Source organism: Bubalus kerabau, chromosome 6 (assembly GCF_029407905.1).
Source record: "Bubalus kerabau isolate K-KA32 ecotype Philippines breed swamp buffalo chromosome 6, PCC_UOA_SB_1v2, whole genome shotgun sequence".
Lineage (NCBI taxonomy): Eukaryota > Metazoa > Chordata > Mammalia > Artiodactyla > Bovidae > Bubalus > Bubalus kerabau.
Window position 1 is genome coordinate 21634173 of NC_073629.1, and position 142579 is coordinate 21776751.

General features: G+C 44.0%; 2 protein-coding genes, 2 long non-coding RNA genes, 13 other non-coding genes and 1 pseudogene across 27 annotated transcripts; 11 read left to right on the plus strand and 7 right to left on the minus strand.

Annotated features, from left to right (window-relative positions):
- The first annotated feature begins 1609 nt into the window (after window positions 1-1609).
- On the plus strand, window positions 1610-32339 carry LOC129656059 (myomegalin-like). Its single transcript, XM_055586853.1, has 8 exons — window positions 1610-1914; window positions 17482-17631; window positions 21319-21551; window positions 22816-22879; window positions 23925-24112; window positions 28511-28744; window positions 30032-30163; window positions 32131-32339. Exons 2-8 carry the CDS (start codon window positions 17510-17512, stop codon window positions 32220-32222), a joined length of 1065 nt encoding a protein of 354 aa, XP_055442828.1. The 5' UTR covers window positions 1610-1914; window positions 17482-17509; the 3' UTR covers window positions 32223-32339.
- Window positions 32328-34300, plus strand: LOC129656396 (elongation factor 1-alpha 1-like; annotated as a pseudogene).
- A 5540-nt stretch (window positions 34301-39840) lies between these two features.
- Window positions 39841-39912, minus strand: TRNAE-CUC (transfer RNA glutamic acid (anticodon CUC)). The gene has a single exon. It is a non-coding gene; the product is annotated as a tRNA-Glu (tRNA).
- A 9552-nt stretch (window positions 39913-49464) lies between these two features.
- On the minus strand, window positions 49465-50653 carry LOC129656060 (uncharacterized). The gene is made up of 2 exons (XR_008716164.1): window positions 50315-50653; window positions 49465-50065 (listed from the first exon to the last, which is right to left on the minus strand). It is a non-coding gene; the product is annotated as an uncharacterized LOC129656060 (long non-coding RNA).
- Window positions 50181-50254, minus strand: TRNAN-GUU (transfer RNA asparagine (anticodon GUU)). Its single transcript has one exon. It is a non-coding gene; the product is annotated as a tRNA-Asn (tRNA).
- Window positions 50654-50932: 279 nt separating the features above from the next.
- On the plus strand, window positions 50933-51004 carry TRNAH-GUG (transfer RNA histidin (anticodon GUG)). The gene has a single exon. It is a non-coding gene; the product is annotated as a tRNA-His (tRNA).
- A 4274-nt stretch (window positions 51005-55278) lies between these two features.
- Window positions 55279-55349, plus strand: TRNAG-CCC (transfer RNA glycine (anticodon CCC)). Its single transcript has one exon. It is a non-coding gene; the product is annotated as a tRNA-Gly (tRNA).
- Window positions 55350-67867: 12518 nt separating this feature from the next.
- On the plus strand, window positions 67868-67939 carry TRNAE-UUC (transfer RNA glutamic acid (anticodon UUC)). The gene has a single exon. It is a non-coding gene; the product is annotated as a tRNA-Glu (tRNA).
- Window positions 67940-75524: 7585 nt separating this feature from the next.
- Window positions 75525-75596, minus strand: TRNAE-UUC (transfer RNA glutamic acid (anticodon UUC)). Its single transcript has one exon. It is a non-coding gene; the product is annotated as a tRNA-Glu (tRNA).
- Window positions 75597-76078: 482 nt separating this feature from the next.
- On the minus strand, window positions 76079-76152 carry TRNAN-GUU (transfer RNA asparagine (anticodon GUU)). The gene has a single exon. It is a non-coding gene; the product is annotated as a tRNA-Asn (tRNA).
- Window positions 76153-76804: 652 nt separating this feature from the next.
- On the plus strand, window positions 76805-76876 carry TRNAH-GUG (transfer RNA histidin (anticodon GUG)). The gene has a single exon. It is a non-coding gene; the product is annotated as a tRNA-His (tRNA).
- A 6218-nt stretch (window positions 76877-83094) lies between these two features.
- On the plus strand, window positions 83095-83168 carry TRNAN-GUU (transfer RNA asparagine (anticodon GUU)). Its single transcript has one exon. It is a non-coding gene; the product is annotated as a tRNA-Asn (tRNA).
- Window positions 83169-93727: 10559 nt separating this feature from the next.
- Window positions 93728-107255, minus strand: LOC129656061 (neuroblastoma breakpoint family member 6-like protein). Its single transcript, XM_055586855.1, has 7 exons — window positions 107168-107255; window positions 106737-106921; window positions 104244-104346; window positions 102080-102315; window positions 98199-98250; window positions 97155-97316; window positions 93728-94125 (listed from the first exon to the last, which is right to left on the minus strand). Exons 2-6 carry the CDS (start codon window positions 106912-106914, stop codon window positions 97169-97171), a joined length of 717 nt encoding a protein of 238 aa, XP_055442830.1. The 5' UTR covers window positions 106915-106921; window positions 107168-107255; the 3' UTR covers window positions 93728-94125; window positions 97155-97168.
- A 6778-nt stretch (window positions 107256-114033) lies between these two features.
- LOC129654812 (uncharacterized) lies at window positions 114034-122178 on the plus strand. Of its 11 annotated transcripts, XR_008715594.1 has the most exons (6): window positions 114041-114165; window positions 114466-114602; window positions 114829-114882; window positions 119980-120025; window positions 120515-120743; window positions 121253-122178. It is a non-coding gene; the product is annotated as an uncharacterized LOC129654812 (long non-coding RNA). The 11 variants fall into 11 exon arrangements; XR_008715596.1 differs by lacking the exon at window positions 119980-120025; XR_008715590.1 differs by lacking the exon at window positions 114829-114882 and having other exon boundaries at window positions 119961-120025.
- A 3995-nt stretch (window positions 122179-126173) lies between these two features.
- On the plus strand, window positions 126174-126246 carry TRNAV-UAC (transfer RNA valine (anticodon UAC)). The gene has a single exon. It is a non-coding gene; the product is annotated as a tRNA-Val (tRNA).
- Window positions 126247-129630: 3384 nt separating this feature from the next.
- On the minus strand, window positions 129631-129702 carry TRNAQ-CUG (transfer RNA glutamine (anticodon CUG)). The gene has a single exon. It is a non-coding gene; the product is annotated as a tRNA-Gln (tRNA).
- Window positions 129703-134073: 4371 nt separating this feature from the next.
- TRNAN-GUU (transfer RNA asparagine (anticodon GUU)) lies at window positions 134074-134147 on the plus strand. Its single transcript has one exon. It is a non-coding gene; the product is annotated as a tRNA-Asn (tRNA).
- A 599-nt stretch (window positions 134148-134746) lies between these two features.
- TRNAV-CAC (transfer RNA valine (anticodon CAC)) lies at window positions 134747-134819 on the plus strand. Its single transcript has one exon. It is a non-coding gene; the product is annotated as a tRNA-Val (tRNA).
- The last annotated feature ends 7760 nt before the right edge of the window (window positions 134820-142579 follow it).

A 142579-nucleotide genomic window follows, 5' to 3' on the forward strand; every position in this document is an offset into this window, starting at 1 on the left:
TGTACTCAATATGCCAGCAAATTTGGAAAACTCAGCAGTGGCCACAGGACTGGAAAAGGTCAGTTTTCATTCCAATCCCAGAGAAAGACAATGCCAAAGAAGTTCAAACTATCACACAATTGCACTCATCTCACACACTAGCAAAGTAATGCTCAAAATTCTCCAAGCCAGGCTTCAACAATATGTGAACTGTGAACTTCCAGATGTTCAAGCTGGTTTTAGAAAAGGCAGAGGAACCAGAGGTCAAATTGCCAACATCCATTGGATCATCTAAAAAGCAAGAGAGTTCCAAAAAAACATCTATTTCTGCCTTATTGACTATGCCAAAGCCTTTGACTATGTGGATCACAACAAACTGTGGAAAATTCTTCAAGAGATGGGACTACCAGATCACCTGACCTGCCTCGTGAGAAACCTGTATGCAGGTCAGGAAGCAACAGTTTGAATGGGACATGGAACAAGAGACTGGTTCCAAATCAAGAAAGGAATAGGTCACAGCTGTATATTGTCATCCTGCTTATTTAACTTATATGCAGAGTACATCATTAGAAATGCTGGACTGGAAGCACAATGAAGCACAAACTGGAATCAGGATTGCTGGGAGAAATATCAATAACCTCAGATGTGCAGATGACAGCACCCTTACGGCAGAAAGCGAAGAACTAGAGAGTCTCTTGATGAAAGTGAAAGAGGAGAGTCAAAAAGTTGGCTTAAAGCTCAACATTCAGAAAACTAAGATCAGGGCATCTGGTCCCATCACTTCATGGCAAACAGATGGGGAAACAGTGACAGACTTTATTTTGGGGGGCTCCAAAATCACTGCAGATGGTGACTGCAATCATGAAATTAAAAGACGCTTGCTCCTTGAAAGAAAAGCTATGACAAACCTACACAGCATATTAAAAAACAGAGACATTACTTTGCCAACAAAGGTCCATCTAGTCAAAGCTATGGTTTTTCCAGTAGTCACATATGGATGTGAGAGTTGGACCATAAAGAAGGCTGAGCGCCGAAGAACTGATGCTTTTGAACTGTGGTGCTGGAGAAGACTCTTGCGGGTCCCTTGGACTGCAAGGAGATCCAACCAGTCCATCCTAAAGTAAATCAGTCCTGGGTGTTCATTGGAAGGACTGATGTTGAAGCTGAAACTCCAATACTTTGGCCACCTGATGCGAAGAGCTGACTCATTGGAAAAGACCCTGATGCTGGGAAAGATTGAGGGCAGGAGAAGAAGGGGACAACAGAGGATGAGATGGTTGGATGGCATCACCGCGACTCAATGGACATGAGTTTGGGTGAACTCCGGGAGTTGGTGATGGACGGGGAGGCATGGCGTGCTGCGATTCATGGGGTCTCAAAGAGTCAGACTCGACTGAGCTACTGAACTGAACTGAACTGAACTGAAGCTTTTCTGGCTCCACGGGTCAAAATCTCCCTCTTCCAGGTCCGTCCTCAATGGCCGGGCCGCCTTAGCGCAGCCGCGCTCGCAGGATCTGGAGCCTCACACCTCGCGCGGCGCTGGCGGAGAAGCTTCCGGCACCATGCAATCAAATTGCTTGGAGCTTGAGAGTTGCAGGTGCGCGCATGCGCACGCGGCGACTTTGGTCTACAGCATCCGCTGCCCGCCTCGTTCTGACCCTACGGGCAGTAACGTCCGGACAGGAAGAGACCGGTAGGAGAAGGGTGGCCTCTCCTTTAAAGTCCTGTCCAGACAGGATCCAAAAACGATCTTGAGACGGAGGGAGGGGTGGAAATACGTTAAGGGAAAAGAAATCCTCGGTGATTTCCTCATCTTAAAGCACCCTGAAGATGAAGTCATCGTCTGCAGGGACCAGGTTCTCCGGGCGCTGGTGAAGGTGGGTGGAGTCCCCGTTAGCAGTTGGAGCCAAGCAGACAACCTGGGCCCGGCCACCAGTGAGTAAGCAGCCCCTCTTCCTCCCCGGATGGGCAGCACTTGAACTTCTCTCGTAGCACTTGAACTTCTCCCCCTTGGCTTTGGATGGATCCCAAGGATGCAACAGAAACGTCTACTTTTAAAGTTCACTTACTTGGGGCAAGAGTACTTTAAAATCTCTTAACAAAGGAAACGGTTTATGGTGGGTTTTGACAGATTTTAGGTGTGCGGGATCTACGAAAACCAATACACTAGGGAAAGCAACTACTGTTAATGACACACTCCCAGAAACAACACTTCAGCCAGGTACGTTTGTCCGTTAGGTTGCTGCTGCTGCTGCTAAATCACGTCAGTCGTGTCCGACTCTGTGCGACCCCATAGACGGCAGCCCACCAGGCTCCCCAGTCCCTGGGATTCTCCAGGCAAGAACACTGGAGTGGGTTGCCATTTCCTTCTCCAATGCATGAAAGTGCGAAGTGAAAGTGAAGTCGCTCAGTCGTGTCCGCGTCTTAGCGATCCCATGGACTGCAGCCTACCAGGCTCCTCTGTCCATGGGAGTTTCCAGGCAAGAGTACTGGAGTGGGTCGCCAGTGCCTTCTCCGGTCCGTTAGGTTGGGCCTACTTTAAATGCACTGTTAGTGGAACTTCAGAAAAATCTAGGACGTTCACAATGAATGTTTTAATTTTGGTAGTTTTAAATGGAGATACACATTCCAGAAGTTATGTAACAAACACTTGAGGCCCCCCTTTATGCCAATTTTGCAAAAATGAAAAGGAAAGATGATATATAAATGACAAGACCTAATAAAATGACTTTTAATATTATTTTTTCCCCCTTTGGATAGGTAGCATCTAACTCCTCATTCGATGAAATCTCAACCACTGCAAGAACCTAATACCAGTTTTCTAGTTCCAGCTTACTCTTCCCTAAGACTTTCCTGAGCATCTTCCCATCATCTTTTCTATACCATAAAAGTAAATTCTACTTCAGCCTTTAATTTGCAACCCCAAACTCAACAATCAGCCTAGTAAGTTAGGGTAGAAGCCCTTCAAGGGACTCTCCCTACAAAGAATAGAAAATTGCAGGGGCTTCCCTGCATGGCTCAGTGGTAAAGAATCCACCTGCCAATGCAGGAGACACTGGTTTGATCCCTGATTCAGGAAGATCCCACATGCTGGGGAGCAACTAAGCCTGTGCACAACTATCGAGCCTGTGCTCTAGAGCCCATGAGCCACAACTACTGAAGCCGGCGGGACCTACAGCTCATTGCTCTGCAACAAGAGAAGCCGCCACAGTGAGAAGCCCGTGCACCTCAACTAGAGAGTAGCCCCCATTCACCACAACTAGAGAAAAACCCTCACAGCAGCAAAGACCCAGCACAGCCAAAAATAAAGAAAATTGCACAGCAAACATATTCATGTTCATAAGGAAAACAAACTTTTTTTCCCCCAAGAAAAACCCAGATTCATTGTTGAATGTTACAGATATTTTGTCTCTCAGTCAGCTCTAGAGAATGTTACAGATATTTTGTCTCTCAGTCAGCTCTAGAGGTAACTAGAGATTTTTCTTTGGAGGCTGCAATAGAGGATTATTGGCTAATAGGTCAGCTATAATATGTGAAGGCATGTATCCTGCAATTAAATGAGAGGAGTTAAGTGACAGTGCATCTTGATTTGCATGGTGGCTACTTCAGTATACACATTTCAAAATATCTTGAGCTGTGTGAAAAAGTCAAACCTGGAAGACTTTAAGATTTACTATCAAACTGTTTTTTACTGCAAACAAGATAGTATGGCAGAGGCAAAACAATAAGCCGCATACATGTATAGATATGTGTAACTGAATTGAGATACCTAAAACAAACCCACCTTGTATGGGCAAATTATTTTTTTTAAGGACACTAGAGCAACTCAATGGGAAAAGGAATATCATTTTAATAAATAGTGCTGAAACAACTGGATATCTATGTAGGGAAAAAGCCTGCAGTCCTTACTTTGCAATATACACAAAAACTAATTTGAGTTGGACCATAGATCAAACCATACGAACTAAAACTATAACATTTTATAAGAAAATACATGAGAATATCCTGTGACCTGATAGTAAGCAAAGGTTTTCTAAATATGACAAAGAAATAAGTAAAAAATACAATGATAACAACTTTGCTGTATTTATGGATAACTATAAAATATAACTTTTTAAACAACTTTACAACTTGTTAAAACAACTTTTTAACAACATTAAAAAGTGTTCTCATAAAATATACCATAAGTAAGTAGAAAGGCAAGTTACAATGGAGAAAAATAGTTACAAAGGATATCTGACAAAGACTGTCTCCAGAATATATAATGAACTCCTACAATTCAGTACTAAAAACTAAAACACCCATTTTTAAAACAGGCAAAAGCTTAAATACACTTCAGAGAGAGGAAGATACAGTAATGGCCAGTAAGCACATAAAAAAGTGTTCAATATCATTATAGGTATTAAAACTACATTGAGATACCTCTCCAGTAGTATGGCTAAGATTACAAAGTCTGAAAATATCAAATCTTTGTGAAGATGTGCACAAAACCAGAATTCTCATCCGGGGATGTAAATGTTATAATCACTTTGATTTGACGATTACTTATACATTTAAACATAAATTTACATAAATATCCTTCTGTTCCCATGTTTTGCTGGAAGTTTTACTTTCATTTCAGATTCAAAGGATTCCTTAATTAAAAAAACACTTGTTACATACAAATAAACAATTTCAATATTTAAAAGAGGATTATTTAACTTAATTTCAATATGCAATCATTAAAAGAAAAGAGAACAACAAAAAAAAAACAACAGAGAAGAGTAATAGCACATACATCAGCAAATTGGGCCAACCAACATCCAGACTTAAACAGTGTGCTGGGAAGTCCCGAGCAACAGCAATCTGGAGTCCCAGTTAGGAGAAGGGCAGTGCATCCGCTCCACAAATGAGACTTCAGAGTGCCCTTTCCAGGGCTCCCACTTATAATCCCAGGCCACAAACTGATGTTATCAGTTTACATGGAGAAATGCAGCTCTGGTTTTACTATAACATTTTTACAATGCTGTTTGTGTCACCTTGTGAGTCATAGGATTTCGTTAAACCCCAAGCAATTGGCCAGACCTCCCGGGGCTCAAGAGTTCCAAGACTCACTCCCTTTCTTTTCTGAAGTACCACTTGATTTGCTGTGCTTGCAGACAGGCATGGAATCCAGACAGGTTAGAAGCAAAGTCAGAGGCCTCTTGTGCTTTGAAGCCTGAACAAGACTTCCTCTATTTTAATTTCCCCAACATCCCAGAAACACTTCGTTTAGATATTCTCCCAAGAGAAATACACATGTTCATACAAAAAGAAGTTGTAGCAAGAATGTTCATAGCATTTTAAAAACTATTTTGTATTGAAGTATAGCTGATTAAAAATGTTGTGATAGTTTCAGGTGGACAGCAAAGGGGCTCAGCCATACATATACATGTATCCATTCTCCCCCAAACTCCCTTCCCATCCAGGCTGCTGCATCACACTGAGCAGAATTCCCTTTGCTATACAGTAGGACTTTGTTGGTTATCCATAAAAACAGCAATATGTACACGTCGATCCCAAACTCCCTAACTATCCCTTATCCAAATTCTTCCCCTCTGACAACCATAAGTTCATTCCCTAAGTTTGTGAGTCTGTTTTGTAAATGAGATCATTTGTATCATTTCTTTTTTAGATTCTACATATAAGTGATGTCATGATAGTTCTTCTTCTCTTTCTGACTTACTTCATTCAGTATGACAATCTCTAGGTCCATACATATTGCTGCAAATGACATTATTTCATTCTTTTTTGATGGCTGAGTGATATTCCATTGTATACAGGTACCACATCTTTATCCATTCCTCTGTCAATGGACATTTAGGTTGCTTCCATGTCTTGGCTATTGTAAACAGTGTTGCAGTGAACATTGGGGTGCATGGATCCTTTTGGACCATGTTTTTCTCCAGATATAAATAACCTGTGGAAAATTCTGAAGGAGATGGGAATACCAGACCACCTGACCTGCCTCTTGAGAAACCTGTATGCAGGTCAGGAAGCAACAGTTAGAACTGGACATGGAACAACAGACTGGTTCCATATAGGAAAAGGAGTACGTCAAGGCTGTATATTGTCACCCTGTTTATTTAACTTATATGCAGAGTACATTATGAGAAATGCTGGGCTGGAGGAAGCACAAGCTGGAATCAAGATTGCCGGGAGAAATATCAGTAACCAAAGATATGCAGATGACACCACCCTTATGGCAGAAAGTAAAGAAGAACTAAAGAGCCTCTTGATGAAAGTGAAACAGAAAAGTGAAAAGTTGGCTTAAAACTCAACATTCAGAAAATTAAGATCATGGCATCTGGTCCTATCACTTCATGGCAAATGGGGAAACAGGGGAAACAGAGGCAGACTTTATTTTTGGGGGCTCCAAAATCACTGCAGATGGTGATTGCAGCCATGAAATTAAATGACGCTTACTTCTTGGAAGGAAAGTTATGACCAACCTAGACAGCATATTAAAAAGCAGAGGCATTACTTTGCCAACAAAGGTCTGTCTAGTCAAGGCTATGGTTTTTCCAGTAATCATGTATGGATGTAAGTGTTGGACTGTAAGAAAGCTGAGCACCGATGAATTGATACTTTTGAACTGTGGTGATGGAGAAGACTCAAGAGTCCCCTGGACTGCAAGGAGATCCAACCAGTCCATCCTAAAGGAGATCAATCCTGGTGTTCATTGGAAGGACTGATGTTGAAGCTGAAACTCCAATACTTTGGCCACCTGATGCAAAGAGCTCCCTCATTTGAAAAGACTCTAATGCTGGGAGGGATTGAGGGCAGGAGGAGAAGGGGACGACAGAGGATGAGATGGTTGGATGGACCAACTCAATGGACATGGGTTTGGGTGGACGCCGGGATTTGGTGATGGACAGGGAGGCCTGGTGTGCTTCGGTTCATGGGGTTGCAGAGAATCGGACATGACTGAGTGACTGAACTGAACTGATATGCCTAGGAGTGGGATTGTAGGGTCGTATGGTAGCTCTATTTTTAGTTTTTAAGGAACCTCCATACTGTTCTCCATAGTGGCTGTACCAATGTACATTCCTGCCAATAGTAGAGGAGGGTTCCCTTTTCTCCACACTCTTTCCAGCATTTTTTTGTTTGTAGATTTTTTGATGATGGCCATTCGGACTAGTGTGAAGTGATATCTTATTGTAGTTTTGATTTGTATGTCTCTAATAATTAGCAATGTTGAGCATCTGTTCATGTGCCTTTTGGTCTTCTGTAAATGGCAACCCACTCCAGTACTCTTGCCTAGAAAATCCCATACACGGAGGAGCCTGGTGCAGGCTACTGTCCATGGGGTCACAAAGAGTCGGACAGGACTGAGCGACTTCACTTTCACTTTATGTCTTATTTGGAGAAACATCTATTAGTTCTTCTTCCCATTTTTTTTGACTGGGTTGTTTGTTTTGATAATGTTAAGCCTCATGAATACTCATGGTTAACTTTTTAATGTGAGTTTACATTGATATACCTTGGATCCCCTAAAGATTAAATTAACAGGAGAGAAGCAGGATGAATCAAGAGTCCAGAAACCTGACAACAGAACTGAAGAGCAAAAAGAACTCCACTATGAGCCAGAAAGTAAAAAGCCAGGCTGTAAAGGAGAAATGTGTCTTTCCTGATTCAGAAAAGTTGGTTTCTGGGCTGAAATGCATTTTTAAAAATGTCCAGAATCTCTCTAGTACTAAGATCCCAGACCCAGCTAAAAAAAAAAAAATTCTGATCCAACTTAAAAACATTTGAAGCCAGTGGAAAACTGAATCTACTTAATTAAACAAAAGCAGCCCAACTCAAGAAAGACATGTTAGATTGACTGAGCCATCCACACTAGAGGCCTGATAGAAAAATGAGTATGTCCATGTTATTGTTGTTCAGTGGCCAAGTTATATCCAGCTCTTTGCAACTCCATGGACGCAGCACACTGGGCTTCCCTGTCCCTCACCACCTCTCAGAGTTTGCCCAAGTTCATGTCCATTGAATCGGTGATGCCATCCAACCATCTTATCCTCTGTTGCCCTCTTCTCCTGCCTTCAATCTTTACCAGCATCAGGGTCTTTTCTGATGAGTCAACTCTTCCCATCAGGTAGTCAAAGTATTAGAGCTTCAGCTTCAGCATCAGTCCTTCCAGAGTATTCAGGGTTGATTTCCTTTAAGATTGACTGGTTTGATCTACTTGCTTTCCAAGGGACTCTCAGGAGTCTTCTCCAACATCACAGTTCGAAAGCATCAATTCTTTGGCACTCAACCTTCTTTATTGTCTAACTCTCATATCTGTACAGAGAAGGCAATGGCACCCCACTCCAGTTCTCTTGCCTGGAAAATCCCATGAACGGAGGACCCTGGTAGGCTGCAGTCCATGGGGTTGCTAAAAGTTGGACACGAATGAGCGACTTCACTTTCACTTTTCACTTTCACTTTTCACTTTCATGCATTGGAGAAGGAAATGGCAACCCACTCCAGTATTCTTGCCTGGAGGATCCCAGGGAGCGGGGAGCCTGGTGGGCTGATGTCTATGGGGTCACACAGAGGCGGACATGACTGAAGTGACTTAGCAGAAGTAGCAACAGCAGCATATCTGTACATGATTACTGGAAAGACCATAGCCTTGACTATACAGACCTTCGTCAGCAAAGAGATGTCTTTGCTTTTTAATACACTGTTTAGGTTTGTCATAGCTTTCCTGCCAAGAAACAATCATCTTCTAATTTTATGGCTGCAGTCACCATCTGCAGTGATCTTAGAGCCTAAGAATAGGAAATCTGTCACTGCGTCTACCTTTTCCCCTTGTATTTGCCATGAAGTGATGGAACCAGATGCCATGATCTTAATTTTTTAATACTGAGTTTTAAACCAGCTTTTTCACTCTCCTCCTTCACACTCATCAAGAGGCTCTTTAATTCCTTTTCACTTTCTACCATTAGAGTGGTATCATCTGCATATCTGAGGTTGTTGATATTTCTCCCAGTGATCTTGATTCCAGCTTGTGACTCATCTAGCCCAGCATTTTGCATGATGTGCTCTGTGTATAAGTTAAATAAACAGGGTGATAATAAACAGGCTTGTCATACTCCTTTCTCAATCCTGAACCAATCAGGATTGTTCATACAGTTGTTCCATACAGAGTTCTAACTGTTGCATTTTGACCTGCATACAGGTTTCTCAGGAGACAGGTAAGATGGTCTGGTATTTCCATCTCTTTAAGAGTTTTCCATAGTTTGTTATGATCCTCCCAGTCAAAGGCTTTAATGTAGTCAATGAAACAGAGGTAGATGTTTTTCTGGAAATCCCTTGCTTTCTCTATGATCCAGCAAATGTTGGCAATTTGATCTGTGGTTCCTCTGCCTTTTCTAAACTCAGCTTGAACATCTGAAAGTTTTCCGTTCACATAGTGCTGAAGCCTAGCTTGGAGGATTTTGAGTATAACTTTACTAGCATAGGAGATGAGTGCAATTGTCTGGTGGTTTAAACATTCTTTAGTACTGCCCTTCTTGGGAATTGGGATGAAGATTGATCTTTTCTAGTCCTGCAGCCACTGCTGGGCTTTTCAAATTTATTGACATGTTGAGTGCAGCACTTTAATAGCATCATCTTTTAGGATTTTAAATAGCTCTGCTGGAATTCCATCATCTCCACTAGCTTTATTGGCAGCAGTGCTTCCTAAGGCCGCTTGACTTCACACTCCAGAATGTCTGGCTCTGAGTGAGAGACTGCACCATCGTGGTTATCTGAGTCATTGAGATCTTTTTTATACAGTTCCTCTGTGTATTCTTTCTGTCTCGTCTTGATCTCTTCTGCTTCCATTAGGTCTTTACCATTTCTGTCCTTTATTATGCCCAACGTTGGATGAAATATTCCTTTGATAGTTCCAGTTTTATTGAATAGATCTCTAGTCTTACCCTTTCTGTTGTTTTCCTCTATTTCTTTGCATGTTCATTATTGTTGTTGTTCAGTCACCCAGTCGTGTCCGACTCTTTGCAACCCCATGAATCGCAGCACGCCAGGCCTCCCTGTCCATCACCAACTCCTGGAGTTCACCCAAACCCATGTCCATTGAGTTGGTGATGCCACCCAACCATCTCATCCTCTGTTGTCCCCTCCTCCTCCTGCCCTCAGTCTTTCCCAGCATCAGGGTCTTTTCAAATGAGTCAGCTCTTCGCATCAGTTCCTCTTCACTTTCTGCCATTAGAGGGTATATCATCCACATATCTGAGGTTGTTGATGTTTCTCCCACCTATCTTGATTCCAGCTTGTAAGTCATCCAGCCTGGCATTTCTTATGATGTGCTCAGCATATAGGTTAAATAAACAGGGTGACAGCAGACGACCCTGTCGTACACCTTTCTCGATCTTGAACCAATCAGTTGTTCCATACAGGGTTCTAACTGTTGCTTCTTGCATATTCATACTGGAGAGTAAATATTTACTTCTGTCTCTACACTGTCAAACACACTGTCTGACACATATTAATAAGTTACTGGAGGCACAATGAAGCAAAAAGTGACATATAATCAAAAGAAAAAGGGATGACCAATTTAATGGACATCAATTTGTGCAAACTCTGGGAGATAGTGGAGGACAGAGGAGCCTGGCATGCTGCAATCCATGGGGTTGCAAAGACTTGGACATGACAGTGTCTGAACAACAACAAAAAGACAATTCTCAGGTGGCCTTGATGCTGAACTATTAAACAAGGACTTGAAAATAAACTAAGATGTTTTAAATGACCTAACAAGCAAAAATGTAGAGGAAGAAAAAAATGTGAATCACTGTAAAGAAAGCATTAAGTTTTCAATGATAAAGGTACACGTGCATGCTCAGTCACTCAGTTGTGTCTGACTCTGCGACCCCATGGACTGCAGCCTGCCAGGCTCCTCTGTCCATAGAATTTTCAAGGCAAGAATACTGGAGTGGGTTGCCATTTCCTTCTCCAGGGGATCATACTGACCCAGGAATGGAATCTACCTCTCCTGTCTCTCTCCATTGGCAGGTGGATTCTTTACCACTGAGCCACTACGGAAGCCCCAATAAAGGTACATGGCTATGGCCGAATATGAAAGGGTTATGTCATTAATGAACTTAGAAAAGCATGAAAAAAAAAAAAAAAAAAAGAAAAGCATGAATTTGTCTCATTTCTCATGGGATATTCTCCCTCCTCCTTGTCCCTTTAGGAGCACTGCCCTCTTCTCTAAGTCAAGAAGAGGTGCTCAGCTGTCCCCTCTATCCTTTGAACATAAAAGACACTGTTAACCCTTTTTCCTAGGAGCCTCTCTAGGGAACTCCCTTGTTCAGACCAGGAGAATCAAGACCCATAAACACTTCTGGGTGGGAGATATGATCACATCATCTCTGGAGCCATGTAGTCTGTTCTGGGGTAGATTGAATGGTTTTTATTTACTTTCTTCTCTTCCTTATTTTGTTAACTAGGCTAAATGTTTCATAAGCCTTCCTTTCAGTCTTCTTTTTTTCTTTGAAATCTTGGAGGTGGAACAAGAAGGAAGAGATGCAAATCTTAGTGAAGCCTTCTCACTGAGCATGATGGCCAAGGAGAAGGGCTCTGCCTGGGTCTGAGTGCTGGGTCCCATCATCGTAGTGGTGGGACCCTTAAAAGGTTAGCTCGGCCTTTTACTGCCTCAGTGTTTTCCTCTGCAGCAAGAGGGTGGTAAAATCCTACACTATGTTTCAGAGTTGTTATGTGGACTTAATAAATTATTACATAGTAAAGCACTGAGAAATGGTGCTGGTCACACAGTAAAGCTCCAAGAAAGCTGTTATTTTTGTTATTATTATTAAGCCTTTTATCTCCACTTCTAACTATACCACTGCTGACTTTCAACATTCCCTGGCATAAATTAAGGATGTCTAATGGTTTGGTTGGCCTCTTCTCCTGCATATTAGAGACCAGTATCAGGAAAACTGGTTACTGGCAAGGTTTGATAGTGATCTAACTAAAGTGCAGACAGCTCAGCAAGGAACTGGATCAAACTTCATCAAATTCTTGGACTTCTATGCAGGCATAATGATTTTTCAGCTCATGGTAGAAAATCTTTTGCACGTGATTCTAGGAAGTGCTTTTAGTATACAACCAGACTTGTTGTTTAGTCACTAAGAATACTGGAGTGGGTTGCCATTTCCCTTCTGCAGGGGATCTTCCCAATCCAGGGATTGAACCTGAGTCTCCTGCATTGCAGGGGGATTCTTTACCACTGAGCCACTAGGGAAGCCCCGACCCACCTGCAATGCAGGAGCCAAATCAGACTTACCCAAATATAAGAAAAATCCAAGTATGTATCAGAGACCCCTTATTTTTTGTTGTTCTTAGGGAATCAAAGTAGGAAAATTTAATTTACCTGGAATTTGTAGATTTCCTCTTTCAGTTATGAATGGAGTATCTGTAGCAAACCAGCGCACACTCTGAAAACAAGTAGATAAAATCTGACTTAAAGGAATTCTATTTGAAGTCTTTGGAAAACTACCAATGCAGTCAGGACACACAGAACCAGTTCTAAAGAGAGCCTCATTGGAAGGAAACTAATTCTCTGCCTTTGCCCCTCAGGGCATTTGCCAAGTTTTGGCAAGGAACAAGAGGCTGAGAAGCTAGGTAGAGGGCAGATGCTAAAGAGGGGGGAAAAAAGTAGCAGCACTTTGGGTAATCTCTTGGGGTCAGGGATGGGGCGTTCAGTTTAGTTCAGTTGCTCAGTCATGTCTGGCTCTTTGAGACCCCATGGACTGCAGCACACCAGGCCTCCCTGTCTATCACCAACTCCCGGAGTTTACTCAAACTCAGGTCCATTGAGTCGGTGATGCCATCCAACCATCTAATTTTCTGTCACCCCCTTCTCCTCCTGCCTTCAATCTTTCCCAGCATCAGGGTCTTTTCAAATAAGTCAGCTCTTCGCATCAGATGGCCAAAGTATTGGCGTTTCAGCTGAAATGGAGATGGGTGAGGCTTTTTTCTAAATGTAATCTTAATACAGTTTTCATTTTTTAACCGTGTCACTGTTTTACATATTCTGAAAGAGGATAAAAAAGCTAATCTTAAAACTAAAAAAATAAAAGCAGAATAAATGAATTTAATTATGCCTTAAATGATAATATAACCATATAGAATATAATTAATTCAAATAAAATTTGAAAGCATGCTTGACTATAAACTCATAGTGGGTATATCCTAAGGACATCGTGAACTTTACTTGATACGTTTAAGGTTGGTCATCATTGTGGTTGTTCAGTTGCTAAGTTACGTCCAGCTCTTTGCGACCCCATGAAGTGAAGCACAACAAGCTTCCCTGTCCTTCAGTATCTCCTGGAGATTGCTGCAGCTCATGTCCATTGAGTCAGTAATGCCATCCAACCATCTCATCCTCTGTCACCCCCTTCTCCTGCCCTCAATCTTTCCCAGCATCAGGGTCTTTTCCAATGAGTCAGCTCTTTGCATCATGTATCCAAACTATTGGAGCTTCAGCATCAGTCCTTCCCATGACTATTCAGAGTTGACTTCCTTCAGAATTGACTGCTTTGATCTCCTTACTGTCCAAGGGACTCTTAAGAGGTTAGTTGCAGAACTGGTATAATAATTCTGAAGGTGTCTTGTGTTGTGAGATAGAGAAATTAGTAAAAATGTTGATATTGTCAGGAATCAAGGTTATCAACTTGGAAGAAGGAGGACAAAAATGAAATGGGAAGAGTTGAGGAAGAACCTTATGGTTTTGGATTGAAATTGGAGATAGTCATATCAAGAAATTGCTAACTAGTCCAAGCTCTGCTACTGCATGCTGCACCAGTCAGTTCAGATCAGTTGCTCAGTCATGTTCGACTCTTTGTGACCCCAAGGATTGCAGCAAGCCAAGCTTCCCTGTCCACCACCAACTCCTGGAACTTGCTCAGACTCATGTGCATTGAGTCGGTGATGCCATCCAACATCTCATCCTCTGTCGTCCCCTTCTCCTCCTGCCTTCAATCTTTCCCAGCATCGGGATCTTTTCTAATGAGTCAGTACTTCACATCAGGTGGCCGAAGTATTGGAGTTTCAGCTTCAGCATCAGTCCTTTCGGTGAACACCCAGGACTGATCTCCTTTAGAATGGACTGGTTGGATCTCCTTGCAGTCCAAGGGACTCTCAAGAGTCTTCTCCAACACCAGTTCAAAAGCATCAGTTCTTCGGTGCTCAGCTTTCTTTATAGAGCAACTCTCACATCCATATTTGACTACTAGAAAAACATAAAATAGAAAGGCAATGGAAATTTGCTGTGTGACTCAGAACTCAAATTGGGGCTCTATAACAACCCAGAGGGGTGGGAGGTGGAAAGGAGGTTCAAGAGGAAGGGGACATATATACACCTATGGCTAATTCACGTTGGTGTGTGGCAAAAATCAAACCAACATTGTAAAGCAATTATCCTTCAACTAAAAATAAATTTAATAAAAAGAACATAGATCATGTTATAAAGGGCAAAGTACCACATGGTAGGAGATGGAATGTGGATTGAAAACAATTTTATAAAATGTAACAGTCAATGAAAAAAATAACTGATGAGCTAGGAAGCCAAATATATAAGAAATTCTACCAGCTCCAAACAAGATAAAAATGAGAGCCACATCTAGGTACAAGGCTGAGAAACTGCCAAAAATCAAAGGCAAACAGAAACATCATAGAAATGTCCAAAAGAAAAAAAATTCACATTGTAATCATTATTAAAGAACTAAAATACTATAATTTCCAATCTACAATTTAGTCCCTGACAAAATATCCTTCAAAGGGAAGGTGAAATAAAGGCCTTTCCAGATAAGCAGCATACCTTCACTAGAGGAAATACAGAAGGTAGTTTTTTGGGCAGAAGTTAAGTGATCCCAGAGGTTTCCCTGGTGGCTCAGACAGTAAATAATCTGCCTGCAATGCAAGAGACTCAGGTTCAATCCCTGGGCCAGGCAGATGCCCTGGAGAAGGGGAATGGTGCCCCACTCCAGTATTCTTGCCTGGAGAATTCCATGGACAGAGGAGCCTGGAGGGCTTCAATCCATGGGATCCCAAAGAGTGGGACATTTTTACTTTCACTCAGTGATCCCAAGAGAAACATGGAAATGAAGGACATGGGTTGAAAAACATTGAATAGGTTTAATATGTAAGTAAATCAAATAAATATTACTGTTCAAAACTATAATAATGTTGTTCTTCAGTCTCTAAGTGGTATCCGACTCTGCGACCCCATGGACTGCAGCATACTGGGCTCCTCTGCCCTCCACTATCTATTGGAGTTTGCTCAAATTCATGTCCTTTGAGTTGGTGATGCTATCTGACCATCTCATCCTTTGCCACCTCCTAGCTCAGATGGTAGAGCATCCGCCTGCAATTCAGGAGACACGGGTTTGATTTCTAGGTTGGGAAGATCCCCTGAAGAAGGAAATGGCAACCCACTCCAGTATTCTTGCCTGGAGAATCCCATGAACAGAAGAGCCTGACAGGGTCGCAAAGAGTGAGTCATGACCTGAGTGACTAACACACATCTCCTTTTGTCATTGGTCTTTCCCAGCATCAAGGTCTTTTCCAATGAGTCTGCTCTTTGCATCAGGTGGCCAACTATACATCAATTTAAAAACAGATAAGTACTGCCCACCCCAAAAAGAAAACAGTAGCAAGGTTGTTTATAATGAACCACTGTCACACAGATGCGAGGTGGTGTTAGCCTGTGGTGTTAAAAAAGTTTGACACCACTTTCTGTTTCATAGCTATGACTCTCCTTTCTGATGAGTAAATTAAACTGTTGAAGTGAGGACCATGAGAATTTATCTTTTGGTCTACTTTGCACATTGAATACCCTCTAATGTTGATGCTGGAATATTGGCGATTCCTAATGAAAAGCAGCACATTATACATTACCATACACCTGTACCAGCCTGGTTTGTACCGTCTCAAGTCAAATTGCTATGGCCTAGATCTTACTGGGTTCTGTCAAGGGCCATTTTCAGTAGGCTTTTTGGCAGCCCAGGCAACTCTATTAAGACCTAAGTGAAAGAATAAATAAATATGCTAGATTTTTAAAATCAGCACCAACATAAAGTATCCATTAATTATATTAAAGGAGGTAAAATATTTTAAGGGCCATGATAAAGTGGAAAGTAACTTGTAGATCCAGAATTCAATTGAAAACAAACATTAGTAGTATAATGTTTATACAGATTTTTTTTAAAAGCAAAAACAATCATCTGTAGATAGCAAAGTTGGGTGAGAGTGGTAGTTTGGAAAGTTAAAATTGACTTCTTGTTAAATGAAACCCTCTGCATGTATCCCTACTTCAAGGGAAAGAAACCCAACATTGCTTTGCTTTGGGACCTATTAATAATTATGGAATAGAAAGATTATGATTAATGAAAAATTATTATGCTGAACTTATTAGTCAGAACATAAACTCCAGCTTTTGATTACTATGTTCTTAGAAGAATATTAAAAAGCAAAATCTGGAGAGTTCCCAAAGAGAAATGCTAAGAATCACTAGAAGTCTTAAAAAACTCATTTAAGAAAAGCTGCAAGAGTTGTTTTCATTGAAACTATCTTCAAGAAAATAAAAGGTATTGAGAAAATATTATTGTTTGGCGTTTTCTTTTTAAAAATTATTTATTTATTTAGGCCACACCACATGGCTTGTGGAATTTCCCAACCCTGGAATTGAATCAGGGTCCCCTGCATTGCAAGCAGATTCTTTACCAACTGAGCTATGAGGCAAGAGTGATTGGTTGGTAGTATCAGCAAAAGAATACACAGATATTAAAACTGGCTGGTGAGAGAAGTGGTCTTTATTGATAGAGACAACCAGAGAGAAACAGCCTTGTGTTGAGTGTGGCAGGCCATCAGGAGGCAAGGCTTCCTGGGGTTTTGTAGCTACCTCCACATTCTATGTATGAGTACAATTTGCCACCAGATACTCTTATCATGGTGCTATTGTTGAGTCCCACTTACTCAAAATAGATTTGAACTCTGACATCTCAAACTTTGTTTCTGCCCACATAGTTGTCAGAAGTTAGGGATGATAGAAAGGCTTTCTGGTTTCTGAGGGGACCCTCCCAAGGAACTGTGTCTCAACTGTAAGAATCAAAAATACTTTTCCTCTAGCCCAGTTTAAAGCCCACTTGTTTTCATGTGTTTACTTCACTGCTTGTTTTTAATGCTAAAATTTCTCTGAACCCTCCTCTTCCTCCTTATAGCAGCATCTACCCCTACTTGCTGCATCTTTTCTCAATCCCAGTGGATCACCATGGTTCTCATGGCTGATAAAGAACTCTTCAAGGGAGCACATTGTAGGTTTCATTGTTTTATTTCCCTGTAGCTTCTGCTCTTATGATTTTTATGCTCCTGGGGGACCCTTCTTATAATCCAACCTCTTTAAACCATTATTTTGTTTTGATTCCTCTAGGTAGATGTGGAGGAGAGGCTAGTCATTGTGGATACCCAGATGCATTTCTTCTCTCTTTCCTTTTGAAGGAGGCAGCAAGAGGTTTCTTTGTGAAAAATGCTCCAACTGAAGCCTGGGATGCATCAGCCCTTGGAGAAGAAGAGACCTTCTGAGAGGAGAGTGAAAGAGCAGAAGACTCAGCCTGAGAAAGCTGGATTCTCCTCTATGTCCTACAGCGAGTAAGAGACTCTTTGTTTCAGAGACTATTATAGCAGCTTTCAGGGTCTGTATTCAAGCTATGTACCTTAACTGTAGGGCCTTCTCTTAAGACCAGCCTGGAAATTCTTTAGAGAAAAGTCTATAGTATTTTTATTTTAATTACTTTATATTATTCAGAGAAATTTGGTTTTATTCTAATTAACAATGCATGTTGTTGTTGTTTAGTCGCCAAGTTGTGTCTGACTCTTCTGCGACCCCTTGGACTGTAGCCCGCCAGGCTCTTCTGTCCATGGGATTTCCCAGGCAAGAATACTGGGGTGGGTTGCCATTTCCTTCTCCAGGGGATCTTCCCAACCCAGGGATCAAACCTGAGTCTTTTGCATCTCCTGCTTTGGTAGGCAGTTTCTTTACCACTGAGCCACCAGGGAAGCCTAACAATACATATATACACCAAATATATGATCTCATGGATACTTGAGATTTCATGGAGCCCTTCCAGTCATGTGAGTGGTGTCTCTTTTCTGCATTGATGGGAGCACATAAGAATCTCCTATGACCTCATATGTGTTGATGGTGAAAAGTTGACCCATATTAGTGCTGAAGAGGTGGAATTATACAGAGGCTTCTCCATCTCTACTCCATTTTCTTCAGAAGCTCACATCCCTGGTTTCTAGAATAGCAATTTGTATAAGCTTAATTTTTTAAGCTGATTTTTTATTGAGGTGCCATCAGTTTATGACATTATATAACTTCCATGAGTACAATCTTATATTTCCATTTCTGTATGCACTACAGTGTGATTAGCTCAATTTCAAAAATAAGCTTACAAAATTGCCAAATAATGGCCTGATCGCTAGATTTGTCAGTCTGTCTTTAATGGCCATTTTCCTAAAACTTTTCAAAGACATTCAATTAGTATAGAATTAATCTGTTATATAATTACCTGTGAGCATCAGTTACTGAAATACTAAATCATCACTAACTTGCTTAGTGGTTGAGGATCAGCTTTGAAGGTGGTTCAGGTTTTGCTTCATACTCCATTGAATCTCTGTTAATATGTAACACTTAAATTTCACTGACCCAGAAAATAATGTTAGAGCTAAAATAACTTGAGAATTATTTTAGAACTGAGAACACCAAGGCCCAAAGATGTAGTTGCTTGCTCACAATTGTACAGTGGACTTTGGCAGAAATAATATCAAAATGCTGGGCTCTCAGTTCACAGAGCCTTCACCCACTTTGTCAAATGCATTTAAAATTTTTATATTCTCACAATTGTTTTTTTTTTTAAATAGACTTTGTTTTCAGAACAGGATGTTCAGAGCAAAATTGAGCAGAAAGTACAAAGAGTCCCCATCTACCTATCCTTGTCCCTGCACATGTATAGCCTCTTCCTCTAGTATCAACATCCTGTACCATAGTGGTGTATTTGTTGATATTTGTTGCAGTCGATGAAAATCATTATCACTCAAAGTCAATAGTTTATGTTCGGGTTCATCCTTGGTCTTGTATATTCTATGGGTTTGGACATAAGTATAATGACATGCATCCATCGTGTCATATAGAATGAGTGTTCACTGCCCTAAAAGTACTCTGTGCTCCACCTACTCATCCTTCTCTGCCTTCTAATCCCTGGGAACCACTGGTCTTTTTACTGTAACTACAGTGTTGGCTTTTCCAGAATGTCATATAGTTGCAATCATATGCTATGTAGCTTTTTCAGACTGGCTTCTTTCACTTAGTAATATGCATTTAAGATTCCTCCATGTCTTTTAATAGTTTGCACATTTCTTTTCAGAACCAAAAAATATTCCATTTTCTGGATGTACCACAGTCTATTTATCTGTTCACCTACCGAGGAACATCTAGGTTGCTTCCAAGTTTTCGCAATTATGAATAAAGCTGCTATAAACATTGTGTGCAGATTTTGATGTGGACATAAATTTTCATCTAATTTAGGTAAACAGTGAGGGATGCAGTTACTGGGTCATATGTAGGAATGTGTTTAATTTTGTAAGAAACTGTCAAACTGTCTTCAAAGATAGTGATAAATAGCATTTTGCATTCCCACCAGCTATAAATGAGAGTATCTCTTGCTTCATATCTTCACCAGCATTTAGTACGACAGTACTAAACGACAGTGTTCTGTATGGTCACCATTCTAACAGATGTATAGTAGTAGCTTAGTGAAAGTGAAAGCTACTCAGTCATGTCCGACTCTTTGTGACCCCATGGACTTTATAATTCTCCAGGCCAGAATACTGGAGTGGATAGCTATTCTCTTCTCCAGGGGATCTTCCCAACCCAGGGATCAAACCCAGGTCTCCCACATTGCAGGCAGAATCTTTACTGTCTGAGCCACCAGGGAAGCCCCTAGTAATAGCTTACTGTTTGTAGATTTTTTTTTCATGATGACCACTCTGACCAGTGTGAGGTGATACCTTATTATAGTTTTTATTTGCATTTAGTAGTAGCTTACTCTTGTTTTAATTGGCAGTTCCAAGATGACAATGATGTCATTGAAAAATGGGCAGAAGACCTAAATAGACATTTCTCCAAAGAAGACATACAGTTGGCCAACAAACACATGAGAAGATGTTAAACATTGCTCATTATTAGAGAAATGTAAATCAAAGCTATAATAAGGTATTACCTCACATTGGTCAGAGTGGCCATCATGAAAAAATCTACAAACAATAAATGCTGGAGAGGGTGTGCAGGAAAGAAACCTTCTCGCAGTATTGGTGGGAATGTAAATTGATACAACAACTATGGAGAAACAGTATGGAGGCGCCTTAGGAAACTAAAAATGGAACTACCATATGACCCAGCAGTTCCACTACTGGGCATATACCCTGAGAAAACCATAGCTCAAAAAGACACATGTACCCCAATGTTCATTGCAGCACTGTTTACAATAGCCAAGACATGGAAGCAGCCTAAATGTCCACTGACAGATGAATAGATAAAGATGTGGTACATATATTAAATAGAATATTGCTCAGCCATATAAAGGAATGATGTTTGGTCATTTTTAGTGATATGGATGGATCTAGAGTCTGTCATACAGAGTAAAGTAAGTCAGAAAAACAAATATTGTATATTAACACACATATATGGAATCTAGAAAAATGGTACAGATAAACCTATTTTCAGGGCAGGAATAAAGATGCAGATGTCGAAAACAGACATGTAGACCCAGAGTGGGAAGAAAAGGGTGGGACTAATCGAGTGAGTAGCACTGACATGTACATTACCATGTAAAATGGATGCTAGTGGGAAGCTGCTGTACAGCACAGGCCACCCAGCTCAGCACTCTGGGATGACCCAGAAGGGTGGGAGGGAGGCTCAAGAGGGAGGGGATATGTGATACACATAGCTGATTCACCCTGTTGTACAGCAGAAACTAACACAGCATTGTAAAGTGATTATACTCCAGTTAATTAATTAATTGATAAAGTAGAACTAGAAAAGAAAATCATTTTTAGAAGTATGGGAGCAGGGGAAAAGATGATCTTAGAAGGACTCTTTTACCCAGAGACACTCTCTGATTTTCCTTCTTTCATTCCCTTTACCACATTCCTGTCACTAAACACCAGCTAGAGTTCCGCGTGGGGATTCTACTAGTGAAATTCTCAAAGCACCTTCTGCTGAAGCACTATAAGCTATCAGTCACCCCTTTCTACCTTTATCACTTCCCACTTTAGGAAATATTCCTTGATCCAGGATCAGGCTCGAGAGTTGACCCACCTGCGGGAAAAGATAAGGATTGGGAGGGCTGTCTCTTCCCTTCTCATCCAACATGTTCAGAACGCAGTGAAGACCTTTGAAGAGCTCCTCAGCAGTAAGAAGATTGACTATAACGTGGAACAGCATTTCCGTGAGCAGCTGGCCAAGGGCAGCCAGCTGGCAGAGAGCCTCGCCAGCAAGTTCAACACAGGTAAGCCAGCCCCAGGGCTCAGGAGGGCCCTTAGTCCCACCCCCATTCACACTCCCAGACCTACACTCATTGACAAGCAACATTTCAGTCTGGTGTCCTGTTCTGTAATCACCATCTTGGGGCCGTGGCAGAGTCAGGGCTGGCTGGTGAGAAGCAACAGAGAGGCACACAGGGTTGGGGATGCCATGATGATTACCAGCTACTCGTGTCTCGTGGAGTATGGCCGCTATGGCAGGAGGCATCACTGGGGGTGACAGCATGTATCTGAAGCTAATCGGTAGAAAGAGAGGTGGAATGGGGCAGCTGGTTGCTGTGAAAAGAGTCCTAAACTAGGAATCTAAAGACTTCTGCTCTAGCTTGTATGTGTTCATTGCTAGTTCTGGACATGTTTATATTTCTTTTGATATCTGTTTCCTCACCTAAAAAAATTTAGATCAAATAATACAAGCCCCTAATTCTTGCATGATTGTTCTTAGGATCAAATAAACAATATTAATCAGTGCACTTGAAAAGAATGATAAGAGAATCGTGCTGATTTGGGAATTGTTTAGAATACTGTTTTGTTTTTTTTTTTTGTATATTTTGGTTTTTTGATCATGAAGCATGAGGGATCTTAGTTCCCTGACCACGAATCAAACACACACCCCCTGCATTGGAAGGTGAAGTCTTAACCACTGGACTGCCAGGGAAGTCCCTGGGAATGGTCTAGGCACTCTATGTGTAAGTGCCTTTTGTGGGGATGTTTATTATTTTAGAAGCCAGTTACACAGAATATTGCCTAGAGACCTGAGGGCACATAGTAAGAGCTGGTTTGAGACCATTGTGCAGGCTCCTGATGGCAGATGCAGAGGTGGGACAGGGCGCTGTCACCTCTCTGGAGACAGGTTCTGCATGAAAACCGATGGGGCACACAGACACAGGACTGGGCACCCGCGCCATGGCAGGGCCGGAAGCTCTGGCTGGGGCAATCACGAGGCCAGCTGGACAAGTGCCCCATGATCTGTGGGAAAAGAGACATTTTCAGTGTTTTACTCTGACTCAGGACAGAGCAAGTAGAGGTGACTGATGATCTTTGAGGTGGGTTCAGCAAAGTTTGCCAGACATGCTCTCTAAACACTCAACCCAGTGTCTCCTGAAAAAATTCAGAGAAGCCTGTACTTGAGAATCAAGCAGCTATGTGTCTCTGACCCCAGAGAGAGAACCCAGTGTGTGCTTGTATTTGGTAAATGAGAGCTGTTTAAAGTAAGACTGCTCCTCTTCTCAGTTTGGATTTCAGATGACTGTATAAGTAAGAAGAATCAAAGAGAACAGGTCCTGAAGAAACTCAGGTAACTCCAAATTTTCAGGGGCTATGAAAGAGAAAATCTAGTCAAGAATCCAGAGCAAGGGCCAGAAGATCAGTGGAGCAGCAGCTCTCTCACCCCATGAAAACCAAACAGCTGATTATACCATCAAACCATTGTGTGTCCTTAGTGACAAGGTGGTCTCATTTCCTGTTTTTTTAGTTTATTATTCTTCTGGTTCCAAGGCTCATATTAATTCACTCATTTAGTAATGTAGTAATTTAGCCTAACTCTCCAGTCTTAGGAGTCTCCCATCCTCCCAGGGATCACCTCTGGTCTCCCCTAGATCTTTAAAACCTGGAGTAAGATCATATCTGAAATCTTTAAGAGTGACCCAACAAGTGCTGGCAGATGTTGAATGGCTACAAATTTCTTTCAGACAAAAAAGATTTATATTATAAATATGACAGAGATTTATATTATGTATGACTAGGGAAGGTAGAAGTCACTCAGTTGTGTCTGACTCTGTGTCCAGCCCTTTGTGATCCCGTGGACTGTAGCCCGCCAGGCTCCTCTGTTCATGGAATTCTCCAGGCCAGAATAACGGAGTGGGTAGCCATTCCCTTCATCCAGGGGATCTCCCTAACCCAGGAATCAAATCCAGGTCTCCCGTATCGCAGGCAGATTTTTTCCCAACTGAGCCACCAGGGAAGCCCAAGGAGGTCTGAAAACTACAAGACACCTAGAAGGGAGCATTGCCTCAGGAAGTAGTTTTATATGGGCCACCACAAATACTATTTAATGGATTATGTCACAGGGTATGTTGAGCTCTCATGGGCCTCTGGGTGTCTTGTCAAAGTGTTAAAGAGCCTGACGGGTCTTCTCTCTTTCTCAGGATGTTCGTGGCCAAGGCACTGGACACTTGTTCTCCCTGCTTCCCAACTCTCTACCCCCAAATATAAATGGATTGTTTGGCTTCTTCTCTGAAGGAACAACCTCCTTGACTCCTGGGGTCTCTCCTCTAAGCCCCCAGATCAGTATAACTGTGATGTTTGGGTGACTTTCACTTTTCCTCTTTCTTACTTCCTAGTATCTTAAGGGAGAAGCAGAAGATGGGTAAGAAGACAGAAGTCCTGCAGACCCAGCAGGATGCCCAGCCACAGACTTGGCCCCAGACCTGCTCCAGCAGCCATGCCCAGTCCACCGCCCATCACTCCCCTGGCAGCGCCTACCTGCTGCTCGATGAGCAGAAAGTGCGCCCTGCAGTGGACGTGGCCAGTAAGTACCCAGACATCCTCCAGTTTCTGGGCGCTTGCTTATTTGTCTAGACCAAGAGGAGGCATCGTGGCAGCCACACCCTGCAGACCTACTGTGACATGCCTGATTGAGCACAGGTCAGGGATTCAGTGCCAAGCACAGGCTTCAGGGGTGTCATAGCTTTTCTTCATTCCTAGTGCCACACTTCATCAGCCACCAGACCCCCCTCAGGCACATACGTGGTGCTGGATTTGAGGGGAGGGGTCATAGTTGGGAAGGGGAGGGGACAAATGCTCCCTCATACCTGCTCCCTCACCTTTCAGACCACAGACACGAATGTCATTAACATTGGTAAACAGCCACAGTTTCTATTTTGTGTGTGTGTTAGTTGTTCAGTAGGGTTCAACTCTGGAACCCCATAGACTGTGGCCCACCAGGCTCCTTTGTCCATGGAATTCTCCAGGCAAGAATACTGGAGTATGTAGGCATTCCCTTCTCCAGGGGATCTTCCCAGATCTTCCCAACCCAGGGATCAAACCCAGGTCTCCTGCATTGCAGGCAGATTCTTCACCATCTGAGCTTCCAGGGAAGCCCATTTTTTCCTATTATTTATTTATTTTTAAATTTATATTTTTTACTTTTTCCTATTTTTATTCACCACTAAATATTCTCTATCATCTGTGAATTTACAGATCCCATCCATCATTCTAATAATTCAGCTGTAATATCCTCTAAACCATCAGTTACTGGGACTGACTGAATCCATCACCGTCATGACACTCCCCAGAATTCCCCAAAGAGGGCCCTTGGGTAGCTTTGGTTTAAGAATAAGTTTAAAATCAAGCCTTCATTTTTCCCCTGCTCAGCATTCCCTTTATTTTCCCTCCTGAGGAAAGCATCTGACTCATACAGAGTAAACAACCAGGGACCAGGAAACCATCCTTAGTCCCTGGCTATATCTATTTGTTTTTATTTTTTCTGGATATTTTAGGCATGTTGTTGTTTTTGTTGTTCAGTCACTCAGTCGTGTCCAACTCTTTGCAACCCCATGATCTGTAGCATGCCAGGCTTCCCTCTCCTTCAACATCTCCTGAAACTTGCTCAAACTCATGTCCATTGAGTTGGTGATGCCATCCAACCATCTCATCCTCTGTCTTCCCCTTCTCCTCCCGCCTTCAATCTTTCCCAGCATCAGGGTCTTTTCTAATGAGGCATGAATAAGCCATAATGGATTTTGACCTGGAACTATTCCTTTTTCTCATTTTACATGAGAAGCAAAGCAGCATGTCTCCTCTTGAGTATAGCAGTCAAGGGAAGACAGAAAATTCACATTTATTGAACATCTATTATGCTTATATTATTGATCACTATATATATGCTGCCTCATTTAATCAGGACAGCAATCCTTTAAATTAGTGGTGGTGTCCTGATTTTACAGCACAGCTAAGGACACTGAGGCTCAGTGAGGTCAGGGAACTTACTGAAGCAGTCCAGCTTGGAGTAACATTGACTATGATCCTGGCTGACTCTAAAGCTTGGAGTGCCCACTGCACTGCGGCCTGAGCAATCATGGACCAATCCGGGAGGGAGTCACTCCTGTGCACACCTCTTTCTCTAGGCTTCTGGAGCCAGTGTTTTCCCCATTCTACTCTTTCTTCCCCTATGCCCAGCACAAAGGCCTAGCCTCTGCAAAGAAGACAAGACTCGATACACGTATACTTTCACCCATGAATTTATAAATGAATGATTTTGGTTGTGGTTTAGTCACTAATGTCCGACTCTTGTGACCCCATGGATTCTAGCCCAACAGGCTCCTCTGTCCATGGGTTTTCCTAGGCAAGAGTACTGGAGTGGGATGCCATTTCCTTCTCCAGGGGATCTTCTCCACCCAGGGATCGAACCCGGCTCTCTTATATCTCCTGCATTGCAGGTGGATTCTTTACCACTGAACCAGCAGGGAAGCCCACTATAAATGAATAGGCTGCCCTTGTTATGTACATGACATTGTCCAAGAGACTGATGGGAATTTGTTGTGCATCCTCGAACTCCATTGCCCAGAGGCACTTGGTTCCACCTCAACGCTTCCCTGAGATACAGCAGATAAAGGGCAAACATACCTTCTCCTTACCTGCAATTCCTGCCACTACTTGTTAGAATGGCCACATTTGAGATGTGACCACTGGGGTGGCAGTCCCAGAAAGTACCAGCCTTGTTTTCTATTATTTCTGTCTTTTCTGTAGGAAACTAAGCCCTTCTTTTTCCCACCTGAAGTCATCATTTTTCTCAGAGGGGCAATGGTTTATCAATACTCCTTCTTTGGGGGACAAAATTTCTAGTGCCACAAATGGTGTGTGGCAGTGGCACTGTGAGACTTAATTCCCCTCCCAGGAGGCTCGTCTCTGCTGCTCTCCATGTACAATGTGGGACATGTTTCCCGTGTTGTGTGGCAAGGGAAGAAAGAGACTAGAACATGCTGATCACTGTGGCTGACCAACTAGAAACCTCGTATACCCTTGGCTGAGAGTAAGCTGATTTTCCAGGAGGGAATATAAAGGAAAAAGATTGGGAATCACATTTTGATTGAGTTTCTACTTTAAGTTATGCCTTGAACTAAAGGCTTAACATAGTCTACCTTACTCTTTATTTCACAGCAATGTTAGTTACATCTGATATTGTGTAAGTCAGGGAAGGATACTGATTTAAGTAAGCAGTTCCCTAAAGGAATTTGGCTTGGTTGAGGAAAATAAGACCTCACTCTGACCCTGCTTAAGGTCATGGCACCCCACTCCAGTACTCTTGCCTGGAAAATCCCATGGACAGAGGAGCCTGGTAGGCTGCAGTCCATGGGGTCGCTGAGGGTCGGACACGACTGAGTGACTTCACTTTCACTTTTCACTTTCATGCATTGGAGAAGGAAATGGCAACCCACTCCAGTGTTCTTGCCTGGAGAATCCCAGGGACAGGGGAGCCTGGTGGGCTGCCGTCTATGGGGTCTCACAGCGTTGGACACGACTAAAGTGACTTAGCAGCTGACCCTTCTTAGAGAAGAAACCTGGCTGTTCTGTGGCCCTTGATAATAATCCTTAAAAGCAGAAGGCTCTTAACCTTTTCTCTGAATTATGGCCCTGTCACCCAGCCAGGTTTTTTGTCTAAAGTGAACCAGCAAAGAACATGATATAAATGTTCTCATAGCATCATTGAGCTGTATGATACCACTTTTTTTTTTTTGGTTCTATAATCCCCTATGCAAAAATATTGTACCCCAGTCATTCTTTGGATAGGAGCCAGACAATCTGAGCTATACTTAAGAATTCTTTTTACATTCTCATGAACCATTCTGGGTGGATTGCAAATCACCACTTGCCTTCCTCAGACACCCCCTCAGCCTCAGAAGGCGTCCAGAGTCAACTCAGGCAGGAGCAGTGGGAGCCACCAGGAGTAGGCCGCTCTTTCTAGGTTTGCTGCTTATCAGCCAAAAGCGAAGGCCATTTTGCCTTCCTCATCTTCTACCAACAGTCCCAATATAGAACAAGCTCAAGAAGGATTAGCAGCTGTTTGGTGGCAAGGGCATAGACTGTTGGGTGAGAAGATCACACGTTCACAGACCAGTTTGAGAGTCCTTACTCTCATGACTTCTAAGATTGGCAGTGATTCCTACAATTGGAAGAGACATTTCTGAAGTACCTCTCTGGGATCATTCCAGCATTTGAGGATCTTAGAGGGAAGGAGGAGAGAGGCCCCTGTACTTTTCCTCTGTGTGCACTGTGACCCTCAGACATTGTATCTAGCAACTGCTCCTTAATATCATAGGCTAGGAGTGCCAGGAACCTTGGGATCAAATTGATAGCCCTTGGGAAATGAGTTCTTAGCTGATACTAAGCAATTGACTGATCACTGTCATTCACCTTAGTCTTCATTCCCTGGATTGCTATATCAGTTTTCTCAGGCTGTTGTAACAAAGTATCACAAACTGGATGTTTTAAAACAATAGAATTTGTTCTCTCTCAGTTCTGAAAACCAGGAGTCTGAAATCAAGTAGGCAGAGCCATGCTCCCTTCTTTCTTGCCTCTTCCTGACTTGATGGTTGTGGGGAGCATCCTTTGCCTTGAAGATGCATCACTCCAATCCCTGCCCCCATTGTCACCTGGTCTTCTCCCCTGTGAATCTCCTATCTCCGTCTCCTCTCCTCTTCTTATATAGACGTTGGTCATGTTGGATTTAAGGTCCACCCTAATCCAGTATCATCTCCTTTTAACTAATTAAATGTATAGAGACTCTATTTTCAAATAAGGTCACAGTCTTAGGTTCCAGGTAGACATGAATTTTCGGAGGATACTATTAAACCCAGTATAATTATTGTTAAAACACTTCATTTCTGACTTCCCCATTTGTTTCTCACTCATATTCTTTTCTGGACAGATGTCAGCCCAGCCACTCCTACTGATTCAGCTTCATTGCCCAGCAACCACTCAGAAGCTGTATCTGCTCAGCCCTTCTATCCTTTGGGTGGCACCACAGAGCAGAATGGGACACCAGACCCTGGGCATCATGGCAGCAATCACCCATGGGAAGAGATGAAGCCTCAGAAGATGAATGCATCCGGGAACCTATCCTCTTCCTCCTCTTTGGACCGGCCCAACTCCAAGCCCTCTGGTAAAATAACAAAGGAGCAGTTGGTGAAATACAGCCATTGACAGAAAAGGCACATTCCTTTTCTGGCCAGAGGGTATTTTGTTCCTCAGTTAGACCCTGGTTCACAGAAGGGGGTGAGAAGATGAAGGCGCAGTATCCCATGGGTCAGCCAGAGAATGAAGCCCCAGCTCAGTGCTGATCCTTTCTACGTGCCTCTCTCATTTCCACCACCTAGGGGCTCACTCTGGGCAGGAGAGTAAAGGAAGGCAAGGGCATTCTGAGGCACTCTATAAGGAGGATGAGTTCCCTCACATTTGTGTGTTCCCATTTTTCTGTGCTATAACCTTTTAGGTCTAGATTGTTTGGACTGTTCTAGAATTCTAAGTTCAGACTTCCAAGGGGAAGGTAAGTCTTCTTAGATCAAGAGTTATTGCAGAATGGAAGACTATTTCTATATACACATACAGAGAGAGACACACACACTTTGTATACAATTACAAGCCAGTCCTGCTTCTCATTCTTTGCCACTGGGTTTGGACCCAGGCCTCCTGGCACTCAGTGGCTAGGGGTGCACCCATGTGGAGGAGCTGCTTGGAAGCAGCTTGGTTTCAGTATGCAGACAGTATAACAAAACAACATTTGAAATTCTCAGAGGAAAAACCTAGCCCTAAGCAAGATGTCCTGGTGAAGCCTATTTTTGATCTTTTTACCCTTCTCTTTGGGCATCTTTTTCCATCCTTGAAAGTGTTTCCTTCTCTTATTCCTCCTTCAGGTCCTGACACCTCCCCAGGCTCTTCCCCTCACTCTTCACCCAAGGAAAACATTCAGTGTCACTCATTATTCACAGCCTGATCTAATTTCAAAAGCATTTGCCTTAGTTTCTTTTACTGGGTGAATGTTAAAAGTTGTTCAGTCATGGATCGTAGGATAAGAGCGGTCTGAAGTAGAGAGGGATGCCCTCTGGATTTCTACCAAAGGAGGTGGACACACTTTCTCATTGTTAGGCCAGTCCTCCCTAGAGCACTTTAGTGGCTTCTCACCCTTGTTCACCAGCCCAGTGTCCATCTCCCTCAGATATACTCAACTTCTCCCTGGGAGGAGGCCTCATGGAGTTCCTAGCAGAGAGCTGTCTTGGGATTGAAAACCTAGGACTGCTTTAAACAAAGTTGCCTGGTGCTTTCTGGGTGCCGAGGTGAGCGGAGGAAGTTGACAGAAGTATGGATATGGGCAGGGATCTTGCAGAGGGTCCCATGAGGGATCCACCTTCCTCATTTCCTACCTCTCCCATGTCTTGGTGGTATGCGACAGGGGCCGACCTGCTGGAAAAGAATCTTATTGAGATCCAAAACCTGCGCCAGCGCCTGGAGGAATCTGTATTCATCAATGACCGCCTGCAGGAGAGGCTGGAGTATGTGCTCAGCGATGCCGGCCAAGGAAAAGGTAGGAAGGATGCTGAAACCTCCTGGCTCTGTCCACATCTGGGGGCCTCACAGGGCATGTAGGTTTGCAGCTATAAAGACATTGGTGTGCACTACCCTACTCTTCCTCACAGTCAGCCCAGAGAGGTAAGCAGGACAGGCATTTTTGCCCCTACTTTATAAATGAAGACACTAAATGGCTTGCCCTGGGTGGGGCTAGTTCTCATCTTCTTGCGTGCATGCTCAGTCACTCAGTCATGTCCGACTTCTTGGAGACCCTATGGATGGACTGTAGCCTGGCAGGCTCCTCTGTCCATGGGATTCTCCAGGCAAGGATACTGGTTTAGTTCAATTCAGTTCAGTCGCATCTGACTCTTTGCAACCCCATGGACTGCAGCACCCCAGGCTTTCCCTGTCCATCACCAACTCCCAGAGCCTACTCAAACTCATGTCCATTGAGTCAGCAATGCCATCCAACCAGCTCATCCTCTGTCACCCCCTTCTCCTCTTGCCTTCAGTCTTTCCCAGCATCAGGATCTTTTCCAGTGAATCAGCTCTTTGCATCAGGTGGCCAAAACTCCAAAGTATTGGAGTTTCAGCTTCAGCATCAGTCCTTCCAATGAATATTCAGGACTGATTTCCTTTAGGATGGACTGGTTGGATCTCCTTGCAGTCCAAGGGACTCTCAAGAGTCTTCTCCAACACCACAGTTCAAAAGCGTCCGTTCTTCAGTACTCAGCCCTCTTTATGGTCCAACTCTCACATCCATACATGACTACTGGAAAAACCATTGCTTTGACTAGATGGACCTTTGTTGGCAAAGTAACATCTCTGCTTTTTAATATGTTGTATAGTGGGTTGCAATTTCCTGCTCCAGGGGATCTTCCTGATTCAGGGCCTGAACCTGCGTCACCTGCGCCTCCTACATTGGCAGGCAGATTCTTTACCACTGCACCTGGGAAGCTGTTCTCATCCGCAGAGCTATCTAATGTGATGCCCATTCTTGTAACTCCCTGGACTACTTGGTGCTGCCCCGAGGGCTTATGACCTGACTGTCAGATGGTAGAGCCAAGGCTTCCATGGTGCCCTCAGCAGAGGGAGAACCACATCCCACCTTCATGTCACTACCACATGCTCTGGATGCCACCTCACCCTCCTCCCCCTCAGGCAGATGGACCGTATTTCCACACTTTCTACCCAAATGTTCTCCCTTGTCATGATAAGAGATATGGTGACCGGGGCCCTGACAACATCACAGCAGCAGCCAATTAGGGGGAAAGACTATGTTCCATAACTGGAGCCATTGACATGAGGGTGTGGCCCATAGTGGTGTGACTCAGCCACATCAGACCGTTGTCCCAGTGCATGAGGCTCCCAGGTTTTGCCAAAATTTTGGTGGGTGAAGGGAACTATATCTTTGAAAGCATCTATTACCCAAATGTGTGACTTGTCTGATTTGTTTTTACTTCCAGAGATAGTATATACCTTTGGCTTCCATGGATAGAACCCAGAGTCCATACCTCAGCTCTACAACAAGAAAGGGCCTTGAGGGAAGCAAGCTGGAGTTTTCAGACTTGCACAGGGCAAAACCCAAACTTGGTTACTTCCATATCCCTCCTTTCTGCAGCAATACCCAGCTGCAGAATCATAGAGAGTGGAGAGTACAAAAATTGCCCAGACTCACACAGCCCAGTCTAGATAAGGTTGCTTCTTATGAGGTCCCACCTGCAAGTCCCTAGATTCACAAGTTCTAGGAGTGAAGCACACTGGGAAATTCACATTTCATGTGTAAGTCCCTTCCCCAGATAACCAGAGGGTTACTGGCTGTGAACTGGATACCAGCTTGGTATTTCTCTCTCTACCTTTCCCACTTCCAGTTGCATGTGAAGAAGGAGGGGAAAAAATGTCAGTTTCTGTTGGGAGCAGTCATTGAAGAGAGTTCCCTAAATCCCTCCAGACCTCACTGCAGCTCTGTCTCTCCCCCGCCAGGTGCTGCACAGTCAGCTTCAGATGTGTCCCTCGCCACCCCTCATTCATACACTGAGAGTCACTCTTCTGGCTCTGGTAAGGACATCTTGTGACACGACACCAGGAGGGTCTACAGGAATGTTTTCCAGATTCTCCAGTTGTATCCAACAGCATTTGTGGGTGTAAACTTGGAGGCATCAGACATTACCTTTAAATGAATGGGTCAGATTAATAAATTATTATTTAAAAATTATTTACATGTATTTATTGAGTGACTATAAAAAGTAAAATTTGTGCAGGCCATAATGGCCTGAAATTCAAAGAAAAGATTAAACAAAAAATATATTTTCTCTATTATCTATCTCTATTTAGAGAACTAGATCAGAAAGGCCAACGTAGGGGGAAAGTTAGATCTATTGAGAGTGGGCCTGTGGGATCCTTGAGCCCGATTACATGCTTGGAAAGAAAAAAAACTATTACATGTGAAAATATAGTAGGATAAAATCTAAATGTTTATAATGAAGACCATTTGCAAGACCCAGGTGAACACCATTTGAGAGAGTGACAGAAACTGCTTCTCAGAATCATGAAGATCAGAGTTGCCCCAAGCCTGGAGATAGTAGTTGTTGAATTTTCAAAATGGTAGAAATAATATATGTTAATATATATAGAAGAGTAAATTTTATTTTGATCTTTTTCAAACTAAGAATGGATTGATATTAATGAGTTGACATGTCAGTTCAGTTCAGTCGCTCAGTCGTGTCTGAGTCTTTGCAACCCTCTGGACTGCAGCATGCCAGGCCTCCCTGTCCATCACCAACTCCTGGAGCTTGCTCACCATCACCAACTCCTGGAGCTTGCTCAAACTCATGTCCATTAAGTCAGTGATGCCATCTGACCATCTCATCCTCTGTCGCCCCCTTCTCCTCTTGCACTCAGTCTTTTCCAGTATCAGAATCTTTTCCAATGAGTTGGCTCTTTGCATCCAGTGGCCAAAGTATTGGAGTTTCAGCTTCAACATCAGTCCTTGCAATGAATATTCAGGACTGATTTCCTTTAGGATGGACTGGTTGGATCTCCTTGCAGTCCAAGGGACTCTCAAGAGTCTTCTCCAACACCATGGTTCAAAAGCATCAATTCTTTGGCGCTCAGCCTTCTTTATGGTCTAACTTTCACATCCATACGTGACTACTGGAAAAACCATTGCTTTGACTAGACAGACCTTTGTTGGCAAAGTAAAGTCTTTGCTTTTTAATATGCTCTCTAGGTTTGTCATAGCTTTTCTTTCAAGGAGCAAGCATCTTTTAATTTCATGGCTGCAGTCACCATCTGCAGTGATTTTGGAGCCCAAGAAAAGAAAGTCTGTCACTGATTCCATTGTTTCCCCATCTATCTGCCGTGAAGTGATGGGACCAGATGCCATAATCTTTAAGTTTTTGAATGTTGAGTTTTAAGCCAGCTAGCTTTTTTACTCTCCTCTTTGACTTTCAAGAGGCTCTTTAGTTCTTCGCTTTCTGCCATAAGGGTGGTGTCATCTGCATATCTAAGGTTATTGATATTTCTCCTGGCAATCTTGATTCCAACTTGTGCTTCATCCAGCCCAGCATTTTGCAGTCAATGTAACAACTGAAATGAAGTCTGTAGAAATGTACCGTGAAGCACTGAGTGAAGCCCTTCCTGGGGACAGTGTGGGCTTCAGTGTCAAGAACATGTCTGTCAAAGATGTTCGTTGTGTCAGTGTGGCTGGTGACAGCAAAAATGACCCACCAATGGAAGCAGCTGGCTTCACAGCTCAGGTGATTATTTTGAACCATCCAGGCCAGATCAGTGCTGGATATGCACCTCTTCTGGATTGTCACACAGCTCACGTTGCTTGCAAGTTTGCTGAGCTGAAGAAGAAGACTGATTGTCATTCTGGGAAAAAGCTGCAAGATGGCCCTAAATTCTTGAAATCTGGTGATGCTGTCATTGTTCATATGGTTTCTGGCAAGCCCGTGTGTGTTGAGAGCTTCTCTGGCTATCCCCCCCCCCAGGCCGTTTTTATGTGTGTGACATGAGACAGACTGTCACTGTGGGTGTCATCAAAGCAGTGGACAAGAAGGCAGATGGAACTGGTAAGGTCACCAAGTCTGCCAGAAAGCTCAGAAGGCTAAATGAATATTATCCCCCAAATCTGCCACCCCAGTCTTAAACAGTGGTGGAAGAACAGTCTCAGAACTGTTTGTCTCAATTGGCCATTTAAGTTTAATAGTAAAAGACTGGCTAATGATAAAAATGCGTTATAAAACCTTCAGAAGGAAAGGAGAATGTTTTTTGACCATATATTTTGTGTGTGGCAGTTTTAAGTTATTAGTTTTTAAAATCAGTACTTTTTAATGAAAACAAGTTGACCAAAAGTCTGTCACAGAATTTGACTCATTCAAAAAAAGTTTAATGAAAAATGTAACTTTTTTGTTACATTCAATTAAAGCTTTATTTTTTATGAGAATGAATGTTATCTGTATTTTTTGTACTTTTTATTTTGTTTTGGGGTATAGCCAATTAACAACAACAGGACTCAGCTGTACATATACATGTATCTATTCCTCCCCCATAACCCCTTCCCATCCAGGCTGTGTCGGGAGCCGCGTTAGGCATTACTGACAAAATGGAGGCATGGCCCTAAACCCCCTCCCTTTGTTCCATAGGCACGGACCCGGAATAAAGGAGTTAGGCTTCATGATTCTGACTTGATTTTTCCTTTCCTTGGCTGAGTTGACTAAAGAGAATATTAAGGTGCTTATTGTTTTTGAGAGGAGCATGAAAAGGCATAAAGCCTTCTGCAGGTGTGCTCAAAGAATAATTCATAAAGTTAATCACTGACATTTGTTCAAGGACATTTGCAGAAGAGTGTTCCAGGGTGAGCACAGAGGCCACAGCTTGAGACCATGGGAGGGATTCCTATCTGAAGCCCATTTGTGAGAAAAGTTTATGGCAAAGGAGTTTGCTGAATTGAGGGCTTAGGAATAATTAAAATAGTTAGAAGCTAAAGATTTAAGGATTGCTGTAATGTTAGCATATTCTATTATAGCTTATAGAAATTAGGGACTTTAGAGATATTATTAGGTAGAAGCCCTTTCTAAGAAATAGTGAGCTTAGGATACTAGGGGCAAACAGGACTTAGAAAGATAAGAATTAAACTGAGGAATGTGGTATGCAGCCCAGACATTAGCATGAGTTACAGTGTATTCACAAGGACACATGAGAAAAAGTAGATAAGAGAATCGCTGAGGAAGGAACTCCTTTTGAGGGGCAACAATGATTTTTGGAGAAAAATAAATCTGGGTCCATGGGAACTAAAAATATCAAACCTCTGACCTAATGCTTTTGTAAAAGTATAAAAGAGAATCATAAGCTTGAAATAGGCAGTCCAAGTAAAATGAGAGGCTGCCTCAGTTTCTCTCACTGACACCGCTCACCCCTTCAGGTTGAATCCCTGGCTGCTGGAGCTGGACTCCCGCAAGGCTGCCATATAACACTGTGCAGAGTTCCATGTGCTATACAATAGATTTTTGTTGGCTACCCATTTTAAATGTAGCAGTGTGTACATCCTTATATAAATTCTTTTAAATACATACATATATATATATATACACACACACACACACATATATATATACCAAAATCACTGCAGATGGTGACTGCAGCCATGAAATTAAAAGATGCTTGCTCCTTGATAGAAAAGCTATGACAAACCTAGACAGCATATTAAAAAGCAAAGACTTTACTTTGCCAACAAAGGTCCATCTAGTCAAAGCTATGGTTTCTCCAGTAATTATGTATGGATGTGAGAGCTGGGCCATAAGGAAAGCTGAGTACTGAAGAATTGATGCTTTTGAACTGTGGTGTTGGAGAAGACTCTTGAGAGTCCCTTGGACTGCAAGGAGATCCAACCAGTCCATCCTAAAGGAGATCAGTCTTAAATATTCATTGGAAGGACTGACGCTGAAGTTGAAACTCCAATACTTTGGCCACCTGATGCAAAGAGCCGACTCATTGGAAAAGATCCTGATGCTGGGAGGGATTGAGGGCAGGAGGAGAAGGGGACGACAGAGGATGAGATGGTTGGATGACATCACCAACTCAATGGACATATGAGTTTGAGCAAGCTCTGGGTGATGGTGAAGAATAGGGAGGCCCCTCCATGGAGTCACAAAGAGTCAGACACAACTGAGCAACTGAACAACCAGAAAATATATGTATATACATTTTATATATATATCTATCATACATATGACAGACTGAATGATTTCAATACCTTTATACCATGAAATTTTTATACCCTGTTTTATGTCCCTGGATATGTTCCAATGACTCCTAGTTTATAGTCTATGGGAACTTGAATAGAATTTGTATCCTGCTGTTGTATGAAAATTGTATAAATCATAATTCTGTTGAATTGGTTCATAGTGCTTTTCAGATCTACTATATCCTTTTACTTTTCTGTCTATTCTGTTTTTAAGAGTTTGATATTGAAACTCCCAACTAAAAATCCTAATTTATCTACTTTAAAATAATTGTAATATATAGTGGAAATATATGTAACTTTGTTCTGTATTTTCCAAAGTGAGTGAAGTCACTCAGTCGTGTCCGACTCTTTCGACCCCATGGACGGTAACCTACTAGGCTCCGCGGTCCATGGGATTTTCCAGGCAAGAGTACTGGAGTGGGCTGCCATTTCCTTCTCCAGGGGATCTTCCCAACCCAGGGATCGAACCCAGGTCTCCTGCATTGCAGACAGACGCTTTACCGTCTGAGCCACTAGGGAAGCCAAGTCTCCTGTAAATGTGTTTATCATTCTTTCATAATTTAAAATAATAAAAAATGAGGAAAAATAATAGTTTCAATCAAGATTCTGTCAACAAGATGATTTCTCTCATGAGATCAGATCAGGGCACAGAGGTAATCACATCTGTGGCTCATGGGTCCACTAATTCCTTGTTGCCACTTACAGCTTAAACTGAAGGTAGAACAAAAGAAGGTGGAATGACAGTATTTCACTGAACTGGAAGGAGAGGAGACAGTTCTACCATTGTTCTTATTTCTGTTCCCTGTACTTACCAATCACTAATACTTTTGTGTAGTCTTACATCTGTCCTGGGCTTGGTTGCTCTGATGGCCTTATAGACCTTCCTAATGCAGAGATTAATTGACTGAAGGTCCCAGCTATGCTTTAAAATCTATCTCTGAGGCCACATCTCCCATGGGCTGCTCCCTGCCAATAGCTGAGTGCAGTGGGGATGGAAAGGCAGACCCACTCCCGGGAGAGACAAGACTTTTCATTGGCTGCCTTTGGCTCAGTGACTCCACAATGACTTTGACCAACTTAGACTTCATGGCAGGCAGTCTTGGACACCTTCTCTTCTCTTCCTTACTAAGTCAGATTTGCTTCATGACCTGAAGCATCTCTCATCATTCCTAAGTACCTTCCTATTTCCTTGCACACAGGTATTTTCCCTAATGAAGTCCTTGCACATTTAATTAATTCTTACCATTTACTTTTTGGAGCATCTGGAATAACATGGATGTCATCCTGCCAGCCCCTTCTATGGCTATGTGCTGTGGGCACTTTGTACTCTGCTTTGTTCCAGACATAACTGTCTTGATATTACTCCTCCTATCTCACCCTGCCACACAGTCACAAGGGACTCCATGCACTGTTATCATTAGTAGTTTATTTATTAAGCCCATAAACATAGAAGGTGCTGTGTTGATCACCCTTTATTAGTTTATAGTTATCTGGCACATATCCATGAACATAGGACATTCAGAGAACAGAACAAAACCTTTAAACCAGAAATGAAGGAATTTCATACTGACATATCACACAATATGGGAATGCTTAGAAGCTTGGAAGCCATGTGATTTCTCAGCCTTAAAAAAAAAAAAAAAGATGAAATCTTACCATTTGCTGCAACATGGATAGACTTGAGGATATTAAGCTAAGGGAAATGTCTTTCAAAGGAAGACAAACAGCATGCAGTTTCACCACATGTGGAATATTTTTTTAAATTTTAAAATGAACCATCCGAACCATTCAAAAACAAACATGTTAAACAGGTAATGGTTATCAAACAGGTAATGGTTATCAAACAGGTAATGGTTATCAGAGGGGAAGACTGAAGTGGGGAGGGAAAAGTGAGCAAGAGGAGTCAACTGTATGGCAAGAGACAGAAAGTAAACCTATTTAATGGTGAACTTGCTGTAATGTATACAGAAGTCAAAATATACTGTACACATAAAAAAAATAGTTAGAAACCAAAAAATAAGTAAAATGATATCCTAGCAGGGTACAGAGAGCCTGGCAAAAGCCAAGGGGGCAGCTGCACTTCCCTGAAGGCTCTCTCCTGAGGTAGGTGGTTCTAGTGCTCAGTCTGGCCCACGACCCCACTGCCCACCAAGGGAATCGGGAGGAGGCTGGAGGGCAGCCTGTGCTGTGGAGGGCCAGGGATGACAGCCTAGTGGCGTTCCTACAGGCACTGGCCTGAACTGCCAAAGAGAGCTGAATAAAATACTGCCTGAAATTTCTTACAGCCTGAAGAGAATGGGGAAAGAGGGGCCTCCTTGCCAGGACAAAACCTTCCCCAGGTCTTGGAGGACAAGGTCCCAGGGGAGCTGGTTGAGAGGGAGATGCCAAAGGAAAAGAGCAATAGCGGCCCAACCAATGATTAGGATGTCTGCAAGTTCTTCTCAAATGGTGGAGCAAGTCATGTATACGGAGAGAGAGTAAGAAAGCAAATATGGGAAAATGTTAATTGATGCATTGAGATGAAGAATATATGCAGTTATTCTTCTTATAAATTTTCATAAGTTTCAGTGTGCTTTTTAAAGGAATAAGTACTCAGCCAGTTTCATGCAGCCATGAAATTAAAAGATGCATGCTCCTTTGAAGAAAAGCTATGACCAACCTAGACAGCATATTAAAAAGCAAAGACATCACTTTGCTAACAAAGGTTCCTATAGTCAAGCTAAGGTTTTTCCAGTAGTCATGTAGGGATGTGAGAGTTGGACCATAAAGAAGATTAAGCACCAAAGAACTGATGTTTTCAAATTCTGGTGCTAGAGAAGACTTGAGAATCCCTTGGACTGCAGGGAGATCAAACCAGTCAATCCTAAAAGAAATCAATCCTGAATATTCACTGGAAGGACTGATACTGAAGCTGAAATTCCTATTCTCTGGCCACCTGATCCGAAGAGCTGACTTACTGGAAAAGACTGATGAAAAAACTGATACTGATCGTAGGCAAAAGAAAAGGGCAGCAGAGAGTGAGATGGTGAGATAGCATCACCGACTCAATGGACATGAGTTTGAGCAAATTTCAGGAGACAGTACAGGACAGGCTGGTGTGCTGCAGTCCATGGGGTGGCAGAGTCAGACTGGCCTTAGCGACTGAACAGTAACAAAACAATTGGTACTCAAGTCCCAAGTTCTCTTTAGATGGACACTGAAAGTGAGGTTTTAGGTTTCTGGTGAAGGGAGGAGTGGAGGCGAGGGGCTGTCCCGACTGCTCCTCGCATCTGCCCTCTATCACCCTAGGAAATGCCCTGGACCCTGGGATTCTACCTCATTGGCTGAAGGATTTGATGCAGAGACTCCACTGCAACTGGACGGTGGGACACATAACACTTGTGGGCAGGAAGCGAAGATTGCTGGAGATGCAGCCAAAACTTGCAAAAGAGAAAATAACCACGTTCCCTGACCGGGAATCGAACCTGGGCCGCGGCGGTGAGAGCGCCGAATCCTAGCCACTAGACCACCAGGGAACTACGTGCTGTGTTACTCATAAGTGACAACAGGAAGCCTGAAACGAGTGTGTGGTGTCTCTCGCCCTCGAGTTCTGAGTCCCGTGCTTCCCTCCAAGGAATTGTACCCGAAGAACTTTCTTTCCCTGCTTTCTCCAAATAAGCCCCACACCAAAAGCCGAGAGCTCTACGGGACAATATGACGCGCCCGCGAGGTCTGCCTGGTTTTCACGTCCCCACGACTTGCCCAGTCCCGAAGCACCTCACAACTGCCCTGGAGACGCGCCTTTTCCCGGCGAGCGCGGGTGGAGAGCAGGTCGCCGGGGCGGGGACAGGAGAGGCGGGAGGGCAGCCCCGCGGGTGAGACCTCGGGATCCCCAACGACACGAAAGACTCCTGGCGGGTGCAGGAACCAGGAGGGCTGGATGGAAAACGCTTGCGAACAAGGCTCCGCGCCCAGACCTGGATTCCGTCCGGTCTTCCCCCACGACCTGCTGCCCTGCGGTTCTCCCGCCTTGGATGACGCCATCTCCAGCTCCCTGGGCTCAGACCTCCAGTTGTCCCTGATGCCGCGCTTTCCTCAGACCCACATCCAATTAGTCAGGACTTGGCGTTTGCTTCTCGGTTCATGTTTACTTCGGCCCACACAGTCCCAGTCCCTCCTTTTCGCTACACTGGACTTGGGCAAACGACTCTCCCGAAAAAGGTGGTCCCTCGGGCACCCGCTGTGCCCCCGCTCCGTCGGGGAAAGGACTGCCGCCCCCTCCTCTTGTCCACGTAGGAGGGTAGCGCGCTGGACGCAACCGAAAAGACAGCGAATCCGCTCCTCTGGCTGGACGTGGGAGGTCCTGCAGGGGAGGAAAGCAGGGGAATCTCATGAAACGTCCTGATCTAAAGCTATTTTCATATCCGCCTCTTTGGGGACTCAGACTCCAGCGCTGGTGAGGGTGCGCGCAGTTGCACCTGCGACTGCACTCGGAGTCCACGTGAAACCAGGCGGAGCCCTAAGGCCTGGGGGCCGGTGCGCACGCAGCCCGCGTCTTCCTCCGGGTCGGAGCCCCTGAACCTCAGACCCGAAGGAAAGGGCTGTGACCGCCTCACTAAGAAAAGAAGAAACCACTGCCGGAGAAAATGCATATGCATTCCCAAGCTTGTGAAGCTTTACTTCTAAAGGAAACCAGGGACAGGGAGACACACAGACAACAAAGCATTAAATTCTTTCAGCAAAAAGAAATGCTTTCTGCCCGCTGGCGTTATGCTGTGAAGTGAACACGAAAACCCATCCTGCTTTCTGGGGAGACTTGGCCTTTACGTCTCTGTGGTTCTAGGTTAAGATTCTCACTCCATGATCCGCTGAACTGAAAAATTATAAAAGGCAAATAAGTTTTAGACATCATACCGGGGTGGGAAGAGAGTTTAGGGGAGAATGGATACATATTTATCTACAGCTAAGTCCCTTTTCTGTCCGCTTGGAACTATCACAACATTGTTAATGAGCTATACTCCAATATAAAATAAAAAGTTCTTTTTAATTTAATTTTTTTTGAAGTTTTAGGCATTATAAACGATAAAGCAAAGCTATCCTTAAAGAAGAACCTCAACCGATGAGGAATGAACCACCGTGCGATTTGCGTAGACCGAGCCTGGCTCCTCCGCGGCTTGAGGCGGGCCTGGTCTGCAAACGAACTCAGTACCGGCGGGGAAGAATGGCTCTGCCCGCGTTGATGCTCGCTATTTCAAACAGTTAAAAGACCTGATCCGTCAGCCTTTACTGGGCTTCCTGCTAAACGTGAAAGCGTGATGGAAGTATTGGACTTGAACTACAGTAGACAACTAGAATAAGCCACAGCGGCAGGAACCTGAGGAACCCGGTTTCCTGTGGTCTTTGCAGGAGAAGCACTGCGGCTAAAGGGCTGCGAGGAAAGAGCGTGCAGGTCAGGGGCATCGGAGCAGAGCGGAGCGCGGGTCCTCGGGTTTCCGGGTGGATTCGAAGCATGGATCATTTCCGAGAGCCCAGAGCACTGACCACCGAGGGCCACCGAGGCCCCAGGTCCGCAGCCCGGGAGGAGTAGCGTCCACACTTCTGGGCTGAGGGGTCACCGGGGTTCAAACACATCTAACCCCCAGCTCCTGCGGCTTCTGGGAACTGGCGAGTCAGCGGTGGCGACCCTTGCACTCGGGTGCATAACTGTGAAACTGGAGACCCTGCCTTGGGTGCGGGACCTCCAGGCTAGACTGTTGGGGACCCAGGGACCTCGTTTTGGGGAAGGCGAGGAACCTAAGCCAGAGTTCAGTCTCCTCACCTGAGGGATCGCCTGTGCCCCTACAGTCCTTTTCCTTTCAAAAATGTTTGTGGCCAGGCGTGGTAAGAGGTACAGTTCTTGAGATGTGTCATTAGACAACAACAGTTATCTGGTTTCCGTAGTGTAGTGGTTATCACGTTTGCCTAACACGCAAGGTCCGGGTTCGAAACAGAGCGGTATGTTTGCGTGCTTTTTCTTCTCCCTGAAGCTTACATTCACATTTAAACCTTCCCAACGCTCCACCCCACCCCCAGACCCCGCACCCCGCACTACCCGCCCCAGTCGATAAAAGAATTTGGCTGCAATGCAGGAAACCAGGATTCGATCCCTGGGTGGGGAAGATCCCCTGGAGAAGGGAATGGCTACCTACTCTAGTATTCTTCCCTGGAAAATCCCGTGGACAGAGGAATCTGGCGGGCTACAGTCCACGGGGTCACAAGAGTCGGACACGACTTGATGACTAAACCACCACCACCCCCAACATACACATACCAAAAAAGGAAAAAAAAAAAAAAAAAACTGGGCTAGAGAGATGGATTATAGCAGCGTGTGCAGCTGCACTTTTATGCCCCACCCGCAAATACAGGAGGAGTTCCCTAATTACCTAAAAGCCTATTCAGCACTAGGAGCCAGCCCTCCTTTGTCTGCTCTGAGTCACTTTGAAGACCAGGCCACACAAAGTCCAAGGAGGGCACAAAGCCAGCTTCAGGTTAGCTTTCCTCTGGAAATGCCCTCACCTTCTCACCTGGTGCCTAAATCTCCTCTACACGCTGACAGGCATTTCATCTCTGAAAACCAAGAAGCTTTTCCCTGTGATGTTCACTCGGTTTTCCCCACCTCAGCACACCTGTGGAACAATTTGGTTTGCCTGACAGAACCTAAGAGACTGTCAACAACCCAGTGCTCAACCCAAAGACACATAGATGAAGGATTTCAGGCTCTAGAATTGCACGGAAAGGAGTCCTTACGTGTGCCATTATCAGGAGAGACCCCGGAGTCAGGTGAGAGATCAGGAAGCAGACTATCCCCTCATCACCCGCTGAGAACGCCTAATATAAGGAAACTGAGATTCAGAAAGAGAGCATGACCTTGGCTCTGCTGTACACAGCACTAAAACCAAACCAAGAGGGACCCAGCCTGTCACCTTTCGGCCTGGCCTCAGAGCCCAGAGCATCACCCAGGAGGGAGAGTAAAGGGAGTTGAGCAGACAAGGGCTGGAGCCTTGCCCAGCTGCATGCAGCCCTGGGCCACTGGGACTCACCTCCTTTTCTGCTCTGCCACTCTCAGAAATTTAACCTTTACTGTCAGTTTTCAACTGGAAAAGCCAAATTAGAGGGAGGAGGTAGTAAGGTAATGTCTGGTTGCCCGGTAGCTACAATTTGGCATTGTTACTGCTGTGGTCTGGATTCCAGGTCAGGAAAGCTCTAAATTGCATTAAATCTTCCTCTTCCTGACCAGAGGTGGTTTGCTGCAAGGCACAGGCAAGACCCTGTGCAGGGTTCCTGTGGCCAGGTGCCCTTCAGGTGGGGGAAGAGAAATGTGATGAACCACCAGGACTTCTACCCTCCACTCTTTTCTTCCTTTACTTCAGAAACCTAGTGTCTCACATATGGAATTTTCATTCAAAGAGAACCTGGGACTTGAGTTCTAAAAACTTATTAAGAAAACAAAAACATAAAACCTTTTAAAATACAAAAAAAAAAAATTGAAATCCTCATATTGTATATTCTGTCCCAACTGCACAGTTAACATTATCCCGCGTTTGCTTTCTCACTCTCTTCATCTACACGATTTGCTCCATCATTTGAGAGTAACTTGCAGACATCTCAACTCAAGACCACTGGTTGGGCCACTGTTGCTCCTTTCCTTTGGTCTTTCCCTCAAAACCAGCTTCTGTAGGACCTGTCTTCCAAGGCCAGGGGAAGGCTTTGTCCTCGCACAGAGTTCCTGCTTGCCCCTTCAGGAACCTGAAGTCTGTTCTCTTTAGGCTGCAGAGAAGCTTCAGGCGGTGTTTTATGCTGCTCTCCCCAAAGTGTAAGCCAGGCTTACCCTGTGCTTGTAGGAACTCTACTAGGCTGTCATCCCCCCAGCACTGCCTGCTCTTGGGACTCCTCCTGGTCGCCTTGCTAGGCAGTGGGGTCTTGGGTCAGTCTGAGTACTAGAACCACCCACCTCCTGAAAAACCCTTCAGGGAAGTGCAGCTGCCCTCTTGTCTCTTGCCTGGCTCTTTTTGTCCTGCAGGGAGCATAAAGTGTTTCAAATGGACAGAAAGATGAAGGATCTTTCCTGTGGTGGGAGGATGAAGGGATCAGGTGGGAAATGCATTAAAGGGAGAGGGAGAGTTCTCAAGAGCTTCCCACAATTGTCTGCATTGGTGCTGTCAGAGGGTTGGCTGCCCTGTGATCATGGTATGTAGTCTTGTCTCACCCTGGCCTTGGCCTGGCCCTGGGTCCAATCTGAGTCCAAGCAAAGAGAGGCAACCTGGTTTGCAGTACATAATCCATTGTGCCTCTCTCCAAAGTGGGGTAGTCACTGAACTTCTAGTTCCAGGATCCCAGCGGATGGAATCCATGGGTTGGGTTTTTTCCTTTTTCCTTGAACTTCCTTTCTTGGTGATCTGTAACTCAGGGGGAAAAAAATTAGCTCAGAAAAAAGTTTAGCTCTGCATAAATTTGTGATCGTCAGTGTTAGGTAAAAGAAAAAATACTTTTAAAGACTTTTAAGAATTCTAATAATTGACATATAATGACACAGACAATGTTCTTGTCATGTTATGCTTCTAAAGATGAGTCCTTTTATGCATCACGTGTGTGCATGCTCACAACTAATTGCAATCCTATGGGGATTCTATAGGTAAGAATATTGGAGTGGGTTGCCATGCCCTTTTCTGGGGGTCTTCCCAACCCAGGAATGGAACCAGCATCTCTTATGTCTCCTGCATTGGCAGGTGGGTTCTTTACCACTTAGCACCCCCTGGGAAGCCCTGTATGCATCACACTTGTTTAGTAATTTCAGTCTAAAAGCTATTTTATGTTGTCTTCCAGATTTTTTTAATAATGAAGAAAATATTTGTGGCAAAGAGCTCTAATTCAATGTTTGTAGAAGTCTTGGATTTATTTTCTCTTCAAAATTTTAATGACACTGAACTGTTTGATTTTCCTACACTGGTTTTACTGGTCCAATAAGCAAACTTAAATCTTATAAATATTTTTTATAAAATTTAAAAATATGTGTTGTAGTAAATTAAATGTATCATGGGCTTTCCATGGTACTAGCAGTAAAGAATACCACCTACCAATGCAGGAGACACAAGAGATAAGGGTTCGATCCCTGGGTTGGAAAGATCCTCTGGGGCAGGAAATGGCAACCTGCTCCAGTATTATTACCTGGGAAATTCCATGGACAGAGAGGCCTGGTGGGCTCCAGTTCATAGCTTCTCTGTCCATGGGGCCACAGAGAGTCAGCTGAGCGACTAAGCCTAAATAATATACCATATGATAAATGGAGGCTAAGTCATAATTCTAGAAGCCACTGCGTTAATTATTCTACCTACCATTTTGGGGGTAACTACCTCATTATTTTTATAGATTATGAAGTGTCCATATGGTCACAGATTAAGAGGAAGTGTCAGTACTTTAAGGGATGTTGGTGAGCATGGCCATCCATCACTGTCACTTTTAAGAAGTGTAAAACACATGCAGTGTCTGTGCCAGGAATTAAGGAGCTGTCACTGGAGACTTCTTTCCCTAAAATGTTATTTATTTTAAAAAAATTTGTGTGTGGGCCAGGTGTGTTTCTTGTTACCTGCCTTCTAGATTGTGAGACACTCTTTCCTGTTCTTTATTAGGTTTTCCTTGTCTTTTTCACTGTTAGTGCCATGGGAGGGAAATGGGAGGCCACACCTGGAAAGGACACAGTGCCAAGCTGTTATGCTTCTGCTATGCTCCAGATGTGGGCTCAGCAGGGCAGGGGTTTGCCTTGGGTTTGCTCAACACGCAGCATCTCTCCCAGAGGAGGGCCTGGCACTTAGTAAGCCCCTAATATGTGTTCAGTGATGAAAGGCATTCTAATGAGAGATCCCAGAAAACAGAAGAGAAGGAGAGAAAAATGGGTAAAATTGGGGGCAGCCTAGAGTACGAGGGACAGAGGAGGACAGGCAAAGAGAAATACCCATGAACGTACGTGCACGCACGTGCACACATACACACACACACACACACACACACACACACACAGATTGTCCAAGAACCATATTTAGTGTATAAAGGCAAAGGGCCCAATTATGCTCGTGAGATTCAACAGAAGAACCAAGGGAAGGTGTGCCAATAATTCTTGGTATTCAGGTCTGCACATGATGCATTATCAGCAGCAGGATTCTTGGTTCTAATGATTTGTCTCAAGTAGGCTAATTTGTTTTTCAGAGATAGTCAAACACTGTCAAGGAATCACATGGAGACAGTTATCAGTTTGCTAATTCACCCTGGTATAGGAGGCAGCCCAGTCATTAAAGTGTGTGCATACAGTGAAGGCAAAAAGGCAATCCACAAAGGAAAGGCAAGAGGAGCAAATGTCTGAGACCAGTGGTTTCCCTAACTCCAGTTGGTAAGCTACGTGGCAGGAAGCAATCTCAAGTCATTCTAGTCAGTCTCCTCTGGACCCAGTTATGTAGGTCACTACTGAAAATGAAGAAGGAAAGGAACAAGTTGCCCTGACTGGACTGACTCCATTTTGAAAAGAAAGGGAACTCCATCTTACACTCTCGGTGAACTTTGGACTGTATATAGGGAGGCCACGGAAATAAAATACAGAGCAGGCCTCTCTGGTGCAGGGAAACCAGACCAGGCTGATCCCGTACCTAGACTTCCCAGAGCCAAAAAGAATGCAATGTCCACTATGTAATCAATCACTATCTGTAATCTTAATACCCATTGTTGATGTAGGCTAAACTGCATGTCCAGATGACTTTAGAATGTAAATTTATGGCTGTAACCTGATTGTATCTCTTACTAACATTGTCCAGAGTGGGCTTTAGAGAATTTGGGGGTTGTGAGCTTGGGTACATATGCTTTGGGTATAAAAAGTTGTCACAAAAATTGGTCAGGGTCCCTCACTAAAAAGGAATCTCTGCCTCAGACCCACCAGTATAATAAACTGTATTCCACTCTCTGCACTGCCCTTCTGAGTGAATTTTCTTCCTAGGGCACTTGGCTACAACAAAAACAATTGGAAGTTGTTGGAAGACTTTCTAAACATCTTGGAGATTTAGTTGCTGAACATATGCAGTAGGGTGTCTGTGGGTAATGGCCACATTGCTCTTCTGTTGTATTTCTTGCTTAGGAGGGCACCACTCCCCATTTTGGAGGAACAGATAGATGCATAGAAAGCTTGTCATACTGACAAGAAAAAGATCTTTCATTAGATTGGAACAATACACTGGAATATCAATAAATACAACTCCTACTGAAGCTCAACTAGGAACATAAAAAGATGCCTTCCGCTTCTGGCAAATGTGGAGTGACAGAAATTTTATTTATCTTCTTGCTGGAAATACCCTCCCCTTCTCGCCTGCTTCCAAGGGGAAAAAAAAAAAAAAGAAAGACATGAAACACTAGCTTTCCAAACACTGGAAATAGGCAATAAGAAGAGAAACCACAGAGAGATGAAAAACAAGCAAGGTGAGCCCTACCATTGGTTCAACTTACTGATTTCAGAGAGATTGCAAACTGGGCATGGGGAATAAGATCTGAGGCCAGGTCCTTGATAGTGAAGATGAAGCCAAGAGCCTGTGGAGAGCAAAGTAGCTGGAGTCCACAGGACAAAGATCCAGTGATGAGAGAGACAGAAGAGAGAATCCAGACATATGAAAAAGATCTCCCTCAAATAGTAAACAGAGTTCTGATCAGAGCCTACTTGCAGAGAAATTGCATGATGCCAAGGAAAGAAATTCTGAAAAGATCATAGAACTGCGTCTGGTACTCACACAGGGCAGAAAATCTTACTCACTCCCACCAGCCATATTGGGCTACTCATCATTCATTGACCATTGGCTAGAGACCTCAGGAATTTTGTCTCACTCATGGGAACACTCAGTCCTAGACTAACTTACCTAAAAATCATAAAAGCAAGGTCCAAAAACATGAGGGTAATTACAAGTCACTTAACTATCCCTCAGAATAAATCTCAAGATTCATAGGATGCCAAAATAGTCAGTTTCCGAAAGCAAAACTTTGACAATATCTGGCATCCAAAGAATACCAAGCATGCAAAGAAGCAGGAAAACATATCCCATAAAGAGGAAAATAATCAATCAATCCAAACTGAACCAGATTTTAAATTATAGAAAGTATTTAAAAATAGTTATTATGACTGTGTTACATATGTCCAGTTAAGGAGAGATGTAGAACATAGACAAAAGATGAGACCCAAACTTCAGAGATGAAAAATATAATATCTGGGATGATACATTCACCAGCTAGAATTAACAATAGATGAGACATTGCAGGGGGAAAAAAAAAAAAGGATTATGGAACACAAAGCCACAATCAATTTTTAAATATCCAGAGTGAAATTCCCACAGTCAAAAAAAAAAAAAAAGTTTAATAGCATGCATAAGTGAAGGGTAGGGCAATTTTAGAAAGTCTAATATAATTGGAATCCCTGAAAACACTGGGGGTAAATTTCGTGAAAGAAAATATTTTTGAAGAAATAATGACAGAAAACATTCCAGTCATAATTAAAATTATAAGCCCACTGAACCAAGGAACCAAATGGACCCTAACACACTGTAATTAAACTGTTCAAATCCACTGAAAAAGAAGGACTCTCAAAGGAAGCACAGATACTGACAAGCTGCATCCAGAAAACAAAAAGATTATATCAGATTTCTCATCAGAAGCAGTGGATATAAGATAGTGGTAAAGCAACTATACCCCAGTTTAAAAATAAAAACTTTTTGAAAGGAATCAAGAAATAGGAAAATAAACTCTGCTATATACAGTTACAAAAAAAGAGAAGATGATAGTGGAATAACATCTTTAAAGGATTGGGAGGGGGGACAGTTTATGTAGAATTCTACACTTCTCCCCGCACCCCCCCTCCAAAGTCTTGGAGAGAGAAAAATGAAAATTTTACAGACATACAAATGTTGAAAGCCTTCATCACCAGCAGAACCACACTACAAGAAATGTTCGAGTCCTCCAGGAAAAAGGAAACTCACACTAGACGGAAATAAGGATGCACACAAATTGATGGACAACAAAAATGGCATCTGTGGGAGAAATATACAACGTTTATTATTATTATTGGTATTATCATTACTGTTTAAAACTTTTTAAAAACATGCGACAGTTTAAAGAAAAGTCACAATGATAGATTGTGGAGTTTATAACAGAAGCAAAGTAAGCATGCATGACAATAGCATAAAGGCCAGCAGGGGAGAAATGTAAAAAGGTGTGACATGGCTTGAAGGCAGACTGTGGTGAGTTACAGAAGTATGTTGTAAAGCCTAAAGCAATCGCTAAAATAACAAAACACAGTTACAGCTAATAGGCCAACGAAGGTGAGAGAATGGAACCATACACAAAACCATGTAAACACTATGATAGAGCAGTTGCTCTTCCAGAACTCTATCCTATAGACATGTGCACGATTGATGAATGCGTATTAATTGTAACAGAAAATGCATAGAGCCAAATGAATTTCAAAGTTAGATGGGAAGGGTTCAATAAATACTAGTACAAACAATGGGAGAAACTTCATTGCTAAAAGGGACCCAGAAGATGACGATGAGATGAAGAATCCTGGATTTCAAGTGACCTGTTTTCCTCCAGAGCTCTTCCGTGGGGATCAGTGATGTCCTCGCTTATGTCCTCCTGTTGTGCATAAGATTCGGGGAACAAAAGGGTAATGGAGGACTTCTGCACCTTTAGGGGAATGTTCAGGGTAGAAATAACCGCACCCCCTTTTCATTCTATAAAAGTTAGGAGACGTCCCTGGGTGGGCTCGAACCACCAACCTTTCGGTTAACAGCCGAACGCGCTAACCGATTGCGCCACAGAGACAGCTGGAGGTAGCGCTGTATTCCCCCTCCCCCATCTCATTCCCTTAGAGTGCAAGCAAACCTTCCACGCTAGGAGGAGCCACTCGTCCTTCTCCGAACGGTTATACCCGCTCCAAAGCCTCCGAAAACCAGAGAAACCTGTGGGGAAGCCGGGGGTCGGGCGATTCCGAAAGCAGAAGTGCAATCGAGCGTCCCCGGAGCGCCTGGCGCCACACTTGCCGCAGATGCAGAGCCCCGGAGACGCTCCGGGCCTGATCGGAGCGAGCCCCAGGGAAGCTGAACCCCGAGTGGACTCCGTGCTGCCTCCCAGTTTGCTCTGCCTTCATTCGACCGTCTGCGCCCCTGGCGTTGCCCCCTTTCTCCTGGCGTTCAGCCGGCCAAGGGAGCCAGAAAGAGGGCTTGGGGACGGTTGATCAAAACAGAAATATAAAGAGGCGGGAATGAAGCAGGGGCGGCAAGGACAAAGCAATGATAACTTCTGGAAGCCCGTGCAGAGACAAGGACTGGACGCGGGGGAAATGAAAAATGCAACAGACTTGAGAGGGCGTAACGGAGGGAAGATGTGAGAGAGAATCAGGAGTGCCTGCAATTATCCAACAACAGAGCAGCACAGTAATTGGAACGGATTTGTCAAAGTTTAAAAGAGCAATATCGCATCCCGCTTACCGTGTAGTGGCGCGCCGTGATCGTATAGTGGTTAGTACTCTGCGTTGTGGCCGCAGCAACCTCGGTTCGAATCCGAGTCACGGCACTGTTTATCTTTATCTTTTGCATTGTATCTACCAAAACAACTCTTGGCCTGGTCGCCGACCGCCAAAACAAGGAGGGTCAGGATAACGGAGGTCACTAGGTTATAGAGTCTGGACGTACTCCAGATCTCGCCATTTAGGATAAAATATCTATAGTCCAAGTTCAAGCTCTAAATGAGTCTTGTATGTATATTTCACGAAAGAAACTGTCTAGTTGTTCGGGGATTTTGTTTGTTTTTTGGTGGAAATATTTCAAATATCAGTCATGCTTTTTTTATATACAAAATAAAACAGATTTTAAAGAGTTTACAGTATACTGCAAACTGGTCATGGCCTACACGGGATTTTCTGACATCCCACCTCCCATTTTTATCCTGAAAGGAAATCATTAAGTTGTGTTTACAGAACAAAATGTTTGTATCATGAATGGGCAGCTGTCTTAATACTATAATGTGTAGTTGTCACCAGGATCGACAGAAAATTTTTATCATTCAAGCATGGCTCTTGATACTTTCCAGGTAATGCATATCCATCCTCTGATACTTAACTCTGATGTCTACTCCTTCAGGTGAGGATTCTTTCTTCAAGTTCATGTGAATGAATATATGATTTTTCTATCTAGCTTTTAACAAGCAACGTGATGTTTTTTATATATATGTATGTTATTGAATTTCTCACACCTTAATTTTGGCATTAGGACAATATAAAACTATGTCACAAATGATGAACATTTGGATAATTTCAAACTACAGCTTTTGGGAAAGCCTCATATAAATGCCATTCTACTAGTTATTTGTGGATGTGAGCATAAAAGCCCATTGAAAGAAAGGGAGTAACGGACAGGACATTGTCAAGGAAGGCAAGACCAATGGCTTTCTATCCGAGAGGTTTTAGTATGCCAGAGTGGAGAGGAGCAGTGAGGCAGGCCACAGAAAAGTGGAATATTTACTGCCATTGAAGAGCACTAAAAAGGTGACTAGAAAGTAGATTGTGGCTGCCAGTTACCATGTCTAAACACTCATGGTTCCATAACCTTATTTGCCACTAGCAACATCTGCAGAAAATTGCCTCCTCTCACTTCTGCAATTTCTGAGTGTATCTACATAGACCTTACATTTTTCACAGAATGTAACTCAAAATAGTTCACAGACCTAAAAGGAACATGCTAAATTATAAAAGTTCCAGAAGATAGCATAGGATAAAATCTATGTGACCTTAGGCTTGTCACTAAGTTTCTTGGGTATGATACTCCATAGTGCAATGTAGTCCGAGACTGGGATAGGAAAAAGGATATGTAGTAACAATGGTTTCGGTTTCAAAAATTCCAAACCTCAGAGGTTTCAGTGGATAAACTGTACTTCAAAGACATAGGAGGGGTCTGCAGCATTAGCGGTTTGGAAGCACTTTGTGGCTTCAGAGGGCTGCAAAAACTGACTTTTCCAACTAAGACAGTTCCTTAAATGTTGAGGAACACAGCATCTTAAGCTGTGTATTAGTCAGGAATTGAACCCATGTATTCCTGGATGGCAGGCAAGAATTCTACCACTAAGCCACCAGTGCTCTCTTCTGAATGCTTGCTTTCAGCATCACCAGGAAGAGTCACAGGAACGATGTTGCAAAGCCAGTTCAAAAGATCGGTTTATACGGGCCTCTTTACTTGAAGTGCAGAACAAAGCTCCAAAAGCACAACCAGAACAGAAGTTTGTATAGGAGGTTTAGGTCAGGAAATACCATCAAGATGTGGAATTCAAATCAAAATACTGGACTTCATTTCCTCACTTAGGATGCATTCTTTTTGCCCTCCCATGCCTTGATGCCTTCCAAACCCTTTCCCCTCACTCTTTAGACAAACACCAATTCTTCTCTAAACAGGCATTCTGGACCCAGAGACAGTTTGGGAGGCTCAAAATTTGGAGATGTGCTTGAGTTACTTCAGAAGATCTGAATGACAATTAAGCCTCTCTTCTCCTAAGGCTCTTTTTCTTTCTTTAAAAAAAAAAAAAAATTTAAAGCAACTTAATATCCTATTCTCTGGATTCAATAACAGTAACATAAATTATAACAAAAATTTATTAAAGTGGACACCTAAGTGAATTTAATCTATTCTCTTCAGAATTAATGATTAACCAGATAAGACACTCTTTTGAGTTGTTGAAAAAGGCCAAGAATCAAAAGGCCTTGCTTTTAAACTCTTGTGTTTGAGAGAGACCTACAAAAGGGTGAATAAATGAAAATTTCACTCCAAGATTTCCCTTTAGCCCCACCTTCTTTGGTCACTCAAGGAGGGCATGCAGAGAAGAATGATTGTATTTGATTCTGGGTAAATGCTGGATTGCTACTCTTCTGTCTAACATAAATTTCTTTTGCCCTTTGCCTTGTCTGATTTTCAAATTATCCCTTTTTTATTCTTTTTTTTTTTTTTAAACAATTAGTCTGGTATAGGCCAAGCACTAATCCATGCACAATCACTGCAGAGCCCCAGAGTTTCTCTCCTCCTGAGCATCTCTTTTAAGTCCTTAGAAAAGCCCAAGGATAAAAATGGCCAATTTTCAAACTGTGGTGTCTTACAGAGACCTACACAAAAGTATAAGTGAAGTTTTCCAACCAAGTTTTATTCCCTTCATCACACCACACCATACCTTTCCCCTCTCCTTCCCAGCTCTTGAGTTGTTTTCAACTCTGAAGATCCACTCAAGATCTCTGTAGCACATTACACTCAAGCAAAACTTTATTTTTGATCATTTTATTCTCCACCTTTTTCAGTTGTTATGCTGCAGTTCTGATGCTTTGCAGACTAATCATTCTGCCTATCTTGCTAAATTTATTTTTTCTTTATCTGTTAGTGTGTGTGAGAGAGAGAAACTTTCCTTTATTTGCTCCTCTCTCTCTCTTTCCTTGTTTAACAACTCTAGACTATAAACTATGCTAGGCACTATGCTATCTCTTGAAAATATTTTATTTACATACATAGTCTTGGTTTTTGTGGAAAATATAAATCTTTTTCTTATGAAAATATGTCTTTGGAAGACAGAGTCAAGTCAAATGTGATTTTGTTAGAACACAATGTCAAAAGCAAAGTGGACACATCACACATTCAATTCTGGCAGTCAGGAAAGTCTCTCCAGGGGAAACTTCTGAACTGAGACCTGAAGAATGAGGATGAGTTTGAAGAATGAAGAGGGAGTTGTGAAAGACCTCCCTGTAGAGAGAAGCAAGTCCCTGAAAGGGAGAGAGTTCCTGAAACATCAAGGTACTTCACTGTTGCTGGACTTGGGAATTGGCAAGAGGTATCTCAATGATAAGGAGGAGGAGAAGCAGAGTACATGTCCTAGAGGTAATAAGACATTTTAGTGAAGGAATATGGGAACACTGGGTGGCTTTAGGCAACAGGCATGTTCAGATTTGGGCTGTGCAAGGTCACTCAGGATACAGTGAGGCAAATGAATACCACTCTGCCATAAGAAAGAACAAAATTTTGCCGTTTGCTGTTCATGGATGGACTTGGAGGGCATTAAGCTGAGTGAAACTAGTCAGACAGAGAAAGACAAATACTGTATGGTATCACTTATAGGTGGAATCTAAAAAACACAACAAACTAGTAAATATAACAACAACAAAAAGATAAAAAGAACAAACTAATGGTTATCAGTGAGTGGGGGGGCAACATAAGGTTGGGAGTGCGGAAGGTTCAGGCTATTAGATGTAAGATAGGCTCAAGGAGCTATTGTACAACATGATGAATATAGCCAGTATTTAGTAACAACTGTAAATGGAAAGTAACCTTTGAACTTGTATATTTTGAAGTCTTAAAAATAAAATGTTTAATTAAAAATATTTTTTTACTTGCCTATTTTAGCAAGTTAGACCATTTTCTCAGACTCTTTAAGACCATTAAATAGACTCTTTTAGGTAAAATATAAGGTTGACAGTTGAAGGTCTAGGGTTATAAACAAGGGATCTGGATGAATCTCCGATGTTTTTCTGCAAGGGTCTGTTGTATGATTGGAAAGAGCCTTTATAAGAGCTGTAATGTGAGCGAACAAAACCAATATTTCTTTTTTTTTTTTTTTTCAAAACCAATATTTCTATATTTTCATTTGGTTGTCCCCACCGCATGCTATTGCCTGATTGGCCGTCTCTTTGAGTGCCTTTCAGTCTGTGAGTTCTATCTTCCAAAGACAACACCTATTTGGAAGTCTTTTGTTTCCCCACCATAGGAGATTGGTTATTGTGGAAATTCTTTCTGGAGAGCTGTCAAAATGTCGGTTGTGGCAAAGCATTGGTGGTTCAGTGGTAGAATTCTCGCCTCCCACGCGGGAGACCCGGGTTCGATTCCCGGCCAATGCAGGGTGCCCAAGTACTTTTCACACTTCCTCCTTGTTTTGTCTAGTGCACAGTCAGGTCCGAATACTACGCGGTTCTGGCCACCAGGAGCAGGAAAAGGAGAACTGAAAACCTCGAGGTGGTTCTGAACAGAAGACTGTAAGGAGATGAGGTCAACTGGGGCTTTGCAAAGCTCTGAGGTATTTGGGTATATGGAGCAGCATTTGGTGGCTGGCAGCGCAGCAACTACCTCGCTGGTGGGTTCCTACCTGTCAATGTGTAGGTGTTTCTGTGGGCCTTCGATTTAGAATATTTGGACTTGTTACTTTTCAGTTTTTCTCCCAGAAGGTCTTAGCAACCCAAAGAGCCATCAGGTCGCTGATTCACACTCTGGAGCATGGGCTGACGAATGGGCCACAACCCACCAGGGAGCGAGAATCAAGACAGCAGCTGCGGTCCCGCTCGACCCCTCAGTGTCCGGGGAGGCGTCAGCGGCCGAAGGTAGAGGGAAACCTGAGGGGAGGAATCGCGCTGACATGAGCTGAGATGCGAAGACGGGGTCTTGCCCAGTAGTGGCGAGATGTCTCTGAGTCTGTGAGCCGGACGCTGTGATGAATTTAACATCGTCAGCCACCTCTGCCCCTGCGTGTCCTGTGAGCCCATCGGTGTTCCAGGAAGGATCTAATGTACCTGGAAATACGTGTCAACAGTACTATATATATAGTTGTTCAGTCGCTAAGTCGTGTCCGACTCTTTGCGACCCCATGGACTGCAGCACGCCAGGCTTCCCTGTCCTTCACTCTCTCTCCGAGTTTGCCTACGTTCATGTCCATTGAATTCGGTGATGCCATCCAACCATCTCATCCTATGTTGTCCCCTTCTTCTCCTGCCTTCAATCTTTCTCAGCATCAGAGTCTTTTCCTGCAAGTCGGCTGTTTGCATTGGGTGCCCAAAGTATTGGACCTTCAACTTCAGCATCAGTCCTTTCAATTCAGAGTTGATTTCCTGTAGGATTGATTGGTTTGACCTCCTTGCTATACAAGGGACTCTCAAGAGTCTTCTCCAACACCACAATCCGAAGGCATCAGTTCTTCGCCCTCAGCCTTCATTATGGTCCAACTCTCACATCCCTGCATGACTACTGGAAAAATCATAGCTTTGACTATACCTTTGTCAGTAAAGTGATGTGTCTGCCTTTTAATATGCTGTCTAGGTTTGTCATAGCTTTCCTTCCAAGGAGCAAGCATCTTTTAATTTTGTTGCTGCAATCACTGTCCACGGTGATTTTGGAACCCCATATTCTGTGTAGTAATTATTATTTTCTTCCTCTACATAGTTAATGTGGCTAATTAATTTATTTTCTAAAGAGCATCAATTATTTTCCAAGATAAGACCAATCTTGTCATAGCATTCAATGAGCTTTCTTGGTGATTCAAATGGTAAAAAATTTGCCTGCAATACAAGAGACCTGGGTTCAATCTCTTGGTCAGGAGGAACTCCTTGCTCCCTTCTTCCTGTCGCAGTGTTCTTTTATGGGGAGTTCAATGAATAGAGTGGCTATATATCCCATTGGATCCCAAAGAGTTGGACAGGACTAAATGATTACTTCTTACATACATTATTACTATATTATCTGGTTCAGTATTTAACACTTTCCACATCTTTTTTTTCTTATTTTTCTTTATTTTCACATACTTTTGTAACACATTTCTTGATTCAGTATTTTTAAATTACAGCTATACTCAGCAATGACAGTCCTATAACTTCTGTTTTTTACACTATATTTTTTGGAGAGTTTGGCTTTAGTCTAAACTCATACAATAAATTGGAGAAAATGTGGCATCTTTTAATTCTTTTGGAATTTCTTTGCTCAGGAGCCATTTCTTCTAATGAATATTTTTTAGTCCTGGAGCTTTCTTTGCAGGAAGATTTTTAAATTCTGACTTGAAAAAATTTAGTGCTTGTAGACTAGTTCATCGCCCGCCCCCCAAAAGAAAAATTCATTATTGGGACAAATGATTCAGTTCCTCTAAAATATTTGTGTTTAAGAGATTCACTTATTGTTCCCTTATGTCTACAAGTTTAGTAGCAATGACTTCCTTTTTCTCTCTTAACAGTTTTATCAGCTTTAGTAGTCTTTTCAAAGTCAACCATTTATATTTTCTCTTCTGTATATTTATTTCTAACTTTAAAATTTCTGCTTTTCTAGATAATTTCTACTCCTATCTGTTTTTGTTATTGTTATTCTTTTAGTAACTATAAGATGAAGATTTATCTCTTCAGCAATCAGCCTCAATTTTCATAATTTGCATTTATGTTTGTGTTCAGTTCAGTCGCTCAGTCGTGCCCGACTCTTTGTAACCCCATAAACCACAGCACGCCAGGCCTCCTTGTCCATCACCAACTCCCAGAGTTCACTCAAACCTATGTCCATTGAGTCGGTGATGCCATCCAACCATCTCATCCTCTGTCATCCCCTTCTCCTCCTGCCTTCAATCTTTCCTAGCATCAGGGTCTTTTCAAATGAGTCAGTTCTTTGCACCAGGTGGCCAAAGAATTGGAGTTTCAGCTTCAACATCAGTCCCTCCAATGAACACCCAGGACTGATCTCCTTTAGGATGGACTGGTTGGATCTCCTTGCAGTCCAAGTGACCCTCAAGAGTCTTCTCCAACACCACAGTTCAAAAGCATCAATTCTTTGGTGCTCAGCTTTGTTTATAGTCCAACTCTCAAATCCATACATGACCACTGGAAAAACCATAGCCTTGACTAGACGGACCTTTGTTGAAAAAGTAATGTCTCTGCTTTTTAATATGCTGTCTAGATTGGTCATAACTTTCCTTCCAAGGAGCAAGTGTTTTTTAACTTCATGGCTGCAGTCACCATCTGCAGTGATTTTGGAGCCCTCAAAAATTAAGTCTGCCACTGTTTCCACTGTTTCCCATCTATTTCCCATGAAGTGATGGGACCAGATGCCATGATCTTAGTTTTCTGAATGTTGAGCTTTAAGCCAACTTTTTCACTCTCCTCTTTCACCTTCATCAGAGGCTCTTTAGTTCTTCTTCACTTTCTGCCATAAGGATGGTGTCATCTGCATATCTGAGGTTATTGATATTTCTCCCAGTAATCTTGATTCCAGCTTGTGCTTCTTCCAGCCCAGCGTTTCTCATGATGTACTCTGCATATAAGTTAAATAAGCAGGGTGACAATATATAGCCTTGATGTACTCCTTTTCCTATTTGGAACCAGTCTGTTGTTCCATGTCCAGTTCTAACTGTTGCTTCCTGACCTGCATACAGGTTTCTCAAGAGGCAGGTCAGGTGGTCTGGTATTCCCATCTCTTTCAGAATTTTCCACAGTTTATTGTGATCCACATAGTCAAAGGCTTTGGCATAGTCAATAAAGCAGAAATAGATGTTTTTCTGGAACTCCCTTGCTTTTTCGATGATCCAGCTGATGTTGGCAATTTGATCTCTGGTTCTTCTGCCTTTTTTAAAACCAGATTGAACATCTGAAAGTTCATGGTTCATGTATTGCTGAAGCCTGGCTTGGAGAATTTTGAGCATTACTTTACTAGCGTGTGAGATGAGTGCAATTGTGCGGTCGTTTGAGCATTCTTTGGCATTGCCTTTCTTTGGGATTGGAATGAAAACTGACCTTTTCCTGTCCTGTGGCCACTGCTGAGTTTCCCATATTTGCTGGCATATTGAGTGCAGCACTTTCACAGAGTCATCTTTCAGGATTTGAAATAGCTCAACTGGAATTCCATCACCTCCACTAGCTTTGTTTGTAGTGATGCTTCCTAAGGCCCACTTGACTTCACATTCCAGGATGTTTGGCTCTAGGTGAGTGTGAGTGATCACACCATTGTGATTATCTTGGTCGTGAAGATCTTTTTTGTACAGTTCTTCTGTGTATTCTTGCCACCTCTTCTTAGTATCTTCTGCTTCTGTTAGGTCCCTACCATTTGTGTCTTTATTAAGCCCATCTTTGCATGAAATGTTCCCTTGGTATCTCTGATTTTCTTGAAGAGATCTCTAGTCTTTCCCATTCTGTTGTTTTCCTCTATTTCATTGATCGCTGAAGAAGGCTTTCTTATCTCTCCTTGCTATTCTTTGGAACCCTGCATTCAGATGCTGATATCTTTCCTTTTCTCCTTTGCTTTTTGCTTCTCTTCTTTTCACAGCTATTTGTAAGGCCTCCCCAGACAGCCATTTTGCTTTTTTGCATTTCTTTTTCTTGGGGAAGGTCTTGATTCCTGTCTCCTGTACAATGTGACGAACCTCCGTCCATAGTTCATCAGGCACTCTGTCTATCAGACCTAGTCCCTTAAATCTATTTCTCACTGCCACTGCATAGTCATAAGGGACTTGATTTAAGTCACACCTGAATGGTCTAGTGATTTTCCCCACTTTCTTCAATTTAAGTCTGAATTTGGCAATAAGGAGTTCATGATCTGAGCCACAGTCGGCTCCTGGTCTTGTTTTTGCTGACTGTATAGAGCTTCTCCATCTTTGGCTGCAAAGAATATAATCAATCTGATTTCGGTGTTGACCATCATCATCTAAAGACGGGTTTAGCTTCATCTTTGGTATATACTTAGTATTTCAGTTTTGTTTGATTCAGAATATTTCCTAATTTTTATTTTCAAATATGCTTTGATTCAGGAGTGGTAGAAGTGTTTCTAAAATTTCAAACACAAGAGATTTTGTTCTTATATTTATAACTGAATTCTAGTGACTAGTGGATTCTCTTGAAATGTTATTTTTGGATACTTCTACAGCTCCGCTTTTGCCGAGCCACCGGCCTTGAAAACCCGTGGGAAAGCCGTGAGTCCTGCGATTCGGAAGGAAGAAGGGCAGCGTTCCCGCCAGGCCTTGCTCCCCTCGCTGTAGCTAAAATTTAAGCCGAGATTGCTGTAACCATCAATAGTATTAACAACACCGTAAGGTCACGATGAGCCACAGGCCAGCTGGCAGCCACAGCACTTTTTGTAAGTTTTTGAAGGCTAATATAGTCACACTGTCTTGGCTGTTTTATTCGTGCACACTTACAGAAATTCGTGCTTTTCTCGTTTTCATGCTCTTCTCCGATTCTCCATCCCCACTCTGCTACTTAATAAAAACAATTTTTATCTCTCAGGAACCCTCCTCACAGGGTTCCTGGTCGGTATCTTTGCCTTATTCATGCGTTTGCCTGCTCTAGCTCCTTTTCATGTTTCCTCTTTTTATCAGATCTCTTTCCAGAGAGATTCTTCTGCACCCAGAAGAGCCACATCTACAAAATCGCTGCCCAGAGGAGAACTTGGTTGAGTGAAAGCGAAGCAAACCCAGAGCCACCTCTGAGCCCACCGGAAGTTCAGCTCAGGCCTGGGGTGTTTCTGGGGCGCTGCAACTGTGGCGGCGGGGGAAGCAAGGCTTGGGGCTTCGGAATCGCACGACTAACGGCTTCCCCATTGGTTTTTCCGGTTTTCCGAGGCTTTAAAGCCAATATGCTGCTGCGGCTGCTGCTAAGTCACTTCAGTCGTGTCCGACTCTGTGCGACCCCATAGACGGCAGCCAACCAGGCTCCCCCGTCCCTGGGATTCTCCAGGCAAGAACACTGAAGTGGGTTGCCATTTCCTTCTCCAATGCATGAAAGTGAAAAGTGAAAGTGAAGTCGCTCAGTCGTGTCCGACTCTTAGCGACGTCCTTCTAAAAGCGGGTGGCTCAGCGTAAGGCAGAGAGGGTGTGCTTGCTCTCCACCTGAACGAGGTAGCAGGGAGGTAGGAGAACATATAACCTCTGATTGTTTCTGTGGCACAATTGGTTAGTGCATTTGGCTCCTATTCAAAAGGTTGGTTGCCAGGCTCCAGCCCCAGTAGGATCCAGGGGTGCCCTCAGGATGATGGCCTAGGCGATAAGGATAGCAAAGTGGAGAGCAGGGCTTGATCTTCCTTGATAACACAGAAAGCCAATAAAGCTGTGTTCCAAGGAGTCATCCTGAAAGAAGAACAGAGAGAGAAAAGGAGGGAAAAGGAAAAAAAGAACGACACAGGGAGACCAAGCTTCGGTGAGTGAGGCCCATAACTTTATTTTCAAAAGGAACTTTTATACCTTTACTTGTACACAGAGAGAAATGAAAGATGCAGTCATACAGACTCAGCCCAAACATTACATCTGTTTTGTCTTTATCAAAACCAGGATTTTTTCTGCACACCTTTCCCATAAACAATGTTGTGTACAATATCTTCTGGCCTTGGAGGCCTGTGGACATTTTATGACCCTTTTTTGATAAAGGCTGCTCAGCCAGAAAACTTATTTTCCCTTGAAGTGTTTTTTTTTTTTTTTTTTTTCTCATCTATGTCAGCCTCAGAAAGTGCTAAACAGAGTTACATTCTCACAGAGCAAAGGTGTAGTAAGTTACAACAAAGAAAGAACCAATTAGCTCAAAGGTCTGATGTGGTTAATTCCAAGGCTGCTACTGGTTTTCCTTACATTCCAACTACATTAACTAATGCACTCCCAGGTGCACAATGGATAAGGGATATGGGCACTTGGCAGCAAGTATTGGCTCAACAATAAAATCGTACACCAGCACTACTCTAATATTTTTTAACTCTTTGAAAGGCTCTATATTTCTAGAATGTTTTAGGCTTCCCGTGCCTTTCAAGGTTGGGGAATTGTGAACAATCATGTGTGTTAATTGCAAGAGTATGGATAAACCTGTCAGGCAAGCTAGAATGTCAACAGAGGGGTTTGAATTGAAATACTCCTGTTATGTCCATTAACTAAAGCCCTAAGTTGATTTTTTCCAGAGAAAGGTGGTCGGGGATAGCCCCCTGTTAATGACAGAAGAGTTGGTGAAAGGCATAATATAATAAACAGTAGACAGATTTTGGTTTTGGGGTAGATGCTCGAGCAGATTCAGGGGGTCCCTCGAGGCCTGATCCCCCTTTGCTTGTCAGGTCTCTTCCACATGACCTTTGTCATGGGTGGGATCTCCCGTGGTGGCTCCTGGCAATTGGTGGTTCAAACCCTCACCAGTGATGCATCTTTCACACTATAGAACGTAAAGGATTGGCATCTCTACCTTTTCTACACCAGCTCTCTTCCCTTAATGGCCAAGAAAGGAACCTCCACTCCTATATTCCTCCTGTCCCTTGTATTTTGTGCACCACAGGAGAATCTAAACCCAGATCATCACTGATCCTTGGAGAGGAGTTCAGGAGGGAAACAGGCCAGTCACAATTGGGAAATTCTCAAAAGAGTAGACTCCTCATTAAACTGAATTCCTGTAAATCGTGAAGTTTCTTCCATTGTTTGTACTAATATTTATTTACTCCTTTGCATATACTTTTGGAATTAATTTGGTTCTATTTTATTATGAGTTTCCTGGGTGGCCCTAGTGGTAAAGAATCCACCTTCCAATGCAAGTAGACCTAAGAAACCCAAGTTTGATCCCTGGGTTGGCTATATCCCCTGGAGGAGGGCAAGGCAACCCACTCCAGTATTCTTGCCTAGAAAATCCCATGGACAGAGGAGCCTAGGCTTGCAAAGAGTCAGACTCGACTAAAGCCACTTAGCATGCATGCATGCTTGTATTACTACAAATAATGGGCAGTCATCTTTCTTATACACATATCCATAGGACAGAATGCCAGAAGAGCAAATGCTCTATCAAGATTATACATGGTTTTGTATATAAGTCCATGGATATAATTTTCTTGCCTTTGTTGACTTGTTAGCTATAACCTGTTATTTCAGCAATTGCTTTAGGCTTTATGCCATCCATCTGTAACATACCACAGTCCACCTTCAAGTGAGTCACATCAGTTCACATTTCTCCCCTTCTTGCCTTTATTTATTTTGTTGCATTTAACTTTGCATATGTTATAAACCCAGAGTTTATAACTGTCCAAGTAACAACAATCCAAGGTTATTACTTTTCTTAAACTGTCCTATTTTTTCACCAGTCCTGGGACTGACTAGACTCTGGCCCAACCCATTAGCCGGCCAATTGAAGTGTCTGGACCCCTCAGAGTCACCTTTGTCAGGAACTAGCCCCACCTACCAGCAGTCTGACACCAGCTTTGGGACTCCTGGGCCCTCCAGCCAGACCAGACCTCAGGACCTGGCTTTGCCTACCAGTGTGCCAGTACTAGCCTAGCACCTGGCGGTTCCATAGCCAGCTGCCTCTTGACCCTGCTGTGCTAACCAGCGGCTGGAGATTCCAAACAAGGCAGGCTCTAGAAATCAAAGAGATTGAAGCCAGCTAATCCTGCCAGACCATGCACTGTGGTCAGCCAGCCACAACAAAAGGACCCATGCAGCCCACATACAGGGCACCCCTAGAGCATATTGATCTGGTGATGAGAGGGTAGCAGGCTGCTGGGATCCACAGGAAGTCCCCTACAAATGGCCACTTCTCTAACGCCAGGAAACATAACCACCCTACCAGATATAGAGAAATAAAAACAGTGCATTAGTAAAATGAGGTCATACTCCAAATGAAGGAACAAGATAAAACTCCAGACTTAAGTAAAGTGGAGACAGGCAGTCTTTTACATAGTTCGTGAGGTTCTCACAGCAAGTATACTGGGATGGTTTGCCATTCCCTCCTCCAGTGGATCACGTTTTGTCAGAACTCTCAGCTATAACCAGTCCGTCTTGGGTGGCCCTACACAGCATGGCTCATAGCTTCATTGAGTTATGGCAAGCCCCTTTACCCCCACAAGGCAGTGATTCCTGAAGGGGAAAAGTAGAGCTGCAATCTATAGCAGGAAAGATGCATCCCTGGGTGAACTCGAACCACGAAACTTTCAGTTAATAGCCAAACAAGTTAACCGATTGTGCCACAAAAACAGCCTGAAATCATGGAATCAGAAGATGGTTGCTTCTTGGCAGGAAAGCTGTGACAAACCTAGACAGTGTGTTGAAAAGCACAGACATTACTGCAGACAAAGGTCCTTATAGTCAAGGCTGGTCTTCCCAGTGGTCATGTATGGTTGTGAGAGCTGGACCGTAAAAAAGGCAGAATCCCAAAGAATTGATGCCTTCAAACTGTGGTGCTGGAGAAGAATCCTGAGAGTCCCCTGGACAACAAGGAGATCAAACCAGCCAATCTTAAGGGAAATCAACCCTGAATACTCGTTGGAAGACTGATGCTGAAGCTGAAGCTCCAGTATTTTGGTCCTTTGATGCAAACAGCAGACTCATTGGAAAAGTCCCTGATGCTGGGAAAGATTGAGGGTAGAAAGAGAAGAGGGCATCAGAGCATGAGATCATAGGATGGCATCACCGATGCAATGAACATGAACTTGGGCAAACTCTGGAAGATGGTAAGGGATTGGGAGGCCTGGCGTGCTGCAGCCCATGGGACCTCAAAGAGTTGGATACAACTGGGCAACTGAACAACAACAACAGGCTGTCTACCCCAGAAAAGATTAGATTTCAGAGATGCAGAGAGCAGAAAAAAAGGTGATTCTCAGCCCCCAGAGCTGAAAGCAGCTGTGCAAGGCTCCCAGCCTTTGCCTCACTGCTCATCACCCTTCACCACCCTCTCCTTCCTGAGTGAGGCTTTGGGCTCAGAGGCCAGGCCACAAGGTGGGTTCCATCCTACTCTAGTTTTAGCACTGTGTACTGGGGAAGCCAATGTGATGGTCTCTTTGCCTCAGTTGCCTTATGAATCAGGGGCAGACGGTTCTCAGTGGGTGATGAGCAGATCCATCTATTTCCTATTTCCTGACCTGACTGCGGGGCACCTCTCCTGGTTAAAAGCATGTGTACCGGCTCCTTTTTCTCCCCAACCAGCTCAATTTGTGGAGCATGAAATTCTTCATCCTTGTGTCTTTGGTTTGAGCCCCATGCAGAGTTGAATTTGTTCTCTATTTTTCTGTTGTGAAAGCCAAATTGTTTCACAAGTGTGCTGGGGTGAGGAAAGCCAAGTTTGCTTCACAGGGATGCATTTCTTGGTTTTCTGAGACATGATCCCTGTCAACATGTAGAGGAGATTTAGGCCCCTAAAGAGAAGGTGTGGGGATTTTCAGATGGAAAGATAACCTGAAGGCAAGCCTTCTCCTGTGTCCTCCTTGGAATGTCTGTGGCCTGGCCCCTAAAGAGCTTACTCAGAGCAAAGAAAGGAGGTCTGGTTCCAAGTGCTGAGTTGGCTTACAGTAGTAAGAGAACTTCTCCTGGGTTTGGGGAGAAAAACGCAGCTATACATTCTGCCATAACCCATCACACTTGCCCCCGTTTTTAAAAAAACAGGAGTTCAGGGGGGGGAAAAAAGGAACCTGTTTCCACCCGGGGAACCTTTCGCGTGTTAGTCGAACATGATAACCACCACACTACGGAAACCTCGTGAGTACCAATGCCTAATGACAGCTCCAAGAAATGAACTTGTCGCCAAGACTGGCCCACCAAAAATTTTTAAAGAAAAAGGATCCTGGGAGCACCTTCGATCTCTGAAGCACGTAGATTGCGGCTCCCGAGAGGCCTTCCTTAGGGTTAGGGTTCCTCACTTCCCCGAAGCGAGGTCCCTGGGGCTCCCACGTCCAACTGAGTCTTCAGTTCCTCAGCCAAGCGCCAGAGACCAGGGATCGCTCCACTAAATCCCCATCTCCCAGAAGCCGCAGGAGCTGGGAGTGATGGGCGCGTCTGAGCCGCAAAGCACGCTGGACACCCTTCAGTGTAGACGCCGGCCCTCTCCGGCTGCGGACAGCACAGACGGTCGGTCAGAGCTCTAGGCTCTCGGAAATGAGCGGTGTTTCGAAATCACCTGGGAACCCGAGGCCCGGCCCTCCCCTCTGCTCCTAAGCGCCTGATTCGCGCGCTCCTGCCTTGCAGCCTTTTGGCCGCAGCGCTTCTCCCGCGACGTCCGCGGCAAACGGGGTTCCTCAGGTTCCTGCCGCTGTGGCTTATTCTAGTTGTCCAATATAGTTCAAGTCCAAGACTTTCACCACGCTTTCACGTTTAGCATGAAGAGCAGCAAAAGCTGAAGGCTCAGGTCTTTTGTCTGTTTGAAAATAGCGAGCATCAACGCGGGCGGAGGCTTTCTTCCCTGCCTGTATTGAATTCGCTTGCAGACCAGGCCCCGCATAAAGCCGCGGGGGAGCCAGGCTCGGTCCACACTGATCTCAAGGTCGTTCATTCCGCCCTCATTGTATTTGAGATTCTTCTTGAGAAACGTTTTGTTTTACCCTTTACAATGCCTGAAACGCCTTTTATAATTTTCCAGTTCAACAGGTCATGAAGCAAGAATTTTAACCTAGGACGGCAGAGGTCAAGGCAATTTTCCCAGAAAGCTGGTGTCTGGAGGGGTTTCCGTGTTCATCTCACAGCAGGCAGTTTCTTTTTTATGAAAAACTTAATACAGTGTTGTCTGTGTGTCTGTCTGCCTCTGGTTTCCTTTAGAAGTAAAGGGTAACAAGCTTGGGGGTGCATGTGCGTTTTCTCCTGCAGTGGTTTTTCTTCTTTTCTTAGTGCGGGGGTCACCGCGTTTCCTTCAGGTCTGAGGTTCAGGGGTCCGACACCAAGGGAGGCGCGGGCCGCGTGCGCACCGGCCCCCAGGCCGCGGGGCTCCGCCTGGTTCCGCGTGGACTCCGAGTGCGGTCGAGGGTATGACCGCGTGGCAGCACCCTCCCCAGCGCTGGAGCCTGAGTCCCCAGAGGCGGACTTGAAAATTGCTTTAGATCAGGACGTTACATGAAATTCCCCTGCTTTCCTCCTATCCAGGTCCTAGTTTTCACCTCTCAAGTCCAGCCAGAGGAGCGGATTCGCGGTCTTTCGGTCGGGTCCAGCGCGCTGCCGTTCCACGTAGACTGGACGAGGGGGCGGTGGTTCTTTCCCCGACAGAGGAGGGGGAAAGAGGGACCACCTTTCTCGGGAGAGTCGTTTGCCCAAGTCCAGAGTCTCGGAATGGAGGGACTGGGACTGTGTTGGCCGAAGTAAACATGGACCGAGAAGCAAACGCGAAGTCCTGACTAATTGGATGTGGGTCTGAGGAAAGCGCGGCGTCAGGGACAACTGGAGGTCTGAGCCCAGGGAGCTGGAGATGGCGTCATCCAAGGCGGGAGAACCGCAGGGCAGCAGGTCGTGGGGGAAGACCGGACGGAATCCAGGTCCGGGCGCGGAGCCTTGTTCGCAAGCGTTTTCCATCCAGCCCTCCCGGTTCCTGCACCCGCCAGGAGTCTTTCGTGTCGTTGGGGATCCCGAGGTCTCACCCGCGCGGCTGCCCTCCCCGCCTCTCCTGTCCCCGCCCCGGCGACCTGCTCTCCACGCGCGCGCGCTGGGAAAAGGCGCGTCTCCAGGGCAGTTGTGAGGTGCGCCGGGACTGGGCAAGTCGTGGGGACGTGAGGATCAGGTGAACCTCGCGGGCGCGTCCACTGTCACGCAGAGCGCTCGGCCTTTGGTGTGGAGCTCCTCATTTGGAGAAAGCAGGGAAGGAACGTTCTTTGGGTACAATTCCTTGGAGGGGGGTGCAGGACTCAGAATAGGAGGGCGAGAGACACCACACACTCTGCAGGTTTCCTATTGTAACTTACGAAGCACACAGCACGTAGTTCCCTGGTGGTCTAGTGGCTAGGATTCGGCGCTTTCACCGCCGCGGCCCGGGTTCGATTCCCGGTCAGGGAAGGTGTCTCTTTTGCTTTCATCTCCGCGTACAGAGTTTTCACTTGCTCCCTGCGGCTCAGACCTAAAGTATCTGCCGGCAATGCGGGAGACCTGAGTTCGTATCCCTAGGTCAGAAAGATAACCTCGAGCCGGGAATGGCAACCCACTCCAGTATTCTGACTTGGAAATTTTCAAGGACAGAAGGGCCTGGCCTGCTACAGTCCGCGATGAACACTTTCATTTTCCACAAGTGTGATGCACCCCAGTGTCCCCATGCAGTAAAATCTCTTCATTGAATCCTTAAGTCAGTGAGATTGGGCCACAAGTCCAGGGCATCTCCCAGAGTGGTAGGGGGAAATGTGAGGAGCAGCCTGGACAGCCCTTCACCTCCACTCCTCCCTTCATCTCAGGAACCCAGAATCTCACTTTGAGTGTCCATCTAAAGAGAACTTGGGACCTGAGCACCAATTACTCCTTTAAAAAGAAATACTGAGCACCAATTACTCCTTTAAAAAGAAAAAAAAAAAGTTTGAAACCTATAAAATTTTACAAGTATTTTAATAGAATATATTCTTCACTTCCCTGGTGCCTCAGACAGTAAAGAATCTGCCTGCAATGTGGGAGACCTAGATTTGACCCCTGGGTGGGAAAGTTCCCCTGGAGAAGGGAACGGCTACCCACTCTAGTATTCTTGCCTGGAGAATTCTATAGACAGAGAAGACTGGCAGGCTACAGTCCATGGGTTCGCAAAGAGGTGGACACTGCTAACCCTCTCACTTTCATTCTTCACCTAAGTGTACAGTTAACACTTTCCCACATTTGCTTTCTCACTCTCTCTCCATATACATGATTTACTCCACCATTTGAAAGTAACTTGCAGACATCTCAAGATCACTCTTTGGGCCACTGTTACTCCCTTCCTTTGACACGTCCCTCAAAACCACCTTTTGCAGGACCTGTTCTCCAAGGCCAGGGGAAGATTTTGTCCTTTTGCCCTGTTCTCCTTTAAGAAGCCTCTTCTTCTCCTATAAGAAGCTTCAGGTGAAAATTTATTCAGCTCTTCTGATAGTGCAGGCCAGGCAGGCCTAGAGCTTTTAGAAGAAACAGGACTAGGCTAGTATCCCCTCAGCCCTGCTGCCCTGTGGACTCTGCTTAGTTGCCTTAGTGGGCTGTGGGGTCTTGGGTTAAACTGAGTGCTGGAACCACTCACCTTGGGAGAGACCCTTCAAGAAAGTGCAGCTGCCTCCTCGGTTCTAGCCTGGCTCTCTGTGTCCTGCTAGAATATTTTATGTTTATAACAAATTACTTTACTCACTTCCCTCTCACTCCTCCTCCTTCCCCTCTGGTAACCATTACTCTGTTCTCTGTACCTATGTGCTTGTTTTTGTATGATTTGGTTTGTTCATTCATTAAAACATTTAAAAAATTCCATATATGAATGAAATCACATAGTATTTCTATTTATTTGCTTATTTCATTTAGCATAATACCCTCAAGTCCATCCATGTTGTAGCAAATGGCAGATTTTGGTTTTTTTAAGGCTGAGTAGTACTCTTTCCTGGAAAATCCCATGGACAGAGCAGCCTGGAAGGCTGCAGTCCATGGGGTCACTGAGGGTCGGAGACGACTGAGTGACTTCACTTTCACTTTCACGCATTGGAGAAGGAAATGGCAACCCACTCCAGTGTTCTTGCCTGGAGTATCCCAGGGACGGGGGAGCCTGGTGGGCTGCCGTCTATGGGGTCGCACAGAGTCGGACATGACTGAAGCGACTTAGCAGCAGCAGCAGCAGTACTGCATTGTGTATGTATGCCACGTCTTCTTTATCCATTCATCTGTTGATAGACACTTGGGTTGTTTCTATATTTTGACTATTATAAATCATGCTGTGATGTACATATGGGTGTATATATCTATTCCAATTAGTGGTTTTGTATTTTCTAGGTAAAAACCCATAAGTGGAATAGCTGGATCATATGGCTGTTTTATTATTAATTTTTAAAGGAATCGCTACACTTTTTCTATAGTGGATGCACCATTTTAATTCCTACCAACATTGTAAATGCTTCTGACGCCACAAAAAAGTGAAGACTCTTACCTGTAGTGGGAGGATGAAGGGAGCAAGTGGTAAATTATCTCCTCAAAAGTAGGGGATAATTCTCAAGAGCTTTCCAGAGTTGTCTGAATCACTGTTGTCAGGTAAATGGCCGCCTTGTAATGATGGTGCTTAGTCTTTTTTTTTTTTTTTAAGATAATCTCATTAATTTTTAAAAAATATTTTGGGAATGTCTTTTTTAAGAATCTGGCAGTACACAACATTGTTCTACTCTAAAACCACCCTGGAATTGCTGAAGGATTTTCATATATTTAGATTACTTAACACTTACTTACTGAACCCATGCTTTAACAACCCAAGAAACAACGGTGCTTGGCCCTGTCCTGTCCTGGTCTTGAATGGTCCTGGCTCCAGTCTGACGTATCTTGATTTGTGGTTCATATTCAACTGTGCTTCTCTCCAACATGGGTTAGTGATCAAGCTTCTACAGCCAGGATTCCAGAGGAATCCAGAGACACACTTGATGGGGTTTTTTCTTGCCCTTCCATAGACATTGAAAAAAAAAAGGATACGTGAAAGTCTTTCACAAAAGCAGTTTCTACCTGCTTTCCATCTGAGATACTTTCCTATAAGAAGAACCTGTAATGGGAATTCCTAATAATATACTTTCACGGCCTTGAGAAATTCCACAGAAATAGCATCTGGAGAAACAGCATATATTAAGAAATCATGTTAATAATTATCTTTCATGTTTTTCTTAAGAATAATCTCCTTGTTACAAACCCCAAGGCCAGACCCAGAAGGGAGTATGGCTGGGATCATGAAAGTATGGACCTTGGAACACTGGGATGGCATCAGGCATGAATGTTGCCTGCTGCTGCTGCTGCTGCTGCTGCTAAGTCACTTCGGTCGTGTCTGACTCTGTGCGACCCTATGGACAGCAGCCCACCAGGCTCCTCCGTCCACAGGATTCTCTAGGCAAGAACACTGGAGTGGGTTGCCATTTCCTTCTCCAGAACACTGCCTAAGCACTTGCTAGTTGTTCCAAATACTAGCCCAGAAGGGAACAGCCTGGGGTAAACACAAGGAGATCTGGACTATTTCAGTGTAGTCCATGACATTTAGGGGTACATGATTAATACAGCATGTGTCTTGAGAAAGATAAGATCTGAGAAAGTCTTGTAGTCTGCAATTAGGACCAAAAGCTGGACTCAGAGTGGACTCTGCACGTCAGTCCAACAGAGGCTGCAGGTCCCCTGACCCATTGCACCAGATTTCGTTTTCTGTCTTCATTCTCGTCACTTGCTCCCGGGCCATCAGGGCAACAAGAACCAACTAAGGGTATAAAGAACCTAAAGTCAAAAGAAGTATAGTCACCATGACTGTCTGTATTTTCTGGACCTTGGTCCCCCACTAGGTGGTAGCCCAGTGATGTGAATAGTTCACACTTGGCCTCATGGCTGGTCTTTTGTTCAATTCAAGCATGTAATCAAGAGCTGACTTGGATAAGAGATTGACCATTTTAAAACAGCCAAATGCTCTGAGACCTTCAGGCTTGGCTATGGAACTGTTTAAAACATGAAGACCTGGTTAGACTATAAGACTTGAAATCTGATGAAACAGAACAAAGGAAAGTGACAAGAGCCAGAGGAATCTCCCATTTCTGAGAGAAAGCAAGAAAGAAACACCAAAGCTTAAGAGAAATGAGCTGGCAGAGCAATGAAATGAAGGGGAATAAAGGGTGGCGGAGGGGAGGAGTCCCACTGATCTTGGCTTGCACAGAGCTCTCTCACCCTCTGATTTGTGCATGTGCCCTAACTCCTGCAGGCAGCATCCAGGAGCTCCCAGATTCAAGGGGTGAAAACTTTCAACTGGTATTCTGTTTTCAAATCAGGAGATTTGAGATTCTGACTCCTGACTGAGATGTGGGATGCTAATTCAGATGTGAAAATCCTCGGTCTTTGCTTCCAGGGAAAGGCAATACAGGCCCCAAGCAGAACCCTATGCTCTCCTTCCACTGAAGCACTGTCTTAATTCTTTCTGGAGATATTGCTCCTGGTATATGATGCAGTTGAATTTTAGATATCACATAGTCTGAATTTGGAGCACTGAATTCAGGAGAGGGTGGGGTGCTACAGTGGACCGGTTGCCTCAATGTGAAAAATGTTCATTCAAAAACTGGGTAGAATCATCTCTCTTTTGGAAAGACACTGATGTACTCTTTTCAGAAAGGTTTTGTTTGAAAATACAAGAAATATAAAGACATCTTGGATCCCAAAGGAACCCTGGAGATAGATCCAAGCTCACTGAACTAAGCAAGAGTTGGAAACAGGTTTGGGGCACACCAATCAGCCTTCCAAGGATACACAGTTACAAAGAACTAAATTCTGCCAACATAAGAAAACTACTTTGAGAGCAAATTTTACCTTTAATTCCCAGAGCTTTGGATGAAAATATTTCTTTTATGTCCACCAACACTACTAATTAGAGCTTTTTGTTATTTGATTTAAATGATAAGGGCAAAGAGGATGAGATCACTGCTGAAATGACAGTAAAAGTGAACCATGTAGGGAATCTACCTGAAAAGACTCAATAGGAAGCTTTGATTCCAAGTAGGTTCATGCTCCAAACCCACTTAGTTGATAGCCCAAGGGACTGGAAGTCTTCGCACCACACTCTGGAATGTGCTTATGAGAACCTAGGCTAGTGTTTCTTTCATCCTCTGCTCTTTCAAACCACTCTAGCTCTGCAGGTCTCAGGAGGTTTCAGACATTGGAGACATGACTGAGGAAGTTATGTCACAGAACAATTTGGGGGCTCACGAGAACACCTGTTAGTTAAATGATTTCAAGACCAGACTGAGTCAACTGCCCTCCCACAACTTGCTCCTTACCTCCTTCAGAAAAAAAGCTTCTGCATATTCCAACTACAAATGGAGAGGTGGAAACATTACTTCCCTTTAGTGGAAGTGACATGTCTTATGGACTCAGAAGCCTCTTTCCAACCAGTTTTGACTGTCATCTCTCCTCAGCACCATGGTGAATGTAAAAGCTTCCATTTAGCTTAATACCCAGATACCAGCAGTGTTACTTCAAATTTCTCTTTCTCGGAAAAACAAATATTTAAGTGTTACTTTTCTAAGCTCTTTTTTTTTTTTAAACAAAAAAAATCCTGGGATGGACAAAAAAATGCTCTTCTTTGAGTTGACTTCTATTCAGGGAACAAGTCTGTAATGTCAACAATAATACAATTCTTCATTTACCTCTGTTCCTGAGAGAGGGGGCCTGGGGTTTGAAGAAGGAAATGCTGCAGGATGGCACAAATAAATGAAAATCTAATGAGAGGAAGCAGAGGAATGGTGAGGCAAGTGGGACAGAAAACTGAGGCCTCCAAGGTAGTTTAAGTCTTGCTTTGTTTTTACTGAAAAAAAAAAATGCCTGATTAATATGTGGGCAGGAGGAAGTAAGAAGTGTTTTTTAATTTGTATATGTGGACACAAGAAAGTGGTATGGTACCAGAAATCCCTAACTTCAGTATGCTGAAGTTCCTAGGCATCTTTGTATGTGCCATTGTTCCACTGGGTTTAGTATTGTTGTAGTGATACCCTTGGTTAGAATTGAGTGATAATAAGTGGAGTGGGTCCCCTCCTACACTCTTGGTAGGAATGTAAATTGGTATAGCCACTTAGGAGAACAGAATGGAGGTTCCTTAATAAACTAAAAAAGCAGAACAAAGGCTAACAGTTATATCAAGAGAACACACTGGTCATAGCAAAGACCCTTTTCCAAGAACACAAGAGATGACTCTACTCAAGGACATGACCAAATGGTCAATTCTGAAATCCGATTGATTATACTCTTTGCAGCTGAAGATGGAGAAGCAATATACAATCAGCATAAACAAGGCGCAGAGCTGACTGTGGCTTAGATCATCAGCTCCTTACTGCAAAATTCAGGCTTAACTTGATGAAAATAGGGAAAACCACTAGGCCACTCAGGTATGACCTAAATCAAATCCCTTATGATTACACAGTGGAGGTGACGAATAGATTCAAGGGGTTAGATCTGATAGACAGAGTGCCTGAAAAACTATGGATAGGAGTTTGTCACATTGTATAAGAGGCAGTGACCAAAACTGCCTCCTATAGAAAGGAGAATCTCAAAGAAAAAGAAATGCAAGAAGGCAAAATGGTTGTCTGAGGAGGCTTTACAAATAGCTGAGGAAAGAAGAGAAGTAAAAGGCAAAGGAGAAAGGGAAAGATATACCCATCTGAATGCAGAGTTCCAGATAATATAGCAAGGAGAGATAAGAAAGCCTTTTTAAGTGAACAATGCAAAGAACTAGAAGGAAAAAATAGAATGGGAAAGACCGGAGATCTCTTCAAGAAAAATGGAGAGATCAAGGGAACATTTCTTGTAAGGATGGGCATGATAAAAGACAGAAACAGTAAGGATCTAACAGAAGAAGCAAAAGAGAATAAGAAGAGGTGGCAAGAAAACACAGAAGAACTATACAAAAAAGGTCTTAATGACCAGGATAACCACAGTGGTGCGGTCACTCACCTAGAGCCAGACATCTTGGAGTGTGAAGTCAAGTGGGCCTTAGGAAGCATCACTAAGAACAAAGCTAGTGGAGGTAATGGAATTCCAGCTGAACTATTTAAAAGCCTTAAAGATGATAAAGGTCCATATAGTCAAAGCTATGGTTTTTCCAATAGTCGTGTACTGATGTGAGAGTTGGACCATAGAGAAGGCTGAGCACCAAAGAACTGATGCTTTTGATCTGTGGTATTGGAGAAGATTCTTGAGAGTGCCTTGGACTGCAAGGAGACCAAACCAGTCAATCCTAAAGGAAATCAATCCTGAATATTCGTTTGAAGGAGAGATGCTAAAGCTGAAGGTCCAATCCTTTGGTTACCTAATGTAAAGAGTCAACTCCTTGGAAAAGACCCTGATGCTGGGAAAGATTGAAGACAGGAGAAGAGGGCAATAGAGGATGAGATGGTTAGATAGTATGACTGATTCAATGGACATAAATTTGAGCAAACTCCTGAAGATAGTGAAGGACAGGGAAACCTGGCATGCTGCAGTCCATGGAGTCATAAAGAGTCAGACCTGACTTAGTGACTGAACAACAACTGCAGAGCTACACTGCTTTCTTCACCTTTGCAGGAATTGATAAAAACATAAAATGTGTGGGTAAAGGTGGCACAAAGAATATGTCTTTATACAATAGCTCCAAATGAGTAAAATGGCAACATTCCAAGCTATGAAAAATGAACGTCTTTATATTTAATTTAAACTTAAATTCGTGCTGCTAAGTCGCTTCAGCAATGTCCGACTCTTTGCACCCCTGTGGACTGTGGCCCACCAGGTTCTTCTGTCCATGGGATTCTTCAGGCAAGAATTCTATAGTGGGTTGCCATGCCCTTCTCCGGAGGATCTTCGCGACGATGGAACTCGCGTCTCTTACGTCTCCTGCGTAGGCAGGAGGTTCTTGACTACTAGTGCCACCTGCAAAACTGCAAAAAAAAAACAAGAAAGACACACCTTCCCTGACCGGGAATCGAACCCGGGCCGCGGCGGTGAAAGCGCCGAATCCTAGCCACTAGACCACCAGGGAATTGCAAGATAAAAAGGAATTAATTTTAAAGGTATATGTAAGTTGAGTTCAGTTCAGTCGCTCAGTTGTGTCCGACTCTTTGCGACCCCATGAATCGCAGCACGCCAGGCTTCCTTGTCCATCACCAACCCCCGGAGTTCACCCAGACTCACGTCCATCGAGTCAGTGATGCCATCCAGCAAGGGGTTAATAAATACCAATACAAACAATGGACGGAACCTCACCGTTGAAAGGAACCCGGAGGGCAACGATGAAATGACTCTGTTCTTTCGATCCTGGTTTCCAAGTGACCTACCTGTTTTCCTCTAGAGCCAACTTTCTTTTGTAAGAATCAGCGATAATCATGTCTTAGGTTAGCCTGTTGAGAAGATATAGGTGACAAGAAGGGTAAAGGAGTTCTAGTTCCAAATTTTCAAAAAAGAATGTACAACGCAGAAATAACCGCAAATCCTTAGGTTACGTCCTAAAATAGGAAGACGAGGCGTCCCTGGGTGGGCTCGAACCACCAACCTTTCGGTTAACAGCCGAACGCGCTAACCGATTGCGCCACAGAGACTCTGGAACGACTGAGTTTGTCTCCTACCTCCCCCACAACTTCATCTGGCAGAAAGCAAGCACGCCTTCCGCTCTAGGGGGAGCTCCCTGCCTTTAGCAGGACAGCAGTACCCGTTCCAAAGCCTATGAAAACGGGAGGAACCCGTGGGGAAGCCGGAAGTTTAGCATTCCGAAGGCAGAAGTCCAGCCGAACGTCCCTGCCGCGCCTGGCTCCCCACCCGCTGCAGATGCAGCACCCCGGAAACGCCCCGGGCCTGAGCGGAGGAGGGCCCGAGGGAGGCTGAACGCCCGGTGGGCTCAGTAGTGGTTCTTTCGGTTCTTTTCTCCGCCTTCATCTGAGCTCCTGAGCCGTTGGCGCTGCCCTCCCTCCGCTAGGTTGCGGTCGGTGGGCGTGAGCGGGAAGCAGTGTTGGGGAGCATGGGTCAAATGGGGAAATGTAACCAGGAGGAGAGGCAAGGTCAAAACAAAGATACTTCCCAGGAGACCTGTTTTGAGGCGCGGGCTGAAAGAGATGAAAAATGCATCAGAATGGGAAGAGAATAACGGAAGGAAGACGTGACAGAAACGCAGGAGTACTTGACAGTTATTCAACGAAACAGCTATACTAAAATGTAGGAGCACAAAGACGCAGTTTATTGCCAGCACAGTGGCGCGCCGTGATCGTATAGTGGTTAGTACTCTGCGTTGTGGCCGCAGCAACCTCGGTTCGAATCCGAGTCACGGCAGTGTTTCTTTCTTTTGCATTTTATCTACAACAACTCTTTAGTCACCAAACGGAGTAAGGTCAGAAGAACGGAAGTCAACCCAATGGTGCTCTAGGCTGAAGCACTTTGGACTTGATCCAGATCTCACCATTTATGAGAAAATATCTAAAGATCAGTTTCAAACTCTAAATGAGTCCTTGTGTAGCTTCCACGAAAGAAATTGTGTACTCAGACAAGAATCTTTGTGTGTGTGTAGAAATATTTCTCGGAGAAGGCCATGGCAACCCACTCCAGTACTCTTGCCTGGCAAATCCCATGGACGGGGGAGCCCGGTAGGCTGCAGTCCATGGGGTTGCTAAGAATCGGACACGACTGAGTGACTTCACTTTCACTTTTCACTTTCATGCATTGGAGAGGGAAATGGCAACCCACTCCAGTGTTCTTGCCTGGAGAATCCCAGGGACAGGGGAGCCTGGTGGGCTGCCGTCTATGGGGTCGCACAGAGTCGGACACGACTGAAACGACTTAGCAGCAGCAGAAATATTTCAAACAGCAGTGAGGCTTTTTTACACAAAACAGAATAGAATTTAAATAAAGAATTTATAATATACTCCAATCCAGTCATTGTCTTCACTGGATTCTCTGACATCCTACCCACAATTTTTATCCTAAAAGGAAATTATTAAAATGTGTTCACAGAAAAAAATACACAAAACAGTAAAGGGTGGCTATTAGAATATTGCAACTTGTAATCATTACCAGAATCACGACAGAGTAATTTTTTTTGTCATTCAAGCGTGCCCCTTTGATACACTTACCAGATAATGCCCACCCATCCCATACTACTTTAAACAATTCTAATGTCAACTATCTCAAATTAGGCTTTGTCCTTTCTTCAAGTTCAAGTGAATGTGTGCACAGTTTTCTATCTAGCTATTATCAACCAACATTATGTGATATATATATATACATATATGTATATATCTGTGTGTATTTGCGTTTCTCACACCTTAATTTGATATTAATGATAAGCATTACACTAACGTAAAACTACTTCACATATGATGAACATTGGGGTGATTTCAAGCCACAGTATTGGGAAAGGCTAATATGAATACCTTTCTACTATAACTTTCTTGTGTAACTTCACAAGTTATTTGAGAATCAGAAAAGAGATCAGTCGTTCAGTCGTGTCCGACTCTTTGCGACCCCATGAATTGCAGCACGCCAGGCCTCCTAAATGTCTATTAAAGATAAGGGAGCTAAGGACAAAAAATTGTCCAGGAAAGCAACACCAGTGACCTTCTATGCTGGAGTGAGGGAGTGGAAGGGAACAGTGAGGCAAGTCAGAGGAAAGTGGAATTTTTACTGCCAGTGAAGGGCATAGCATTGTCAATCATTTCTCCACTCTCCAAGGCTCACTGAAGGAAGAATGGCCCATGGAATCATCATTTCAAAGCTGTTTAGTGCACAGTCTAGGCTCTACAGGAGCATTTTCTGGGCATCTCTTCTGTAAGAGTAGACCTGTAGGATTTCTTGCTGTTCCCTAAAAAGCAGTGAGAGAAACACCAGCCTGGTCAAGCCCCTGGGCTGTGCCACCCAAGCGCTCAAGGAGGAGCATCATTCTGGTTCCTCATGTCAGGCAAGAGACCAACAAAGCAAGAGGTTGCCTCCAGCCACCACAAGTTCTCTGTCCTCCTGTTGTTAGAAAACGTTGATCCAACTCCTTCCCCAAGCACTAGAAGTGTGTTGGGACATTTCGCTTGTTGGGAGATTTCTGCTTGTTGGGAGACATGGCTTACACTCCCCAAGAACACAGCTGGTGTGGAGAAGGGAAAGGGAGAAGGGAAAGCCATATGAGAGGCCTTAGAATTGGCTAGGCCTGGAAGGGAAAGTGCCCCTTGGTCCAGAGAGCCTCTGGCCTCCTTGTTCCTGGAAGGGGTGCCTCCACTGCCCCCAACTGACCCCCATTTGGCCCCAAAGGTATGAGGACTCCGGGCCACATTTCCCATGTTTTTCCACAACTCCTGAGGTGTGACTTCTCTCTTGCTGGTACCTGCCAGCCAGCCCTCAAGGGCTCCCCAGGCAAGTGCCAAGTCCAATGGGTGGGGAACCCACGTGCCCACAGACAGCACAGTCAGGAGGCTTGGCAAAAGAAGTAGGACCCATCTATACACATTGGCCATGAAACAGGAGGGCCATGAAAATGCAGGTGCTTACCCTAATTCCCAGGCAGTTGAGTACACGGAGTGGTGTGGCTCTTGCCCTGGGTCAGCATAGCACAATGAGGCATTATGGAAGAGGTGTCATCTGAACCAAGGGATATCAGGAGAAAGGTGCGACTCAAACCCCTCACTAGCACCACGTCCCTCCAACAGGTGGGGAAATCACAGCCATCAGCTTTCACAAGTGCAACAGACAAGGCTTACACCCTGGGAAAACACCTTCAAGACCATGGCCTCTCTCTCGCAAGGTAACTAGGGGCACAACACCTGTAGGCACAGTGCAGCCCCTGACCCCTCCAGGGTTCACTTGGGGTCACAACCCTCCCCTCCATCTGCCTTTCGCTATTCTTCTAAACTGCTTTCTCCAAACGAATTCAAGAGAATGCCCTCCAAATCTCTCTCACCCACCCCTACACCCTCTCCTACACACAGGAGAACCCATAGCCCACCCACCAGAAGGATGGACCCACAGCCTCAGCGCTGTCTCACATACTCCACCTGTTGCCTCTGCATCCTTGGTCTACATCATCCCCTCCTCCTCTCTCCCTGGCTCTCCTCTTGCCCTACAGTGGAAGCAACATTTGTCCCAACAGGTCTTCAGCTTGAGTGTCCGAGAGAGGAAAACATCCTCTCTGCAGGGCAGAGACCATGGGAAGTTGAATTAAGAGCAGTTGGAGAAGTTGCCTAGATCACCATCCTTTTAGTATTCTGGCATTGATCTTTATACCCAACTTCTGATTATGGTGCTGATAATAGTTTTGCATTTGTGGTAGTGGGATGAATTGAAAAGTCAAGTTACTCAGAGAATATTTTAAAAATATATTCTGCTCTCGCTCAACTGACAAGTGCATGGATATAGCAAAGACCTGGGAGGCCAGGTGGGTAGGCTGGTGCTGTGCTAGTCATTGATCTGTACCTGTTGCTGCTCCAAACACCAGGAGTCTGGGTCTCTTGTCTCAAGAGACGTCTGGGGAGGATCTACCTGCACTGTGATGGACTTTTTCACCCGGTTTCCTTCTGGGAAAGCTAAGCCGATGTCTTACTAGATCACAAAGGAAGATATCTTAATAACCAAAAGTTATAAGACAATATTCTTGATATTTTTATTTATTAGGAACATTCCCATTAATACTATAAGAAGGTATCATCACACAGCCTCCAGCATGGTTATGTTTAAAAGAATTAGTACACCAAATGCTGACAAGAATGTGGAGCAACTGCAACTATCGTTGCTGGTTTGAAACCATTCTAGAGCCCTGTTTATCAGTTTCTAGTAAATTTAAACTTGCAGCTACTCCATGACCCAGCAGTAGCAGTACTTCTGTGAATGCAAAAGTACACGAAAAAGACTGGTACAGAATATTCACCAAAACACCAGCAATATTCATCAATAACAATAACACCAAAATTAATACAATAAAACCAAAATTAAGAAGTGATATACAGAGTAATATTTGGAGAAGGGCATGGCAACTCACTCCAGTATTCTCGCCTGGAGAATCCACGGACAGAGGAGCCTGGTGGGCTACAATCTACAGGGTCACAAAGAATTGGACATGACTGAACTGACTTATCACGCACGCACACATACACAATAATACAGATATGCTTAATGAAAATAATATTTTAAAAGCCAGATACAAAAAAATGTGCATTCATTCATTTAAATTTCAGTAGCAATAGTAACCTCTGCAATAGACTTCACAATAGCAGTTAACTAACTGAGATTGGGTAACAAGTGCCTGGAAAGGGGCTCAGAGGACATTTCTGGGACGATGGCTATTTTCTATAATTTGATCTGGGTGATGATTATGTTTACTAAAATTCCACAAATTGTGTTTTAAAGATTTGTGCTTTTAACTGTACATGAACTATATAGTTCAAAATTAGCGGCTGGTGAATGAAGACATGTTGGTTTAGACCATGACAACTACTTTGCATTTTATACAAACTTGTTCTCATTTAGTGTCAAAACCCTCACTGGTATTTGAATTATCTTTAACAGCAAAATGGCTAAGCTCAGACAAGGCCCCCTAAGAGGCAGTATTTCACCCTCAGGGACATTTCTTGCTCAATAGTGAGACAAGCAGTCATCCTTGGTTTCGCTTTGAGCAGCCACTGGCAGGTTTGTGCGCTGTGGGAGTTACTCCTCTTCTCATGGCATTGCGCTGTGTGGCCAGGAGTAAACTCTGCTCTCTGACCGCTTCTTAAGGGGTCTAGTTGCTGTAACTTGGATTTATACCGAGGGTAATTGAAAGGTTGTTGCTGAATCACGAAAGAGCCGGAATTCTTGGCCTCCAGAGGAGAAGAACTCAATCCAGGCCCAGAGACGAGGCTTGATCGCTCAGAGCTCTTGTGTAATACAGTTTTATTAAAGTATAAAAGAGATAGAGAAAGCTTCTGACATAGACATCAGAAAGGGGCAGAAAGAGGACCCCCCCCTGCTAGTCTTGAGCTGGATGTTATATAGCTACTGCTGCTACTGCTGCTAAGTCACTTCAGTCATGTCCGACTCTGTAGCAGTCTGCTAAGTAAAGAAAGGAAATGTCTCAAAACTCAGAGAATGGCACCAGGTGAGTCATCCTGAGCCATAAAACGATTGGCATGAATCTTGAAGAAAGGCAGATTTCCATACAAATATATAGTTTCATTAACATAGATTAGGAGAACAATGTATAATATACTGGTTTGTCAAGTCGGTTCTGAGTCTAAGGTAAATACACAGTACATTAACATAGCTTAAGACAAACGTTTCCATAATAAAAATGCATCGGTTAGCTCAAGGTTTGAGAAAAGTTAAGTTCGGGTGGAACCAGGTGTCATTATGGCAACACAGAATTTTAAGAGAAACCTCTTTTTAAATTTGTAGAGGGAAGGGGGAAAAAAGGTAACACTAGTTTGTTTCCTCCTGCCGCTTAAGAGAGAGAAAAGATGTCTGACGCTTGCAGCCTATTTCCTCCGTTTGGAGACCCCTGGCCTTCCTGCCTCTTTCCCTCTCAGTAATGAAGCCACAACACAGCACTAACCATTTTACAGTCACGATGCACCAGAGGCCCGCGGGTAATTTCATTGACGTAAACATATCCACATTATTTTTGCTGTTTAACGCACATACTCATGCTTTTCTCTCCTTCACGCCCTTCTCTGGTTCTGCCTCCCTATTCAGCTACTTAATAAAAACAATTTTCATCTCTCAGGATCCGGCCTGTGCCTCACAGGCTTCCTGGGTTGTGAACAAATCCAACAAACTAGGGTTGTCTCATTCATGCTTTTGCCAGCTGCTCTCGCACATTTTCACGTTTCCTCTTTAGACCTGATCTCTCTTGCTGCAGCCAAACCGACCACATCTACTAAAGAGCTGCCCAGAGGCGAAGATAGTCGAGTGCTGCTGCTGCTGCTAAGTCGCTTCTGTCGTGTCCGACTCTGTGCGACCCCATAGACGGCAGCCCACCAGGCTCCCCCGTCCCTGGGATTCTCCAGGCAGGAACACTGGAGTGGGTTGCCATTTCCTTCTCCAATGCATGAAAGTGAAAAGTGAAAGGGAAGTCGCTCAGTCGTGTCCGACTCTTCGCGATCCCATGGACTGCAGCCTACCAGGCTCCTCTGTCCATGGGATTTTCCAGGCAAGAGTACTGGAGTGGGGTGCCATTGCCTTCTCCTATGGTCGAGTGAACGAGGAGCAAATGCGGAGCCGTCACAAAGCCCACCGAGGGGGTGGGGGCGGGGGTCAGCTTCCCTTGGGACCCCCTCGGCACCCCCTCGGCCCAGGCTCTGGGCGTCTCCGGGGCGCTGCATCTGCTGCGGGAGGGGAGCAAGGGGCGGCGGCGAAGCTCGGCTGCCCTTCCACCTTCGAGTTCGCCTGACGCCCGGCTTCTCGGCGGGAACGAACACGCTGCATCGACTCCACCTCTCCGGTTGTCTGAGGCTAGGAACCGGAGCCGCTGTCCTGCGAAAGGCGAGTGGCTGCTCCTGGAATGGAAGGACCAGTTACTCTAGCGAAATACTGTCCTTCGAGTCTCTGTGGCGCAATCGGTTAGCGCGTTCGGCTGTTAACCAAAAGGTTGGTGGTTCGAGCCCACCCAGGGACGGCTTCCTCTATGACGTTTTTAAATATAGTTTAAGGGTTTGCTCTCATTTCTGCTTATTAATTCATCCTTTCTACGTAAATATGGAGGAAGGCCTCGATTTCTTTAACCTTCTTGTCGCCGATGTCTTGTCCACAACAGGAGAACCTAAGTCAAGTTCACTGCTGATCTTATCCTCACAAAAGAGCCTCTGAAGAAAACAGGTCGTTTGGAATCCAGGATTTCGCGAAAAGAGAGGAGAGTCAACATCTCATCGTTACCCTCTGAGTTCCTTTTAACAGTGAGAGTTCATTTATTGTTTGTACTAGTATTTATTGACCCCCATTTACAGTATGGTCTTCTGGTAGTCTAGGGGCTAGGATTTGTCACTTTTACCGCTGTGGCCCAGGTTCGATTCCCAGTCAGGGAAGGTGTGGTTTTTTGAGGGCTTCCCAGATGGTGCTTGTGGTAAAGAACCCGCCTGCATACCACAACAGAAATAAAGAGACGCGGATTGGATCTCTGGGTTGGGGAGATCCTCTGAAGGAGGAAATGGCAACCCATTCCAGTACTCTTGCCTGGAGAATCCCATTGACTGAGGAGCCTAGCAGACTACGGTCCATAGGGATGAAAAGAGTCGAACATGACTGAAGTAATTTAGCACGAGCAAGTCTTTGAAATTAATTTGCTGCTATGCTTTTATTATTACAAACAATACTGCAGTCATAATTCTTGTACACAGACATATGGGTAGAGTGCCAGAAGGACGATTGTTCTATAAGAGAGTTTACATGGTTTTACCTATGTTTCCATTCTCTAACCTTCATTGGCTTATTAGCTATAACTCTTTTGTTATTTCAGTGACTGCTTTAGGCTTTAGAGCAGACATCTCTAACTTACCCCAGTTTGCCCTCAAGTGATCACACCTCTTCACATTTCTCCATTACCTGCCTTTATGCATTATCATGCATTTTACTTCTCATATATTATAAACCTCTTCTTTAAACTGTCCCATATTTTTAAAGAGATTTTCTTGATAAGAAATAATCTTATATATTTTCCATGCAGATGCCATATTTTGTCTTTAATTCCTTTCTATACATCCAGAATTCTATCTGGTGTGGGTTTCCTTTTTCCTGAAGGACTCCTTTAACATTTCTTATGTTGTGGATCTGCTGGTGATGAAGTTTTTTAGCATTTGTATGTCTGTAAGTGACATTATTCATCATATCTTTTATTTTTGAAAGATATTTCATGAGGGAAGATTAATAGAATTCCATGTTGACTTTCTTTTTTCTCTCAGTTTTTTTAAAAATGTTGCTCTACTGCCTTTACTTTTGTTTTCTATATCTAACACACCTTATTGCTTTGGCTGCTTTAGAGAGTTTTTTATTTTTCTATGGATTTAAGCAGTTTAATAGTAATGTGTTAGGTGTGGGTTTTTTTCCTATTCCTTGTGCTTTAGTGATGAGAGAGATGAACAGAAAGAACCCAGGCATTTGGAAAGGGTTTCTTTCAGGTAGTCAGCGGAGTTCTGATATGAGCATGTTTGTGGAGAAATGCCCGAGACGAAAAAAAGAAACCTTGGAAAAGATCATGGGACAGTGCCTGGTATTCACACTGTATAGGCAATTGTACTTGCCTCCTTGGATCAGTGGCTTTATAATTCTCATTAAAATTAGAATATTGTCTGTCTTTTTTCTTCAAAAATCATTCAGCTCTGTTCAGGAGCTTCAAGCTCTCCCATGTTAGGCCTCTTAAAATTGTTCTAGCATTCAATGATGCTATGCATTAAACATTAAACTGTGATTTTCATTTCAGATGTCTTCAGTTAGTCATGTCTTTTTAATTCCATTTGGTGACTTTATTACATCAGAAGTTATAGTTTTTGTTCATCTCTAAAGTTTTATTTTGGCCATTTTTATATGTTCTACATTTCTACAATTCTTTGGACATATGTAATGCAGTCACGATAACTGTTTTAAAGTCCTCTCTGTTGATTTTAACACAGTATCAGTTCTGGTTCAGCTTGGTTCACTAACTATTCTTCCCCTTATGTCACATTTTCCTGCCTCTTTGCATGCCTAACATTCTTTGATTGGATGCCAGATATTGCCAAACTTTACCTTCTTACATACCGGTTATTTTGGTCTTCCTACAAATTTTCTTGAATTTTGTTCTGGCATAGAATTAAGTGACTTGTGAACAGTTTGATTTCTTTGAATCTGGGTTTTATGATTTTTTTTTTTAAGGTAAGTCACTCTAAGGCTGATTAATCCAAGTAGTAAGGCACAACCTCCTTTGAGTGTGCTTCTCAATGACCCTTGTGAGTAGTCTTGTCTGGCTTGGGGAGTGAGTACAATTGCCTATACCATGTGAAGACCAGGGACTGTCCCATGATCTTTTCCAAGGTTTCTTTTTTTCATCTCGGGCATTTCTCCACAAACATGCTCATATCAGAACTCAACTGACTGCCTGAAAGAAACGCTTTCCAAATGCCTGGGTTCTCTCTGTTCATCTCTCTCATCACTAAGTGTGTCCTATGAACTCTAGCTGCCTTGCTCTCCATGGACACTCAGCAGCATCTCCACAATTCAAGGAGTTGGCCTCAGATCCCCTCCTTGTGCTCAGCCTGGAAACTGAAAGCAGTGAGATGGGCCCATGGTAGGTCTCACCTTGTTTGTTTCTCGTCTCTCACTGCCTGATTTCCAGTGTCTTGAAAACTGATATTTTATGCTTTTTATCTTTTTCTTTTCTTTGGGGCTAGGGGAGAAGGGTAGGGTGAGTTTTGGGGCAGAAAGGCCAATCTTATTTCTGTTACTCCACCTTTACCAGAAGCTGAAGGCATCTCTTCATGTGTTCCCAGTTTGATTTCTGAAGGAGATGTACCATTTTATAGACCAATATATTTGTCCAACTCTATGAAAAATCCTTTTTATTCACATTTTTTCTAGTACAACAAGCTTTCTCTACATCTATCTGACACTCTTACAAGGGGTGTTGGCCTCCTGACTCAACTAAGCAGGAGGTATAACAGACAGGACAATGTAGACATTACTCAGAGATACTGTATTGCATATGTCCAGCTAATAACTTCCAAAATGTTTAGAAAGTCTTTCAATAGTTGTTATTGGTTTTGATGGTGACCTACTTAATTGGGTCCAGAAAAGACTGACCAGAATGACCCTGGGTTCCTTTCTACCAAATAGCGGATCAATTCGAGGGGAATAATCACTGGTGCCAGACATTTATTCATCTTCCCTTCCTTTTGTGAATTTTGCCTTCTTGGATGCTCACCATCTATGGACTGGTCACCTTCCTACCCAAAGTTGGGTGAATAATCCAATAGCTCTCTCTGTATGATTCCTTGACAGGGCTTGGTTATTTCTGGGAAAAAAAAAAAAAAAGGAAAAGAAACACTTGTTCGATTCGAGACCAAAGGTTGGAAGAAACAGAACCCTGCACCTGACAAGGCTTCTTGTGCAGACCTGGATACCAAGAGTTGTTGGCCTTCCCTCTCTTGGTTCTTCTGCTGAATTTCACAAGCACACATGAGCTCCTAGGCTTTTATAACCAGTGTTTGAACATTCTTTCTACCCTCTTCATGTATATTTTTATCTGCCTCTGTCCCTCACACACTAAACTGCCCCATCCACCCACATTCTTTTCCTCCTCTTCAGCTTTCTAGAATCTTGCCTTAGAATTCATTCCTTCAATCACTGAGCACTTACTAGGTGTCAGGCCCTGCTCCAGGAGAGATGCTGCATCCTCAGCAAACCCAATCTCTGCCTGTGGCGCCCCCTTCTGGAAGCATCAGAAAGTGTCAGGGCTGTGGTTCCTGGCTCCTCTGCCCACCTGGGCCTAGGGGCACTAGCAGTGTTTGAGACAAAAGAAACATAAGGAACAATGGAAAAATGGATGAATCCAGATCTAGAAGGGAGGTAACTAAGATTAAAAACTCCCCACATATTCCATGTGTTTTAATACTTCTTCAAATGACCTGATAGCTGTGTCCACCAACGTCCTCCTTTTAACCTGTTAATCTATGGCCACTCTATAATCTACAAAAATATGCATAAGCATTATGTAAAAACAAGGTTTTGTTATTTCCACCTTAATTAGAAATTGATCAGGCAAAATTATACATTAATTAATTTAGTGTCAGTCTAGGCACTTAAAGGGCTTCCCTGGTGGCTCAGAGGTTAAAGCGTCCGCCTGGAATGCTCGAGACCCAGGTTCGATCCCTGGGTCGGGAAGATCCCCTGGAGAAGGAAATGGCAACCCACTCCAGTACTCTTGCCTGGAAAATCCCATGGACGGAGGAGCGTAGTAGGCTACAGTCCATGGGGTCGCAAAGATTCCGACACGACTGAGCGACTTCACTTCACTTCACTTCCAGTACTCTTGTCTGGAGAATCCCATGGTGGGAGGAGCCTGGTAGGCTACAGTCCATGGGGTCGCAAAGAGTCGGACAAGACTGAGAGACTTCGCTTCACTTCACTTCTAGGCAATTAAAGATAATGATAGATCTTAATAAATGCAATTTGAGCTGAATCATAATACAGAAATGTATGCTGGATTAATATATTGAATGATACCTAAAAACATTCACCCCCAAATGGTAAGTGGAATAATGATAACAATGACTTCTAGAATTATAAAACTAAATTTCTATTTAAAAACTATTAGATGGTATATTAAACTTACTGAAACACATACTTTTAAATGTTATAAACTTAAATATGTATTGAAAATACAGTTATTTTATTGGATAAGTAGAACCAGAAAAAGAAGCTTAGGCGATTAAGTGTCATGAAGATTTTGAAGAGAACATAAATCCAAGGCATGTATAAATTAGAATACTCTGCAACCAATATTTTCTACATTATTAGAAAAATCTGAAAGACAGCAAAAATAATTTTTCGATCAAAATTATTAAGCCAGTGTGATGCATAAAAGGAGTCATCTCTAGAAATATAACATAAATATTTTCCATGCCATTATATGTCAATTTTTGGAAGTCTTTAAAAGTATTCAAGATTTATCCTTATTGTCAACTTAAGTTTTTTTTCTTATACCTGGCACAGAGACCACTAATTATCTAGACCACTAACTTATCTCCTTTTTAATTTTCCCCTGATTTAAATTTCAGCAAGAAAGAAGGTTCAGGGATCTGTGAAGGAGAAGAGAGAGAAAAGAGCCAAAAATGTATTTGAAGAAATAATGACTGAAATTTTCCCGAACCTGAAGAAGAAAACAGATATCCAGGTACAGGAAGCACAGAGGTCCCAAATAAGATGAACCCAAACAGACCAACACCAAGACATATCATAACTAAAATGGCAAAAGTTAAAGACAAAGACAGAATTCTAAAGGCAGCAAGAGGAAAACTATGACTCATACACAAGGAAACCCCCATACCAGCTGATTTTTCTGCAGAAACTTTTCAGGCCAGAAGGGAATGACATGATATGTTTAAAGTGCTGAGAGGGAAAATCTACAACCTAGGATACTCTACCCAGCAAGACTGCCACTTAGAATTGAAGGAGAGATAAGGAATTTCTCAGACAAGAAAGTTCAAGAACCCCCATGGATGCTATCCAGTGGGATCCTGGAACCAGCAGCTCAGTGACTACTCCACTTGGGAAAGATGAACTATGGCATTTGTACTGCAAACCAGAATTCCTCTGTCTTTGGATTCAGACTGGACCTGGAACTGGGTCAAGACAAGACAAGACTAACTGCCATGATTACAGGGCAGCCACCCCATTGACAGCACCAATGCAGACGATTCTGGGAAGCTCTTGAGAACTCTCCCCTCTCTTTGACTCATGTCCCACCAGCTCCCTTCATCCTCCCACCACAGGAAAAGATGCTTCCCTTTTGTGTCCTGTCAGAACCCTTTCTGCTCTCTGCAGGGCACAGAGAGCCAGGCAAGAGCCAACGGGGCAGATGCACTTCCTTATGGGTCTCTCCCAAGGAAGGTGGTTCTAGAGCTCAGGCTGACCCAAGACCCCACTGCCCACCAAGATGACCTGGAGGAGTCCCAGGGTGCTGCGGAGGGGCAGGGGGGCTGAGAGCCTAGCATGTTCCTGCAAGCCCAGGGCGCATCTGCCCTGCACTTAGCGGGGAGGGTCATAGAACAGTGTCTGAAGCTTCTCTACGGCCTGAAGAGAATGGATTTCAGGTTCTTGAAGGGGCAAGGGGTCCTTGCCACCAGCACAAAGCCTTTCCCTGGCCTTGGAGGACAGGTCTTGCAGAAGTTGGTTTTGAGGGAGACGCCAAGGGATGCCAAGAGATGCCAAGGCAGCAATAGCTGCCCAACCAGTGATCTTGAGTTGAGACATCTGCAAGTTACTCTCAAATGGTGGAGCAAGTCATGTATACAGAGTGAGAAAGCAAACATGGGAAAATGTTAACCATGCATGTTGGAGTATAGAATATATGATGTTAGTATTTCAATTTTTTGGTTATGTTTCAAGTATTTTATGTTTTTGTTTTTTATTGAGTTTTGGGAACTCAAGTTCCAGTTTCTCTTTGGATGAAAGCAAGATGTTAAATTTCTGAGATGAAGGAAGAATGAAGGTGAGTGGCTGCTCAACCCTGGCATCTCAGCCCCTCCAGCCTGGGCAACACTAAGGAGCCTGGGGCAGGGCCTCACTACTTCTTCTGACCTGGCTCCGGGAGCCTCTCCTGATAAGCCCACAGGTACTGCCTCCTTTTTGCGCCTCGACAACTCAATTCGTGAAGCCTGAAGTTCTTTATCTACCTATCTTTGGCTCCAGTCCCCAGTGCAGAGTTGGGTTCTGTCTCTTTTGTTATGTCACGCAAATTAAAAAAAAAAAAAAATAGGAGTATGGGAGATTGAGATAAGCCAATGTAAACTATAGCAAAGAATTTGATTTTATTTTAAATGCACTAAGTTCATTCTCATCTCTCCCTAGAATTCCCACTAATATGTAAAATATCTCACCCAGAAAAATAACCTCAGATATGCAGATGACACCACCCTTATGGCAGAAAGTGAAGAGGAACTAAAAAGCCTCTTGATGAAAGTGAAAGAGGAGAGTGAAAAGGTTGGCTTAAAGCTCAACATTCAGAAAATAAAGATCATGGCATCTGGTCCCATCACTTCATGGGAAATAGATGGGGAAACAGTGGAAACAGTGACAGACTTTATTTTGGGGAGCTCCAAAATCACTGCAGATGGTGACTGCAGCCATGAAATTAAAAGACGCTTACTCCTTGGAAGGAAAGTTATGACCAACCTAGATAGCATATTCAAAAGCAGAGACATTACTTTGCCAACAAAGGTCCATCTAGTCAAGGCTATGGTTTTTCCTGTGGTCATGTATGGATGTGAGAGCTGGACTGTGAAGAAAGCTGAGTGCTGAAGAATTGATGCTTTTGAACTGTGGTGTTGGAGAAGACTCTTGAGAGTCCCTTGGACTGCAAGGAGATCCAACCAGTTCATTCTGAAGGAGGTCAGCCCTGGGATTTCTTTGGAAGGAATCATGCTAAAGCTGAAACTCCAATACTTTGGCCACCTCATGCGAAGAGTTGACTCATTGGAAAAGACTCTGATGCTGGGAGGGATTGGGGGCAGGAGGAGAAGGGGACGACAGAGGATGAGATGGCTGGATGGCATCACTGACTCGATGGATGTGAGTCTGAGTGGACTCCAGGAGCTGGTGATGGACAGGGAGGCCTGGCGTGCTGCAATTCATGGGGTCGCAAAGAGTCGGACATGACTGAGCGACTGAACTGAACTGAACTGAACCCAGAAAACATGTCTATAATGGCACCATTTCATTAGTGGAAGCTCGGAGAAGGCAATGGCACCCCCACTCCAGTACTCTTACCTAGAAAATCCCATGGACCGAGGAGCCTGGTGGGCTGCAGTCTATGGGGTCACAAAGAGTCAGACACGACTGAGCGACTTCATTTTCACTTTTCACTTTCATGCATTGGAGAAGGAAATGGCAACCCATTCCAGTGTTCTTGCCTGGAGAATCCCAGGGACGGGGGAGCCTGGTGGGCTGCCGTCTATGGGGTCGCACAGAGTCGGACACGACTGAAACGATTTAGCAGCAGCAGCAGAGACTCCTTGACAGCAGGAATTTCACCTTTGGGAGTAGCTTCTGAGCATGCTCAGACTTGGGGCACATCCAATGTTCCCAATGGCCTGGCTCTAGGTTTGTTCACTGTGGGTTCTCCTTCCCTTCTCCAGATCACATTGTGCAGGCGAGTCAGCAGTAAATCCTGCTTTATGGCTGCCAGTAATAATCGCAGCTGGTGCTGGGATTAAAAGCAAACCTAGACTCAGTTCCTGTCAAGTTAGATGGCAGACATTGCAGTTTGGGTTGAAGGACTTCAGACACAATGTAGACTACTAGCCTGGCTGACAGATGGTATGTTTCCTTCAATATTTTGTAGCTTTGTTCTTGGACAGCTTGCTTCCTAACTGGATGCAGTAGGAAGCACAAATGGGATGTACTGACCTTTTGCAAAAAAGGTTTAGTTTGATCAGAATGTAGAACACTTAACAAGATAATTAGCCTATCTTCTTCAGAAATTCAAAGACATCAGAAACAACAAAAACATACAAGTCAGGAGACAGTTCCAGGTAATAAGGACAAAATTTAGAAACTTTAATTGGAACATGGGGAAATATCAGTACCATAACACACACAATTCTTAACCTCTCTCAGGTATGTATAATATAGAGGCATATGTTAAATGTGTCTAATCGCTATATCCATACACATATAAGCATGTAGATATGACAGTTTTTAAACAATGGGAAATTTTATACCTTGAGCATTTATGAGGTAATGTTATTGAAATAATGTTAATGTACTTAGATTCGATCATTGATTATGGTTGTATAGGACAATGTCCTTAATATCAGGAAATACATGCTGAAGTGTTTAGCAGTGAAGCAGCCTTTTTGTCTGCATTTAATAAAGTGATATGAGTGTGTGTGTCAGCCCAGACAGAAAAGGAGAAAATGACTGTTAATTGCTCTATTTAGATGAACAGAATAGAGATATTTGTTGTATGAGTCTTTCCAATTTTCTGTTGGTTTGAAAATTTTCAAGGTAAATAATTGTCGGGGAGAGGGGTCAGAAATGATTATAAAACACAGGAAGCTGTGAAGAGCTGAGCCCTGGACTAAAAATTGGCTCTCAATCGGTCTCTCCCTTGCAGAAGGGTGTGACAATGACCAGTGCCACATACTGGTACAAGAAAATGTAAGTCACTGATGTAGGGTACAAACCCATGTAAAGGTCCCTTCCTGCCACCCAGGATTTGCCCTCCTTAGAAGAATCAGCTTTCTAACCTGGGAATCTGGTAAGTTGGAGGCTATCTTACATGTTTTACAGCTTCTGAATGAGATGTCCTGATTTTATATTGAAAAGTAAAAGACAGACAGAGGGTATGAGAAATTTATTTTCAGAAAAAAAAAACTCCACATGAGAGTGGAGTAATTTGAAAGCTGCCAGTTCCATCTAGGCGGCTTCCCTGGTGGTTCAGGGATGAAGAAGCCGCCTGCAATGCCAGGAAACATGGGTTCAATCCCTGGGTCAGGAAGGTCCCCTGGAGGAGGGCGAGGCAACCCACTCTACTATTCTTGCCGAATCAGACGCAACTGAAGTGACCGAGCAGCAGCAATTCCATCCAGGTATGTTAGATCTCTCTCTGTGGGTCCGAAACACAGACCTCTAGGATGGACTTTTGCTGAAGTTCAGCAGCGAGCAGCAGACTCTCAGGATCCTTCTCTGCAGAAATTCTGGTGGATATGTATGAGACTGCTGCTCTGCTTGCAGATGCCCAACCTGGGGGCAGAAATTTTTGCCTGAGTACCTTGGTTCCCAGACAGTTGGACACAATGAATATTTCCATGTAATATTCAGTTCAGTTCAGTTACTCAGTTGTGTCCAACTCTTTGCGACCCCACGAACTGCAGCATGCCAGGCCTCCCTGTCCATCACCAGCTCCCTGAGTTTACCCAAACTCATGTCCATTGAGTCAGCGATGCCATCCAACCATCTCATCCTCTGTCATCCCCTTCTCCTCCTACCCTCAATCTTTCCCAGAATCAGGGTCTTTTCAAATAAGTCAGCTTTTTGCATCAACTGGCCAAAGTATTGGAGTTTCAGCTTCATCAGTCCTTCCAGGGAACACCCAGAACTGATCTCCTTTAGGATGGACTGGTTGGATCTCCTTGCAGTTCAAGGGACTCTCAAGAGTCTTCTCTAATACCACAGTTCAAAAGCATCAGTTCTTCAGTGCTCAGCCTTCCTTATAGTCCAACTCACATGTAATATTAGGTACTCAATAACTAGGTGCTCAATAATAATTAGGTACACCTAATTAGGTGCTCAATTAGGTGTAATTTTGGAATGAAGTATGCATTCAGCCTTGGTTTCTATCACTCTGGGGTATAAATGTAGTGGGCACATTAATGTTTGAGTTCTTTGCTTTAAGCTGAAGAAAAAAAGTTTTATAATTTTGATTTGTATAAAAAGATGATAGCCAACAGAATGCATATAAAATAAGCTTTATTTTAGGATCTTTATAATCCCCCCACCTCCCAGGAAAAGGGACATGTGCTGAAGAGCTGATGAATGGTTTGCAGTGACATTATTCTGACGTATTCTCCATCCAAATCCTTGCCATTTGCTTCCAGCTGCTGCTGACTCTAGTTATCCACAGGAGGGAGATGGGAGGGAAAAGGGTTAGATTTTTCTCAAGATTATCTGTGAATATAGGCATCGGTGTCCCTTGGGCAGTTATATTTGTAGGCTGAAGGGCTGAGACTTCCACAAACTGGAGTAAAAATCTAAAGTAGTGTGAAATCTTCCTCTTCCTCTCAGATTTGGATTTTTCCTGTTTTGTTGTTTTTCTCATCAACTGGGGACTATGTTCTGTTGAAATAAGACAAAAATTTTCACACAGTTCCAGCATTAGTTGTCGCCTGAAACAGAAAACAAAACAAACCAAAAAAAAAGTGAGGATTTTCTGTCAGATTCTGCTGATACCTAACTGAGGTTGCAGTGAGCGCTAAGAGAGGAAAGATGCCATGTGCCATCTGAATGTGTTACGAGGATAAACTGTGGCAGTCAGCTACAATCTGGAAAGAGAAAGCTGTGCTAGCAGATGAGAGGAAAGTCCTCTGAAATATACCATCTGCCCTGTGGTGTGGAACATAGGGCACCCCTACCACCCCAAAACATTGATGGCCCTGCTCTAAACTGCTGCATGTGGTTTAGCCAGATCCCTCCCCCCTTCCCCCACCCCCACCCCCACTACCTCCACCTCCCCACCCCCCACCCCCTCTCACCCTGCTCAACATCAGTTTACTCTCCATTCTACTCTTGTGGAGAAAAAAGGAAAACCTTTCACACCTCTCAGGAGAGAGGTGCCTAGCTTCAAGCATGCGCATTCAGAAACAGTCTGTTCTAGGACTTCCCTGGTGGCGCAATAGATAAGAATCCGCCTGCCAGTGCACAGGATGTGGGTTCCATCCCTGGTCTGGGATCCATATGCCAGGAAGCAACTGCCCCATGCACCACAGCTACTGAGCCCATGCTCCAGAGCCCTCGAGCTACAACCACTGAAGCCTGCACGCACTAGGGCCCTCGAGCCACAGCTACTGAGCCGCTATGCTGCAACTCCTGAAGCCCATGTGCCCCAGAGTCAGCAAGCCGCAACTACTGAGCCTGGGTGCTGCAACTATTGATGCCTGTGCTCCTAGAGCCTGTGCTCTGCAACAAGAGAAGCCACTGCAACGAAAAGCCCGGGCACCACAATTAGAGAAAGCCCGCGTGTAGCAGCACACAGTGCAGCCATAAATAAATAAAGTAGTGTGTACATGTCAAAATAAAACAAAAAAGGCAGTCTGTTCTAGGAAAGAAAGGCTGTTTTAAATGGGAATCTGGCTCCTAAATCCATGTCCTATCCCTTTTAAATAGAAAGATGGTGCTATTGTGAAACCAGGAGGGTCCTCAGACACTATCAGTGCCTCGTGACTTATAATAAGAAATACATACTTGGTCTTCATCCCTGTTTCTGGCATAGAACTCTGAAAACCCTTGTAATTTCCTAAGCAATGGAGGGATAAAGGTACTTGTGTTTATATTAATAAAGCAACTTTTGGAAGCAAGTATTGCTGGGGGCTTCTTGCCAGGAAGGTCCATCTTGTAATGAGAGGGTTGGAACTTCCAGTCCCAGCCCCTGACCTATGGACGGGGAAAGGGGCTGGAGATTGAGGTCAATCACTGTGGCCAGTGGTTTCATCATTCAGGCCAGTGTAATGAGTTTCCATAAAGTTCAAAAGGTTTTCAGGATTATGAGAGCCTCTGGGTTGGTGACCACACGGAGGTACTAGGAGAGTACTAGGTACTAGGCTTTCTTTGAGAAGGCATGGAGGCTCCACACTTTCCCCCATGCCCTGCCCTGTGCATCTCTTCCATCTGCTGTTCCTGAGTTATATCCTTTTGTAATAAACTGATAGTGTAGTAAGTACAATGTTTCTCTGAGTTCTGTAGGAACAACTCTAGGAAATTAATTGAACCTAAGGAGGGGGTGGTGATATCCTGATTTCTAGCCAGTCAGTCAGGAGTTCAGGTAACAATCTGGGCTTTCAACTGCCCTCAGAAATGGACAGGGTGTGGAGGTGTGGGGTAATCTTGTATGACTGAACACTTAACCTGTGGCATGGGAAATCTCCCTTACCATGTCAGAACTGGTTCCAGAATCTAAATATATTCAAGTATACTTCCTTTGCCCCTGAGGAAACAGTAGGTCAAGAGGTTAAGTAGTAACTAAAGCTACATGACCTGTAAGTTGAGAAACCTAAGACTGGACTTCAGGCTTAAATAATAGAGTGAATTTTGTGATTAAATGGTGGGTTTCCTAGAGCCATTCCTGGAGCCTGGAGTCTGCAGACCTGTAGAGGGAGCATCTTTCTAGATAGAGAAAACTATGAAAATTATGGATTGTGTAATAGTGTTGTTCTCCACATCTTTTGTTTTGATAGCCAGATGTGGCAAGAGAAGAGAGCAATCTGAGAGTGGTCTTTCCCTGTGGGTTTTGACTGCTTATCTCTAGAATATGACTCAGGTAAGGTGGAAGGCTCTGATTTTCTCCCCTGATATCTGTGTTTTCATTGTACAACTGGGCAGTGGATTCCAAGATCTGCCTGTAGAAGTGAGAAGTGCATCCTGTTCCAGCAAATAATTACTGTTGAGTCAAGTTACACACATTTGCTTCCAAGGATGCTCTCTGTAGTTCCTTGTCCTGTGCTTCTGCCTCAGCCCAGAACAAAACCAGGAGTCAAGGGTGGGACTTCAGTGTGATGGGGCAGAAGCTTAACTTTCACCACCTGATAGTCTGTACTAAGATGGAACCTTATGGGGAGAGAAGCCACCTGAGGGGGGATGGACACTGGTGCTTAAACTCAGGAGCCATGGGTTCATGAGGAACCTGTCTCGTCTCCTGCATTACTGAGGAACCATGATAAGTGGACCCCAAATATGGGCAAGACTGATGATATTCTCGGAAAGCTAGAAAAGCCTAACGGGCACCATTCAGAAACTGTAATTAGCTAGAACATTTCAGGAAAGCTAAGATGCTTCATCTTAAATAATGAAGTTTATCTGTGCTGAAGCGTGGCAGAAGAGTTTCTCATGATCCCTTCACTCTCTGCACTCTGGTTTGCCCAGGGTTCCTCAGCTTGCATACATGCCAGTGGGGGCCAGAGAAAGGGGGGTGAGGTGTGGACCAGGGAGAATGCAAATGAACAGACACACCAGTGACATAAAACTTGGTCCCAGAACTGTATTCAGCCTAATCACTTTTTCAGGGTTAGTTCTTACAGTCTGCCTGCAGAGATGATCTCAATCAGTCTAGACAGAGATGGTGAGCAGGTAGAAGCTACCAGAGCTTTATTATTCAGTCTTCTGGTTGTTGGGGGGTTATTCTCTGGGTACTGGGAATACTCACTGGCTCAGTCTACCTCAGAGCTGGTCCTGCACATCACACACAGAGGCAATGCTGCTGGGAGGCTGGTGGGAGTCATGGCGACTGGAATGTATCAGATACTTTTCATCTAGTGAGTCCTCCAGGACTTCATTCACTTCTTCTCCCTGGAGCCCCATGCTGAGCCTGAGTAAGGGATGGAGAAGGAGGCAGACAAGACAAGAGATGAAAATAAGGCAACCAGCATCAACCTGACAGCTGGTGCTCATCTGAAGCTCATGGAAGAGGCACCAGAAACCAAAGGCCTATCCTCTCAGACAGAAAAAACATAACAATCCACTTCTAACTGGGATTTCAGTGTGCATAGAATAGGGGTAGGAGAGACAGCAGCATGTGTTCAGTGCACTGACCTCTAAATATGGATGAGGAAGGAGACTCAACGACTTCTCTAAAATATACTCTGACACACAGGACACTCAGAGTCCTATAATACAGACATTAAAATGCTATGGACAAATTTTATTCAAGAGTATGTGAAGGGGTCCATTGAATACTGGCTCCTGAGGGAATGTAACCTCCTAGGACTCTTGTAGCTTTTAGATCTCTCTCTCCATATATATATATATATTATATATATATATATGAATGTATATTTATACATATGACATGATTGGCTTTATTTTTCAAGATATTTCTGGCTATGAAACATTGGCCAACATATCTCAGGGCAACTGGGCAGAAACAGGCATTTCACTTCAGTTTTTAATCATATGGGTTTTCAGAAAATAGAGACCAGGTTTCTCTGGCTGGTTTACCTTTAGGTCAAAATGACTCAGTTAACTAAACTTGAAGAATTACTAAGAAATGGCAACTAATACAAGAACTTCAATGAGAACAGACAACATGGGTTAAAGGACACATCACTGTATGATGAATGAATGAAATAGCAACAATCAGCAGCTTCTGGTTTCTCCTGGACCTGGGACCTTTGGCCTCTGGGTCTCTTGCTTCAGGACTCCTCTCTAGGTTTCACCACTCCATTATCAGCCCTTCATCACTCAGAGTTACCTGGCTGCCAGTGACTCCTGTCCCTCTTCATCCTTCCTATCATGGTGATTTTCTGTGAACCGAAAATAGAGAGAGCTAGTGGGAAATTGAGCAGGTCCCATCTCATGCTTACTAATACAAGGGCCTATCTGACCAGAGACACAATACTCTATATGTTTGTTCAGAATGCTCTAGGAGAAGTACTCCAGGAGGGCTAAAGTTGCGTCTTTAGAGGAGCAGCCTGGCAGGCTTTCCTGAGCAACGGTGAACAATACATTGCTGGTTGGCTGAATCATCACCAGGACGTCTGCTATTGAGTAAAGGCAAAAAGTTCACAATGTCCTGTTCTCCAGTACTCGGGATACTTACCTGGCTGTCTTCTGCACTCCGTCAGCTCTAACCTTCATTTCCCCCACAAACTTGGTTGATGGACCATGGCTGTGAGTCCCAATACTGCTCTCACAGATACTCCAGCAACCACAGAGGAGCAAATACAACAGGAGAAACCCCCTGTTCTATCTAAATGACTGGACGGGGGGACCTCTGCTGATGAGTGTAAAGAGACTTCCCCATTTCTTTTTTTTTCTCTCCTGACCCTGTCCAGAGACCAGCCCATTTGCAGAACTGTGTTGTTGAGGCAGCTGAGCAGGGATGTTAACCACAAATGAAAACCTACTGCTCTAGTCCAAAAGGGACTAATTGTCTGAAAAGTGTGAAGAGTGTCCCCTACTTTTTTTTCTGTCTCAATTTTCTTGCCTTTTTGATCTTAGAGTAGCCCCCTGCAGTTCTGCAGGACAGTGTGACAGGAGAAACGACTGGAGAACCCAATCTTTCTGAACAGAGGAATGTGGAAGAGGCCCCTTGGGAACTGGAAAGTAGAGAAGAAATGCCAGAGAGAGGAGAGGCTGGGAAACGATTTACAGACTGTCAAAAATATTAGGGTTCATCCCCAAACTCAGTCTGTGTGGAACAGAGACAAGGAATCATGGCAAAGGATTAGAGAACTGAATTACCATATAAACCATCAGCTAGCCCAGACTAAACCTAGTGGCATGCTTGCTGAACTGACCCAAACAACACATCAAAGGCCCTGAACACTAAACCGATGTTGGAACTGCTACCCACAGAACGTAAGACAGAACTTGCAGTCTAAACCTAGAAGTGGTTGATTGCCTACTAAGAAATAATCCAGAGGGCTTAAATAGGATGCAGTGTCTCACAATATAATATTAAAAATGTCCAGAGTCCAATCTAAAAGGACACAACATAAAAAATATGTATATAATCACTTGTTCATATTTCAGATGAACAAAAAGGCATTTGACAAAAACAACATTAATTCAAAATAGAATTCTTAGCAAATAAGGAACTTCCTTAAATAAGTTGGAAGTTTTATTTAACTGGACCACGGCCTGCTCATATTTGTGTTAGGAGACAAAACTTCTTCTCTATTGTCAGCAGTCACCATCATAAAACAATAAAAAAAAGGTTTGCGTGTTCATGGAAATATGAATAAATAAAACAAAGACTAGCTCAACCTGATGAAAGACATTATGATCATTAATTAGAACACCCAATATTATTTTAAAAATGCCAATTCTCCTTAAATTTTTCACAGATTTAATGCAACGCCACTCAAAATCCCAATAGGGTTTTTTTATAGATAATGACAAATTGACTGTAAAATCTATATGGAAAGGCCAAGAACCCTGTTTTAGGCAAAGAGTTCTCAGATAAAACTAGACAATGATGATCCAATAAGTTGGACTTCAACAATATTAAGAAATTCTTCACTCTGAAAGAAAGTTAAGAGGATGAAAAGATAAGCCACAAACTAGGAGAAAATACTGACAAGTCAAATATCCGATAAAGGACTTGTATCCAGAAATATAAGGAACTCTCAAGACTCAATAATATGAAAAACTACTTTAAGATGAACAATATAGTGGACACTTACTTTTCCAAAGATATATGGATGATCAGTAGACATATGAAAAGATCTTTAAAATCGTTAGTCAATAGGAAAATGCAAATTAAAAATCACAATGATAAGCAACCACACACCTATTAAAAGACAAAAAGCCCAGAAACAACAAGCTGATAATATCAAGAGCTGGTATTGGGAACAACTGCAATCTAACTCATTGCTCAGGGGAATGTGAAATGGTTTTGTCACACTGGAAAACAGTTTGGTAGTTTCTTATAAGTTAAATGTACAATCTTATAATGTACACTTTAAGGATACATACACTCTCTTTAAGATAGTAAACAATCTACCTGCAATACAGGACATGGATTCGATCCCTGAGTTGGGAAGATCCCCTGGAGAAGGAAATGGCAACCCACTCCAGTATTCTTGCCTAGAGAATTCCATGGACAGAGGAACCTGGCAGGCTATACAGTCCATGGACTCACAAAGAGTCAGATATAACTGAGTGACTAACACACACACACACACACAAATGTACACTCACCATATGACTCAGCATTCCTACTCCAAGATATTTATCCAAGCAAAGTGAAGTGAAAATGTATTTTCACACAAAAATCTGTATGTGAATCTTAACTATGAATCATAATCACCCCAAACTGAAAACAATCCAAATGTCCTTCAGTGGATGACTGGATAAACAAAAAATGGTGCATCTCTATCATGGAATAGCACTCATCAACAAAAAGGAACAAACTACTGATACATTCTGGAGATTAAAAAAAAATCTAAAGGGACAAAAAACAGATCCAGTGGTTGCAGGGACTTGATTTGGAGGAAATGGTTGACTACAAAGAGGTACAAGGGAACCTTTACAAGTGATGGAGCTGTTCTGTATCTGGATTGTGGTGGTACTTTTACGTAACACTGTATACATTTTTCAAAACTCACAGAACTGATTCTACAGTGGGTCAGTTTACTGATATCAAGTATCTTAAAAACCAAAAATGATTGGATGGCTGCTGCCTCCTGCTCCAAAAGCCTGTGACGATGAAAGCAGTTTTAACAATGTGGTCTCCAGCCCCATATATTCTCCACTGTACTCTCGAGTACCATTGTCATGGTCCCCAGAATACAGGGTGAGAAGCAGGTATACTGTAAGCACCTGACAGTCCTCTTCTTTTCAAATTGTAACCCAAGTGCTGATATTAGGCTATTGATTGTGAAGGCATCCACTTCAAAGACAGCTATCTCAAAGGAACACGTGGGCAGCTACAGGGCCAGATGAAGAGGCAAGTTGCTCCACGTCTGAAGTTTCTCTTGTTTTAGAGATCCCTGATGTCTGACCCCTAGTTTTTCTTTCCTGCACTTTAATCACCAATAAAGAGTGAACCTATGAAATCCTAGGCACCCCACCCTCAACCCAAATTAGGCAGATCCACAGCCCTGTGCTGTCTCCCTCTTTTTACAGGTAAGTGGACCCTAACCTCACTGGGTAGCCCTGGGTGAGCCGTGTACCCTCCGGGAAATGTGAGTGATATACCTCGTGCTTTTCAAAGTTCCCTGATGATTGTAGCTGAAGTATATCTTGCAATGATAAGAACCACAAGGGTCAGTCCAGTGACAACATTGGCTCCTTTTTGGAATATGTCTGTGGAGGCTCGCCTTGGGCCCAGGGTTGGACTCCCAGGTATTTCTAGCTGATAGCTTCACTCTGGAGTGGGTTGCCACTTCCTTCTCCAGAGGATCCTCCTGACCCAGGAATCGAACCCATGTCTGTATCTCCTGCATTGGCAGGCAGGTTCTTTACCAGCTGAGCCACCAGGGAAGCTGTCCTGTAGCTGAGAACACCACAGAACTACAGGACACCTGGCTGCAACGTCACTGTGGGAATTGTGAAGGTGTGGCGTCTCATGTGAGGCTAGGACCTCTGGAGGAGCTAAGTGTTCTCAGAGCCTATAAGATAACTTACCAGTGGAGAGTTTGCTGGCAAGTCTGTCTGCCAGCTGGCTTCCTTGGGTCAAGAGTTCACAGAATCTCTGTCTCTGGTAGTAGGTCATGTCAGTGCTCTTGAGGAAACTCTCAAAAGTCTTGATTGTGTTCTTTGCATGCTGTGTGAATAGATGACAGACACCTTTCCCTTCCTGTATCTTCCTTCGTAAGCAGGTCAGTTCTCGGGCCTGAGCCTCAATCAGGGAATCATATCTCCTAAAGTGGCAAAGAAAAGTAAAATGTAAAAGTGAATGTCATGAATGATAAAGTTATGGAAATTTCAGCAGAGGTGTGTCTTTGATTACTTGTAAGGAATTTCCCAAGTTGAATACTTGCACAGGTTGTGTGACTTGCCTGTAACAGAAGGAATGAGGAAATAGTATTGGATTTGTTTCTTTCTTTTTCTTTAACGTCACTTAAAAAAAAAAAAAAAGCCCCTTCAGTTCCTCACTTCAGTCCACATCCATTTTAGTGTCATATGCATCATCAAGCATTATACAGAAAGTGTGGCCAACTGGGGGTGGGGAAGCCAGGTACAGAAGTGTTGGACAGGTACATCTGGGATTAACTGAAAGGATGAAAAGAGAAATCAATGAGAGGGTCAAGATGAAGAGCATTCCTCTGAATGACATGAAGATAAGCTATTCTAACAGGTAAGGAGGCACTCAAGAGTAATTAAAATTCTGAGTAACAATTACATGACTCTGTCTTGGATTTCACAGCTTTCTAATTTTGTACAAATATTTTTTATAGATTCCCAACTAGAATGTGAGCTCTGTGAGGCTAGAGACAGTCCATATGACCCAGTGTACAGTACATGGTAGAGCATACACACCTGAGTAGGCAATCAGTTAATACTTAAAACCACATAATCCTAATGCTAGACTAGATATTAATAGTCATCTACCCCATCTGATGCTTGAATCTCCTCAATACTAAGTAATCATACGCAGATTGTCTTTCATAACTCGATTCCTTAGAATTCCTATAAAGTGTCAGAAGAGTGGAAGGCAGAGATTAGGGAGAAACAGGGTCTCCAGACCTAGGCCTCCTTCAGTCAAGTATCTCTGCTTTAGTGGCTCTTACACATCTGAGCTTCTCAGATTTCATTTTAACCAAGATTGAGACGATGTCTTCAATGCCACAATCTACCCTATCTATGAAAGTCTCTAAGGGTAGGCAATACTGGGCCTTGCAAATTAATAATTCATTTTCCAGGTAACGACTGCTCAGTTACCTCTCTACCTAATAGCCCTACCAGCTAACAGTCCACATAGTCTGATACTTTTAGAAATAAATCAATCAATCAAAGGTGGGGAAGAGAAACATTATTATCATGAAAGGCAATTGGGAACATTAGAAATTAGGAGTGTCCCTTCCCAGTCATGGCTAAGCCCCAACCTAAGGGCAGAGGTCCTCCTGGTCCCCAGGCTGCCAGCTGCCAGGGACCTAGTCTTACAGAGGCCCAGGCCTGAGGCAGCATAACCTGGGGCAGCCATCATCAAGAAACCCCTCTCAAGAGCCAGGGCTCTTTTGCCACCATGGATTCCTCTAGTCAGGACTGTATAACTAAAACAGTTACAGGGTTTTTTTAGCTTACTTCCCAAATGTGACTTGCAGCTTTGTGTCAGCACTTTGTTCTCATGTATGCTCTATTGTAAAAACCAAATCTAATATTTAAAAAAAGATGATAAGTACTAGGCCTATAAAAAGCAAGAACAGGTATAATAATTACAGCTAATATCGTTGAAAGTTCCACATGTGTGTGAAATGGTTCTAACTGCTGGTCATCATGCATTTAATCTCCATAACCCTCTGAGGCAGACACTGTTAGTATTTTTATTTCACAGATGAGGTCGCTGAGACTCATGGAAAGTTGAGTTCACTTGCCCATTACTAATTCATAAACCACATTTCCAGAATTCCAATATGAGCATGTGAGCTCATTTTATTCATATATTACTTCAGGGAGAATCCAGAGACTTACCTAGTCCTCCATTAGTTCCCACAGCCCCACAGGCTGTCTTTGTCTAGCTCTGTGCCTGTGTATACATTTCTGCCCTTCTCCCTGCACAAGTTTTCTCTTTATTCTACCTCCCTGGGCTTCCCCACTTAACACACTTCCCACACAGCTTCCTTCTTACCCAAGCCGTGTAGCCAGTCTCCTCTTCTCTGCCAGATTCCCTTCCTCAAAGGGCATTTCCTCCTCCAGCACAGATTCAACGAGGTCCTTGTACTCTTCACAGTCTGGGAAAACAGAGACTGTCTCAGGGGAAGCTGGCCCTGCCGCTGTGGTCCAGCCTTCAAGGGAGGCGGAGGGGCCACCCCAGGACAGATATCACCTGGGTACCAGGTTCCATGCAGGGAATCCCACATCTGATTCCTCAGCCTCCCAGCTACTAGCATTTGAGTCCCCCCAAATTAGAGCTGGGGAGAGAGAACCTCATCAGTTCAGTTCAGTTCAGTCGCTCAGTCGTGTCGGACTCTTTGCAACCCCATGAATCACAGCACGTCAGGCCTTCCTGTCCATCACCAACTCCCGGAGTTCACTCAGACTCACGTCCATCGAGTCAGTGAAGCCATCCAGCCATCTCATCCTCTGTCGTCCCCTTCTCCTCCTGCCCCCAATCCCTCCCAGCATCAGAGTCTTTTCCAATGAGTCAACTCTTCGCATGAGGTGGCCAAAGTACTGGAGTTTCATAGAGGGTAAAATAACTCAAGATGATTCAACCAGAACAAAGCAAAGTCAGAATTCACATACTCTGAGTTGTGACTCCAAATCTTGGGCCACTTTACCAAACCTTGCAGCCTCTTAAGGAAAATATGAACCTGGGCACACAGTAGGAATTCCCTGTGTGTTTGGGAATCCTCCAAGGACTATAGGGCTGACAGTGCTCCCATGTTGAGAGTTTCGATAATCCCTCAATATTCCCAAGATTTTAAAGTTTATCTAGATACAACTGTGTAAAAACGCACATGAAGGGGAAAAAACCTGAAAGACATGCTCAATGCTAACACGTGCTGCGTTAGGTTGGTGGGAGAACTAATACACAGTGTTTGCCAAGGAAATGGCAACCCACTCCAGTATGCTTGCCTGGAGAATCCCAGGGATGGGGGAGCCTGGTGGGCTGTAGTCCATGGGGTTGCTAAGAGTCGGCATGACTGAGTGACTTCACTTTCACTTTTCACTTTCATACATTGGAGAAGGAAATGGCAACCCACTCCAGTATTCTTGCCTGGAGAATCCCAGGGACGGGGGAGCCTGGTGGGCTGCCATCTATGGGGTCACACAGAGTCAGACACCACTGAAGTGACTTAGCAGCAGCAGCCAAGGCCTTGTTCTAACAGATTTTCAAGAATTATCATCCTGAAATCATCACCTCTCTCTGAGGAGGTAGAGACTATTCCTGTTATCATTACAGATGAGGAAACTGAGGCATGGAGAAGATGAACAACTTGGGTTTGAACCCTGGAAGTCTGGCCTCAGGGCACACACTCTTAATTACTACACTGTGTTACCTATACTGGAGAAGGCAATGGCACCCCACTCCAATACTCTTGCCTGGAAAATCCCTTGGACAGAGGAGCCTGGTAGGCTGCAGACCATGGGGTAGGGAAGAGTCGGACACGACTGAACGACTTCACTTTCACTTTTCACTTTCATGCACTGGAGAAGGAAATGGCAACCCACTCCAGTGTTCTTGCCTGGAGAATCCCAGGGACGGGGGAGCCTGGTGGGCTGCCGTCTATGGGGTCGCACAGAGTCGGACACGACTAAAGGGACTTAGCAGCAGCAACAGTTACCTATACATGAAGATGTTGAGTGACATCTTTCTTCTTCTCCAGTTTTAAAAAAAGCTGTATTATGATCATAATAAATGATGTAAACAAACAAGCAAACCCTTACATTCTCATACCTGAAAGCTCTTTTCACTTCTTTGATAACTAGGCTTTAATTTTTACTTTTTGATCCATGTCAATAAGTTGGATAGCAAATTTTATCCCCCATTGGTTTATTGAAAACTAATGGTAGAAATTTGAAAGCAAACTCAACTTCTGCATCAGTAAGCATTCTCCCCATTTATTCCTGTCCCCCTCGGTCCTCATTCCCATGTTCCTCAGTCACTATAGCTCCACCTCTCCCCTTGCTGTGTGCTACTGATGTTCTCATTTCCAGATCTCTGTGGTTCAGTTGGGAATAGACAGCTTTAAGGACCTTTAAGGCAGGCAGGGCGTCCTGTCGCTTCTTTCTTCCCTAGTGCAGCTAGCACAGTGCTCTGCAAATGGGTGCTCACAAAAAGTTTGCATTAAATCCTCAGATGTTTAAGCCAACAAGGATATTATATGTTTATAGAATCTAATATACATTCCTGAGACAGAAAAAAAGTCTGGTGCCTGAATGAGATCTTAGCCTCTATTCCTCCCTATACTCTCACTGCAAACTTTACCCCTTTGTTCATCAGTGTCTCCATCCTCTGAGAAGTGAGAGTTAACTACCTGCTTCCATCTTTGTAGGTGTAGTACGGATGCAATTTATTTTGATGAAGGAGGGAAAAGAATACAGTTTGAGGGTGTTTTGTTTCTTAGAGGGAAGACAATCATTTACCACTATGGTGACTGTGACCCCAAGGACTTATTGTATTTCTGCAGCTCGTTTGCCAGGGAGTAAACAGTAGCTTGGGACGTGAGCAGTTTCTCTGTGAGGTCTCGAAAGTCCTGTTTGCTTTTTTCCAGCTGGGAGTGCAAGTACTGGTTGGTTTCCAAGAGGCCCATTTCTGTCCTCAAACCAGAGAAAATGGTGTGAGATACTGCCATGCTGAAGCTTCGGGTGGAAGAAGCAGAGCCAGAACGTGGAGAAAAGAAACCCAAAGAAATAAGAAATTAGAGACAAGTGAATGGATTGTGGTGATGAATGTTTAGCCTGGTAAATTATTAAAATAATTAAAGTATACAATTATAATGAGTGGGTGAGAATTACAGTATGTAACTTTTGCTTTAATAAGATTTCATTTAGTGGAAAAAATGTATTAAGCATATTTTTAAAATGAAGATGCAATTTATTACTTACTTTGGGGCCTACTTTGTCAGCATTCCTCAACGATGAGAATCCTTAACTGTAAAAATGAGGCACCTGAAGCCAAAGCTCAGAGCTCAGGCTCTGACAAGAGTGCCAGAGAGAGGACCCAGCGTGCCAGGTAACCACGTGGAATTGCAATAACAGAACTGGAAGGTGGGGGTGTCATGGAATCTTGGGAGCTCCTGTATTCTAGTTGACTAGGCCAAACTGATACTCAAGGCCACCTGGTCTATTCTGAAGGTTGCCACTGATGGGGACATTCCCTCAGTGGCCAATATTTGTGTACCCTTGTACTGATATTACAGACCTATCTCTTTCTAAACTTTAAAGCTATTTTGTACTCCTATTCTTGCAAGCATAGAAAACATCGAGGAATCAATATTTTCCCGAATTCTTTCATTGTCAAAAGGACTTTCATGAAGTCACTTTTCCATCAGAAAAATTTAAAACTTTTAGATAGTCTTGGTGCTCTTTGTTTCTCTCATTTCTTCCACACCATTTTAATACTGTGGGGGGAAATCCTGAATTTAATATACTATTCTTGGTATGTGAATAATTAACTTATAAGGATTACTGACTAGATTATGTCTTAATTACCTTCTTGGTGGAGACCAATATTATGGCAGCTTCTTTTCCCTCACTGGGGAAGCACATGGGCTTCTCATTAAACTTGAAATCAGGTTTGACCCCCCTGCCTCCAGCCCCATCTTCCTCTTCTCCTGTGGGTTGCTTTGTGTTTTAATCTGCATATAAGATTTTGTGCTTGTCACTTGTGAATATCATCCTAACACCACAAGGTTTTTTTCCGACTTGTCAAAGTCACTGAAATAGGTTTTGTTTCTTTAAAATATATATATATTTATTTATTTTGAATTTTTAAAATTTATTTATTTTAAATGAAACAAAGATGAATATTTTTAATAATAAAAGGTACACAATTCACAAAGAAGACAGACATCATAAACCATTAGACATCTTAACAACAAAGAAACAAAGATACACAAAGCAAAAATCAGAAGAAACATAAGAGAAAAGAAAAAAACATATAATCATAGTGAAACATTAACATTTCTCTGAGAATATTTTATCAAGTGAAGAAAAAATAAGAATAGAAGCATCTTGAATGGTGTCAATAATTTAAATATAATAGATTTATATTTAATTTATATTAATCATATCCTACACAAATATATTTAAAATTTTGTATCTCATATGCTGTTATTAGATATCCATAGGACATTTAGAAAAACTAGCAAAAAGATAAACATTATTAAATTTTCAAAAAGTAGAATTCTTTTGTGTGTGTGTGCTTCAGTTACACATGTACACATATATTATTTTTGAAATTATTTTCCATTAAAGGTTATTACAAGATATTGACTATAGTTCCCTGTGTGTGTGTCTGCGCTGTCACTCAGTCATGTCCGACTCTTTGTGACCTGTGGACTGTTGCCCGCCAGACTCCTCTGTCCATGGGATTCTCCAGGCAAGAATACTGGAGTGGGTTGCCATGCCCTCCTCAGAGGATCTTCCTGACACAGGAATCTAACCCATATCTCCCATGTCTCCTGCATTGCATGCAGGTTCTTTCCCACTGAGCCACCTGGGAAGCCCATAGTTCCCTGTGCTATACTGTAAAACCTTTGTGGCTTGTTGCATATCCTTTTTTTAAATTAGAAATTCAGCATTCTGTTCACACTAAGTCAAACAAGTGGAATCAAAATGTCATAAATTTTAAAAATATTTATTTGGGGCTGTGCCAGGTCTTTGCTGCTGAAGGGGCTTTCTCTAATTGCGTTGAGCAGGGGCTCCTCTCTAGTTGCAGTGTGCGGGCTTCTCATTGTGGCGGCTACTCGTTGTGGAGCACAGGCTCCAGCAGACGGGCTCAATAGTCGTGGCTCACAGGCTTAGTTGCTCCATGGAATGTGGGATCGTCCAGGACCAGGAATCGAACACGTGTCCTATTGTCCATTGGCAGGCAGACTCGTAATCACTGGACCACCAGGTAAGCCCCACAAATACATCACTTATGTTCAGAGTAGTTTTCATAGAACGCCACTAGTTTGTGTGGATGCAAAGCTATTGACCTGTGGTTGTCTTCTCAGACAGAGCATAGTAAACATCAAGACCATGAGTCTATGGTGGTTGGTGGTGACCTACAGCACTCCTGTGCAGTGGGATTTAGTGACATAGAAGCTGAGGCTTAAAGAGAGGCACAGACAAGCAAGACAGAAAGTCACCCCCTGACCTCTGCTTACTTCCTACATGCCAATTCCTCCCTGGCTTTGGAAGCCTGAGACTAGAGCAGCTTCCCTGAAATACTGTCTCTTCTCTTTAGTTGCCTAGCTTTTCCAGGCTAGTGGCCTACACATGTCTGCCCACTGCCACCTCCCTAAGTGTCCCCGAACATTCATGAGAAAGTGAAGGAAGGACAAGCTACCCAATCCCCTTGCCACCCTCCTTCTAGACTGTAGCACTGGAATGTGACATGTCCCAAATTGCATATGACTTCAACCCTTTTAGATGCATTTTGACTTATTTTATGGCTTAGTGTATAGTTTCTCCTGGAGAATGTTCTCAGTGTACTTGAGAGAAACTGTAGTCTGCTTTTGTTGGGTGAAATGTCTACAGATGCCTGTAAGGTCCTATTGTTTAAATCTTATTTATCTTCTGCCTAGTTGTTCTATTACTGAAAGTGTAGAACTGAAATCTCCAATAATTATTGTTGAATTGTCTATTTCTCCCTTTGTTTCTGTCAGTTTTTCTTCGTGTATTGTGAGACTCTGTTAGATGCATTGTGTTTAAAACGATTTTATCTTCCTGATGGATTAACCCTTTAATCATTATAAAATGTCATTCTTTATCTCTGGTAACATTGTATTGTTGTAAAGTCTCCTGACTATTTTTTCTGGTGTTAGTATAGCTACTCCAGCTTCCTTACGGTTGCTATTTGCATAATTATGTTATGTTACCTGGCAAAAGGTACTCTGCAGATGTAATAAATTTGACCTCAAAGTGGGGAGACTATCCAGGTGGACTAACCTAATCACAGGAACCCTTTAAATCTGGGTCAAGAGGTCAGAAGACTAGGTAGGGAGTCAGAGAGTCCAAGCTGTCAGCGATTCAGAGAGTCTTTATGGGCTTCGAAGAAGCAAAGAAGAGGCAAAGAAACACACTCCTCAGTACTACAGCTTCATAATTATTGCTACCCATATACCCTGACAACTTACAACTGCATTTATTGTGTGTGCTGTAAAGATGCAGGATTCCCACTATTTCTGACCATCCTTATCTTCTGCTTTGTCCTTGCACATTACTATAGCTCTCTGAACTGGAAGACCAATTGACAGGTTTTGCTCAGTCTCTTCTCTCACATGTGTGTGGCTCTCTGACTCTGTTGCAGGCGGGGTGCTGGGGTTATTGGAAGCTCCTGATTCATCTAGACTCTGAGAGTCACTTATCTGGAAAGCCAGAGCACCGTCCTCAAGCTTCCTATCACAAGAGATCAGTACATTAGTATATTGCCCTTCCCCAACCCAAGGCCATCGTCTCTAACATCTTTACCACTTTTTGGTGTATATGACCCACCCCCGGGCTACTCCCCTTCTTAGAAAATCACTTATTCCATCCCTACAGCACTGGGGACACTACCAGGTGACCAGCCCGAGGGCCAGTTTGCAAATCAGGGTGAAACAATGATCTGAGGATGCTTTGTCTAGATCACCAGAGGTGTAGGTGAATATGCCAAGGAGGTTACTTCTAAAGGTTCCACACTGCAGAAACACAGCAGAGTTGACATCCCACCATGGAAGACACAACCTGGAGGACCGGTTGTTAAACCTCAGGCCAAACACTAATCCCTCCAGGATCACAACCTGATCCCCAAGGCTGCCAAGCTACTGTTTAGACCAAGTCTTGAATATCTTTTATTCCAAAATCACTGCTGGGTTCTCCACCATTTCTTCAGTTGACAGCAGCATTGCTTCTGGCTGCTAGATCTCTGCACAGAACAGACTTACCTGTGCCATAACCAATATAGCAGAGACAGTAAAAAGGGTGACTCTTCTAATCTTGAATGCACAATAAAGATTCCCACACATGCTCTGCAAAGGCAGAAAATGAACTGTGGCAGAGTGAATAGCAAGCATACACCTCGGTCAGGAGTCAAAACTGGGTGTGTGTGCTCAGCTGGTAAATCCTGTCCGACTCTTTGCGACTCTATGGACTGTAGCCCTCTAGCTCCTTTATCAATGGAATTTTCCAGGCAAGAATACTGGAGCAGATTGCCATTTCCTTCTCCTGGGGATCTTCCAGACTTTCATATCTCCTGCATTGGCAGGAGGATTCTTAACCTGCCAGGAGTAACCTACCTGGGAAGCGCAGTTCAAATGAAACCACACAGAGTGAATGACTCACACTGACCACAGTGAGTGACACTGCCACTGAGTCACCAATATTCTAAATTCAAGGTTGCTTGGAAAGCTCAGAACACTCCCAATAGGTCAGCTTCTGCAACCACCACATCTGACCTGGGGGACAGCACGGCTAAACTGAGAGCCCTTCAGGTTTGGGAACGTGGTCTGGAAAGAACCAAGTGGAAGAGAACTGCAACTAGGATACAATTCCTCCTTAGGCTACAAATTTCCAGCTGGGTTCTGGAGTCCAAAACAGTTCCTGTGCAAAGGTCTGTGTGCTCCAATGGCAGCTCTGAGAACTGACTAAGAATTTCCCAAGACTAAGCTGGGTAACATTTCCTCCAGCGAGTTAGCCTAGAAGGATCTTTAGTAGCCCTCATCCAGCTTCTGGAGAACTCAGTTGAATGAATTCAGAAGTCGGAAGTTCAGGCACATCAAAGGACTGCTGCTGGTCAGTTACTCCTCTGATTAGTGTGGTGCAGATGCTTTCAAGACCTTGATACTTGAAAAGGAAGCATCAGAGTGGTGCAAACCTTTGGAATTCTGTCTTCAAAATAAATGAGGCAGGAGGGGAGGCCCCTGAGGTGAGATCTGGATTCCCAAACATCGCTAACGAGGATGGATGTGGAAAGGGGACAGCCTTAATGAAAAACACTTCCAAGGAAGACCCCAGGGCTCTAAACGAAATTCCGAAATTCCAGATCTTTCCCCAGAAACCTGTGGCAAGGGTGCTTTCCCACCTTAGCTGATGCTCTGTTTGCTCGGGCCAAACACACTTCTCTTTGACGTCAGTCTTTCATACCACACTTTCAACTTGTAAGAAAAGCTTATTCTTCAATTGTGCGCTTTAATGCACACAATCTTTTTCGTGTGTGATTTAGGCCCTCAACTCTCCTGATAAAGGCGTGGAGATAGATTCAACTCGCGACGGTCGCTCCATCAAGACTTTAGAGTTTGAGACCTTTAAGCTCGGTCCTGGTTTTGGGCCGAAAATCGACCTCTCCTGGACCTGTCCTAGAGGGCCGGGGGCGGGGTCAAGAGCTCCACACCTCCGGTGGCGCGAACGGAAACGCTTCCGGCGGCGGCGGCTGAGTGGATTCAATTTGCCCAGAGCCCACGAGGCGCAGGTGCGCGGTGCGCGGGGCGACTCCGTGGTTCTCCCGCGCCCACTGCCAGCCTGGTTCTAACCCCGCGGGCAGTAACCGAAAAACGGTCTTGAAGAAAGAGAGGGAGAGGTGGAAATACTTTAAGAGAAAATAAGAAACCTCGGTGATTTCTTCATCTAAAGACACCCTGAAGATGAAGTCGGCGTCCGCAGGGGCTCAGTCCTCCCGGCGCTGGTGAAGGTGAGTGAGTAGACTTCCCAACAGCAGCTGGAGCCAAAGCAGACAACCTGGGCCCGGCAACCAGGGAGTAAGCAGCCCCTTTTCCTCCCCAGAATGGCAGCACTTGAACGTGTGTCTCTCCCTCGGCTTTTGAAGGATTCCCAGGACGCAACAAATAGGATTCTTTTCATTGCCCTTACTAAGGTCGGTAGTGGCTGGTGGCTAGATGGCGCAGCATCTTTTGTTTGCTGCTATGGCAGGCAACATTTTTCATTCACATCTCTCTCCTCTCACTTCTGATCCTTCCTGTAACTGCAGCCACCGGGATCCCGAGGGCAAGAAAAACTGGGAAATGCTGGTTATGGGGGTCAGCCTCAAGCACACAGATCAGGGGAGAAGGGTAGAGAGGAAATCTGGAAGGGCAGAGAAAATTTAGCCCAAATGTAATGTGAAAAAAAACATCCAAAAATGTGCACCTCCTAACGCACGGATCATATGCAAGGAGACGTGTTAAAAAATAATTTCCAGAAAAAGGTAAAATCATAACTTGCATAGTTATAACAAATGAACATGTGTTAAAGAATGTATTTGATTCCTAGGACATAGGAATATAGGTGTTAAAAATCTGTTCGAAGATACAGTCAAAGTAACATTTGAAGATAAAGTGAACGAAATTTTTGATGAGTGAAATTGAACTTTCAAAAATTCAATAAATTTCACCGCCGGTCGTGATACTTACTGCGTCTTACTAAACATACACACAATACTACATCACAAAGACAACTGGATTTGAAAGGAACCGGTTTCCCCTGGACTGCTAAATGTTCTGTTCTCCGCATTGAACGCCGTTATTTGAAAAAAGGTGCACAGGCTTCAGCCGACTGCCAGACCGATGCTAGGCAGGACAAAGGTCAGGCAGGCAGCGGAGAGCGCTTGGCGGCAACACATAGAGGGTGGGAGAACAGGAGCAGGAGGCGGATGTCACTTCCCCTAGAGAGCGCCCGCCGGCCGGTTGGCCCGGCCGGACGGCGTGGGAGGAGGGAGGCGGGGACTAGGGCGGGGCGTGGGCTGGAGGGAAGCGCGGATTCCCGTTGACGTCACGGATGGGGCGTGTCGTATGTAGATATCTGAGCGCAGGGGCTGCCGGTACGTCTTCTGGTCTCCCGTGGCGTGGAGAGGACTTTTGCTTTGAAGTGCGTGTATCCGCTGTGTGGAAAGTCCAGGAAGGCTCGGGGATGCGGGGAGTGAAGTGAGCATGTCTAAACAGTGTAGGGCGTATGAGGTTGAGGTGGGGCAGGCAAGCAGCGATGTTATGTATTTGGGAACAACTATGATTGTAAAGGTGGTGATTTCATACCGGTATTAGTCGAATATACTCTCGATTTGTTGATGTCTATTCGGTTTTCTCAAATGGGGAACTGAGTTACTGGGTGAATATGCGTCACGGTTTCCTTTGGTTTTTCATGCATGCAAAAACAGACTTCATTGATGGATGTTAGCTTTATGTTTTATTTTTATGCAATAAGGTGATTTATCAGTTATCACACAGGTGTGCAGCAGAAGTTTTATGCTACTGAGAATGCTTTGTGTATGTAAGCTCCTGAGGTTGCAACTGTAATCAGACTTGCAGAAGAACCAAGAGTCGTTATGTGACCAGTTTTTTCATCTGATGATGAGAGACTGCAAGTAAGCCATTTTTCCTACTGGTTTTCTGTTATTTAATCTAGGACGTTATTTCTTGAATCGTCAGCTGACTTGCTTTCACATCTTACCAAGTTGCTTCGTCTTGGCCTAAATGGATTTAGTGGTGTCTGATTTTTTGCAACCCTATGAACCATAGCCTGCGAGGCTGGTTTGTCCATGAGATTTCTCAAGCAGGAATACTGGAGTGGGTTGTCATTTCTTGCTTCAGAGAATTTTTCTCACCCAGGGGTCAAGCTCGGATCTCTTTAAGTCTTCTGCACTGGTAAGTGGTATTTGTTTGTTAGTTTGTTTTTACCGCTAGTGAATTATTGGTAGTGTGTCCCTGCTCAGTCGTGTCCGACTCTTTGCAACTCCATGGACTGTAACCCACCAGACTCCTGTGTCCGTAGGATTTTCCAGGCAAGAATTCTGGAGTGGGTCGCCATTTCCTTTCCCAATCATTTCTAGGGAATTCCCTAAGTACCACCCCACTTACAATTTGCACCCCAAGCAGCCTTTTCGTATTTCTAGATCCAGTTCTCTCTCCCCCTCACCTTTTCTCTCAGACTTTCTCTTACTACCTCCCTAGACAGAAAGCAGTAGTTCTCTTTCCTAAGCTTCCAATGAGCACCTGACATGCTTCAGTAACCTGGCAAATTAGGAAGTTTCCTAAACATCCCTTCTCCTTAAATGGCAGTAAGAATTCTACAGGGCATTTTTTTTTATTCAAATATAATCTTAGTTTTTTCCCTATCTGAAAATATTGATCTACAGTTTAGAAGAAAACCTCAGGTCCAGTGTGGCAGATGTGGCCTATTTTGCCAATCCCTTCACTCTCAGTTCTGATCCACAAAGTATTTGCAAATAGAAACTACAGGGACGATTCTTACTACTTTAAAAAATTAACTTTTTAAGATATAATTAGAAAATAATGACATTTTTAAAAATTAATTTAAGACATTAAAACTTGGAACGATTCTTATTACTTTAAAAAATTAATTTCTTAAGATATAATTTGAAAATAATGCATCCATTTCAAGTTTGATGACTTTTGACAAATCAATGTACCCAAGGAACCACTACCCTGTTCAAGAAAAAAGAACTTCCCCACTACTCCAAAATGTCCTCCTGTGCCCCTTTGCAGTCAATCTCCCTACTACTCCCTGTCCCAGGTAATCAGTGATCTAGTTCCTGTCACTATGGACCAGTTTTGTCAGTTCTCAAAATTCAGAGTATGTACTTGTTCATCACCCAGCATGATGCTTTTGAGAGCAATCCATATTATTGCCAAGTATCAGGAATTCATTTCATTTTATAGAAGAGTAATATTCCTTTGACTGTATCACAATTATATCCATTCACCTCGTGATGGATATTTGAATGGTTTTCAACTGGGGGGTCTAGAGGGCTTCCCTTGTGGCTCAGACGGTAAAGAATCTGCCTGCAATGTAGGAGACCTAGGTTGAATCCCTGCGTCAGGAAGATCCCCTGGAAAAGGAAATGGTCTGGAGAATTCCAAGAACAGAGGAGCCTGGCGAGCTACAGTCCATGGGGTTGCAGAGAGCTGGACACTGACCGAGTGACTAATGTGAACAGAGCTACATAAAAGCAACCCTTTTTTGTGGGCATATATTTTATAAATTTCATTTAAAATTTTTAATTCTTTAATATGAATTTATTTTGTGAAGGATATTACATTCACAAATACAAAAATTATTCAAATGTCCAAAAGGCTGAATTGTTTCCTATCAAGAGCATATTTAATATAAGCCACACAGTATGTCAGGTGTATTATTAGATTATTTCATTTAATCTGCACAACAACTTTATGAAGTACTTATTATTATTTTCATGTGAAAGTGAAAGTCACTCAGTCATGTCTGACTCTTTGCGACCCCATGGACCATACAGACTATGGAATTCTCCAGGCCAGAATACTGGAGTGGGTAGCCATTTCCTTCTCCAGGGGAATCTTCCCAACCACACTTGCAAAACTGGCATTGCCCACAGTCAAACAGAAGGCAAGTAGCAGCAAGTTCTGCCAATCCCACAGCCACACCTCATCAGATTGGGCTCCTAACCACAAACCCACCCTAATGTCATTGTAATAAACTCAGTGTGTCTGACAGACCTGGAAACCAATATCCAAGCAGGCCCTAGTCATGGTGTTATTTCTTGATTGGCTTTTTTTGGCCAAAAACTCATCTGTTGGGGGTGCAGAGCATAATAGCATGGACAGACTTCTTTGAGACTGAGGAAATCTGTTAGAAACTCTAAAAACCCGTTTTCTAATCAGTTAAGGCACTGAAAGTTAACTTTGGTCTTGGTTCATATATTTCATATTTGACCAAGGAAACTTCCCACTGTTGGGGATGAGTAGGATGTACAACTTTTACTTTCAATGACCTAGATACTCCATCTGCATATTGTGCTTTTTAATTAGTTTTCTTTGGACCTACCCTTAAACATCATCCCACTCTCTACTCACACTCTCAGTACTCACTCGGATCTCAGAGGCTTCTGGGACTGAACAGATCTATGAATGCCATCCCCGAGGTAGTCAGGAAGGGATGACAGTCCTTCCCTCCATGCTCCTGGCTTTCCTATTTGGCCCCCGTAGTTCCAGGTCTTAATGTCTTAAATTATGTTTAAATGTCTATTGTTGTTGTTAGCCTTTAGAGGGTTCTTTTTTATTTTTTGCTAACTCTAAAATGTTTATTCTCTAAAAAGTTAGTTGCTTTTTATACAGTTGTACAAAGTTCTTAATGTTTCTTTGGCAATGGAATATATTGGAATTTTCAGTCAGTTCAGTTCAGTCGCTCAGTCATGTCCGACTCTTTGCGACCCCATGAATCGCAGCACGCCAGGCCTCCCTGTCCGTCACCAACTCCACGAGTCTACCCAAACCCATGTCCATTGAGTCAGTGACGCCATCCAGCCATCTCATCCTCTGTCGTCCCCTTCTCCTCCTGCCCCCAATCCTTCCCAGCATTAGGGTCTTTTCCAATTGGAATTTTACAACTATATAAAAATGTTACCTTTACCTAAGAAAGAGTATTTACTATATGTACATAGTTGACTGACAAAATTCTCTACCATCCAGCACCCTATTTAATTAACAAAATAAGTTGCCTCAAAAGGGATATTACAGGATTTCTAAAAAAAGAAAGAAAAAGAAAGATAGACTGACCTCCTTCCCGCCACACACACACACACACACAACCTTCTGTAGCTCAAAACACAGTATCATCACAGCCCTGCTGTTGTCGTTCAGTTGCTAAGTCATATCTGACTCTGCAACCCCATGGACTGCATCAAGCCAGGCCTCCCTGTCCGTCACTATCTTCCAGAGTTTGCCCAGGCTCATGTCCATTGAATCAGTGATGCTACCAATCCATCGCATCCTCTGTCGATCTCTTCTCCTCTCCTCCTGCCTTCAATCTTTCCCAGCATCAGGGTCTTTTCCAATGAGCCAGTTCTTCACATCAAGTAGCCAAAGTATTGGAGTTTCAGCATCATTCTTTCCAATGAGTATTCAGGATTGATTTCCTTTAGGATTGACTGATGTGATCTCCTTACTGTCCAAGAGACTCTCAAGAGTCTTCGCCAGTACCACAATTTCAAAGCATCAATTCTTCAGCGCTCAGCCTTCTTTATGGTCCAACTCTTATATCTGTACATGACTACTGGAAAGACCATAGCCTTGACTACATGGACCTTTGATGGCAAGGTGATGTCTTTGCTTTTTAATACACTGTCTAGATTTGTCATAGCTTTCCTTCTAAGAAGCAAGCATCTTCTAATTTCATGCTGCAGTCACCATCCACAGTCATTTTGGAGCCTAAGAAGAGAAAATCTCTCTGCTTCCACCTTTTCCCTGTCTATTTCCCATAAAGTGATGCGACCGGATGCCATGATCTTAGTTTTTCTATGTTGATTTTTAAGCCAGATCTTTCACTCTCTTTCACCTTTATCAGGAGGCTTTTTAGTTCCTCTTCACTTTCTGCCATTAGAGTGGTATCATCTGCATATCTGAGGTTGTTGATATTTCTCCTGGCAGTCTTGATTCCCACTTGTAACTCATCCAGCCTGGCATTTTGCATGGTGTACTCTGCATATAAGTTAAATAAACAGGGTGACAATATACTGCCTTTGTATTCCTTTCCCAATTTCACAGTCCTATTTGCAGGCAACGTGCGGCAACTGCCAAATACAATTTAGTGATAAGATAGATCCTTTCAGTGATGAAAAAATACTTTCAACTTCCACTGGAGTTCTATACATAAGAAATTACCTAACCTTCTGTTGGGAGAAGGCAATGGCACCCCACTCCAGTACTCTTGCCTGGAAAATCCCATGGATGGAGGAGCCTGGTGGGCTGCAGTCCATGGGGTCACAAAGAGTCGGACACAACTGCGTGACTTCACTTTCACTTTTCACTTTCATGCATTGGAGAGGGAAATGGCAACCCACTCCAGTGTTCTTCCCTGGAGAATCCCAGGGACGGGGGAGCCTGGTGGGCTGCCGTCTATGGGGTCGCACAGAGTCGGACACGACTGAAGCGACTTAGCAGCAGTAGCAGCAGCAACCTTCTGTTATACCAGATATATTTAATGCTCATGTTTTAGGATGAGCATTGTATTGTATTGTATCTTTGAAATTAAGCGGAAAAACAAACAACCTAGTGCAATGACAGATATACAGCAAATTCTCTTCATTCCTCTCAAAGATTGAAACCAATTCTTAGGACCAAGAAGAACTAGAAATCCATCTATTTCCAAAGACTTGTTTGTAGACTATGCAGCTAGTTTGTTGTCTTTCCTGTATTCAAAGTCTGCAAGCTCCTTGCCTCCATGACCTACTCTCAATCCACCATGAAATCCTTGAGGAGTGGTGAAGGTACCACCTCGACCATTACTACAACTTCAGCCACCACAGAAACCTCTCTTTTATGATAAACAATTTGCTTGAAAGTTCAACTATTTCTTAATTTTTGCATTTTTGATTTTCTTGCATTAAATATATGTACTATTAAGTGGAATATTTTAAAATAGAAATAGAATCTGTAAGAGCTCAATTTTATAAAAGCATATGTAGATGCTTTTCTGTTGATATATGAAAACAACTCTATCAATATTTACCTACATTAACAAAAGTTATTTTTGAATTTAAGAGGTTTCAAAACTTTACATATTTGTTTCTTCTTCAGCATTTGAATTTTATATAATCAGCACATAAAATTTTTGCAAAAAATGTAAAAACTTAAAAATAGATTTGAAGAAAATACATAAAGATGTTAATAGTAGTTAATTTCAGGAATTGGAACTATGGATGACTGCTTGTTTACTTCTTTATATGTAGTTAACATTTTTTAATTTAGAAAATGAATGACCTGGAAGTGAAAGAAGAGAAGAGCTATGAAAGAGGTATGGAGTAGGTGAGAGGAAGAGATAAAGGGGAGAGAAAACCTAGTTCTGGCAGGAATTGTGTTTAAGTTGGAGAATTGGGGGGAACTGCTGTTGGAATGGGTTCACAGGTAGAGCTAGTGGTAAAGAACCTGCCTGTTAATGCAGGAGACATAAGACATGTGGGTTTGATCCCCAAATTGGGAGGATTCCCTGGAGGAGGGCATGGCAACCCACTCCAGTATTCTTGCCTGGAGAATCTCATGGACAGAGGAGCCTGGGGGGCTACAGTCCATAGGGTCACAAGAGCCAGACTCGACTGAAGCAACTTAGCACGCATGCATGCTGTTGGGATAAGAAAGATGTTTGGGAGGCAAGTGGGTCATGAGGATACTTAGTACAGTTTAATGGCTGTTACATGACTCCTCCTCGTTGTTTTACCAAAAGAAATATTCAGGCTTAAATTTCTGTCAAGCATTTTTACCGCTTGTGTTTCTCTTTGATTGGCAGCGTATCTTGTGGACCCAAGTGGGCTTCAGATCAAATTCCTCCTTTCAGATGCTACGCACTGACTGAGCAATTGAACAAGTTCGATAAGCTTTCCATGTCTCAGTTTTCTCATACATGAAATGAGGATGGTGATATGATAGAAGCCTGTTGAAAGGATTAAATAAGTGCACCCATGTAAAACTTGTAGACCATGCCTGGGCACATGGCACTTTGCATGTCATCATTGAGTGTAAGCTTTTACATTTTGGCACAATACTGCATAAAGTCTGGGTGTGGTTTTATTTAAGTTACTGATGGCTTGCAGTGTCTGTGGAGTCTCCAAGAGAGAGTAAAGCAATCCTGTTTGATCAGCAGTAATCGCCTGGACTGGAAGGATCTGAGTTTATCAGCTGATCTGATCAGCTCAACAAAACAGCAATAATGGTCCAACTCCTTGCTTCAAGAATGCTGAACTTAAAAAAAAAATCATGGTTTTACACTGGAAAATATTCCCCTACACATGACACAAGACCCAGAATTTTTAAAAAGTGATACATATGACTACATACAAATTTAAATTCAAAATACAAGCAATGAACTTTAGAAAATATATATGTAATACAAAGATACATATGCCCCAAAACAGTAGTCTCTTGATCCCTTCTCATGTTCCTTTTTTCCAGGGATAACCCCTTTCACTGCATGTTTGGCTATGTATCTCCTTATCTCTAAATAAATATTGACCTTGCGATTTTCCAGTTTCCCACCCCAGACGCTGCAGACCGGCCTGCAAAGGGGAAAGTGGAGTGTGTGTGTTTCCTGCTCACCAGTCACCTACAAGGCAACAGCCAAGACTTCCACTCACCTGCAGACCCACACAGCCCACCTCACCACTCCACATGGAACCGCAAAGGGAACTTTGCCAGAACAAATGCCACTCCAGCAGCTTTGCGATTTGGGGTGAATCGGGTCGGGGACACTTCAGTAAAGGGTGGGAGCTGCTCCAGAGTGAGGCGCTGTGGTCACCCCAACCCAGCGACCACCCACTCCTCTCCCTTCCAATCCCTTTCTCCCTTCTGGCTCATCCTGTGTTCCCTCCTGATGTTTGCCTTCCTCGGATCTTTTCGCCAGCCTCACACCTTTGTTTCTTGTCCTACAATGACAGCTGCGTCATTGAGTCCTTTGTAACCACTGAAAGTTCCAAATTGTAAGTATCAGAGTGATGCCTCTTAGCACCGCGAAGGGAAAACTTGAGCTGTTCCAGTCCATCACGGGCCTCATTAGTGTTTTTCTCCCAAGCAGTAGAGGACACAAGTGTTTCCATTCACTCACGTTGTGAGAAATCATCTCCGTGGAGCAGAGTGGCGGCAGAACAAAGGGAACCCAGCCCCCGGCTCCAGACTCCCAACAGCCTCATCTCCCCTTTGGCCACGGAGCAGCCTGGCCGGGTGGCCCTGGGTCAGGGAGCTGGGTCTCCTCAGACGCCGGAATATGCTACCCGAGCTCCTCTTTCGGTCTGAGCTTGGGACCAAAGCACAGGATTCCATGAGTGAAGGTTCGAATCTTGACTGAACAGCAGCTTTGCATGGCCAATGGAGACTTAAGAGTGAGAAACTCTGAATAAAATCATAATAAACTGGGACACGGCCAATAAAAAGTCGGAAAAATAGAGAACTTGAATAAAACGCAGTTCTTCCCATTCAGGTCTGGAACTCTCCACCCGAAAGCTGTCGGGATTCCCGGCTGATTAGCGACATCGCAGGCCCTCCGCGTCACCATTTACTCACAGGGACATCGTTTCTAATTAATCAGAAAGGTCCCACGAGATTTGAACTCGGATCGCTGGATCCAGGGTCCTCACCATTACACCATGGAACCTCTTTGGCAGCTACCTTCTCTCCACTGCCAGGGAAAGGGCATCTGCTTCTTCAGCCTCCATATGTCCCATTCCTACTCCCAAGACTTGAACACAGTTGACCCTCATCCCTTTTGCTTTCTTTCTGCTCCTCTCCTTTGATAGGCTCAGTTCACTCTCACCTCAGAAAATAAGGTAAAATCCGCTTTGGGTTTTGTGCCAGGGAAGAGCCCCCTAGCTCTCCATCATTAACCACATATTCTGCCCTGGTTAAGCAGAATGTCCCATCTTGAGCTAAAATTTCTGCAAATAAGAGTGTTATTTGCCTTTTCCTTGCCTTCACTTTTTCTCATTGCTCCAAGAGGGCAGATGGTTGTCAGGGCAGGCGGCGGGATTTCCTGGGTCCCTTAGTTTTCCCATAGTACAGATTACCCTCCAAAACCGCCGCCAGCACCTCTTATCTGTAACATGTAAACTGTGTCAGCAGTGGAGTGGAAATGGAGGCAGGAGAACTCTCCTTTTCTTCATACATTTCTGATCTGGGAGGGGTAAAGTTTTCTCACAGAAAGTGTGTATTTGTTAGATTTGTAATATAAGTAAAAATAGCCATTTACATCAAACACCTCAGACAAACTAGCTATACTCACCTAGAAGTGAAGGGAACTTCTCTCAGTCTTGTCTGACTTTGTGACCCCATGAACTGGAGCATGCCAGGTTCCAAGAGATTCTCCAGGCAAGAATACTGGAGTGGGTGGCCATTCCCTTCTCCAGGGGATCTTCCCAACCCAGGGGTTTAACCTGGGTCTCTTGCATTGCAGGCAGATTCTTTACCCGCTGAGCCACTAGGGAAGACCCAAACTCACCTGGGGTGACTCAAAATCAACCACATGTCGAGGAGGGCATGAGGCACAGCTCTGACACTTAGGCAGTCACGGACTCTTTGGTCAGGTCGATCAAGTCAGTTTCTCTCCCATTTCTTAACATATCAAACCCAGAAATTGCAGTTTAAAAAAAGGCATACAAATATCAAGGTACCCAAGAGCACTGATTGTTGAATCATAGAGGATGCACATCCAAGTTGTCTTACAGTACAGATGGTACTTATGTACCCAAAATACCACTACATTAAATATTTGCATGTATAATAGGTATAAATCCTATCAGGGCTCAGAATAATAATCTTTAGTTCTTCATTGTATCCTAAAACTGTTTGCTCTCTAACCCAATACACAGAACAGAAAAAAATAGCACTAGTTTTTGGCCAGCCAAAAAACACAGAAAGATGGCTAGTGTTGCCTGGAGATGTATTTTGTTCCAAAAGACTGGACGGAGAGGTTGACTCGAGGAAGGAGGCAAAGGGGAAGCTCTTATTATGAGGAGGAAGTTCACAGCTCCAGAGTGAAAAGATCAAACTTCTTTTTGAAAATCAAGATGTTGAGTGGTAATAAACAAGACAAAGTACTCCTCCAGGAAAATTGAAGAAAGGTCAAGGTTTATGGATACAAGGACCTGAAATGGACTCTGACTCATAAAGGAAGAAAAGAAATCCATAGAAAGTATGTTGAGAGATCACAGAATGGCCAGGAAACCTGGAGAACAGGGCTCTCACAAGGGGCAAGGACAGAATCAGGTGAGGTTAGAACTGGGATGGGTGGAGATGTGCATTCTTCCCATTTCCTCCAGCCTGTACATCCGTCCTGATCTGCAAGCAGAGAACTGGCAATGAAGGGTGGTCCAGCTGTATCGGAGCAACCTGCAAGAGCAATCACAGGAGCCTTTGTCTTGAGTCCATTTACAGAAATTTCTAGAAGTATCAAGTTAATTTAAGGTGAACTATATAAGGTTAGAGTTTGTCAGATTCTAAGAACAGTGACAATATGATTTCACAGCTGATAACATGATTCATCCAGTAGTTTCTAAACCCAGGCACATCTGACAACAAATGCTTACATTCCTCCCATTTTAAAGCAGAAAGAAGGGAGACACAAGAAATTTTCTTTATTTGTCTAAGGCCACATAAGGACAGAACTATTTTTACAACCCGGAATTTGTGCACTCAAGCACAGATAGTTGGATCTCTCTTCTCAGAAGTGGGTGTATCAAGATTTCTCAGTTGTAGGGACGGGAAGAAGACCAAGAAGAGGAGAGAAGGCAAGAGAGGGAGGGGGGAAGGGTAGAGGCACAAACACTTTTATTCTCTCCTTCCTCCCCTCTCCTTAGGCCTCCTTGATTCTTGCCTGCACCAGCCCTGTCCCTCCTTCCCCACTCTGCTACCTGGAGTGGAGCAATGTTCAGCTCTAAGGATTCCTGCCCAAGCCTCCTGGGAGGTCTCCATGCCTTCCTCCCAAACCAGCCTTCCCAGCTTGGTTTTCACCCTTTCCCGCTCCCAGGCAAACCTCACAGAACGCAGCCTACCCAGGCTGGGATGCAGGAGCTTCAACCCGCTGGCGCTGCTCCGGGAGCCTTTCCGTTGCCCACCCCACTGGATGCTGCGGTTTCCAAAAACTGGGATAAAGGCTTTTTAGAAAGAACCGTCCACTTCGACAACTTTTCTGTATGTCCCTTCTCAACAGTCTTCATGGGACGAAGGGCTAAAGAAGACAATGTATTCATCCAAGTCCTAGAGCATCCCAGTGAGTGCCCGACTCTGTCCCTGGCGTGCAGACACAGAGCGACCATCCCTGCAACCTCTGTGCTTAGTCGCTAAGTCCTGTCCGACTCTTTGCCACCCCATGGACTTAGCCCACCAGGCTCATTATCCATGGGGATTCTCTAGGCAAGAATACTGGAGTGGGTTGCACGCCCTCCTCCAGGGGATAGTCTCAAACCAGGGATTGAACCCGGGTGTCCTGCATTGCAGGCGGATTCTTACCATCTGAGCCCCAGGGAAGCCCACTCTGGTGGAAATCGCCTGGTGGACACAGGAAACCGAAGCACAGCCCCAGAGGCCTATGCCAGGGTGGGCAAACTGATTCGTTGGGTGTAGGTGAGGACGTGGGAAGAGCCATCATGGGAGCCCACCGTTTGTTCAGCTGTCCTTGGATCTATTTCCGTTCAGGCCCGAAGGATTGGAGCCCTGGCTCCTGGTATCTCTGGGGGCTCTGGCATCTGTGGTCATAGAGGGCACGGAAATGGCACCGTTTCCTTAGGGGCAGGGGTCTTATCCTAGGAAGAAGTGTCAACTCCATAGACTCCAGGAAAGGCCGGTACTGCTGTCTCCGTAGCGCAATCGACTAGCGCGTTTGGCTGTTAACCGTAAAGGCTGATGGTTCGAGCCCACCCAGGGACGGCGGGGTGGCATTTTAGAGACCACCAAAGAGACTCCCTTTTGCCAGGAGAACACCAGAAAGTGCAGCGGCGAGCCGGAACGCAGAGAAAGAGCACAGGGGTCAGGTCCAAAGGAGCAGCGGAGAGGGCGGGTCCCGGGGGATTGGAAGCATCGATCATTCCTGAGAGCCCAGAGTGCTGACCGCCTGTGCCATGACAAGGGCCACCGCGGCGCGGGACCGCAGAGCGGGAGGGGCGGCGTCCACACTGCTCGGCCACGGAATCTCCTGGCCTCGGACGCACCCACCGTCCCCGCCTCCTGCGGATTCCGGGAGCTCCTGAGCTCGGGTGCGGAGTTAAGGGTCTGAGGACTCTGCGTTGGATGCGGGACCCCGAATGCAGCCTGTGGGGGCCCGAGGGTCCTCAATTGAGGGGAGATGAGGAACCCTAAAGCAGGGCTTCAAGGTTCCTGTTTGAGTGTTACCATTTGGTGGTCTGGATGCTGGTGGCAGCATTCGGTATTTCATGGATACAGTGTTAAGTAACAGAGGTTGGCCGGTTTCCGTAGTGTAGTGGTTATCACGTTCGCCTTACACCCGGAAGGTCCTCGGTTCGAAACCGGGCGGAAACAGGTTGCTCTCCCCCGGCCCCAACCCCACCACCACACCGCATTTGCATTGGCAAAGGCGAAAGGCAAGAGATGAGGCAGCAGACTCGGCTGTAGGCCGCTGAGGTATTTCCTTTTCTGCTTTCTGACGATTCATCTTACACTCATCTTTCTCCTGAGGAAGCGAAATAACCTTTTTCTTCACAGTTCCTTGGTAGTCTAGTGGCAAGGATTCAATGCTCTCGGCGCTGCGGCCCCTAGTTTGATTCCCGGTCAGGGAAAACTTGCTCTCTTCCAGCGTCTGCACTCACACAAGTCACTCTCTTCCTGCCCAGATGGGAACAGTATTTTGCTTAAAGGTCCAGTGGGGAACATTTCTGCACAGAGTTTCTAAATGCCACTGAGTCCGGGCCTCAGGGTCCTGGACCTCAGGCTGGCTGTTGGAGCTGAGATGCCGTGAACAGCTTGGCTGGCCAGCTCTGGCCTCCATTCTTTTCTCCTGGCATGGTAAACCCAGAGTCTTACTTAACAGAGTTTTCATTCAAAGAGAATGTGGGGCTTCAGTTCCAAAAATTCATTCAAAAGCAAAACCAAAAGCTTTTGAAATATACCAAAAGTTTGCAAGATGGTATATTCTGTACCTACGTGGGCAGTTAACATCATATTCTTTCTTTATGTAAGAGTTATGACATCACTTGATAATAACATGCCGACATCTCAGGATCGTTCCTTTACTTGGGAGTCCCTCTCAAAGCTATCTTCTGTGGGACCTGTCTTTCAAGGACAGGAACAGCTTGGCCGTCCAGAAGAGGGCCCTCTTGCCCCTCAGGAACCTGGAATCTGGTCTCTTTTGGAAGGGTATGTGTGTTAGTCGCTCAGTCGTGTCAGACTTTTTGAGATCCCTTTGGACTGTAGCCCACCATGCTCCTCTGTCCATGGGATTCTCCAGGCAAGACTACTGGAATGGGTTGTCATTTTCTTCTCCGGGGGATCTTCCCAACCCAGGTCTCCTAAATTGCAGGCAGATTCTTTACCATCTGAGCCACCAGGGAAGCCCAAAACAAAAACGACCGCAATGCATTGACCAGGAATCAAACTGGGTCTCCCACGTGATAGGCGAGAATTCTACCACTGAACCACCAATGCCCCTACTGAAAGGCTTTTTAAAAGAATAACCTAGATGGTGTTTTATTCAGCTGTTTTCCAAGTACAGGCAGGCCTGTCATGCCCTGTGCTTGTACGATGGTCTAGGCTTTGATCCTCTGCCCTCCGTAGCACTGGCTGCCCTCTGGCCTCTTACAGGTTGCTTTGGTGGGCAGTCAGTGGTGTTTTGATCAGTCTGATTGGTGGAACCACTTCGTCCTCACCCCCACTGGCTCAGTCATGTCCTACTCTTTTCAACCCCATGAACTGTAGTCAGTCAGGCTCCTCTCTCTATGGGATTTTCCCGCTACTTTGCTGGAAACCCATGGGGTCAGTGCAGCTGCCCCCTTCACTCTTGCCTGCTCCCTGTGTCCTGCAGGGACCATAAAGTGTTCTGTCAGGACACAGAGGTGAAAAGTCCTTCTCTGTGGCCGGTGGAATAGAGAACCAGACGGGAAACGTGTCCAAGGGAGGGGGAGTATTCTCAAGAGCTTTCCAGGACTGTTGAGTGGGTGCTGTCAGGTGGGTCTAAGCCCCAGGATAATAATGCCTAGTCTTGTGTTGTTCTGGCCTTGACTCAGTCCCAGGTCCAGTCTGAATTCAAGCACAGAGGCATCCAGCTTTACCACACATATTCCACTCTCCTTCTTTCCAAAGTGGGGTAGTGAATCACCTTTTCTATCTCAGTGAATACAACACATATGGGTTGTTTTTTTTTTCCCTTGAACTTTCTGTTTTCCTGAAATGTAACTCAGGAATATAAAAAAACGTATAGATTTAGATAAATTAGTGCTCTCCATGCTACATACAAGAAAAAATTTCAAATTGATAGTAAGGATGAATCTTGAATACTTTTAACACTCTGCTGCTACTGCTGCTAAGTCGCTTCAGTCCTGTCCGACTCTGTGCGACCCCATAGACGGTAGCCCACCAGGCTCCCCTGTCCCTGGGATTCTCCAGGCAAGAACACTGGAGTGGGTTGCCATTTCCTTCTCCCATGCATGAAAGTGAGAAGTGAAAGTGAAGTCGCTCAGTCGTGTCTGACTCTTAGTGACCCCATGGACTGCAGCCCACCAGGCTCCTCCATCCATGAGATTCTCCAGGCAAGAGTACTGGAGTGGGGTGCCATTGCCTTCTCCTTCTAACACTCTAGATAATTCTAATAATTGATGTATAATTGTATAGAAAATATTTGTCCTGTCATACTCTCAGAGATGACTCCTGGTATGCCTTACCCAGCTTTAATAATTTTGGTCTAAAAACTACTTCATGTTGACTTTCAGATTTTCTAAAAATGTGGAAAATATTGGTGCCATATTATTATAGATTGTAGAAGTCTTGCATTTATTTTCTATTCAAAATCCTAATGAAAATGAACTGCCTAAATTTCCTGTATTGCTTTGATTCCCATAAAGTGAAAGTGAAAGTGAAGTCACTCAGTCGTGTTGGACTCTTTGCGACCTCATGGGCAGTAGCCTGCACCAGGCTCCTCCGTCCATGGGATTTTCTAGACAAGAGTACTGGAGTGGGTTGCCATTTCCGTCTCCAGGGAATCTTCCCTACCCAGGGATCGAACCCAGGTCTCCTGCATTGTAGACAGATGCTTTACCATCTGAGCCACCAGGGAAGTCCTGATTCCCATAAGCAAACTCTAATTCCAAAAAAAATTTCCATTTATAATATTCAAATTTATGTGTCACAGAAAATTAAATATACCGTATAATATTTTTTCAACGAAGATTAATAAGTCTTTTAATTATAGAAATCATAGTTACTTATATTCCCCTTTCAACGTGGGGGTAAATGTTTTTAGGTATCATCTAATATGTGAATATCAGACATGGCAGCTCATCCCTGGCACCCATTTACTCACAGGGACAACCGTGCAGTTACAAGATGGGCAGTGCGAAGCCCCCTCGCGGGGCAGGACTCCGTAAGCTCAGCCTCTGCCTTTCACTCCAGAGACCCAGGGGACACGACGAGGGGGAGGCACTGGCTGGGCCGCTGCGCCCCTAGCCGGGGCTTGGAGGGCAGAGGAGGGGCCGGGCTCTGATGGCTAGCGATGGGCAGAGCCGCCCGGGTCCAGCGAGGACGCCCCGGGTCGGTCCCACACCTGTCCGCCGTGTCCGTGTGAACCACGCCGCTGAGGGTCGCGGGAGCCGGAAGGCGGGTCGTATTAGGGGAATAGGGTTCCCTATTAGAAAAAGTGTTCTTCTAACTAGGGTTCCCTATTAGAAAAAGTGTTCTTCTTCTAACTAGGCAGAAAGGTCCCACCGAGATTTGAACTCGGATCACTGGATTCAGAGTCCAGAGTGCTCACCATTACACCATGGAACCCCCTGGGGAACCACCTGGTCTCCATTGCCACAGAACAATATCCGCTTTTTTAGCCTCCATACGTCCCACCCATAACCTCAGGGCAGTTCTTCTAAGGCTCTGAGGAGACTCCAATACAGTTGACTCCTGTGGGTGCTCATCCTTCTTGCTTTCTCTCTGCTCCTCTCCTTTGATCGACTCAGCTCACTCTCACCTCAGAAAATGAGGTGAAATCCACTTTGGGTTTTGTGCCAGGGAAGACCCCCTTAGCTCTCCATCACCAACCGCATAGTTTGCCTAGGTTAACCAGAGTGTCCCATCCTGAGGTAAAATTTCTGCAAATAAGAGTGTTATTTTCCTTTTCTTTGCCTTCACCCTTTTCCCATAGCCCAGAGCGGGCAGACGTTGTCAGGCAGGGCAGGAGGCAGGGTTTCCTGGGTCCCTTAGTTTTCTCACGTCGCTGATTACACTCCTAAGCTGCCGCCACCTCTTACGTGTAACATATAAAGTGTGTCAGCGGTGGAGTGGGAATGGAGGCAGGAGAACTCTTCTTTTATTCTTCATATATTTCTGATTTGGAGAGGGATAAGTTATTCTCATTGAGTTAGACAATGAAACTAAGCCAATGAAACTAAGCCATGCCCGTGGGGCAACCCAAGATGGGCGGGTCATGGTGGAGAGATTTGACAGAATGTGGTCCACTGGAGAAGGGAATGGCAAACCACTTCAGTATTCTTGCCTTGAGAACCCCATAAACAGTATGAAAAGGCAAAATGATAGGATACTGAAAGAGAAACTCCCCAGGTCAGTAGGTGCCCAATAGGCTACTGGAGATCAGTGGAGAAATAACTCCAGAAAGAATGAAGGGATGGAGCCAAAGCAAAAACAATACCCAGCTGTGGATGTGACTGGTGATAGAAGCAAGGTCCGATGCTGTAAAGAGCAATATTGCATAGGAACCTGGAATGTCAGGTCCATGAATCAAGGCAAATTGGAAGTGGTCAAACAAGAGATGGCAAGAGTGAATGTCGACATTCTAGGAATCAGCGAACTGAATGGGTGAATTTAACTCAGATGACCATTATATCTACTACTGCGGGCAGGAATCCCTCAGAAGAAATGGAGTGGCCATCGTGGTCAACAAAAGAGTCTGAAATGCAGTACTTGGATGCAATCTCAAAAACGACAGAATGATCTCTGTTCGTTTCCAAGGCAAACCATTCAATATCACAGTAATCCAAGTCTATGCCCCAACCAGTAACGCTGAAGAAGCTGAAGTTGAACGGTTCTATGAAGACCTACAAGACCTTTTAGAACTAACACCCCAAAAAGATGTCCTTTTCATGATAGGGGACTGGAATGCAAAAGTAGGAAGTCAAGAAACACCTGGAGTAACAGGCAAATTTGGCCTTGGAATACGGAATGAAGCAGGGCAAAGACTAATAGAGTTTTGCCAAGAAAATGCACTGGTCATAACAAACACCCAACAACACAAGAGAAGACTCTATACATAGACATCACCAGATGGTCAACACTGAAATCAGACTGATTATATTCTTTGCAGCCAAAAATGGAGAAGCTCTATACAGTCAGCAAAAACAAGACCAGGAGCTGACTGTGGCTCAGACCGTGAACTCCTTATTGCCAAATTCAGACTTAAATTGAAGAAAGTAGGGAAAACCACTAGACCATTCAGGTATGACCTAAATCAAATCCCTTATGATTATACAGTGGAAGTGAGAAATAGATTTAAGGGCCTAGATTTGATAGATAGAGTGCCTGATGAGCTATGGAATAAGGTTCGTGACATTGTACAGGAGACAGGGATCAAGACCATTCCCATAGAAAAGAAATGCAAAAAAGCAAAATGGTTGTCTGGGGAGGCCTTACAAATAGCTGTGAAAAGAAGAGAAGCAAAAAGCAAAGGAGAAAAGGAAAGATATAAATATCTGAATGCAGAGTTCCAAAGAATAGCAAGAAGAGATAAGAAAGCCTTCTTTGGAGATCAATGCAAAGAAATAGAGGAAAACAACAGAATGGGAAAGACTAGGGATCTCTTCAAGAAAATCAGAGATACCAAAGGAATATTTCATACAAAGATGAGCTCAATAAAGGACAGAAACGGTATGGACCTAACAGAAGCAGAAGATATTAAGAAGAGATGGCAAGAATACACAGAAGAACTGTACAAAAAAGAGCTTCACGACCCAGATAATCACGATGGTGTGATCACTGACCTAGAGCCAGACATCCTGGAATGTGAAGTCAAGTGGGCCTTAGAAAGCATCACTACGAACAAAGCTAGTGGAGGTGATGGAATTCCAGTTGAGCTATTCCAAATCCTGAAAGATGATGCTGTGAAAGTGCTGCAGTCAATATGCCAGCAAATTTGGAAAGCTCAGCAGTGGCCACAGGACTGGAAAAGGTCAGTTTTCATTCCAATCCCAAAGAAAGGCAATGCCAAAGAATGCTCAAACTACCGCACAATTGCACTCATCTCACACACTAGTAAAGTAATGCTCAAAATTCTCCAAGCCAGGCTTCAGCAATATGTGAACCGTGAACTTCCTAATGTTCAAGCTGGTTTTAGAAAAGGCAGAGGAACCAGAGATCAAGTTGCCAACATCCGCTGGATCATGGAAAAAGCAAGAGAGTTCCAGAAAAGCATCTATTTCTGCTTTATTGACTATGCCAAAGCCTTTGACTGTGTGGATCACAATAAACTGTGGAAAATTCTGAAAGAGATGGGAATACCAGACCACCTGATCTGCCTCTAGAGAAATCTGTATGCAGGTCAGGAAGCAACAGTTAGAACTGGACATGGAACAACAGACTGGTTCCAAATAGGAAAAGGAGTTCGTCAAGGCTGTATATTGTCACCCTGTTTATTTAACTTATATGCAGAGTACATCATGAGAAACGCTGGACTGGAAGAAACACAAGCTGGAATCAAGATTGCTAGGAGAAATATCAATAACCTCAGATATGCAGATGACACCACCCTTATGGCAGAAAGTGAAGAGGAACTCAAAAGCCTCTTGATGAAAGTGAAAGTGGAGAGTGAAAAAGTTGGCTTAAAGCTCAACATTCAGAAAACGAAGATCATGGCATCTGGTCCCATCACTTCATGGGAAATAGATGGGGAAACAGTGGAAACAGTGGCAGACTTTATTTTTCTGGGCTCCAAAATCACTACAGATGGTGACTGCAGCCATGAAATTAAAAGACGCTTACTCCTTGGAAGGAAAGTTGTAACCAACCTAGATAGCAGAGACATTACTTTGCCAACAAAGGTCCATCTAGTCAAGGCTATGGTTTTTCCAGTGGTCATGTATGGATGTGAGAGTTGGACTGTGAAGAAGGCAGAGTGCTGAAGAATTGATGCTTTTGAACTGTGGTGTTGGAGAAGACTCTTGAGAGTCCCTTGGACTGCAAGGAGATCCAACCAGTCCATTCTGAAGATCAGCCCTGGGATTTCTTTGGAAGGAATGATGCTGAAGCTGAAACTCCAGTACTTTGGCCACCTCATGCTAAGAGTTGACTCATTGGAAAAGACTCTGATGCTGGGAGGGATTGGGAGCAGGAGGAGAAGGGGACAACAGAGGATGCGATGCCTTGATGGCATCACTGACTTGATGGACATGAGTCTGGGTGAACTCCGGGAGTTGGTGATGGACAGGGAAGCCTGGCGTGCTGTGATTCATGGGGTTGCAAAGAGTCGGACATGACTGAACAACTGATCTGATCTGATCTGATCTGAAGTTATTCTCACAACAAGTGTATATTTGTTGAATTTACAATGTGAATAAAAATAACCATTTAAAGAAAACACTCAGACAAACGAGCCATACTCACTGAAAGTGAAGTCAATGTCGTTCAGTAGTGTTCAACTCTTTGTGTCTCTAGGGACTATAGCCTCCCAGGGTCCACTGTCCAATGATTCTCCAGGTAAGAATACTGGAGTGGGTGGCCATTCCCTTCTCCAGGGATCTTCCAAAATCAGGGATTGAACCAGAGTGTCCTGCATTGTAAACGGATTCATACCGTCTGAGTCCCCAGGGAAGCCGACTCTGGTGGGAACCGCCTGGTGGACACAGGAAACCGAAGCACAGCCCCGGAGGCCTTTGCCAGGGTGGGCAAACTCTCATTCGTTGCGTGTAGACAAGGAAACGGGAAGAGCCATCGTGGGAGCAACCCGGTGTTTAGCTGTGCTTGGATCTATTTCGGTTCAAGCCCGGAAGTTTCGAGCCCTGGATCCCGGTTTCTCCGTGGGCACTGGCATTTGTGGCGGGTAGCGGGCAGGGAAACGGCACCGTTTCTCCGGAGGACAGAGCGCTCATCCTGGGAATGAGTGTCTACTCCAGAGAGAGTCCAAAAGAACCCGGTACTGCTGTCTCTGTGGCGCAATCGGTTAGCGCGTTCGGCTGTTAACCGAAAGGTTGGTGGTTCGAGCCCACCCAGGGACGTGGGGTGACATTTTAGGCAACACCAAAGAGACTCTCTTTTGCCAGGAGGACACAGGAGAAGTGATGCGCCCAACGGACTTTCAGAGAAACAAAACAGGAGTCAGGTGCAAAGGAACAGCGCGGAGGGCGCGTCTCGGGTGGATTGGAAGCGTCGGTCATTCCTGACAGCCCAGAGCGCTGATCGCCGGCGCCGAGAGAAGGACCACCGAAGCGCGGGTCCGCAGCCCGGGAGGGGCGACTTCCACACCGCTGGGTTTCGGGGTCACCTGGGCCTCGGGCGCACCCACCGTCCCCGCCTCCTGCGGCTTCCGGGAGCTGGGGAGTCGGCGGGGGCGACCCCTGAACTCGGGGTACGCAGCTGAGGATCTGAGGATTCTGCGTTGGGTGCGGGGCCCCAAAGGCAACCTGTGGGGCCCCGAGGGTCCTCACTTCAGGGGAGAGGAGGAATCCTAAAGCAGGGCCCACGGGAGCCTCCGTCTCCGTGCCTGAGACAGCTTGGGGCTTCAAGGCTCCTCCTGAATGTTAAGGTTCCTCTTTGGTTAGTGGTGGCGGGACCTCCGGATTTCACAGACAAATAGTTCGGATATCGAGTTTGTTCCGTTTCCGTAGTGTAGTGGTTATCACGTTTGCCTCACACGCGAAAGGTCCCCGGTTCGAAACCGGGCGGAAACAGGCTGCCTCTCTTTTTCCCCTTGGGATGTGCCTTCTCATTGGCAAAACCAACAGGTGCGAAAGGCACGGGGTGAGGCAGGGGACGCAGCTAGAGGAAGAGTTGGTGACCACCTGGAAGTCTCTTTATTCAGCGCTAGGAGAAGCCCAGGAGCCACGTCAGGATCTGGAGGTGGACGGATTCGCTCATCACCCGCCACTCATCACCGAGCCTGACGACAAAGAAAACCGAGGTTCACAAAGAGAGCAAGACCTGGGCTCGGCAGCACGCAGCGCTACAGCTAGACCAGGAGGCACCCAGTCCGCTACTTTGTGTCCTTGCCCCAGGGCAAAAGCGACGCCCAGGAAAGGAGAGGTGAAGGGCGATGAGCAGCGAGGGCAGGGCTGGGAGCCCTGCACAGCTGCACCCAGCCCTGGGCCGCTGCGACATTGCTTTTCCAGCTTTCTGACTTTCTGAAGGTATATCTTACACTCACCTTTCACCTGGAGAAACTAAATAGACATTTTGTCTACAGTCCTTGGTGGTCTAGTGGGTAGGATTCGGGGCTTTTACCGCCGCGGCCCGGGGTTCAATTCCTGGACAGGGAAAACTTTCTATCTTCTAGCGTCTGCACTCACACAACTCTCTCTTCATGCCCAGATCGGAACTGTATTTTGCTTAAAGGTCCAGTGCAGAACATTTCTGCACAGAGTTTCTAAATGCCTCTGGGTCCGGGCCTCAGGGTCCTGGACCTCAGGCTGGCTGTTGGAGCTGAGATGCCGTGAATAGCGTGGGCTGGCCAGTTCTGGCCTCCACTCTTTTCTCCTGGCGTGGTAAACCCAGAGTCTTACTTAACAGAGTTTTCATTCAAGGAGAATGTGAGGTCAGTTCCAAAAATTCATTAAAAACCAAAAGCTTTTGTAAGATACAAAACGTTTGCAATAATACAGACATTCTATATTCTGTACCTAAGTGCCTAGTTAACATCATATTCTTTCTTTATGTAAAAGTTATGACGTTACTTGGTACTAAGGTGCCGATATCTCGGGATTGTTCCTTTCCTTTGGCGTCCCTCTCAAAGCTAACTTCTGTGGGACCTGTCTTCCAAGGCCAGGGAACAGCTTTGCTTTCTGAAAGGGGGCCCTCTTGGCCCTTCAGGAACCTGGAATCCGTTCTCTTTAGGATGTAGAGAAGGTATATGTGTGTTAGTCGCGCAGTCGTTTTGGGCTTTTTGCCACCAGATGGACTGCAGCGTTCCTCTGTCTATGGGATTCTCCAGGCAAGAACACTGGGGTGGGTTGTCATTTCCTTCTCCAGGGGATTTCCCAGCCCAGGTCTCCTGTTTTGCAGGCAGATTCATTACCGTCTGAGCCACCAGAGAAGCCCAAAACAAACAAGACCATAATGCATTGCCGGAGTCCAGCTCCAGCAGCCAGGGATTCAACCTGAAGGGAAGAGCAGTGTCGACGAGAAACTGAGGCAGCCTCTCATTTTTCTTGGACTGCCTGTTTATTTCAAGCTTATGATTCTCTTTTATACTTTTACAAAAGCATTAGGTCAGAGGTTTGATATTTTTAGTTCCCAGAGACCCAGATTTATTTTTCTCCAAAAATCATTGTTGGCCCTCAAAAGGAGTTCCTTCCTCAGCGATTCTCTTATCTACTTTTTCTCATGTGTCCTTGTGAATACACTGTAACTCATGCTAATGTCTGGGCTGCATACCACATTCCTCAGTTTAATTCTTATCTTTCTAAGTCCTGTTTGCCCCTAGTATCCTAAGCTCACTATTTCTTAGTAAGGGCTTCTTGCTAATAATATCTCTAAAGTCCCTAATTTCTATAAGCTATAATAGAATATGCTAACATTACAGCAATCCTTAAATCTTTAGTTTCTAACTATTTTAATTATTCCTAAGCCCTCAATTCAGCAAATTTCTAAAACACTTCTCACAAATGGGCTTCAGATAGCAATCCCTCCCATGGTCTCAAGCTGCGGCCTGTGTGCTCACCCTGGAACACTTTTTTGTAAAAGTCCTTGAACAAATGTGAGTGGTTAACTTTATGAATTTTTCTTTGAGCACAGCTGCAGAAGGCTTTATGCCTTCTCGTGCTCCTCTCAAAAACAATAAGCACCTTAATATTCTCTTCAGTCAACTCAGCCGAGGAAAAGAAAAAACAAGTCAGAATCACAAAACCTAACTCCTTCATTCCAGGCCCGTGCATACGGAACAAAGGGAGGGGGTTTAGGGTCGTGCCTCCATTTTGTCAGTAGTGCCTAACGTTGCTCCTGAAAATGCATTGGCTGGGAATTGAACTGGAGTTTCCCGCATGCGAGGTGAGAATTCTACCACTGAACCACCAATGCCACTATAGAGAGCATATTTGCAGGGATAGCCTAGATGGAGTTTTATTCAGGTCTTTCTTAAGTGCAGACCACTCATGCCCTGTGCTTATAGGACGGTCTAGGCTTTCATCCTCCACCCTCCACAGCACAGGCTGCCCTCTGCCTTCTGGCCTCCCGCGGGTTGCTTTGGCGGGCACTCAGGTGTTCTTTGGATCTGTCTGAGTGGTGGAACCGCCTGGTGCTTGTGCTCACTGGCTCAGTCTTGTCCCACTCTTTGCGACCCCTTGGACTCTAGCCCACCAGGCTCCTCTGTCCATGGGATTTCCACGCCCCTTTGCTAGAAACCCATTGAGGCAGTACAGCTGCCCCCTTGGCTCCTGCCTGGCTCTCCATGCCCTGCAGGGAGCGTAAAGTGTTCTGTCAGGACACAGAGGTGAAGAATCCTTCCCTGTGGTCGGAGGATGAGAGAACCAGATGGGAAATGCTACAAAGGGAGGGGAATATTCTCAAAAGCTTCCCAGAACTGCTGTGTGGGTGCTGTCGGTTGGGTGGCTGGCCTATGACAATAAGGCTTAGTCTTGTGTTCTGGCCTTGACCCAGTCCCAGGTCCAGTCTGAATTCAAGCACAGAGGCACCCTGCTTTCCCACACATATGTCATTCTATCTCTCTCCAAGGGGAGTTCTGAACCACCTTTTCTATCTCAGTTAAGAGCAACCATGTGGGTCTTTTTTTTTTTTTTTTTTGCTTTAACTTCGTTTTGCTGAAATGTAACTCAGGAATATAAAAAAGGTTTAGCTTTAGATAAATTAGTGCTCTCCATGCTACAAACAAGAATAAAATTCAAGTTGATAATAAGGATGAATCTCGAATACTTTTAACACTCTAGAGAATTCTAATAATTGATGTGTAATTACATAGAAAATATTTGTCCTGTCATGCTCCCAGAGATGACTCTTGGTATGCACCACACTACTTTAATAATTTTGGTCTAAAAACTACCTCATGGTTACTTTCAGATTTATTATTATTTATAAAATTTTGTGTCCCAGTAAATTAAATATACCTATAATATATTTTAAATTAGGATTAAGTCTTTTGATTTAAGAAATCATAATGACTTAATTATTCCCCTTTCAATTTGGGGTCAATGTTTTTAGGTATCATCTAATATGTGCTTCTAAGTAGCATTTATGAGCCACGACTGAGTTCAAATTTCAATTTTAAGATATATCATTAACTTTAAGTTCTTTGACTGATATTAAAATGGTTCAATTAATGTATAATCTTTGCCTGGAGAATTTCTAATTAGGAAATAATACTGCCCATATTTTTATAGGTTATATATAGAAGGGCTCTAGCTTAACAGCTTAAGAGAATGTGTGGATACGTTTAGGAGATATTCCTGAATGTAGCCATACCGTCACTTGAAGAAGAGTACAACACATGGACTAAGTTAAGTAAGGACGTGTTGCTGACCTGATGTACTCCTTTATTAAAAAAAAAAAAAAAATCCTGATTCTTAGTTACCTGCCTTCTAGATCTCAAGTCACCCATTTTCCCATGTGCTAGGTAATTCTTTTTTTACTCACTGCTGGGAGCCTTAGGTGCTGTCAGGCAGATGAACCTGAGAAGAACATGACAGGTTGTTCTCCTGCTGTGATTCTTATTTTTCTTTGTGTGTCTTATTTTTGATGCCTCCTGGTGTGAATGACCCAAGGAGTGGGACCTTGACTTTGCTCCTGATACACCAGTTTTCCAGGAGAAGGGCCTGGTACCTGGTGAGCACCTAGTAAGTGCTTGCTGACTGAAGGACTCCTAATGCACAGTTCCGGAAAACTGATGAAGAGGACAGAATGTGGGTAAGATCCACAGGGGCCTAGACTATAAGGGACAGAAGGGCACAAACTCCAAGAGGGAGAGAGAAGGGCAGAGAGAAATGTCCTAGAACCTAGAGACATCCTCGACTGAGTACGGAAAATCCGAAGAGCTCTTCTTTCCTCATGAACTTCAACCGAGGAATCAGTGGAAGTGAACCAGGAACTCTAAGGATCCAGGTTTGTACAAGATGTACTATTGGTGCAGGATTCTGTAGCTTGCAACAATTTGTCTCAAATGAGATAATTTTTGCAGATGTAGCCACGTATAGTTGATATATCATACAGAGACAGTCTCAGGCTTGCAAATGCACCCACATACCGGAGGGAGACCACTCATTAGATTGTGTGCATCCAACCAAAGCCAAAATACAACTCATGAAGGGAAGAGGATAAATGTCTGGGACCAGTGGTTTTTTTTTTTCTTTTTCAACTCCTGTAATTCATAAGCTGCTCTGCAAGAGGCTCTCCAGAGTCATTCTGGCTGGTCTTGTCTGGACTCAATGACTTGGTCACCACTGAAAACAGTTACAATTCTTAGAATACTTTCCAATCAGCTTGGAAGTTTAGCTGCTGAATAAGTGTAATCTCTGGGAAATCTACACACTGTCTTTTCAATGTACCTCCCGATAGGTTGAGTCAGTAGGGCACAAATTCCTTTGTTAGAGTAACAGACATGTGTATTGACAATTTCCTGTGATGGCAAGACCATGAAGAAAAAGACTCTTTCCTTGAGTCGGCAAAATACATTGGAATATAAATTAGCACATCTATTTAGGGAAACTAAGAACATAAAGAGATGCCTTCAGTTTCTAGCAAAGGTGTAGTGACAGAAATCAGATTAACCCTCCTTCCTAAATCTCACTCTCCCCTTTGTCCCACTCTCAAAGGAACAAAAAGGCAAAAAACATGAAATACTGATTTCTAAGACACTGGAAATCAGGCAGCAAAGGATAGCAAGCCCTGAGAGGTTACAAACAAACAAGATGAGTCTTGCCATGGGCCCAGCTTCCTGCTTTCAGTGAGTTCCCACGCTGGGCACCAAGAGGAGGATTTCAGGTAGTGTTGGTGGAGAGCAAGGCAGCTAGAGTTCACAGGACAAAGATCCAGTGATTCTTATTTGCAAAGCAGAAGCAGAGCAAAGGTATGGATATCAATGCGGAAAGGGGAGTTGGGGGATTGGGAAATTAGGATTTACCTATATGCACTATTGATGACACTATGTATGACACCACCCTTATGGCAGACAGTGAAGAAGAACTAAAGAGCCTCTTGATGAAATTGAATGAGAAGAGTGAAAATGTTACCTTAAAGCTCAACATTCAGAAAACTAAGATCAGGGCATCTGGGCCCACTACTTCCTGGCAAATAGATGGGGAAACAGTGGAAACCATGGCAGACTTTATTTTTCTGGGCTCCAAAATCACTGCAGATGGTGACTGCAGCCATGAAATTAAAAGACATTTACTCCTTGGAAGGAAAGTTATGACCAACCTAGACAGCATATTAAAAAGCAGAGATATTACTTTGCCAACAAAGGTCCATCTAGTCAAGGCTATGGTTCTTCCAGTGGTCATGTATGGATGTGAGATTTGGACTATAAAGAAAGCTGAGCACAAAAGAATTGATGATTTTGAACTGTGGTGTTGGAGAAGACTCTTGAGAGTCCCTTGGACTGCAAGGAGATCCAACCAGTCCATCCTAAAGGGGATCAGTCCTGGGTGTTCATTGGAAGGACTGATGTTGAAACTGAAACTCCAATACTTTGGCCATCTGGTGCAAAGAGCTGACTCATTTGAAAAGACCCTGATGCTGGGAAAGATTGAGGGCAGGAGAAGGGGACAACAGAGGATGAGGTAGTTGGATGGCATCACCGACTCAATGGACATGGGTTTGGGTGGACTCCAGGAGTTGGTGATTGACAGGGAGGCCTGGTGTGTTATGGTTCATGGGGTCGCAAAGAGTCAAACACAACTGAGTGACTGAATTGAGCTGAACTGGTACAATAAATAACAAATGAGAACCTATTGTATGGCATAGGGAATTACTGGATGCTCTGTGGTTACCTAAATGAGAAGGAAATCCAAAAAAGAGGGGATATATGTTTATGTATAGCCGATTCATGGTGCTATACACACAACATCGTAATTAACACACCGGAAAACAGCTATACTGAAATAAAAGCTAATAATAAAAAAAGAAACATGAATAAAGTTCCTGTGATGAGAGTGAGTGGGAGAGAGAGAGAATGCTGGGATATGAAAGGGGCTCCCTCAAGTACTCAGCAGAGTAATGATTGGGGTATCCTTATGAAGAAAGTGCCTGAGGCCAAGGAAAGAATGTTTTTAAAAGATCCTGAAACAATTCCTGGTGCTCACACAGGACAAGCAATTGTATGTAAGTGATCTCCACACACAGACTGGACTACTTATAACTCATGGGCCATTGGGAAGAACATTCAAAAAACTCTTCTGATGGACAGGAGGCCTGGCTGTTAAAATGCTGCACTCAATATGCCGGTAAATTTGGAAAGCTCAGCAGCAGCCACAGGACTGGAAAAGGTCAGTTTTCATTCCAGTCCCAAAGAAGGGCAATGCCAAAGAATGTTCAAACTACTGCACAACTACGCTCATCTCACATGTTAGCAAAGTAATGGTCAAAATTCTCACTGTGAGGCTTTCACAGTATGTAAACGGAGAATGTCCAGATGTGCAAGCTGGATTCAAAAAAGGCAGAGGAACCAGAGATGAAATTATCAATATCCATTGGTTCATAGTAAAAGCAAGAGTTCCAGAAAAACATCTACTTGTCTTTTATTGACTATGCCAAAGACTTTGACTGTGTGGATCACAACAAACTGTGGAAAATTCTTCAAGAGATGGGAACACCAGACCACCTTACCTGCCTCCTGAGAAATCTGTATGCAGGTCAAGAAGCAACAGTTAGAATCGACATGAAACAACGGACTGGTTCCAAATTAGGAAAGGAGTATGTCAAGACTGTATGTTTTCACCCTGCTTATTTAACTTCTATGCAAAGTACATCATGTGAAATGCCAGCCTGGTTGAAAGACAAGCTGGATCAATATTTCTGCAAGAAATATCAATAACTTCAGATATGCAGATGACACCACGTTTATGGCAGAAAGCAAAGAGGAAGTAAAGAGCCTCTTGATGAAAGTGAAAGAGGAGAGTGAAAAAGCTGGCTTAATATTCAACATTCAAAAAACTAAGATCATGACATCCGACCCCATCACTTCATGGCAAATAGATGGGGAAACTATGGAAACGGTGAGAGACTTTATTTTCTTGGGCTCCAAAATCACTATAGATGGGGACCACAGCCATGAAATTAACACTTCCTCCTTGGAAGAAAAGCTATGACCAACCTAGACAGCATATTAAAAAGCAGAGATATTACTTTGCCAAAACAGGTCTGTCTAATCAAAGCTATGGTTCTTCCAGTAGTCATGTATGGATGTGAGAGTTGGACTATAAAGGAAACTGAGTACCAAAGAATTGATGCTTTTAAACTGCTGCTGGAGAAGCCTCTTGAGAGCCCCTTG

Bases quoted from the DNA above. Each gene is read 5' to 3' on its own strand.
- LOC129656059 (XM_055586853.1), top strand. From the start codon at position 17,510: ATGCTCCAACTGAAGCCTGGGATGCATCAGCCCTTGGAGAAGAAGAGA. The intron at 17,632-21,318 runs GTAAGAGACTCT...TTCCCACTTTAG, and splicing joins TCCTCTATGTCCTACAGCGA to GAAATATTCCTTGATCCAGG. The intron at 28,745-30,031 runs GTAAAATAACAA...GGTATGCGACAG, and splicing joins GCCCAACTCCAAGCCCTCTG to GGGCCGACCTGCTGGAAAAG.
- LOC129656061 (XM_055586855.1), bottom strand. From the start codon at position 106,914: ATGGCAGTATCTCACACCATTTTCTCTGGTTTGAGGACAGAAATGGGC. The intron at 104,347-106,736 runs ATAAGTCCTTGG...CTGTTTTCCCAG, and splicing joins AAACGAGCTGCAGAAATACA to ACTGTGAAGAGTACAAGGAC. The intron at 98,251-102,079 runs GTAAGTTATCTT...TTCGGTTCACAG, and splicing joins TGCCAGCAAACTCTCCACTG to AAAATCACCATGATAGGAAG.